Raw genomic sequence first — 133,615 nt, 5'->3', positions numbered from 1 at the left:
AGTAGCACAGAGCTCCAAAACAAACCAATCCTGAAATGGCAAGGAAAGGATTAGTTTCAAGTCATCTATTACTTTTCCTCTTCCTCTTTCCTTCTTTCACTGTGGCTTTTGCCATTTGAAGTTCTACTCTTAGCCTGTGCGACACAGTGAGTCGCTGTCTCTAAAAAAAGTTAAAAAAAAAAAAGTTTGACTTGCCTTTGGTTAAGGAGATGGTCTTCCTTATATATGCCACTATAAGAGTAAATCTTCAACGCATTGAACTGATTGTAAGTTATGTTCACAGTTAATCTGAAGGCTCTGACCCACAGAGACTAATTCCTCTGCATTGGATCAAATTTCCTCTGTCTTTCATGGTAGAAATACTGTTTAATATAAGCAATGCCATAGATTTTTTTTTTTTTTTTTTTACATTTTATTTTACCCTAGTTGGAAAGATTTATCTTTTAGTAGGAGACAAAAATCACTGAAAAAGATTAAGTGTAACAGTAAAATGATTTTGTCTTTGGTTCAAAACTATTCTGGCTGTTATGTAAAAATAGACATAACAAGGGCAAAAATAGACACAGTGAGACAGGTTAGGTTATAGAGGTAAACAAAGCGCAGTGTATGCTGTTGGCAGTGCTGAGATTCTGCTCATTCACAGAGTTTATTGGCTGCTGATGACTCATCTGAATACCCTCTCCAGGAACTCACTTTAGCTGACAGCTACTGCTCAGTCCCAGATAATTTGCCTTTCTTAGGAGCAAGGCATACCTACTCACTGATGGATGGTGCTGTGTGGGGAGGGGATCTCTGAAGAGCAATTCCAGCTCCAGAGCTCTGTGAAATTGACTGAGGCCAACATTGCAAATACATTCCAGTTCATCTCCTCCCTTGCCCAATTCTGCTTCCCGAGATTTCCCTCCATAAATTTGCTCCCAGGAACATTTCTCTCAAAATCTCCTGAAGATAATCGCAGTATCTGAATATGTTTCCTGTAGAATGCCACCTAAAATGACTTGCAAATAGGGTGCAAAGTATAGAGAAAGACACGGGTCAAAAACTCAAGTTTCAGCCAAAAGAAAATTGAACTGAAGTTATCCCAAATGAGGTAAGTTGGAGGTAGAATAGGTTCGAGAAAAAGACCAGAGGTTAAATTTAGGACATAAAGTATTTGAGATAGTATCTATTAAATAGATACATATCTATTAAATACTCAAGTGAATATGCCAAGTAGGCAATGAGTTATATAAATCTGGATTTAAAATAGAATAGGATAGAGAAGGAAATGAGGCAACTGTCAGCATACTGAATATTAAAAAAAATTTTTTTTTTTGCATGGGAGAGAATATAGTCTGTTTGATTTTAAATCATAGAAGGATACAGTCTCTATCAGCTTTTAGATTTTACTGACCATTTAAATCAAATAGATGTGTGCATTTTGGGGGTGTAGTTAAAAATTCTATTTTCTGTTAGATGTAGAGTTCTACACATAGAATGCAAATTTATTAATTGTATCATTTATGATGTATGTCTATATAAATACACAGATATTGATATGGTTTGTCCATGTCCTCACGCAAATCTAATCTTGAATTGAAGTTCCCATAATCCCCACGTGTTTTGGGAGGGACACAGTGGGAGGTAATTGAATAATAGGGGAGGTTACCCCCATGCTGTTCTCACGACAGTAAGTGAATTCTCAGGAGATCTGATGGTTTTATGAGGTGCTTTCCCCCTTTGCACAGCACTTCTTTCTCCTGTCCCCTTGTGAAGAAGGATGTGTTTGCTTCCCCTTCTGCCATGATTGTAAGTTTCCTGAGGCCTTCCCAGCTATATGGAACTGTGAGCAAATAAACCTCTTTTCTTTATAAATCACCCAATCTTGGGTATTTCTCCACAGCAATGTGAGAATGGACTAATGTAGATCCATGCATATGTTCATACATTGTGTACACATGCATGCATAATTAATACAATTTTTATACACAGCATCTCTGTGCATTATTTTAATTAACATTATTTAGTCATTAAGAATTTTGCTTATTTTTAAATCTTGATTTATTTCTTTTTGAGAGAGCTTTGTTAAATATCATTATGACTTTCTCTGTTTCTCTCTACAGCTCTCTCAATTGTACTTATATATGTTTTGCAAATGAGTTGTTAGAAGAATACATTTTAAGATGAGTAAAAGAAAAATAAACATTTTACCAGTGCATAGTATTGTGTTTCTTACAATGTTTCCTTTAAATTTTATTTTGTCAAAAATAGAACACAACTGAGTTTTAATTGATATTTGCCTAATCTGTTTTTCCCCCTTCTGTTTCAAAATTTCCATTCTTTTTGTTAAGTGTATCTTCTGAAAATGATACTATAATTGAATCCTGTTTTTCTAAAACTTAATTTGAAACCCTGTGAATTTTGATACTGTAGTATAGGTAGTTTTCATTTGAGTATTGCTAAAATTTAAGACTGATTTCAGGTGTTTAAAAATATTTTCTTTGTAGTATTTTTTCTTCTTTTCTGAATTTTAATATTAAGATTCTTTTTATTTAAGGGTCATATATGTTATATAGTCCATTTTTGTTCTTATATTTGTTCCCTGTTTATATTTATTAATTGAAAAAATAAGAGTTGCACCTTTCCCTAATAAAATTCATATACCATATCATGGATACATACTCCTTTGATCTCTCCCCTGCTTTGATCATTGGTCTATCATCATGATGATATGTCTAACATTTTAGTTCTGGGATGATTTTTTTCATCCTCTTCTGCATCTTTCTTCGCCTTATCCTCCTCCTTTATTTTCCTCACTATGAAGATTTCACTAGACAACATTAAACTTTACCTTATGTATCTATTGCAGTATGTTCTTGGACTGATTTCTTTTCTTATTGAATATCTCTTACTAAAGTGTTTAACTGGCCGGTTGTGGTGGCTCACAACTGTAATCCCAGCTACTTTGGGAGGCTGAGGCAGGCGGATCACTTAGTATCAGTCAGGAGATAAAGACCATCCTGGCTAACACAGTGAAATCCCGTCTCTACTAAAAATACGAAAAAAAAAAAAATAGCCGGGCGTGGTGGCGCATGCCTGTAATCCCAGCTACTCGGGAGGCTGAGGCAGGAAAACGGCGTGAACCCGGAGGCGGAGCTGGCAGTGAGTTAAGATCACGCCACTGCATTCCAGTCTGGGCAACTGAGGGAGACTCAGTCCAAAAAAAAAAAAAAAAATTAACTGGGTGTGGTAGTGGGCACCTGTAATCCTAGCTGCTAGTGATGCTGAGGCAGGAGAATAGCTTGAACCTGGGAGGCAGATGTTGCATTTAGCCGAGATCGCACCCTTGCACTCAAGCCTGGGCGACAGAGTGAGAATCCGGCTCAAAAAAAAAAAAAAAAAAAAAAAAAAAAGTGTTTAACTGTGGATCTTCATCTGACAGATAAACCCTTTGGTACCATAGAGTCCTGGGAATATTTTTATTACACCCCTACCTTTGAACAACAATTTGGTTAGAAATAAATCTAAGTACAAAGTTATTTTTCTTTGAAACTTGTAACTATTATTCCCTTTCCAATATTGAAAATAAGAAGTCTGATATCAATCTCCTTCTTAAATCTTTATAAATCAAAGTTCTTTAAACTTTGCTTTCTGTGTGCTTTTAGCATTTTCTCTTAAGTTTTAATATTTTTCATTTCATTATTATATATTTAAGTGTGGATTTTTTTCTATATTTAATATTTAAAATTTGGTTTTTATTTTACATTAAAATTTATTTTACCTTATTATTTATTTTATCTCATCATATACTGTTTAAATGTTTGTATATAAAGTCTTTGTCCATTTGTTCTAAGAATTCTGCTTCAGTTGGTGTCAGATGAATAGTTAACATTTCTTTGGAGTGTTTTCTGTTTCTTAGATGGCTGGTTTTTTGGCACATGAGTACAAGGTTCCCTGACAGTAATTGCTACTTAATCTGGTAATCTTTTCTGGAAATGGGCTAAAGGCTAGCCCTGAAGGCAGAATCTCAGAGAAAGGAACCAAAAAAATCACAGAAACATTGTGTACCATTCACATTTGTGGTTCCTTACCGCAATTACTTGCCACTTTTTCTCCCATTTAACTATTGGGAAAAATTATTATTGCAAAAAAAAAAAAAAAAAACCCTGCTTCCTCAGCTTTGAATGGGAACTTTGAATGGGAGAAATTGAGGAACAAATGCTCAAGGGCAGATCAACTGGTTCACAACCACCATTTTTCATAGATTCCTTAACCCAATGGGCATTTATGTTGTATTGGGTTCATCCCTCCCCACTATTAGAACATGAACTGTTGCAGAAAATTTCTATACGAAACACTAAAGTGAAGGATAGGAAGAAGGTGAAGTTAAATGATTCCTTTCATCCTGTCATCTTAGTGACACCTTCACCTTTATCCTCATCCTTGTCACCAGTTCAAGACAGTACTGAGTCTACCCAATAATTTCACAAAGGTTTTTGTTTGTTTCTGGCTTATTCTTGAAAAATTTGTTTCCCTTTTCTATATTTTCTCTTGGACTAGTTTTAGGGGAAGCTAGCATGATGACAGTTTGCCATCAGTACAGGACAGATATTAGAAGCATTTTATTCTTTACTTGATTCCTTAACCTCTACCCATCTCTTCTTTTGAAAATTTCATCTTCCTTAGTACAATTTCAACTTTCTCTCATGAACTCATATATAACATTGCCTTTGCATTTGTAATATTTTAAATATCTTAATTTAAAAATAGAAATCAGAATTAAATATTCTGAAAAATAAAAATGTTATAATGATAATAAGCATTCCTTCTATTCAGTAACCCACATAATATTATTTTGTCCTATTATAATGCACTTAGCATTTTGAATAATTGACACAAATTGTAAAGTAGAAACATGAGACACTCTTTGCCATTGAGAAATATACAATGTTGACCGGGCGTGGTGGCTCACGCCTGTAATCCCAGCACTTTGGGAGGCCGAGGCGGGCGGATCACGAGGTCAGGAGATTGAAACCATCCTGGCAAACATGGTGAAACCCCGTCTCTACTTAAAATACAAAAAAAAAAAAAAAAAGAAAGAAAAATTAGCCGGGCCTGGTGGCGGGCGCCTGTAGTCACAGCTTCTCGGGAGGCTGAGGCAGGAGAACGGCGTGAACGCGGGAGGCGGGGGAGCTTGCAGTGAGCTGAGATCCGGCCACTGCACTCCAGCCTGGGCGACAGAGTGAGACTCCGTCTCAAAAAAAAAAAAAAAAAACATATATATATGTGTGTGTATATATATATACACACACACACACAATGTGTATTATAGAACAAATGTAATATGTAAAAGAATTATAACACATGATTATATAATTAATAATATCCCTCTTATCTTTGGTCTATTATAACACAAATATCATAGACTGGGTAATTTAAATAACTTTTATTTCTCACAGTTCTGGAGTCTGGGAAGTCCAAGATCAAGGAACTGGCAGTGTCTGGTGAGGACGCTCTTCCTGGTTTGCAGAGTTGTCTTCTCCTTGTATCCTGACATTTTAGAGGGGCAGTAAGAGAGGGGAAGCACTGTCCTATAGTGTTTCTTCTTATAAAGGCACACATCATGAGGGATCCATCTTCATGACCTAATCACCTCCCAAATGCCCCATCTTTAAATACTATCACACTTGCTATTAGTCTTTCAATATATGAATTTTGGGCGAACACAAACATGCAGTCCATATCACTTTCTATAAAATATTGCAATTCATCTATACACATGCTGATATGGTTTGACCATGACCCCGCCCAAATCTCATCTTGAATTGTAGCTCCCATAATTCCCACATGTCTTGGGAAGGACCCAGTGGGAGGCTATTGAATCACGGGGTTGGGTCTTTCCCCTGCTGTTCTCATGATAGTGAATCAGTCTCATGAGATCTTATGGTTTCATACATGGGAGTTCCTCTGCACAAGCTATCTTGCCTGCCACCATGTATGTGTCCCCTTGCTCTCCTTTTGTCTTCTGCCATGATTGTGAGGCCTCCCCAGCCATGTGGAACTGTGAGTCCATTAAACCTCCTTCCCTTATAAATTACCCAGTCTTGGGTATGTCTTTATTTGCAGTGTAAGAACAGACTAATACATGTGCCTACTATTTTCTGCCAGACTAATGCAAGACAGGCACATGCAAGTATTATATCTTAGTTTTTAAAATAAAAATTTCTTAAATAAGAGTTGTTAAATAAGTGTTCACTACAGGAATGAAATTTCAGGATTTAAATTAAAGAAAATATCAGCTTAGACTGCAGTAAAGAAAGAAGATCATGAAAATGTCAGCTGGGGTTGTTCTTGAAAAGTTTGACGGTTTACTCAGGCAAAAAGGTTGACAAAGGTTAATTAATACATAATAATGAACATTTGACATAATGGATTCATGACAATTAGTAGGAAAAGGACAGTGGCAAGAGTAAACCAGTGCAATTTTGAAGGAGTGATGGGAAATAAGGTTTAATTAAAAAGTTCATGTCATGCTATAGGGACTTTAGAAGATGTCTAATAACATGAGGCACCTATTTCTCAGACAATGTGCTAAATAATTTTCTAAAATATTCTTTGCAATTCAGTCTAAGACTCACTAACTTCATACTTCAGATGAAGAAACCGAGGCTCAGAAAAAAAAAGAGAAAGGAAAGAATAAAAGAGATAAAATTAAAGTAAACCTGGACTTCATATATCAGAGGAAGAAACTGTGAATGACAGAGAATCAGGATCTTAAGATCATACAAGAACATTCTGTAGAACTGTAAGAGGCTTTTTTGTTCCATGAATATCCTATTTCTCTGTTGGAAAGTAAGTTGGAGAACTTTGGACTAGATCCGATAAAAAATAATGATTCATTGTTTTTTGTTAATGGAAACAATGGAAGCATAATTATGATAGTGACTGAAAAGCATTAACAAAATAATGACATTTAAGATAATGAAAGTACTTACTACCTTGCCAGGCCCTGAGCTAAGCATATTGTATGCATTGTCAAAAAATACTTTGAGCAAACCATTATTATACCAGTGTTACAGGTAAAGGCAAGTATTTATGGAGATTGTGTAAATTGTTGAAAGCCATATCTAGTAGGTAGTGAAAAAATGCAAGCCTATCTTAAAGTGCATGCTTTGCCACCAAAAGTTCAAAAAAAGTAACCTATTAACACTACTTAATAAAATTGCTATGGAGTTTGGGTTTCTCTGAAGAAATACTCTGAAGGACTTTCAGGCTTAATATTGGAGATTAATGAGAGAGATGAGTCACTTGGAACTAAAACTATTCTGAACCTAATCTAGTCTTTCTTTAATGATTCAGAATGCATTTTTGGAGCTTCATTTTCAACACAAATTATCATTATACTGGTGATTCAAGATGCTGGATGGTAAGAATACTCAACAAGATCATATAACATGGGAATTATTCATGAAATGAATAGCTAACTTTAGTAGATTATATAGTAACATCCAATTCAAAATGTCCTTTATGGAGTAAAAAAATAACAATTTTTAACCCTACTTTAAAAGAAGACTAGAATAGATTAAAAATCTTTCCCAAAGTAGTGTTAAAAAGTTACAAAACCAAAGCTAAAATCAGTAAAACTGTTTTCAGTATTATTCATTAATTACCAAAATATGTTGACCAGAATAATTGTCCTCCAGGGTGATGGTGATTATACAGTTCAAACAGGTGGGAATTTGTTGCCCAGAGTGGTGGGGGCAGAGGGGATCTTTTATGTGTAAATTAGTTTCAATTTTGCCTGTGTAAAAGGTGCCCAGATCATAATTGAGTATAATATTCAGGTTTACATCCAATGCAGAATTTCACTAAGACTTCTGATGGCCATTTAGTTTTGCAAAACTTTCCACATAATATGTACACACATAGATGCTTTGAATTTCCATAAATTTTGAAAACACCATCTTGTAATCAGTGTATTATATCTATCGTCCTGCAATTATTGCAATTATTCTATTTTCAATTGCTAAGATCATTGAAAATGACCGGCAATTTATCTCCCTCATCGTCTTCTCAATTTCTGTTGGATTGTCTGTAACCTCAGTGAATGAGGGTATTTATTTGCATCAGTAGAATATTGGCTCCATGGCGTTCCCATGTTCTTACTGTTCAAATATGAATTATTTGTATCTCCAGTGCCAAAACAGATGTATTAATAATCTTAAAGAAAATCCTGTAGCATTCCCCTTCACTGTTTTGAAACTCTTTATGAATTTGTGCTACTTAAATTATTCACAAAATTGAAAAGTTAAATGACTAACTTATTTTTTAAGGACTAGAACATATTAATAATAAAAATCTTGAAATAAAAGTTTATCTTTTCTGGTAATACGTTGCACTAGAAACTAAGAGAACTCTTGCAGTAGCAACTACCAAAAAATGTTGAGTAAACTAAATTAAACAAATGTTTGCAGCTGAGCTCCCAATTAGGTATAGGATTAACCATAGGATACAAATGAAGAGGAAACTGAAAATGAGATTGTGCATGGTCCAAACAGTTTAGTGGTTGAGGCTGAGACAGAAGGGAGCTACTGCGCTTAGAATTCAGGGTTTAAGTGTCACTCTTGCGCATAAGAAAAAGCTTTCACTTTAAACAAAGCAGAGCTGAGAAACAGTAAAATTAATGTCTCAAGAAGGTACCATAATCATAATGAAAGAGCATACATACAAAAAATTCTAGACAGCAAGGAAAATAACCTGAAATGGATGTTTTCTATCTTCATCTGGATTCTGGATAAAATAAAAGAACAATAATTACACTGTACAATCTTTTATCAAAGAATTGACCTAAGATTTGTAGTTAGGATTTAGTCTTTCTTCCTGGAACACCCAATCTAATACAAACTTTCACCAGGTAATGGCTTTCAGAAGAATAAGATTCAAATGATTTTTATGGTAAAAGCTTTTGCAAGATCAGTATGAAAAGAAAATAATGATATTAAGATGGTACTAAATAAAGTGACAGAATTTAACATGGCTATGAATAAAAAGCATCTATTAACACAGTGTAAAGATGTAAATCCTCTTCAAATTAAGCTAAAAAACACATGTAATAAGTTGCAATCAAAATAGTTTTCATGGTAGTTTTTGATGGTTTTCAAATAGAAATGAAAGAACACAAGATTAAATACAGCCAAAAGTTCTTGAAGAAGGAGATGAGAAGCTTTTCTCTATGACATGTTCATTCTTGTAATCACAGTCCTCACAGTGGTGCCAGTGAAGATAAATCTATTAGTAAAATAGAGTGTATAGTAGAGAAGCAGAGTTATGTCTGTATGGAAATTAGATGTAATGAGGAGCTGTCTTCACAATTTTCTATTTTCTTTTCTAAGAGACAGTGTTTCATTCTGTCACCAAGGCTGGAGTGCAGTGACATTACCTTGACTCACTGCAACCTCTGCCTCCCAGGCTTAAGTGATCCTCCCACTTCAGCCTCCCAAGTAGCTGGGACCACAGGCCACCTAGCCTGACCAATTTTTGTATTTTTTTTGGTACAGACAGGGTCTCACTATGTTTCCCAGGCTGGTTGCGGCCTCCCATAGTACTGGTATTAAAAGCGTGAGAACCCTGCCCGGACCTATAAATTTTGGAAGAAAGCAATGATTCCTCGAATAATGTGATGAAAAGAAACCTAGTTATGAATAGGAGAAAGAGAATAGGTTTCTACAATATACTAAATTCAAAAATAGATTCCTTATGCATTAAAGACTAAATGTAGAAGAAAATGTATGTGATTATATGCCATTGATAACAGAAATAATTTTTATATAAAGCAAAAAATAGAAAAATAAAAAATATTTCTAAAATTTGCATTAATAATATTCTTCTGTGCATCCAAATATTTTATACCTATATTAAAATGCAAACTACAGACTATAAGATGTTTATAATGCCTATGGTTGAGAAATATTCATAGTTAAAATATATAAAGTTTTTTTAAATTTATATTTTAAAAATTATTTATTTATATTGCAGATTCAGGGGTACTTGTGCAGATTTGTTACATAGGTATATTGAATAATGCAATGTTTTGGGTTTCTAGTGAACCCACCACACAAATAGTGAACATAGTACTCAGTAATAAGTAATTTTTAAGTCATCACCCCCACTCCACCATCCCCACTTTTGGAGTCCCCAGCGTCTATTGTTTTCATCTTTCTGTCCATGTGTACCCATTCATTAGCTCCCTCTTGTAAGTGAGAACAATCTGTATTTGATTTTCTGATTCTGAGTTATTTCACTTAGGATATTGGCCTTTGGATGCATCCATGTTGCTGCAAAGAACATGATTTTATTGCAATATATATAAAGACTTTTAAAAATTAAAAATATAAGAATAATCGGCTTTTTAAAAAATGATGAAAGATATGGGCATGCAATTTAGAGAGGAGGAGATCTGAATGGCCAATAAAATAAGAAAAGTGCTAAGCTCAATAGAAACTGGAGAAATTAAGGCCACAGTGAGATATATTTTCTTTTTTTTTAATTATTATTTTTTTAAATTTATTTATTATTATTATACTTTAAGTTGTAGGGTACATGTGCATAACGTGCAGGTTTGTTACACAGATATATTTTCAAACATATTATACTGGCAAATTTTAAATAGTCTGACAATACCAAGTGTTGGTGATGATGTAGACCAGAGAGAACCCTCATAATTCTGTTGTTAGGAGTAAAAGCTGATACAAGCACTTAAAGAGAAATTCTGCAATATGTAATATAATACATTTTCACATTTATGAGAAGCAAATCTGGAGGGTGCTGGAGGCTGGATTAATTCCCCCTTTTGACAGTTCAGTGGAGGGCCCGTTCAATGGGAAATGGCTAACCTGCACAGAGACAGGAAGGCTTTGGATAATGCCAGCATTCCTGGCAGGTGAACCTTTTCATCCTGGTTCTCTGAATGTTTATACTCTATAGTGTAGTTCCTGCACCTGGGTATCTCTTGACATTCCCTTGTTACTCAGAGAAAATAGATTTTTCTCCTTTGACATTCCCTTGTTACTCTGGGAAAATAGTTTCTTATTCCTTTTAGGCAAATCTAATTGCCTCACTGATGTGGCAGAAACCTGAATCTTCAGAGCGTTTTCCTTCTAATCACTTGCCCACACATTTCTCCACAAGACATCTAGAGAACCTGCCATTTCCTGCTTACCAGGTCTAATTAACTTGATAGTATCAATATATTAGACCAGCATAAGGCTTTCTGGAATGTCTGAACAATCAAGGCCTTAATGCAATATGTAAATTGTAGTAGAGAACAGGAGAGTTAAGGCGTTTGTACCGATGCTCTGATGGGAAATAAAAAGAATGCAGTCATCATATGGATAACCACAAATCAGGTGTCAGAGTTTGTATTAATCTCTTTCAAAAAACATATAGAAGTTTTCCACAGCAGATATGATTGAGGTTTCCACTAGGTTAAGGTTATGCTAATTTATATCATCTGCCGTTATCCATCCAGAGTTTGTGGGGGCACATAAAGCAGCAATTCTGCGAGTATTAAGTCTTTGGATATGTTATAACTCTTTACTATTCTACTTAGGGTATGGCTATTGCTTCTGATTAACTTGGGCAGGCGAAGTGGCCAATGGTTTGAAAGTACTCTCACTCGGTCTTTGTTATGAAAGTTTTCGTTCTGTAGAGTGGGAAGCCAATATAAGGTTTCTGCAGCTGATATGTACAGTCATGCATCAGTTAACAAATGGGAATACGTTCTGAGAAATGCATCATTAGGTGATTTTGTTATGCGAACATCATGGAGTATACTTACACAAACCTAAGTGGTGCAGCTAGGCTACATGGTATAGCACGTTGCTGCTAGGCTGAAAACCTGAATTTTAACACAATGGAAAATATGCGTGTATCTAAGCATAGAAACAGTACAGTAAAAATATAATTTTATAGCTTTATAGGAACACCATCCAATGTTGACTGAAATGTCATTATGACTGTATATTCACCCTGAGTATTCAGCTTAAAGCATGGAGAAAGGACAACACAGTGATACCCCAAATTCATTTGTCATGAGATGGGCTTGGACCAGGACTTCATTTATTACCTTGCCTCCATATGACCTCACTCTGAAAGGGTACTATGATGACATTTGGGATCCCTGGTATCAGTGCCAGGTAAGATCCTCTAATCAACATTCTTTCAAATATCTATTAGTTACATTTCTCCTGGCACATAATTACTTTGGTAAATTGCCATAGGTTCCATTGGAAAAGGTTCAGAAATATCTGTTATAAAAACAATGTTGGCACTGCAGGATCTTTCCTCAAGAAGATCCAGTCTCCTTTTTAATGGATGATCTTATTGTCTAGGAATTATCCTAGGTATAGAAACTGGGAAAGGAATCATGATTTTCTCTTATAGCTGCCATCATTATTCTTCTCTTGAACAATTCTTTATCTATTTAACATGTATAATCCAAGCCAATATCTTTATTGGCTGTCTATCTGGCCCCTAGAAATACCATAGTTTATTAGCCACTGCTACAGATCCCTATAGGTAAGGTCCTTGATTGCTGTTTCAGACTTGCTACACATACTGGAATTAAACCCAACTTGTTTCTGACAAGGTGAGATGCTACCATTTGTCCTCTGCTTTACCAGAATATTATCATTCACATTTACACCAGTAAGCATGGGTTCCTAGCTTTATCTGTCATAATACAGTCTGGGCTATGGTGGACTGTCACCACCAACCTTTTTGAAGTTCCAGTACTCACTAGCATATTCCTCGTTTCCTTAGTGAAGGGAGTTTTCTGGGCCTTTTCTCTGGCCTCACATACTAAATCTATTCTATCATGCCTATATCTCTGTGTCTCTGACCTCTGTCTAAATACGGTGCCAAGGCTGTTCTAGCAGGTCCACTCATTTACTGTAAGCCATTTGATCTTCAGGATTCAAATTTCCATTTTGGCATCCTTACCAGGAAATTAAATCCTGAGTCATAAAAGAGTCTCTTTCCATATAAATTCACTCTCCCTAATGCGGCCTTTTATTTGCATATCCCTGCTCTAATGTTTTTAAGAAGCACTCACTTACATATCCTCCTGGTTACTTCTGGTAAATATTAGCAAAGTTCTGCAGATCCTTTGGGTTATGATCCATTTCCTTTCATTTCTTCATTTGAGCCATGTCGAGTCAATCTTAATTATTGATCCAGAAACAATGAGAACAGGAGACAGGTAAAACTTGAAGATGCAAAACATCAACATATATGGCATCCTCCTCAGGGGTGGTCTTTGCATCATCTCCAGACCTTTGAGGATACTCTAGTCAAGAAAAGTGAAGGGATTGCTTCTATTAGCCTAAGCATTTACATGAACATGTGGATTCAAGGTTTATTAGTACATCCAACCAAAAGTCCCCATATATTCTCTCAGACTCACACTATTTTCTCATCTTTCTTATCAGGGTACTGATTTTGCTAATATTATGGTAAAATATTGAGCCTATTTTCAGCAGATGCAGGAGAATATGGCTCTTTTAAACAATGTGATTCAAGGTTTGGCTTTCATGGCAAAGTCTGAATTAATAATTGGATGACCTAAAACTATCTTCTTCTTTCTCAAGACTTCTATGAGGGTAAGCAAAACCCAGCCAACTTCAGTCTTTCTAATTACCATTGCCCTGTATATTTCAACTCTTAGACATGTTGCACAAGCTAGTACTTCCATTTCAGTTATGTCCAATCTAATTAACTACAGGTGAGATTCTTAGTAATTATGAAGTTATAGTGTATCAAGAGCTATCACATTTATTTTATACAATAATGAAATCTTCATTCCCACCTGGGAGGCGAGCAATCATTCTAGAAACCTATCTTGAAAACTTTCACTCTAGAACCACTTCTGGTAACAAATTTGGACATAAGTATTTCAATCAGGAAACAATCAGAAGTACTATGGGGGAAATTCATATGGTTTGGCTCTGTGTCCCCACCCAAATCTCACCTTGAATTGTAACTCCCATAACCCCCATGTGTTGAGGAGAGGACCTGGTAGGAGGTGATTGGATCATGGGGGCAGATTCCTCCTGCTGTTCTCATGATAGTGAGTAAGTTCTCATGAGAGCTGATGGTTTTATAAGTATTTGACATTTCCTCCTTCACAGGCTCTCTCTGTCTAACATGGGAAGAAGGTGCCTGCTTCCCCTTCTGTCACGATTGTAAGTTTCCTGAGGCCTTTCCATTCACATGGAACTGTGAGTCAATTAAACCTCTTCCCTTTATAAATTACCCACTCTTGGGTATGTCTTTATAGCAGTGCGAAAACAAACATACAGAAATGTTATATGAAATGCACAGAGAAGGAACCAAAGCCAATATTCCTGTGACTGGCTAACCACTGTGGGAAACTGGTTTCAATTCCTCTAGAGAGCCTTTAAAAAGCTGTATAGAATATACCCCAGCATTACTAATGCTCCACTTGGCTTTGGAGGGGAAGGAAAAGATGCTGCTGCTTCCAACGGATGTTCTTACACAGAAAGAACTGTCAATAGATGGCCACCCAGGGAAGATCAAGAATATGGGCAGAATGCCAATAGTATCTCCAGTTTCTGTTCAATAATGCAGTTCCTAGAGGAGACTATTGGAGGCCCCAACTGCTGATTCAAATGAAAAAGTCAAATAGAAGAAATATTTATTCTGTAATTTAAAAAAAAGTTGCATAGATTAAAACTTCAAAGTAGTTACTGAACTGAAAAAGCTTATACAGTAAACACAAATTAGATCACCAGGAACTTTAAAGATACAGAGGAATTATGGTGTTTTTGTCAAGCAATGTATACTTTGACATTATGTTTCCTATTAGGTTTGCAAGATATCTAAAACTGGTTGATTCTGATAGTAATTATGAAAGTTTTCTCCAGTAAATATCAGATTCCCATGCTCCATATATTTAATCAAACTATGTATTCATTTGTTAAAACTTGACATCGTCACAGATATTTTGTCCTTATTCTAATAATTTAACATAGAAAAATTAATATTTATCTGACTGATTACACCATATATTTTATGTTCTTGTTATGTAATTGTTAATAATATAACAATACACCAATTAATTATGTTTTGATAAAACAACTAAAGAGTAAATAATTTAGGAATGCCTGTTATGTAAAAATTTTAGTATTAAATACAAAAAAAATTCAGACAAGAAATATTTATTCTATATTTGTGAATGATCTTGAGGAGCTAAGTTTTTAAAAAGTAACAGAATGTAAATCAAAATTTAAAAATCACATGAACAGTTTTGACATGAAGTAATCCTTTTACCACTTGTCAATATTAAAAACATAAAGTGAATTATACCATTTTTAATAACAATTTAATTACTCAGATATACTTATATTAGAAATTTTAAACAATTTTCTTATAAATTATCTAATTTAAACACTCTAGAATTCCATTCAAAATATGAAATCATATAAAAAATTAGTAAGGTATTTATTGAATGCTCCCCATATGGTTAGCATACCTCTACTGGAGCTTACTATTGACAACACTTTTAAATACCTTAATTTTTTTTGTTCTCATTTTAAATGTTCTAAATCATGTTGTACATTTTACATTTTATATACACATTACATGCAATTTTTCTTTACATAATATATTATTGATTCAGTGATACATCGTCGAATAATCGGCATTAAAATTCAGAATTAGAACTAGAATTAGAATTAGAACTTATATATAGATATATTTATATTATATAAAATATATGCCGGGCGAGGTGGCTCACGCCTGTAATCCCTGCACTTTGGGAAGCCGAGGTGGGCGGATCACGAGGTCAGGAAATTGAGACCATCCTGGCTAACACGGTGAAACCCTGTCTCCACTAAAAGTACAAAAAGAAAAACTAGCCGGGCGTGGTGGCGGGCACCTGTAGTCGTAGCTACTCGGGAGGCTGAGGCAGGAGAATGCCGTGAACCTGGGAGGCGGAGCTTGCAGTGAGCCGAGATCGTGCCACTGCACTCCAGCTTGGGTGACAGAGTGAGACTCTGCCTCAAAAAAAAAAAAAAAAAAAAAAACCATATATATATATATATATAAATATGTATTATACTATGTATCTATTATGTTATATATCTCTTATAATAACTAGAATTAGAACTAGAACTTTTAGCTCTTTCAAATATTTGGTAATATCCATTTTAAGTTTTAAATATAGACAGTGCCTGAAATTAAATACAGTTATGTACCACATAATGACATTTTGGTCAATATCAGACCATATGTAAGATACTGGTCCCATAGATTTTAATGCTGTATTTTTACTGTACCTTTTCTATGTTTAGATATGCTTAGATACACACATACTTATCAATGTGTTACAATTGCCTGCATTATTCAGTGCAGTCACATGTGTTACAGGTTTGATGCTTAAGAGCAATAGGCTATACCACACAGCCTAAGTGTGTAGTAGGTTATATACCATCTAGGTTTGTGTAAGTACACTTTATGATGTTCCCACAATGACAAAAATTGCCTAAAGCTGAATTTCTCAGAAAGTATCCCCACAGTTAATCAACGTATAACTGTATATATAAACTGGTGTGTGTGTGTGTGTGTGTTTGTGTATACTTGTATACTTTGTGTTTCTAGGTTTAGGAAAGATTTTGGCCTATTGTGGTTTTTATTCTACAAATTAAAATATTTTACTTAACCTTTTAACATATAATTTTATAATGTGGTACAAATATAATTCAAATAGTGATTGAGTTGTGAGGAAGATGTATTTATCAGGTTCTTATACTTTGCAAAGAGGCAATATATAATTTATTCATGAAAGATTTCCTCCCCTCATAAAAGCTGATAAGAAAATTTTTTCATATATGGAGAAATTTTTAACATCCAGATGTATTTGTTTCTCATTAAATTCTGATTAGCTGAATAGTTTATAAGAGACAATGGTTAATTCAACTAACATCTTACAGACACGATTTTTGAAAAGTTAGTTTGTGAACGACTTATATTTCATGTCTCCAGATAGCATAGTAATAGGTATTTTAAAATTAACTTTAATATATGTGTATAATAAATAGATATTTTCAATTTTTATTATTAAAGTCATTTTTTGAAAACAAATTGAAGTCTTTGTTTCTTCTTAATGAATTACCAAAGCAAAGCATACACATTATAAGCTAGCTACCCACATTTTCTTTATGGTAAACATTCTTCAAGTGTAAAGATTAGCATATCAGTGCCCTCCTCACGCCATTGATCTTATCCCTGCCTTGTAAAGATCTCATTCTATAGGGATTTGACTAATGAAGTTTTGGTGCTGAGACAATAATGGCTTCCTCAGAGCAGAGACTGCCAATTCAACCATATTGTGCTGAACTGTAGAGAACTGTGCCAAATTGTGTGTGTCTACTTCAGAAACAAGCTGTTCATTAAAACGAAAAAGAAAAACAAAAGGTAAGCAGCAAACCAACATCTTAAATAGCAGCTACGAAGTCCTGGCATGCCTTAAAGACTTGATTTCTTTTCCCACAGTATCAGAACAGTAAATGTAACCATTTCTTTTTGAGTATGAATAAGATTAATAAGCAAAATATATTTTCAATTTTATTATCAACCTACATGTAGAGAAATCAACATTTTTATTTATTTATTTTTTTTTTTAATTTTTTTGGGGACGGAGTTTCACTCTTGTTGCCCAGGCTGGAGTGCAATGGCACCATCTCAGCTCACCGCAACCTCTGCCTCCCAGATTCAAGCAATTCTCCTGCCTCAGCCTCTGTGGTAGCTGGGATTATAGCCACATGCCACCATGCCTGGCTAATTTTGTACTTTTTGTAGAGATGGGGTTTCTCCATGTTGGTCAGGCTGGTCTCGAACTCCCGACCTCAGGTGATCCACCCACCTCGGCCTCCCAAAGTGCTGGGATTACAGGCGTGAGCCACCGCGCCCGGCAAGAAATCAACATTTTTAAAAGCATCTTGCAATTTACAGTAGTGCCTTCAGGTTCAAATATCTTCATTTGTTTCAAAATAAAATATTTATTCCACTGCGACTTTATGCCAGGCACCATGCTAGTCTCTGTGTATACTCTTACTTTCTCATTGTGTTTAAAAATATGTGTTGACATTTTAGATGAGATTTTCCCACATCAATTCAAACATAAATCAGAGTACTGTAATGTCTTGTGTTAAGACAATGTGTAATCTTGGAGACATTTCAGCCCTTGCTCTGACAAAGATTCTCTCCTTGACCACACTCTAGCCAGGCTCCTCATCCTCTTCTGGATGAGGCCTCCACCTGGGCCAAATTCTCAACAGGAATTATTTTGTCCATCCCATCCTCCAACATTACAAGACTTAAGCAAGCACTGACATCGCTTCTAACAGCTGAAGACTATATTCCTGGAATGAACTTAGCCTCTCTTAAGTTCATAAGAAAGCTCTAGACTGCCAAAGGAATTTACTATTTCTCTGGCCAATACCTGAAGATAGACTCCTGACAACACTTCTTAAAGGCTTTACTAAAAAAGCTTTCAATTTTTGATATGGTTAGGCTTTGTGTCCCCAGCCAAATCTCATTTTGAATTGTAATCCCTTTAATCCCCATGTGTCAAGGGAGAGACCAGGTGGAGGTAATTAACATGGGGGTGGATTTCCCCCATGCTCTTCTGGTGATAGCAAAGGATTTCTCAGGAGATCTGATGGTTTTGTAAAGGGCTCTTCCCCCTTTGCTCAGCACTTCTTCTCCTGCTGCCTTGTGAAGAAGGTGCCTTGCTTCTCCTTTGCCTTCTGCCATGATTGTAAGTTTGCTGAGGCCTCCTCAGCCGTGCTGAACTGTGAGTCAATGAAACTTTTTTCCTTTAAAAATTACCCAGTCTCAGGTAGTTTATTATAGCAGTATGAAAATGGACTAATACAATTGTGAAATCCTTCTTTTGTTTATTGAGATGCATATATGTCCTAAAACTAAAGAGTGTCTTTCTCACGACCTGAAAACAATTCCTTTATGTGGGGATACAATCCTAACTTCTGTAATTGCCAGCAAGCAAACACAGCTGATCTAATCAGTATTTACACTGAGCAGCCCATGGTAATTTTTCACTTCCCTGTCTTTGCAAGTCTCTGCTCACTCCCCTCTTTACTCCCAAATACTCCTTTTAAAACTCCCAGGCACCTCTGTACAAACTGAACGTGAGTTCAGTTCACACTGAGTATACTCACAAGAGTACATTCCTGATTAAAATCTGTCCTTACCATTTTACTTAGTGTCCAGATTGGTTTATCTTCATCAGTTCCACTATCATGCCCCCTTTTTTGTTACTATTTTGTACCTCTGTTGACAAATTAAGTAACAATGGGTTTAGGGACCATTTCTTATTTTTCTGGACCTCCTTTGCTTCTAATACAGTTGTCAACGAATGGTATAATTTAAATGTATAATTTTTGCATAAAAATTAAACCAATCAATTGTAAAATAAATCAAGGCAGAAAGGATTCAACAACCAAATATCCATACAACAGAGTATTGCTAAATTTGTATAAATAATACACATTTATACTCATTTATTTTGATTTAATAGAACACCATGGATCTTATAATACTTTTCTTCATTGTTTATATAACTTTTTGCATTATTGTTATGTTTCTTTAATCATGTAATAAATTAATCAGTGTGTAATAAAACATTCTACTTCCTCTATCAGAGAGATAGAAGATAAATGATGTCCTTAATTTTAAGAAGTTGGGCATAGTAATTATACCTTCCTCCTCCAACAATCTCAAGATGAATTCAAAGTGATTTAAAACTAAGGCTTTTATCCATCTTGAATTAACTTTCGTATAAAGAGTAAGGAAAGGATCCAGTTTCAGCTTTCTACTTATGGCTAGCCAATTTTCCCAGCACCATTTATTAAATAGGGAATCCTTTCCCCATTTCTTGTTTTTCTCAGGTTTATCAAAGATCAGATGGCTGTAGATGTGTGGTATTATTTCTGAGGACTCTGTTCTGTTCCATTGGTCTATATCTCTGTTTTGGTACCAGTACCATGCTGTTTTGGTTACTGTAGCCTTGTAGTATAGTTTGAAGTCAGGTAGCGTGACGCCTCCAGCTTTGTTCTTTTGACTTAGGATTGTCTTGGAGATACGGGCTCTTTTTTGGTTCCATATGAACTTTAAAGCAGTTTTTTCCAATTCTGTGAAGAAACTCATTGGTAGCTTGATGGGGATGGCATTGAATCTATAAATAACCTTGGGCAGTATGGCCATTTTCACGATATTGATTCTTCCTATCCATGAGCATGGCGTGTTCTTCCATTTGTTTATGTCCTCTTTTATTTCACTGAGCAGTGGTTTGTAGTTCTCCTTGAAGAGGTCCTTTACATCCCTTGTAAGTTGGATTCCTAGGTATTTGATTCTCTTTGAAGCAATTGTGAATGGAAGTTCATTCATGATTTGGCTCTCTGTTTGTCTGTTACTGGTGTATAAGAATGCTTGTGATTTTTGCACATTAATTTTGTATCCTGAGACTTTGCTGAGGTTTCTTATCAGCTTAAGGAGATTTTGGGCTGAGACAATGGGGTTTTCTAAATATACAATCATGAACATGGCACAAGTATACATATGTAACAAACCTGCACGTTATGCACATGTACCCTAGAACTTAAAGTATAATAAAAGAAAAGAAAAGAAAAGAATAAAAAAAAAAGGAAAAAAACCCCCCAAAAACTAAGGCTTTTAGTACTCATATGCATTATATAGCTTCTATGACTATTGCCATGAAAATTGATCTTAATTTCTTGAAAATTATTGTGTTATAATTTGCTTTTTAATTTTCTGATAGAAACATAAATGTACATAAAGTCTTAGGTCACCATTAGTTTCTTAAACTGATTTTTTAAGGGCCATTTTTGTTCTTTCTTACTCTTTTACCCTTAAAATTTAAATATAAAAATTATTAATTATAATCTAAAAATTTTAACTTTCGTTTTCAATCTACTTGCTCATTTGCTCACAATTTAATATTTTTCCTAAACAGGTATTCCAAATAATTCAAAAATTAAAGAGGTAAGCAAATAATTAGCTGCCAATTTTCTTCAAATTTATTTTATGAAAACACAAACATGCTTCCTCCTAGTAGCTAGCATTAATTAGTTTTATCCGTATTGATAGTGAGTAGCTTTAAATATTCTTCTTTCATATTTAAACCAGAAACAATAAAGACTGTCTCTTATTCTTTCCATTGCATTTTTAGTATTCTGCTGAATGACTTTTTGATTCTTTTTGTTTGTTTTGAGACAGAGTCTAACTCTGTCGCCCAGGCTGGAGTGCAATGGTGCCATCTTGGCTCACTGCAACCTCCACCTCCAGGGTTCAAGCAATTCTCATGCCTCAGCCACCCAAGTAGTTGGGACTACAGGTGCCCACCACCATGCTTGGCTAATTTTTGTATTTTTAGTAGAGATGATGTTTCACCATGTTGGCCAGTCTGCTCTCAAACTCCTGAATTCAAATGATCCACCCTCCTTGGCCTCCCAAAGTTGTGGGATTACAGGAGTGAGCCACTGCACATGGTTAACTATTTGATTCTTGCATTTTTGTTGAGATCATCTATTTATGGGCCTTTACCATCATCCTTTTTTTTTTTGAAAAAACTTTATAGAGAATATTGATGACAACCACTTCTGTTTCAAACTATTTTCCAGATCATTCTTTATGATTTGTTAAATCACATAAATGTACACTTTTTTTTTCTATAACATGCTCAAATCTATCAGTCATAGACCTTAGATTTTTTTGTGTGGTCTCATTGTCTAGAATAGCCTCTCTGTGAAAGTAGAAAATATTATTTCTATTTTCTTCAAATTGCACTATATTTGTTTTAGAATGCTTAATCCATTTGGAACTTATTAAACCGTGAGGTGAGAATCTATTCTGTTTTTTAAATTATTATCGTTATGCTTTTCTTTAAGTAATCCTTTCCTTCCATATTCCTAATATTTAGTTAGTTTTATTTTTGTACTTCCTAAATTGAAGATTTAATTAATTCATTTTCAGTTGTTGAGTTCTGGTACTATTATTCAACCTGCCATTAGACCATAAATATACTATAATTCTGGCTTAAATTCTTTTTGAAAATAGAAATAATACTTGAGATTGTGTATGTTCAACACAAGCTTAACTTCCAAGGAATTTCATATCATTAGTTAACTTTTACTATTAACTAATAGTAAAAATGTTATTTTAAATCACTAAAATGGTTGCTATCATTTTAATGCATTTTAATGCATATGGCGAGAAAAAAATGTGCACAATTTCTACTTTAGTAATTTATTGATATTTATTTTGTGGTCTCAATCATGAAAAATTGTACCAACATGTATTGAACCAAAAATTAGTGTATTTTCTCTTTTAAAATGTAGTTAGTAAACTTGTTTCAATATCCTTATTTGGCTCTTTGTCCCCTTTTCCAAACAACTTCTTTCAGCTGTAACCCTTAAAAGCATCAAATATTTAAATTATAATAATAATTGCAGTTAACTTGAGTTTAATCATTATATACTATTTTGAAATAAATTTTAAAATTATTATTTTAATTTCAGTTTGCAATAACTGTTTTCAATGCTCCATTACATTTATTTTATACTGTAGCCTCTTGATTCTTCCGAATGTAACATCTATTTTTCCCCCTTAAGGAAGAGTATGTAGCTAGTGTTTTAAAAATATCAAGATGTATTTTATGTATGTGAAGATATATTTCTGCAGCTTTTAAATACAGATGCACAATTTTGCTAGCTAATTATACGTCATATTTCCTTACTGTCTAAATTATTTTCTCTTCAGGCATACAATGATACAGAGAAATTTGAGACCATCTGATTTTTTTTTCTTTTGTACTATCAATGTTCTTTTTTTTTTTTTTTCCTGTTTAAATAAAATGGGTATATCTAACATTGGTATCTTTGAAAATTAATTTTCCTGATTTTTGCCATACTCTCATGTTATTACTAGCTTTTGCATAGACTGATTGCTTCTATTTCAGTTGTTATTGTATCTTTCTTAAATCTCAACTACCAAAAGTAACATTATATGTCTTTCATAAATATTTATCGCTTTTTGTCTTTTTATAAACCTTTGCCAATGTCCTCTGCATCAGAGAAAAATCATCAAATCTGTCCTACAAATCACTTGCTTGACTTTCTGCAGGGGCAACTCTGCTTTTTGATGGCTATAATAAATATCGATAATTTATGTATATTAACTTTATGTATATTGATTTTATGTATATTGACTTTATAGCAGTTTTCCATAACTTTTCCAATTCTTTTTACCTGGCCCCTTACAAAGTATCCCGTTATTTTTATTTATTATCTTGTGGTTTTATGTTGTTTTATAGTGTTTTTTAAAATTTATTTTAAAGCAGCCGGGCGTGGTGGTTCAACGCCTCTAATCCCAGCACTTTGGGAGGCGGAGCCAGGCAGATCACGAGGTCAGGAGTTCGAGACCAGCCTGGCCAATAGAGTCTCTACTGAAGATACAAAAATCAGCTGGGTGTGGTGGCACGCACCTTTAGCCCTTGCTACTCAAAAGGCTGAGGCAGAAGAATCGCTTGAACCAGGATGCGGAGGTTGCAGTGAGCCGAGACTGTCCCACTGCACTTCAGCCTGGGCAACAGAGTGAGATTCCTTCTCAAAAAAAAAAAAAAAAATTATTTTAAAGTAAAGGCAAATGCTTTCAATTTTTTTTCTCTATCACCCATCTTCAATGCTTCTTCTCCTTTGCTAAGTATACACAAATTTTAACTGACTCTATGTTAGAATTGTGTGTATTTGGATCCTAATGTCATTGGTTTTGGGGGTTATTTGCACTGTTTTTGATTTCACTGTTTTTTCTTGCTGCTCAATTTAGACATGGAATGGACTCCAGATCTAGGACATGAACTATGTAATAATATTCTCCTTTTCTTGTTATCTGCCTGTGTGCTATAGCAAAGTTTTTCCTGTATCTTATACACAGAAGATTTGTAATTTATATAATGATTTTAATAATCCAAAAAGTGAGTATGGGTGTTAAAATCCATGAGTCTCAACAGGGCAATATTATTTGCCACACTGCAACTTTTGAATTTCTTCTTTTGGTTAAACCAACAAGCAAAGAGCATAGCATAGTGGAGAGTTCACACTGCCTGGATGTGAAGCCAAACTCCACCATCTAGTAGTGCAGGGCCTGGAGAAAGTTTCCTCTTTTTCCTCTGCTTACGTTTCCTAATATACTAAATGAGGATAAACATAGTTAGTTACTATATTATTGCACTATGGTGATATTTGAATGAATATACATATGCAAAGTGTTTTGAATAGGCTCTACTTAGAAAAAGTGCTCTGATTTGCCACTATTATAATTATTTCCATTATTAGCAATATTTTTAGGAAGGAGTAAGCATTTTCCTGTATCTGACCTTTTGTATCATTTCCCTTAATTGGCAAGTTCAAGATCACTCTTATGTGTGTTTCGCTTTCAGGGTTAAGCTCTTATCACATGACAAGGACTTTGCTGGGCATAGTGGCACATCACTTCAGTGAAATACTGAACTACTCAGCATTTCAGTGCCTTTGCCAAATACTTCTGATTTTAGACACAACCATTAGCTAATTCAAATGAAGTTCTTCCCCTCTTCTCCACTACCGGTGTTCATTTTCTGACCTTATCACTCCAAGTTAATGTATTCCAGTGATGTTCTTCAGGGTTCTAGAACACTTCTTTGTTAGCAATGCTATGTTCTTTCCCTGAGAAGCCACACACCAGAGCTTTCAATTCATTAATGCAGGATATAGGAAGAATTCCTCAGTTTTTGACATATAGACAAATGACGCTTTTATATAGCTTAGCACAATCGTAGAGTTTTCAGTGTTTTTTGTTTTCTGTTCATATTATACATAATGCTGTTGATATATGGATATGGGAGAGGGAGCAATCAGAGGAGAGGTCAGTTAGACACTGTATTCTTCACGTGAACTTTCTGCCCGGAAGTCTGAACAAATGTAATTGCATATTCCTTTATATTTCTAAATAGAGCATTATTAAAGTCAAGTCATATTGTTTTCCAATGGCATGTTATGTTCTCAGTAATATAATTTTACTTATCCTGCTTATTGATCCATTTGGCAAATGTTTACTTTATATCTAATCTATGAAGTGAGTGAAAAGGCGCTAGATTAACCGAGTTCTCTCCACTAGAGAAACTTTCATATACTGAGGGGAGGCAACCAATATAAGCAAATATTCACATGCAAGGCAAGCACAGATTGAAATAGACCTCAAAGGAAATACAAATAAATGCTCTAATAGCCAGCAAAGGGGGATTCAACTAGCATGGTCAAGAAGCTCTCTGTAGATACAATATTTCAGCCTATACTTCAGGAATGATAAGAAATTGGTGTTGTTTAGGGGAATCTGAGTTGGAGGGAGTGAACTCATTTGAGGAGTGTAGACTACAGTAGAGAGTTTGAATTGTCCAGCAGCTTATCTATGATGTGGAAGAATTTTAAGCAAAAAAGTTTACAGTTCTGGTTTGAATTTTGAATAGATCACTCCGCTTGCAGCTAGTGTGTCTATAAAGTATATTTATTACGTACTGAGGAAGGGAATAGAAGCAGTTAGACCTCTTGGGAGTCTTACTGATGGAAAAACACTAGACAGGTTACAGGCTTAAAATCAGTTTTTCTGAAACGAAATGTATCTGACAACGAGTAGATACTTAGTTTCCTACTGGTACATCAAGCAAGCATGCCCCACATAAACAACAATTTAAATAATTATTTTCGTCAGAAATTGATTAATATTGTTTATATTACTTTCTTTTTCTTTTTTTTTTCTAATTTGTTTTCTGTTTATTTCCTTTTAATATGCAGGCAAATTTTGGAAAGACAAACAAGCAGAACCTCATTTTTGTTTTAAGCAAAATATACTAATCATGCTTACAATCATAGAAATCAATGGATGCAAAGAATAATCATTAGTGCACATCACATGTCCTTTCAACCACTGTTAAGTTTTTCCAGTTTTATGTAAAAATATTATTAAATAGTACTTTATAGTACTTTGTAAAGGTACACAAATTAATTACCAAAAGGAAATCAATACAACTTGATGTACCACCTGTGTTTACAGAATCTGCTAATTTCTAATATTTTGAGAAACACTGTTAAAAATAAGAAAACTCTTCTTGCTGTATTTTTCATGTTTATACCAAAAAAGTGCTCCCCTTTTTCTTTTTTTTTTATTTTTGAAAGAGAAGCCTGAAATTCTGGTGTGTGTAACAAACAGTGATTGTTAAATCAGTCTTTATATCTTTATTTCTGGTGTTTTTTATGCCTTTGCTTGCACTTTTTTTCTAGAGGAATTACATCTACATTTTCAAATGTTGCTTTTGCCTTCTCATACTACATTCTCCAGGGTAACGTTTTTAAAGCCTGAATCTGATAATATTCCTCCCTTGCTTAAATCCTGCCATAATTTGCCATTGCAATTAAAATAAATTGTAAATCCCATAATAGCGTAATTTCCACCTCCCCAACCTCATTTATCATTATGCTTCTCAATTAATTATGATCCAGGGATATTAGTTTGCTTCTTGCCTATTTCTTGAACACTTTCAACCCTGATCCAGGTTCTTTGTTGACTGAATTCTTTCACTCAGACTAAAAGTGTAAAAATTCTACATTGACAGCTATCAGGAGGTTGGCCCCTCAAGAAAGATAACTTAGCTTTAAGTGTTAGCCTTTGGTGTTACATTGCTCACCTAATGCCAATAGCCCTATTTACTAGCATTTTTCTTATTCTACAGATATGTTCATTTATAACTTCACTTGAATGACATCTTCTCAGCGGGACTTTCCCTGGCCACCCAAATAAAAAGGCACCACACTTCACGTTCAACCTACCCTAGTGCCTTGTTTTGTTGCCTTCATGAACTTATTAATATCTACATTTATATTATTCTATTTACTTTCAGATATCCTTATTTCTTGTCCTACAGCAGGGAAAACTCAGTAAGCATAGAGTGTTGGTCAGCCTGATGCATTACTATATCCACAACATTGAGGGTGGGCCTCAGAGTCTTAGGTGCTTAATAAATATTTGCAGAAAGCTGAATGGAGGAAGGGAAAAATTCTAGTTATAACCACACTGTGAAATTGGAATTGGTAATTTTTGAAAAAATACACATCTAGATCAGAAGTGTGCAAACTTTTACCTGTGGGCTAGTCATACCTGCAGCCCAATTTTGTACATCTTTTTTTTTTTTTTTTGAGACGGAGTGTCACTGTGTCGCCCAGGCTGGAGTGCAGTGGTGTGATCTCAGCTCACTGCAACCTCCACCTCCCAGGTTCAAGCAGTTCTCCTGCCTCAGCCTCCTGAGTAGCTGGGATTGCAGGTGCGTGCTACCACAGGTGGCTAATTTTTGTATTTTTAGTAGAGGTAGTGTTTCACCTTGTTGGCTAGGCTGGTTTTGAAGTCCTGACCTCAAGTGATCCACTCACCTTGGCCTCCCAAAGTGCTGGGATTACGGGTGTGAGCCACCGTACCCGATGGATTTTGTACATTCTAGAGAGGAAAGAATAATTTTTACAATTTCAATGGCTCAAAAATAAACAATGAAGAATACAGGGGAGACAATATGTAACCCAAAACACATAGAATATTTACTGTCTGGCCTGTACAGAATGAGACTTTTGACACTATTCTTGATTAAGTCCTCATTGAACCAAAGTATTATCTGAATAGATTTGGATTATGTTCTGCTTCAGTTTCCTCCTAAGGAAAAATGGGAAATTGGATTGAAAAACCATCTTAATTTGCTTCTGTTTTGACTATTGATAGTTCTTCAGAATGGAATAAATAAATAAATAAATGTAGTTAACCACACCTACTTTCCTCAATTTTCTAGAGGATGGGGTCAGGAATGAGAAAGTGTAAGTGTAAATAGATATGAGAATTTATAAAGGTCAATACACAAAGCAAGGCCTTTCTCCAAAATAGCTGAAGAAATACAATCACGTTTTGCACTTCAGTGAAAGAAATACATCATCAAAAGACTAAGCAAGGAAAATGAAAATCTTTCTTCCTGAATCTTTGACATATACACCCAAGTTGTCAACATATAAATAATGTAATTATGAAAAAAGACAGTGATCAATTATAATAACATTTTCATGTAGGTAAAAATCATGGATCCAGTGCCAGTCTGCCTGACTTCCAATCCTGGCAGCACAAGTTGCTAGATATTTGTCTCTGAGCATGCTTATTGTCTCTGTATCTCCCTTTATTCACCTTTGAATTAATAATAATAGAGTTTCTACCATAGAGGAATGTCGGAGGGTGAAATGAGTTAATATGTTTAAATTGCTTAGACAATGATTGGCACAGCATATGTACTATGATATATTGGTTAACTAAAAGAATTTCAGTGCCGGTTTATTCCATTTTTTGCATATTCATTAGGTAATAAATTGCATGGTAAATAAAACAGTGCTACAGTCAGATTTTCTCATATTTCTGTGACGTACATGCCTAATGGATGTTGCATAAGAATTAACCTTATATTGAATTCCACAGCTCATTCATTGTGTGAGATGATGTATTTGCTTTCAAATTATTTTATCATTGTTAGAAAGAAAAGCTCTGCCTTTTCATTCTTATAAATATCAAAGTGAAAACTTAATTTTACTTTCAAAATGATTTTATTTTAATATATCAAAATAAAAGAGAATAAGCAGGCAGTTATTGGTCACAATTGCTCTTAACCATTTAAGCTACAGGAAGCATGACAAAGAACAGATCCATAAAATATGCACAAGGGAGAACATTTCTAATATTATAGATAATAATATGCTCCAAATGCTGTTTCTTCTTCTGTATGGTTGTGATTGCTATTGTTCTTAAATCTTCATCTGGCTTTAAACAGTAAAATAGTAAAATGAAGCAACAGAACAGTCTATCTGGACTCACTTCCTTTTCATTCCTATTCCTAAACCTATTAGCTGAACTCTGCAGTCTGAGGATGCCACCTTTAATCTCTACAACTGCAACCCCCACTTTTACCTGTATGTCCAACTTCCTTTATGACCTCTCAAATTTAACGTCTCCAGAACCAAATGCTTAAATTTCTCCCTAAAGTATTTTTTTAGTTTTGCATATAATACTCCCTAGTGGAATATTCTCTCATTTTCTCAAAACTAACACTCTAAATGCCATTGTAGAGAAGCAGCAGAACCTTGTTATTGAGAATTAGACAGTGGAACCTGACTGCCTGGATTGGAATCCATGATCTGTCAAGTATAAGCATCTGACTGGGGCAAGATGCCGTCCCTCTACATATCTTAATTTCGTCATCTGTAAAATGAGAAAAATAATGAATTCTACCATTATTTTCTAATACTATATTTTCTTTATAAAATGAAATTAGATAATACAAGTAAAACACTTAAAACAGTGATAGGTTCATCACTGTTTATTCACATTTATATCTCTTGATTCATTTCCTTCCCTCATAGCCCACTTCATACCCATAACCAAATCCTGTCAGAAGTACCTTCAAGATACCACAGAATCTCACAATTTTTATAACATCCTGTGACATTTTATTGTCAAGCAATAGCCTTTTACCCAGGCTTTTGCTTCCACCCTTAATCTGATTAGTCTCCTCTGCTCAAAACTTTCCAGTGGTTTCCATATTTATTTTGAATAAAATCTGCAGTCATTGTAATGCTAACAGAAAACTACAGAGCTAGGTTTCAATTGCCCCTCTGGTCATATTTTCTACTGTACCCTCCTCTAGCTCATTCAGCCTCAGATGCACGGACCTCCTCCTGGTTCTTAAGCCCTCCTGACACACTGATGCCTCAAGGCTGTTTCCCTTGCCCTTTCCTTTACCTTTATTTACAAGACCCATTTTGTTTCCATCTCCTTAAGTGATTATTCAAAAGCCTCTTCTCAATGAGGTCTCCATGACTCCTTTTAAAAATTACACCACACACAGACACACAAACACACACACACACACACACACACACACCTTATCCACCTTACTTGCCTTGTTCTTCTCAGTGACATTCATTACTATCTGATACACTGCATATATCAATGACATATTTGATAGTGTCCATATAATCCAATTGGAATATATGCATCATGAAGGCAGTGAGTTTTGGTCTGTGTTTTTGTTATTGTTGGATTCTTTTCCTGCTCTATTTACAATGCCTTGCAAAAATTAGGTACTTGAAATATATATGACAAATGAATGAATTAATAGTCAACAGGCAACCTGTAGGTTTATTCAATCATAATATATGTATTTACTACATATAATTCATCTCTATATATACATATATATTAATATAATTACTACCCAATAGGCCCTAGGACTTGCTTTCACATACCTCACAATGCACCCCTGAGAGAGAATACTAAAAAAGGCTAACATATTTCCACAAATGTCAGATAGTAGATTCTAGTATTTGATCCACATTAGTTGTGCCAAAGCACATAGAAAATGAAAAAATATATATATATTTTGCACACACACATTTACATATATTTGTATATGTGGATCTCTTTCAGAGATACATATATATTTTTACATGATAACAAATGATCTTTGGCTTTCAAGTTTCTTTCTCCTCTCTTTATCGTTTTGTTGTTTTTTTCTTGTTTTATCCATTGACACCACTGACATTTCTCCCACCACCACCCCCCTACCCCGCCACCACATAACCCTCTGCAACAAGTTAAGTGAATATTTATTTCTGTTGTAAGAAGCCTCAGGACAATAGAAAGTCAAAAATTTGCTCCTTTAGAGGTTACAGGTGGTGAAAGGCAGGTCTATTTCACTTTTATTTGTTGTTCTATGAGAACAGATAGAAATTATGAGTGATCAGAGATTGCTGTAAGAAGATTGAAGTACATTGTTATAAACTAATTGTTACCCAGGGGTTCCAGGTACCAAAACCTAAAATGCTCAAAGATTACAGATTTCAGATTCACTGGGGCAACATAAGCAGCATCTGTCTCTCTGTTACAGAATGAAATTTCAACTTTGTTAAATAACTGGAGTTCATATCATTCTCAGGAGATGTCTGAGCTATTCATCAAGGAAGGTGAAATCATCAGAATAAAAAGAACAATTATGATAAGGTGAAACAGAAAAAGAAATTCAGGCAGGAAATAAAATCAAACTAAAATGGTTGAACATAAAAATATAATATCAGGAAATCCACATCCCTGAATCAGAAAGCTTTTATGTAGATGTAGCCAAGCTCTTCAATGGCACAAGAGTGGGCCATGAAATCTGACAGAAGACAGGTACCAAGTTCAGAGGCATGATTCCAAAGCACATTCCTTGCATTTTCCTACGTCTCGATGAAACCTTAAGGTGGTTACTGAATGACCTATGTAGTGATTTTTAAGGCATAGAAATGTACATTGCTGCTGTCACTAGAAATAAGATTTTAAAATACAGGAACTATGAAATCTCTGATTATTAAATAATATATGACTTTTTAACACCGTTTGTCTAAGCACACTATAGAAATCTTAAGAAAAAAATATTTTTACCATTATTAAAATTAATGCTCCCTTATTTTCTTTGCTCTTGCCCATATACATACACTCATATAGTTGACATACATGTGTCTGGGTCCACCCATTGATACATACATATACAGTGGTGTGTATAATATGACAGATAATATGTATTATCTATAGAGAATACACACATTCACTATCATATCAAAATTATTTAAGGAGTAAAAGTCCACATGGCTTTATTTTAGGACAATGTTCCTCTTAGTAGACAAGTTAGGGAGAAAAAGGCACAGTAGAATTCCAACTTCTACTTTCACCAACAACCAGGGAAAAAGAACCGATATTTACTGAGTACCTACTATCTATCAAGCCTGTAGCTACTTTTTATCAATCAGGGGCCAATCAAGAAAGCAAAAGAAACATCAGATATTTTAAGATAACTATTAATGTAAAAAGCTTAAACCAGTGTTGGAAAACTGGAAAAGAAAAATGAACATAGGTTAACACAGTCACAGTAACTTTAACAACCAAATATCATCCCTAAAGCTGGGAGAAGAAAGGTAAGAATTTGAGATTATTAGAAACTAGAAGCTGGGAGGTGTCCCATGGATCTGTGGCTCTTACCTCTGGGGGTATGGGGATGGCATTGTCCAGCTGGTGCCTAGAATACCAAAAAAGCTAGAATCGGAATTAGTAAAAAGATGAAGGGATATTGCAGAGGCAATGTGACAAGCATAACAAACAAACAGGGCATGTCTTTTCTTTTTCATCTTTCCATCTCTTTCTATGTCTCCCTGTCGGTAGAACATTGCAAGGAACCTGTTGTCAAATGAGAGACTGAGGTTTCCATAGTCCAAGTCTCAACAACACAAAATGAAGTTTAGAAAGCCAAGTTCAGACCAGGCGCGGTGGCTCATGCCTGTAATCCCAGCATTTCGGGAGACGGAGGCGGGTGGATCACCTGGGGTCAGGAGTTTGAGACCAACCTTGCCAACCTGGTGAAACCCTGTCTCTACTAAAAATACAAAAATTAGCTGGGCATGATGGCGGGTGCCTGTAGTCCCAGCTACGCGGGAGGCTGAGGCAGTAGAATCACTTGAACCTGGGAGGCGGAGCTTGCAGTGAGCTGAGATCGCGCCATTGCACTCCAGCCTGGGTGACAGAGCGAGACTACATCTCAAAAAAAAAAAAAAAAAAAAAAAAAAAGGAAAGCCAATTTAAGAGTGAAAGTCAGCTTAATAACGGGAATACTGATTAAGTATGCAATTTTAACTTGCAGGTGTTTGAAGATTCACTTATGTTGTTACTTCTCTAGTGATGGCTACCAGCAATGTTCCATCAATCCTCCCAGCTTTACCAGCTTTACCACTGGGTAGCTGAGTTCCTTAACGGCATCTCAGTTTAGTTCTATACATTTCAGGTACTTAAGATTATTGAAACGGATAGTTTTAGGTCTTACAGAATTGTCATTTTGTTTCATATTTCAAATTCTCATTTTGTTGGAAACTTTCCTTTCTCAGCATCAATTCCCCACCACCCACCAGCGTAAACTAAACAGCGGGAGAGCAGCCTGGAGCATGATGGGGGTCAAAATCTGCTCCTTCCCATGCCCCCCTTTCTCCCTATGGTTCCCATTCAGGTTGTGGAAGGGAAGCTTTTGAGGGAAAACAAACATCATCTCCTTCTGTGGCTCTCTCTAATAAATTTGAGGTCTGTTCCTTGTTGACTCATAATGACTGTGCTGTGGTTCCATTCTCTATGGCTTCAGTGAACTGATGGTGGACTGATGATCATAAGAGAGTCCTGATGATAAAAGCTGAATCCTAACTCTTCTAACCAGGTATGACTGGCTCATTGACAGTTTGAACAAATGTCTGACTGCCCCAGCTGGAAGTGCCATGTCAAATAAAGTGACAAATTCAGAGACACTTGTTTTTTAGCTCGCTGCTTGTTTTGTCACCCATAAACCTATTGTTACTCCCCTTTATGACCTACGACCCTGAATCCTGTGGAGAAGAAATGGATCAATTATCTGTGAGTTTTCGTGATTGGGGTTTGGCAGTAGCTGTTTTTGCTCTCCTTTCCCCTGGCCATCCTGCCTGCCAAGTCTTCTCCACGTTTTTGGTCATATCTGGAAGCCCTGAGAAGAATCAGCATATTTCTTAAATAAGCAAACATTCAACCAGGGAGTAAAGATAGACTCTTTGTGCAGTCTGCTACAGACTTCATGACATCTTCTTTTGATATTTTGAACGTTTATAGAAGGAAATGTGAAGGAATTGCTTCTTTTTATCAACTGTGCCCCACTCAAATGCTGTCCCTAGCCCCTTATGATTTTGTTTTAATTTCTCCTAATGCTATCCCTCCTGTAGACCTCCACCCCCTGACAGGCCCCAGTGTGTGATGTTCCCCTCCCTGTGTCCATGTGTTCTCATTGTTCAACTCTCACTTATGAGTGAGAACATGAGGTGTTTGGTTTTCTGTTCCTGCGTTAGTTTGCTGAGAATGATGTTTCCAAGTTCATCCATGTCCCTGCAAAGGACATGAATTCATCCTTTTTCATGGCTGCATAGTATTCCATGGTGTATATGTGCCACATTTTCTTTATCTAGTCTATCATTGATGGGCATTTGGGTTGGTTGCAAGTCTTTGCTATTGTGAGTAGTGTTGCAATAAATATACATGTACATGTGTCTTTATAGTAGAATGATTTATAATCCTTTGGGTATATACCCAGTAATGGGATTGCTGGATCAAATGGTATTTCTGGTTCTAGATCCTTGAGTAATCGCCACACTGTCTTCCACAATGGTTGAACTAATTTATACTCTCACTAACAATGTAAAAGTGTTCCTATTTCTCCACATCCCCTCCAGTATCTATTGTGTCCTGAGTGTTTAATGATCGCCATTCTTTTTACACTCGTTTTCATTCAGGTGGTGACAGAGGTGGTGGCAGGGTTGTTTCTGTTGAAATGATACTCCAAGACTATCTCTGGGACTTTAGCTAGATCGAATAGCTGATAGTTTCCTAAACTCACAACATTGGGACCTTCACACATTTGTGTTCTCAACTGTGGGTCTCACCCAATACAACTTTGTATATATTAACTTAGTTATCACAACAATGTATGAAGTACTTTTATTGTTCCATTCTAAAACTGAGAAAATTGATGGTCAGTCTTAGTAAATGATAGATGTATATTTACAACAAAATCATGTCTAATCAAGGTCAAGCTCTTTTTACTTAATCTGGAAAAACTGTCTCAGTCTTCAGAACATCTAAGGGACCTATATTTGAACAGGTTGGAAGGGGTTCTAAATGAGATTATGTCTACTGTATAGAATTCCTCCTAAAGGATTAATAGAAATGGTAAGTAGTAATGCATCAGTCAATAGTATCTGAAAAACATGAGCACATTATTGAGCATGGATTTTAATTTTGGCTTTTGTTTTTTTTTAAAGATTTTCATTCTTGGGCAGAGTAGTTTATCTCTTTGTGCTCAAGTTCCTCACTTGTAAATTGGAAAAATCAATAATAGTTTTTATTTCATAAGACTATTGTGAAAAATAAATTGGTTATATGTTAGTTTTTACAATGTTACTGGACTCAGAATAAGCACTCAAATAATGCTATTATTATTATTATTATCATCATCAGTCCATTTATGCACAGAAATCTTACACTATTTGGGCATACAGATGGAGGCCAGAGAATTCTTGACGCAGACTTTTTTGGTTCTATCTCTGAAAACCTCCAACATTCTGTGAGCTGAGAAAAGAGTATCATCCCTCTATTTGGATTAAATGGAAGAATGATAGAAGCATATGTCATCTATACCACTGTCAATCACATTCACATCTGTATATATTTTCTTTTGTTCTGTTTAAGACTTTGGGTCAGTTTTAGGGACACCACTTCAATCTGTTTCTTTTACCTTGTTTGGTATGAATGCGGGTTACCATGCTCTTATTTCACAGCTACTATCTCCACAATTTCAGCCCTTGCTTTCAAAGAAATTTTTGCAAGACTGCCAGTTGGAATAAGTAATTAACACTTCAGCTCAGCTCTGAAAGGGGAAAACAACTGTGGCATACAAACTCCTGCCAAAGTCAGTTCTCTCACCCAGAAACTGCCTGAAATACTCATCAGGGTACTTTCAATTTTGCTAAAAGAGAAAAGAAAAAAAGGCAAAATGATCAAAATGGAAGTTCACCATCTTATCCCTATCAACTGTTAGGCAAAATTAAGATGGAGAAAATGAGCGCACCAAAGCAGCATGTGTCAACATGGAAGGATTTCGCTGACGTTGTATTGAGTGAAAAATAGCAAGTTACAAAAGCATATGAGCAATATAATAAAACTCATTTCAAGGATTAAGAACAACCAAAACCATACTCTGTGTTGTTTTGTGATAAATACATAATAACATTTGAAAACACCTATGAGACAGATGCATACCAAATTTCAGATAAGTGGGAGGAGAAGGATAACGTGGATTGGGAGAGAACCACTGGGGAATTTGACTTTAACTTTATTTTTTAATCTGGGTACCATGATTATAATTGTTACATTATTTTCTATAACTTATACATACTTATCTATTTCAAAATAACTAAATAAAAGCCAAGGTCACCCTCATTAAATACCTTTCATAAACACTAACTCTGAAGGAAGGACTGCTGCAATGTGTCAACATATGTCTGAACAAACTTTCAAATTATTCTAAGGAACACTAGGGATGTTTCAGTTAATATTTATCCCTTCTGTGTGAATAACTATTTAAGTTTCTCCCTGACTTCTGTTTTATACCTCCATTATCATCCTTCTTGAGACTTGGGTAAAGAAGAGAAATAGATCACATTCTTATCTATGAATCTGTTTTAAGGTGGGAAGTACCAGGAACAATAGTGTTAGAATTTGCTCTTGAGAAGTAGACGGTCTTCCTCTTTCATCTCTAGTACAGGATTTTGCTGTTTTGAAATATTACTGATGTATTACTTGGGGTTCTCCAGAGAAACAGAACCAACAGGATGCATATGCATATGTAGAAAGAGATTTATTATTAGAAATTTGATCACACAATTTTGGAGACTGAGAAGTCCCAGGATTTGCAGTAGGCAAGTTAGAGACCCAGGAGGAAGGCCTGAGTGCCAAGAGGACTCACAATGTAGTTTTAGTCTAAAGTCAGCAGCTTGAAGACACAAGAAGAGCCAATACTTCAGTTCAAGTTTGAAGGTCAGAAAATACAGGTGTCGCAGCTCAAAGCCGTCAGAGTGAAGGAGTTCCTTCTTTTTTATGAGAAGACCAACATTTTTGTTCTTGTCAAGGTTTCAGCTGATTGAACAAGGGCTACTCATGCTGAGAAGTCAATGTTCTACTCGGTCTAAAGATTTAAATGTTAATATCATCCAAAAACTTCCTCACAGACACACCTAAAGTAATGTTTGACCATATCCATGTACCCTGTGGTCCAGCCAAGTTGACAAGTAAAATTTACCATCACCACTACTGGTAAATCTTTTTATCTTTCTCTTATCTCTCAATTAGAAACGATATTTGCAGAAGAAATTTTAGCCAAACCCAATTCTGATTCTTTATTTTACTGGCACTTCAAATACACCCTCAGAATTTGTCCTAAATTTCTTCTTTATCTTATGTAATTGAAGTCTGCCTACCAGTGCTAATACTGCCCTCTCAAAGTCCTTAACCTCCAGATATGATATTTAACAAATAGGTAATTATTGTTGGCATGCATTATTACAGTATTGTATAGTTACAAAAAAGAAAGACAGTCTGGAAGAATGTATATTGTTCACAAAGATGGAGCCAATCAATGATCAACACAACACCTCACCTCAAAGCAGTAATGGCAATCCCATGATAAAGCTATTTATTGTTTGTTTATGGAGAAAATAAATTATGAATATTAACTATGCTTTTTTACTTCCTTGACATCTAGCACAAAATATTCATCAGAATATATTAAAATTTCTTTTAATAAACTATTTAAAAATTGTTAAGTCCCTCCATCTTCTGTCATGTTTTGAATTTGAAATCCAGATTTCTCTTTGACAAGAAAGTATGATTATAATGACAGTAACCAATATTCTAATGACATTTTGAAAACACATTGATATATAGCGTATTTACCAACTTTGGCTTTTTTTTTCTTTTCTTTTTTTTTTTTTTTTTTTGAGACAAGTTTTGTTCTGTCACCCAGGCTGGAGTGCAGTGGCATGATCTCTGCCCACTGCAGCCTCAACCTCTCAGGCTCAAGCAATCCTTCCAGCTCTGCCTCCCAGGTAGCTGGGACTATAGGTGTGCACCAACACACCTATAATTTTTGCATGTTTTTGTAAAGACGGGATTTTGCCATGTCGCCCGGGCTGGTCTCAAACTCCTGGGCTCAAGTGATCTGCCTCCCTCAGCCTCCCAAAATGCTGGGGTTACACATATAAGTCACCACACCCAGCCTGGTTTTTTTTTTTTTTTTTAAATACAAATATGAGGGAATATTTTGGAGCCGATCAGACTCATTTTGTTTCTTTCTCTGATTAATTATATTTGACTTGTTATGTCAAACAGTAATACCAAGCACATACATAAGTAATGACTGTTAGGCACTGAATATATCCTGAGTGCCTATATCATAATTTTTCAAAGTAAAAATCTATTGCTTTGCAGTAAGAGTATTATTTCTTTGTACAGAGTGGTAAGCAAGATACAAGAAGCTTTTTTTTTTTTTGCTTTTTATTTTTTAGTGCAGAAAATGCCAAATAAACTATGAAATGTTCATTTAATTTTGTATTTGAAGTGTAGTTTTCATACAATGTGATGGCTATTTAGTGTATAGTTAGATAAACTTGCCAAATGTGTACATTTTTGTAACTCATACCTGTATCAAAATAATTTTTATCACCTCAGAAAGTTTCTTTGTGTTGCCTTCTAGCAAATTCACTCTACCCACTCTGGGCAACCTCTGACATGATTCCTATTGAATGTTATATAAAAAGAATCATAAAAAATATTCCATTTTTTGTCTGACTTCTTTCACTCAAGTGACTCGTTATGAACTACGTCCATGTTGTTGCAGAGTGTTGGTATTTTGGTATTTGAATTGTAGAATATTATTCCATGAATGGGTCTGCACTACAATAGGTGCTTACCCATTCTCCTGTCAATAGATATCTGAGTTCTTTCCAATTTAGGGCAATTATGAATACAATTACCATAAATATTACAGCACAATGGTTTTTATAAGCACATGTTTTCACTTATTTTAGCTAAGTGCATAGGAATGAACTTGCTCGTCATAGAATGGATCTTTGTACAAAATGGACACTTTATTTTTTCAAAATAGTTGTACCATTTTACATTCTACCACAGTGTGTCTGAGATTTCTAGTGGCTCCACATCACTGACCATATTGAATGGCTCTTTTTTCTTTAGTATTCTAAAGGATGCTATTTCATTGTACTTTTAAGTAGTGCTTCCTTAAAGACTAATGATAGAAAACTGTTTCCTGTGTTTATTTGCCATTTACATTTTATTTCCTTTTGTAAAATATCAGTTCAAGTTTAAACGATGATGTGGAAATAACTATTTCTTTATGGAAAAAAAGACAAACTGCCTGCCTAGGTCACAAATATATTCTATGTTTTCTTCTAGAAGGTTGACAGGTTTTTGTTTTTTGTTTTTTGTTTTTTGTTTTTTTTGGCATTTAGCTTTAATGTTTACATATTGAATTCAAAATCAACCATCTAGAATCAATTTGTGTATTATGTAAGTTAGAGATCAGGGTTTTGATTTGTTTTGTTTTGCATGCAGATATTCATTTATTCCAACAACACTTGTTAAAGATAGTTTTCTTTATATATTGGATTATTTTAATATCCTTGAAACAAGTCATCACATGTGTGCAGACCTATCTTTGAACTATCTATTCTTTTCCATTGATCTGTCTGTCTTTATGCTCACAACATACTGTGCTGTTTACTGTAACTTAATAGTAAAACTTGAAGTCAGAAAGAGGAAGTTTCTATTTTGGTTTACTTTTTCAAGATTGTTTTGGTTATAATAGAGCTTTTGTATTTCTAAATACGTGTTAGAATTGGTTCGCTATTAACTATAAGAAAATATTTGAGATTTTTGTTTGGAATTATATTGAATCTATAGAGCATTTGGGGGAACATGTAACACTTTTGAGCCTTTTAATTCATGAATGTTGTCTATCTCTCAGTTATTTGGGAACTTTTAAAAATTTTATCTCAGTCATATTTTTAAATATTTTACTTAAAATCTTGAAAAAACTTTCATTAAATATAATCTCAAATACCTTATGTATTTGGATGCCATCATAAGTGGTATCCTTTACATCTTATTTTCCAAATTTTTATTGCTAGTATATAGATATATAATTGATTTTGATTCTATAACATTTCTAAATTTACTTATAAAATTACTTGGATCTGTTAGAGTTTCATTTTTCCTCTAGCAATTTTAGAATTATCTGCTTTAGGCATTCTAAAACAGAAATTTTTCAGTTGTGAATAATAAAATTTTATATTTCTGTCTTTTAAATCACTAGCTCTTTTATTTCTTTTTCTTATATCTAGTATATTTGGAAATGTGAATGATACAAGTATGACCTCTTTTCTTTCAATAGATCTCCCTGGGCAACCTTATTCATTTTTATGGTTTCAACTTCAATTTATATCCCAGTTCAAACCCCGATTTTGAGCTTTAGAAACATATTTCTGACTACTTATCACTAATCACCATCTGTACATTTCACAGCCATCTCAAATTCAACATCCCAACTAAATTTACTTTCAACTCCCCAAAAACCCCTTATTCCCTTGTATTTAAGTCAATGTCATAACTCCAAGATGAATTCTTGAAATCAGTTTCAATTTCCTACTTTACTAACACCTTGATCCTTCACACAGACACTCTCATTCAGATATGGACACAAACTGTTTTTTTGTTTGTTTGTTTTGTTTTGTTTTGTTTATTGAAACAGGGTCTCACTCTTTCACCCAGGCTGGAGTGCAGTGACGTGATCCCAGCTCACTGCAACCTCCACCTTCCAAGTTCAAGTGAGTCTTGTGCCTCAGTCACCCAAGTAGCTGAGACTACAGGCACCCACCACCATGCTCAGCTAATTTTTGTATTTTTAGTAGAGATGGGGTTTCACCATGTTGGCCAGGCTGGTCTTGAACTCCCAACCTCAAATGATCCACCCACCTCTGCCTCCCAAATTGTTGGGATTACAGCCTGGCCAGACAAAAAACTGTTTGGCAAACTCTCTTTCACCTAGTTCTTGATAATCTTCTATATGCTTTTTACTGCCTATTTTCAATGCTCTTGACATGATTTACATGATTTACTTCATTTCCTTGGATTATTGACTGCAAGTAGCTTTACATCTCAAACCATTCTGCACATTATAGAGATTATAATCTCTGATTTTATAATATAATTATAATCTCTGATTTTTATAATAGAAATCAGATGATGTGGTTTTCTTTGTAGAAGACCTTCAGTGAACCCCATTTTGTATAGAATAAAATTCAAATAACTATGCACATGTATGTTTGCAAAGATAATAGATAAATTTATGGGACAAATTTAAAAATTCTTGTGGGTTTGGATGTTGTGCAGGACAAGGCACTGCATGTCTTCTGCTTGCCCTTCTGTATCAGTCTTCACAATCTTCTAGCAGGTTCTATGCAGTGGAAGTGAACAATCATGGTCATTAGACCCTTTGTCCATTGGTTTCCTGTTGAGCTTATGTCCCAGTTCATTGAGGCTGCTATAACAAACTACCATAAACTGAGAAGCTTATAAACAACAGTAACTTATTTCTACCAATTCTCGAGGCTGGGAACACCAAGACCAAGGCACTGGCAGGTTCAATGTCTGATGAAGGCCCATTTCCTAGACATCAGTCTTCACTGTCACCTCACAAGGCACAGGGGGCTAGCTAGTTCTCTGCCATCTCTTTGATAGAGGCACTAATCTCATTCACAAAGGCTTTACTCTCATAATCTATTCTTCTCCCAGTGGTCCAATGTCCTAATACCATCATCTTGGGTTTTAACTTTCAGCATTTACCTTTTGGGAGGACACAGACATTCAGACCATAACAATTTAGCTAATGAGTAGAAGGGTAGCACTGTTAATAGGTACGTGGTAGGATGTAGGGTGAGTTGAGTTATGCATTCCCCATCTTCATCCTTCGGCCTGACTCTTCCCCTCACCTTAAGGCCCCTGCCATGCTTATCTCTACATCTCACTTGTCTTGGAGTGCAACACTTTTTATATGGGCTGCCTCTATCCATCGCTTGCACTTTTACATACATTATCTCTCTATTGGGTGCTTTTCAAATTATTCAATTTGGGTGGGCTATTTGTTTCCATCTATGACTATGACATATGTGAAAGTAAAGGAAGGATGTGGAAAGGAGTTGAAGATGATTTCAAGGGTTTGCTTTTTTTGTTTGTTTTTAAAATAAAATAGAATATTGGTTGCTCCCTGTATAAAGACATGAAAAAATTTAGTATCAGGTCTGGTCCAGAACTGATGGTGTTTCACTTTCTAACACCTCTCTACATATCTAGATTTATCTCATCTCACTTTCTCACTTCTACCTCAGGTTCCAGTCATAGCAGGCTAAATGTAGCCATATTTTTTGCATGCACAATATTTTATCCATAAGGTTCTCTCTGTCTTATACCTTCTCCAAATAGTCTACTTAAAGTCTGTTTAAATGACACCTTGGCCTTGTGACACTGGTCATATTTACCTTTTCTCTCTATTTCATAGCAAATTAAACATAACACTTCTACCACTATTTTTCTATAATTCAGCCTTTACAACAGTTATCCAAACTAGATGGGACTTTGTATTCAAGAAAAAGACAAACATAATTTTGCGTATGTATAAAACCAGTACTTAACTAAATTGTATAACCTGTACTTAACAAAATTCTTAACATGTAGCAGTCATTAAGTAAAGATTGATTGAATATTTCTATGAGTAAGTAAATATATATATGGGTGCATGCAATACAGTTTAGAAATACTTTGTGGGCCTTGAATTATTAAGTTGGTCATTGATTTGGAAAAACTTGACAAGCAAAGTCAAACATCTCTACCTGCTTAGTGTGGTACAGATGCCTTAGTTGAAATAGATACACACATGGGAAAGTACTAAATTTTTTTAATTTAACAATAAAAAAGGAAATAGATTTAAAGAACACTTAAGGGAAGTACATCATAGTACTGGTGAATTATAAGATGGTGCATTTTCATAAAGGTCAGAAATGCACTAATACCCAGGGATGATACAGTAATTAAACTGGCATAAGTGTGCAGCCATAAAAAAGGATGAGTTCATGTCCTTTGTAGGGACATGGATGAAGCTGGAAACCATCATTCTCAGCAAACTATCGCAAGGACCAAAAAACCAAACACCACATGTTCTCACTCATAGTTGGGAACTGAACAATGAGAACACTTGGACACAGGAAGGGGAACATCACACACTGGGGCCTGTCATGGGGTTGGGGGAGCGGGGAGGGATAGCATCAGGAGATATACCTAATGCAAATGACAGGTTAATGGGTGCAGCACACCAACATGGCACATGTATGCATATATAACAAAACTGCACATTGTGCACATGTACCCTAGAACTTAAACTATAATTTAAAAAAAAATGGCATAAGTGGCAAGGATGAAAAGTGAAATCAGATTCCCAACTGACTGTGTTCAGTGAAGCTCTCATGTCACTCCAGTTCCTGGGACAGATGCCAACTTAGTTCATTTTATTCAGTATCCTTAAATTACTTCTAAAGTTTAGAGTCAAACACTATTTTGCTTGAATTGTTAGCTTACACTTTAGGCAGTAGTTACATGTCTCATGAGATCTATCAGTGCCCATTTTCCCAAAGATGATAACAGAAAAATGTAGAGTAAAGAAAAATAATTTTATATGAGATTACACAAAGACTGTAATATTCAGAAAGAGAAGCTTTGTCATTGTACCATAACATCCTATTATATAAATCCTAAATGAGTCTTTTGTTCTGATTTTATTGTTGTTACTATTGAACACCTATTTATTTCAAGTAAAGTAACTTCAGTTACAAAACTACACTTGAATAAATGCTCTTTTCATTTACCTGCATAACCTAAACTGATCAGAAGAAATACATAGATGTCAACCAAAATTGTAAATTACATACAAACTCAAAGATAAAGCTAAAATCTTTCACAAACCACAAATTGCACTATATAATTATCAATCACATTATGACAAAAGATGTATAGATTCATGATTTTTATAGTTGAAAGTTGTTATAATGTTATATATTTTATAATATAAATTGTGCTTCAATAATAGCTAAGAGGAACAAGCACCTTGAGTTAATTTAAACATTCCTAGTGACAGAGAAAGTATTACTGCATTTTAACCCAGACAATTATTAGAAGTTCTTCCTTATTATTATGGCAACATTTGTCTTTCTGTAAGTACTACCCACTGCTCCCTTCATGGAATTCTACAGCAAATCTTATTTTTCAGACATATAATAAAGCTTCAAATATTTGAAGATAGATACGTCTTTCTATGTTTTCCAGAGAAACATCCTGAATTGTCCAACTATATATTTTGGTTTGGAGATGGCCACCATTCTGACCACCATCAACAGGGCTTCTTCATTCAACAATCTTGTTTTTAAAATATATATATGGGTGCTGAAGTGATTGTAACTTTCTCAGGTTCTATGTTTTATGACTTGTCTAGTATAAGGAAAGTGAAATAACATCAGTAAACAGAACTTAACCACATCATCATTTTTAGTCTGGTTATTATATTCTAATTATTCAATAATATATCTATGTGATGTGAGAAACCACATAGTAATTTGAACAAGGAAAGTTTGAGATAAAGAATGAATAACTATAACAGGCAGTTGGAATAAAGAGGTATTGATTAGTAAGGTGTAGAGAGTGGTAAAGAGAACTGCAAAGAACATGAGAGCACACACAGAAAGTACAACCACTGCTTTCTGGACTGGGCTGGAACATGTGAGGCAAACCTGCTCCTTCTCCAGGACTTAGATCCAGCCATTGTAGAAGAGTGCATGGCCATGGCTCACTGAATATCGCAGAGGTGTCAGTTGTTCTCTGATGGCAGAACTGGCAGGAAATCTGCTCTCCAGGGTGCCAGAAAAAGCTCCTCATGAGAGCATGTTGCGCTGATGGCACTTTACTCCAAACCACTTTACTCCAAAACCACCCCAGAAAGAGTGCCAGAGGAATCTCTTGGCCTCTGAGTTCTGTAAACTGTGTACTGAAGAATTTGGACGATGGCACAGTTGCTTTCTCTGCGGGACCCCCGACCTGGAGAGAGGATACAGGTTTTGGAGAAGCTGCCCTTCTGCAAGAATACAAGAAAGTCACACATGCTGCAGGTGTGGAGCACTGGACGAGGAATGCATTTTACTGAAGGCACCAGAAAAGCTGTTTGGTGCCAACGGGAGCACACTAGAACCCGGAGAGAAGGTCCAGTGCTGTCGCTACATCCTCCTTTTTTGACAAAGGTTAATATCCAGCCATATGGCAAATACATATGTGTGGGTGTACATACATATATATTTAGAGGCCTACCCCCAGTTTTGCAGAACTGCCAGTTTAACTTGGATTTGGAGGCAAGAAGTGATGAATTGATAACTAGCGCTACTTGGCATATCATGTTGTAATCTATTCAATTGTTTACAGAGAGAATTTCCCTTGGGTTAGCTTTCTAATAGTTCTAACATTAACTTTAACAAACTAAAGTGAGAATTAATATCTACACTTGGCCACAAATATATACTGAAGTCCTAACTGCAGATACATTTACAACAAATATGATAATCTGAGTTTAAAAAATAGAAAAATAGTTATAGTAAATTTTAGATCTATTTCCACATACATGTGTATGTGATATATTATGTAAGTAAATAATACTTAAAATATGACCTATTTTGTTTATTTGGAAAATTTAAGCATCAGTCAGTTTTTGACATTTAATTTGCACATTGATTTCCCAAACTATAATTCATGTATTGATCATGGAAATAAAATTTTGTTCATTATATTCCGAAAGTCTAAATCATCACATACCATAAAATTAATAATTACCTAATAATGAATAAGTAAATGGATGAACATAATGTATAAAGAAGAGGATCCTTTCTTCATAGGGAAAATCCATCCACACAGAGAAACACCCTTTTCAGGATTTTTCTGTATCTTTGTCTCTCAATCTCTATCTTCTAACTTACTGCCTTTCTCATTTTCTGTGTGTCTCTGTGTGTGTATGAATGTATGTGGATATGATAGCAGCAGGAGGCAAACAAATTCTGGGCAGACAAGGGCTGTTCCTCAGTGAAATCTGATCTTCAAGCCAAAGACAGTGTTAAGCCTGAAAACCAAGCTGCAAATCTCAGATAAATCCATCGACTGGATTGAGAAGCTCTCTTCCAGTTTGGAGAACTTCCCTCTTACTGATTCCCACCCTTCACCTATTCTACAAATACCTATCCATCCCTAATTGGTTTTTTGCACTGTTGTGTCCATCTTTGAGTGGTGCATTTTTTAAGCTTTTTTTTGCATACTCACAAACCAATCAGCATGCACTCCCCCATTCTCAGCCCATAAAAACACCCAGACATCAGTCACACATTGAGCTATTTGCTTTTAGGTCTCCTTTCGTTGTCAAGAGCTCTTCTGTTGCTCAATAAATTTCTTCTCCACCTTGACCACTCTTTGGTTTTCTGCATAAGTTCATTCTTCTTGGATGTGGGACAAGAACCTGGGACCCTCCAAATGCGGGTATGAAAAAGACTGTAACACTGCAGCCCTTTGTCATCCACCAGTGCCAGGCAGCTATGCCAGCCCAGGGTGACAGAAACAAATGAAAAGAGACTCCACCAGCCACAGAAGTTTCCAGCTGTCGAAGTGACATCAAAAAATCCTGTGTCAGATATATTACATAGAAACACAAATGTATATATGTTATATATACATGTATGTACATATATAATCAGAATGAAAATACAGAAAGAAAACTAAGCACCTACCTTTACATTTATATTAAATATAAGTTTATTAATTTTAATATTATTTTATGAATTTATATTTGTGTATTTAAATACAACTATATTTTAAATGTCAGTCTAAGAAAAAATGTCCTTTTTTAGGGATTTATATTTTCTACTTAAAACATTTTCCAGGAGCAAAAGAATATATGTATATATCATAGATCAAAGTGATCTTACATGATTTTTGCATTTTCAAATTGAATTATCTTTCCCACTGGAGATTTCGATTCAACTTCCTCTGCAGTTTCCAGCATTGGCAATGTTACTAAACAACTGTAGAGGGTTATATCTCTCAATTGTCTTACACACACACAAACATATGTACACATCTTTAGAAAAGTCACTTGTATTTAGTAATCAACTCTATGTTGATGAACTTTCATCCTGCACTATCTGTTTTTACCTAATTAAAAACAATTATGAGCACAAATGTTCACTTTATACTGCCATATATAAGGAAAGCATGGTTATTATCAACTATAGCCAGTATGTTTTTCTGATAATAGAGATTTAAATGTATATAGATGGTATTCAGAATAACACAATAATTATTACCCATGTTATACATAATTATACATTATTCAGAATAATCCAATATTATGATCCAGAATAAAACAATATTATTAAGAATAATACAGCCCAGAACAATACATGCTATTCCAAATAATATTGTTATTCAGAATAATACAATTATACTTTAGAATGTGTGCATGTACACACACATATATATGTGTATTTTATCACCACCTTTAAGTGATTATAATATAAAGATTTCATACTGCCATGTGAGACCTTGAAAATTGTCGTTCCAGCAATGAATCCAAACTAATAAAGTTAGTTTCCTATGTGATCACATTTCTAACATCTCAAAAATGTGTCAGTTTCTTCCTCACTTTGGCTCTAATTTTGGATTTAATGTTCCTAACTCAAACTAATTTTTATACCCGCCATACTCTATCCCTATAAAAACATGACCAAATCATAATTCTTCTGGTATCATGCTGGGCCATTTTTAGAATCTGTGTTGCCTAAACTGCATGTTTAGGTATGAAATGGAATCAGAATCAATCAAATGTTTATTTTGGGGTGTTGATAGGAGGGCCAAGATCTATTTACATGTAGTAGTGTTTGTATCCCGAAGTGAACTGCTTGCCTCACTGAAAGAACAATGCATGAAAAGTATGTAATTAAACAAATGAATAGTGTCATCTGTTTAAGATTTGTGTTCAGCAGAAAGTAAAATAAAAGCAGTTTAAGATTTATGTTCAGCAGAAAGTAAAATAAAAGGAATTTAACAAGGTTTTATGACCATGTTAAAAACGTTTAAAAAACAAGATGTAACCAAACTATCATGTTTTTACTTATAAAAGACAAACCCTTAAAAATATTAATCAGAGTTTATCCTTTTTAAATACTTACCCTGAAGTTGATGGTCTTTGATATTTCCAGTTACTTGCTACTTGAAGTCAGTCTTGCAAGTATTATACCTACTTCATGATGTTTTGATGTAGAAGTGTTCTAAAGGTCACTGCATCTTTTCTATTCCTAACAGTAATAAAGGCCATTAGGGAAATTTGGAAAATATGGGAAATGTAAAAACATCGATCTAACTCTTAACTTACTCTTTGGAAATATACACTAGTGCTTACTTGTATGTATAAGTATGTACATATTGTAAATATTAATTTTTAAAATTTTTAAAATATATTTTCCCAATTGTTATCTTTTCTTCTGTTATTAAATATTCTTTAAAGATGATGTGTTTACCTGATAGTCATTTTATATAACTGGATATTATTTATTTAAACATTTCTCTACTTTTAAACATTTACGTTAGCTATACTTTTCTCTTACTATGCATAAATCTGGAAAGAGCATTATCATCATCCATTAAAATCTGAATATAATTCTATTTATTTCCTGAGGGTATATTCTTAGAATTTAAATGATCTGGTAAAAAAAGAATGAATATTTTATCAATTGTTTTTATAAAAAGCCAGTTTGCTTTCCAGAAAGATTGTACCAATATACATTTCTATGCATAGTATTTGAGAAAGCTTCCTGAACACTCAAAGCATTCTGTAATTGTGGTCATTACTTGGCTATGTATACAAAAGAAATGCAACCTAAAAATAGATCATTAGTTTACACTCAAGGATTCTTATAATGCCTTGGCTTGATGACGTAAATTAGTATTTGTGGCTCACTCTGAGCATTCTTGCAATGTACTTGAAGAACTAAGAGCTGTTAATGCTAAGTTATTTACTGATGATGACAGTGGGAGCTATCCTGCCGTATACAAATGTCTCATAATCTGTTTAAAGATATCCACCATTATCCCACTATTTGTTTTGTCATCTTTTATTATGGGCCACTTTTGAAGTAAATCTATTTACTGAACTGGGATCACTCTCTTTTATATTGATGAGACGAAGTCCTAATGTATTCTAGCTAATACAGGAAACTTTTTGGCCTTATTCATGTTAAGGCAGTTTCTAACCTCTTCCTTACAGCAGGTTGAACTCCTGCTCTATTGCATCTCACAGCATCTCTCCTGCTGAGCCTAGCATCTGTATCCCTGTAGGACAATGTATACATACTGTAGCAAAATTAAATTTTTATGTGCTGTTGCATATTGGGTAGCATGAGTATGATGAATCTGCTCTACTCCCTGCGCAAAGAGACACGACGATACACAATGCATGAGAAGAGGCTGGCTCAGATAAAAGGTCTTTGCAAGAAAACATCCCACGGAGAGAAAAATCTCCCCTACTGGCTTGATCAAACTGCATTTAAGCCTTCATGCCTCTCAAAAGTCTTTGAAAATGACAATTGAAAGGAAGTTGTTATACAGGAAGAGTACATCTGAGTGTATTTTTTTTACATAAATAGGGTGGCTACTGGAGAGACAAAACAGCCTAACTTAAACCTCACTTATCCTCCTTCATTTCCTTTCACTCTGCATTGAGAGAGGCAGAACAAAGATACAGAAAGTCCAAATCTGCAGAAAGAAGAGACTGTTGGAGGTTTTCTAAAGCAGAGATTTGGGGATTTGGGGCACATGTCATGGCTGGTGATTAATCGCTAATTTTTGAAGAAAACTTTTATGAGTAGTAGTCTGAGCTTTTGAATCCATTTCAGACTCTCTAATACAGACATCAAGGCTATGGAAATGAAACATTGTCTCTGCATTCAAACAATTCATACTTGAGTGAAAAAATGGAAAAAAAAGTCAATCCCAGAAGTGCAATCTACTTGAGTTATTAGTACTGTGAGGAAACGTATCTACTTGGAAACACAAAGAACTCAGATTTCACCCTGAGTTGTCAGAGGTTAATTCCGAGAAGAGGTAGTATTTTAATGAAATCTTGGGGATGAAGATTTAAGCTCCTTTTAGAGCTTGAGTGGAGAGAGAATTTCTGAGTAAGCAGCATGTCCAAGTCTGAGGAACGAAGACAAGTTTACGGAATTGCAGTTTATGTGACAAGGGGTGCAATATACTTTGTATATTACATTGTACTTTATATTGAATACTGATGTAAAAGTGATATGAGGCTAGAGGTGTGATTTTGGAATTTGATAATGAAGACCATCTCATACTAAACAACATCTGTAGCATCTATAAAATGAGGTAATTCAGAAAAATTCAAAAGAATGTTTACAAACCAGAGAGAGAGAGAGAGAGAGAGAGAGAGAGAGAGAGAGAGAGATTGAAAGCCTAACCAGGTAGACTGAAAGTTTTTATTTAAGCTGTGTTTGTCCACTGTTTATTCACTATTATTCTACGATTTCTTATTGTTCTTCTTTCCTGGAACCAGTAGCATTAGCATATTTCTATCGATCGCCTAGATTTATCTCTAACTAAAGTTGCCCTACACAGGCCATCAGCGTTTTTCCTAAGACTCAAACATGTCTTTCAATGCTGGGTTCATGATATATCCAGTAGTACAGCTCTACAACCTCACCTCACACCTACCAACTTTTCTTCTTTATATTAAATGACCATGGTCAAAAACTTTCTGATTGTCTGAAAGTATTGGTTACACTGTACAACTTTGAATTGAGTTCTTATAAAGGCCTCTTAAAAAGTTTTATCTCGGCCGGGCGCGGTGGCTCACGCCTGTAATCCCAGCACTTTGGGAGGCCGAGGCGGGCGGATCACGAGGTCAGGAGATCGAGACCATCCTGGCGAACACGGTGAAACCCCGTCTCTACTAAAAATACAAAAAATTAGCGGGGTGTGGTGGCGGGCGCCTGTAGTCCCAGCTACTACTGGGAGGCTGAGGCAGGAGAATGGCGTGAACCCAGGAGGCGGAGCTTGCAGTGAGCTGAGATCTCGCCACTGCACTCCAGCCTGGGCGACGGAGCGAGACTCTGTCTCAAAAAAAAAAAAAAAAAAAAAGTTGTATCTCATATTTTATCTTGATGTTTCCTAATACTGACATTCTCAAAAATATTGGCCTTGAGACTTTTATTGTTCATTAAGTTATGGAAATTTTTCTTTGTCTCCTAAGGGAAAAATTACTTGCCCATAATTGTTGAATTGTTCATTAGACTTTAGATGACTGGATGATTGTAGAAGGAATGTAGCTTTTTTACCTCTAGTCGAGTAAAATATCTGCAATGGTCTTTCTGTTGATGCTTTTTTACATGCCTTAACTCATTTTTTGCTGTAGCTGTTATAACATGTTACTCATCAAAAATCATAACATGATTCCAAATGAGAAAATGAATTATTGCTAAAGCAATGCCGATTTTTATTTTCTACGAACAACTTTGCTCTCATAAATATCCACCAACTAGTTCGCTTTGGCAAATTTTCCTGACATTGTCCTACTCCAGGCTCAGGCCACCAAATCAGATAAGAGCTTCTGGGAACTATCATGGTGATTTCCTTATCCAAATTAATTAAGACAATCTTAAATGCCTGGGTAGTCACACTAAGGGGCTCACATTGCTCTTTTACTCACAACTGAGGTTATGGAAAGGATTAGCTGCAAATGGCATATTTCACTTTTTTCCAGTGTGCATCAGCACTCTATTTTATTTGTCAAGCTCAAAATACAGTTACATTTTATAAGAAAAGAACAACAACAATTTTTGTCACCCTTAATTACGTAAAATATTAAATCTGAAATTATTTGGAGATATGTTTTTACCATCAGTATGTATATATAGCTTAATAACATCTAGGCACAAAACCTGATAGATTTACTATATTGAAAATATATTTAAAGCACTTCATCCTCATATTAGGATTATATTTTCCATTTACAATAACAGGAACTTTACAGGCCAAATACTAACAGATTCAGCAATAATTTTCTTTTCTGAAATTCAGCTGGAGCTGCAGAATATAAGAACAAGACTTTGAAAATAAATTGACTATAAATGTACAGACATTGAAATAATATGGATAGATACTCTGTTCATAGTTCTCAGCAACATGAGATCTACAAATCAAAGAGCTAGTTTCACCCTTTCTGGATAAATTGTAATGGGTAGGCTCATGAACCTTCTGCTATTTCAGTGGCTGCCACTTGCAAAATGTTCACAGTATATTAGATGTTATTGCCCTTGACTATTCCAAAGCATTAATTGAACGTTTCGAGACTTTATGGAAGGATAGAAAAAAAAATCTAATGAGTTAATCCGGGGAACCATGCCATAATTTCTAATGTGGATATAAGCTTTATCATAAAGAATCTTTAAAAAACAAAAATACAAAATCAAGGCTAGAATCCTGCTGGAAGAGACCACGCTATGCCCTGAACGAACTGCAGGAAAGCATCAAGCTCTACAGACCTAATGCCCAATTCGAAATTCTGTTAGTCTAACCACTTAAACAGTAATATTAATTACAATTTTCTCCCTTGTTTCAGGTTGTTCCTACCTGTCTACAGTGTAAGGTGTGAAATGTTTTCTCTCATACATTTGTTTAATATATACAATTGCTGCCCTAGCATTCATTTTTAGGCCTGACATACGTTGTTTGAGACCCAGTGGCACACCTTTGGCCTAATTAAAACTGTTTCTCCCTATGTGGTTATGATAAAGGCCACTCTTTACTTATCCCACTGACACAAAACCCAACTGTGAGACAAAGCGGCAAATGTAAGAAGCCATGTTTGCTCATTTCGGCTTGTACCCCTGACTCTGTTATGAAATGCAGCTCTCTGGAGGAATGCCTGAAGACAATAGCATATAGCACATGGCACCCCACATCGCTTCCTTGAATCACTATATTCCTTTGACAGCTAACCGTAGTGCTTGCCTTTTCCTTCACATAAGATGATGTCTGATGGGATTAATGATTATGTTTCTCTAATCTATAACCAAAGTGTCTTACAGTGTGTTGTAAGAATCTATAACGTACTCTTCCAAACCTTGATGTGATTCTGCTTCAACGTAACTTCCGAGCAAATTTGGTGTGATTTTGAACTCCCACTACCTATATATAAGCAGCGAGCTGAAATACCTATGCCCTGTGCCAGAGCAGTCTGACAGAACAGCTCCCAGGCTACAGGCCTTGGTCCATAGTTATCAGAAGACTTCTGAATAAAAAACTAACTGTAATTCTTTGACCGCTTGATTTTCTTTCCTTTAGTTAACAGAACACACCCCACAGCTGCTGCCATGATAAAATTTAATGATCAACACCACGGTCATGTAAATAGTGAATCCACAACCCCGGATGGGAAACCTAATGGATATTTTCCAAGGACCTGTATTAAAACATAGTCCCAATGGTTTTTTCTCTTGTTCTCTCTCCCTCCTCACACACTAATTGAGCTCTCCACCACCCTCTGTTTTATGCATTTTTATTTCACCTACTCATTGTGTCTGACCTGACTGACACACACACTAAACCTAACTTTCCCCTCTTGAGCGTGGTTATCTTGGCTTGTGGCCACTCTCAACAGAGAGATAACAAGACCAACTCCAAACAGAAATCATAACACCTTACATACATGAATCTGTTGGAATGAAACAATGAAACCTTGAACTTTATGAACACTGACATGTTAAGCCCACACCTTAAAAGTTGAGTGTTACTGTCTAAATGCCATTTCAAGTGATTTCTAGCTCACTTCACCAAATGGTGAATAAAATATACCTCCAGGCAAGTAATACTCAGCCTGCCTCTGTTTAGTTAGGAGGTGTAGCTTTGGGCTATGCTTGTTTCCTCCATACTCATATGCTCCCTTCCAAATGTTGTTTGACAACATTTTATGAATGAGATTTAGCCTTAAATCTTTCCATGCCTTTCCATGCTTTTCCTCCATGTCCAAAATTATAAGGAAACCTAGGAGCAAAGACAAAAAAACTAAATTTTTCAGGCACAGTAATTATAAAGGTAACTACATTCTCCTTGTGGAAGACCTAATGAAATTTCCTTAGAAGTTAAATACAAACTTAATTAAATATATTATACAGGTTGAGCATTCCAAATCTGAAAATTCAAAATCAGAGATGCTCCAAAATCTGAAACTATTTGAGCACCGACACGATGACACAAGTGGAAAATTCCACACATATGTACTTAACACAAACTTTGTTTCTTGTATAAAATTGTTTTTAAATATTGCATAAAATTACATGTATAAGGTGAATATAAAACATAAATAGTTTTCATCTAGACTTGGTCCTATCTTCAAGCTCCAAGATATTGAGTATAGATCGATCTATCTATCTATCTATCTATCTATCTATCTATCTATCAATCATCCATCTAGCTAGCTAGCTATCATCTATCTATCACTTCCAAAATCTGAAAAACAATATGAAATGCAAAACATATCTGGTCCAAGCATTTCAGATTAAGGAAACTCAACCTGCATAGCATGAAGCCTCAGTAATTTTACTGATCATCTCTGCTACACCAAAAAAGGAAACCTGTCTAATAATCATAGCTGAAATCACATAGAAATAGCAAAAAGCGACTGTCTAGAATATGACACTTACCATACTGTTCCTCCTTGATTTTTCTTTTTAGGGTAACTAGATTATGAATGTAAAGAGAAAGCAACTAACTCTCCAAAGTAAAGAGAATTTTTCAATCCAGAGTAAAGATTTTGTTTATAATAGAATAAAGTGGACCCTTGATAGAAAAAGAAAATAAAGGTTGAGCTTTTCCATGCTTTTCCTCTATGTCCAAAGTTCTGAATTTTTTCTTGAATTCTAAAGTCATAAAAACCATTTTATTCTCACAAGTATTAAAACAATATATGAAGTAACCATTTCTTTCATACATGTTGAGTCTTCCCTGCCATGGCTTACAGCATGAGAAGGGAGGAGAAGGGCTTCATGATAGATCATGCAGCCTTCCTGCATGCAATATGTATACCAATGGCATGGCTGAGGGAGTATTTTCCTTAATGTTCTGAGTATTATCTAATCTTACAACCATAGAACCTCTGTTCATCACCACTGAGTGATATACGAATATCTAGACTTCTATTCCAGACAACTGCTCCTAGATTATTAGGTTATTTAATAATGGCATAATAGTTTTAAGGACAATGTTTATAGTTATATGGTACTGGGGATGTGATACCATCATTATATACATATTCAAGGACAAGGAAATCCACAAAATTTTAAGAAGACATTGTAATTCATCAGTATATACCAGAGACTGGTCTCCCTCTTCCATTATGGGTGCAGTCTTCTCACCCTGCATCCAACTCTATTAAATAGCTAAAAAAATTAAAATATTTGGACAGAACAATTTTAACATCATGTGATGGTTAATTTTATGTGTCAACTTGACTGGGCCAAAGGATACTCAGATATTTGGTCAAATATTTTTTAAGTATGACTGGGAGGATGTTTTGTGGGGAGATTAATATCTGAGTCAGTAGACTAGTAAAACAGACTGCCCTTTTGAGTGTGGGTGAGTCTTACCCAATCAGTTGAAAGGCTGAGTAGAACAAAACACCTGACATTTCTGTGAGTGAGAAGGGATTCCTCCAGCCTCACTGCTTTTGTTTGTGACATCAGTTTTTTCTTACCTTTCAATTTGAGTTAAGGTCACCTCTTCTTGAGTCTCAAATTTGCCAGTATTCAGACTGGAACTCACACCATTAAGTCTCCTGGTTCTCAGATCTTTTCCCTGGATCTCCAGCTTGCTGACTTCAGATCCTGGGAGTTCTCAGTCCTTATAATTGTGTGAGCCAATTGCTTTTGATAAATATATTTTATTAAAGCAACAGGAAAAGGAGTCATTATACCAAAAAGATACTTGCACACTCATGTTTAAAGCAGCACAATTTGCAATTGCAAAAATGTGGAACCGATTCAAATACTCATCAATCAACAAGGGGATTAAAAACTGTGAGAGAGAGAGATATATATATATATATATAATGCATATATGTGTATGTGTGTATATATGTGAACACACACATATATATAACGGAACACTACTCAACCATAAAAAGGAATGAATTAATGGTATTTACAGCAACCTGGATGGGATTGCATACTCCTATTCTAAGTGAAGTAGCTCAGAAATGGAATACCAAACATAGTATGTTCTCACTCATAAGTGTGAGCTAAACAATGAGGATGTAAAGGCATAAGAATGATACAATGAACTTCGGCGACTCAGGGGTAAAGATGGGAAGGGGGTGAGGGATAAAAGACTACAAATTGGGTTCAGTCTATACTGCTTGGGTGATGGGTGCACCAAAATCTCACAAATCACCACTAAAGAAATTACTCATGTAAATAAAGAAATTACTCATGCAACCAAATGCCACCTGTTCCCTAAAAACCTATGGAAATAATATTTTAAGTTGTATATGATAGCCCTTCAAAGAAACACAACCAACAAGATATATATGTATATACACACATATGGGTACACATGAGCATGTATGTATACATATATATATATTTCTTTGAATAACCCTGACTCTTACTGACACACACGGCCACATTGACAAATCCAATTAATTGAAGGAGTTTAACATTTGCTCAACATTTTGAGCATATGGAAAAATTATTATCAGTTTTGAAACAACCATTTACATTTTAAAATGTTTCCATTTTGCTTTCATTCCTATAGTCTCATCTAGTTCTCTTTCTCACTGACAGTCCACTAAAATAAGGTCGTGGAAATGTAGTATAATTTAAGAATTTTAGATTGGGCATCGGAATATCTGTACCTGAACACAGAATTTATCTATTAGTAATATGTAAACTTGAGCAATTCATTTCTCCTTCCAGATATTACATTTATCATCTTTAAATTGAAGACATTTGTGTGTTTTTATGGTAGTACTGTAAGAATTGAGAATGAAAATACAGTTTTTTAGTAAATTATACAATATCATCTGATGTAAGTTTACTGTGCTCATAATAGTAACAGTAATGTTATTATTGGTATTTTCCCTAAAACATGTAAAATCCAAATATATAAAATAATTTTACTTTTTCGAGTGTAATGGAGAGATATGCCATACTATTCTGTAGTCTGATACCATTTTCCTTTCTCTCTTGAATTATACTTGGTATGGTTTTTAATTCAATCCATCCTAAGCTCAGTTTAAATGATAAATTCATAATAGTTTATCATAATTAATTCTTCAGCCATATGTCATGCAAAATTTAAAGCAAAATTTAAAGAGAAATTGAAGCAAAATTGAAGCAAATTTAAAGCAAAATTGAAGAAGGAAAAGAAAAATTTTTATAACTTAATTTTATCGTTCATCATTACGTCTCCTACAGAAATAAAGCTAAAAAATATTGATGAATATTTTTTCAAAGATGCAAAAGAGAAAATTTAAATAAAATATGTGCCTTCTGTGGCTCAAATAATAAAAATACAATGGAAATTCATTTATAGAATTCATAGTCGACACAAGTATGCAATGTCAAGTTTTGCTTGATATAAAAATCTATACAGATAAAGGTTCTGCTCCGAAAACACTGCTTTAGGTCTTTATAATACATTAGATTTAACTTTCCTCTCTTGATGAGGGAAAAAATTATTATTAGGCACTAACAATGTGCTAAACTCTAATGCAATCTCCATAATATGTTATTATTTTTATCGTTAAAAGAACACTACAAATAGGTAACACTGCACTCTTTAACAGAAAGGAAAATGAGGATAAAGAGGTTAGACACTTACCATGGTAGTAAGAGGATTGCTTGAATCTGCTCTGTTGTCCAGATCACAGGCTTAATTAAAATCTGTATGGTTAGCAGTTGCTAAACTCCTATCTATTTCCTTTCAGTGGCCTCAGATCCTTCCCTCATTTGCCACATTCAGACATTTCACAAATTCAGATCTCCATTGCCTTACTCTGGGATTACTGCCCAAGTTTCCCAGTTGACTTCCACACTGGCAGTTTTTCAGCAATTACTCTTACCCTCTGTGCAGAAGCTATCATCAACAACAGAACAGAAATAATAAGCCCCAACAACCAGAGAGGCAAAGGACAGTAGACAGCCTGGGGAGACCAACTTATGTATTAACAAGAGCAGTTTTGTCACTTGGAGTCACATTCTCCTGTGCTGTTCACCCCCTTTGCTCTTCTGTTCCAGCTCTGTAGCTGACAGGGACCTTTTCTTAAAACACCTGTCCCTCCTTTCTTCACTTTGCTTCCTTCACTGATTTTAATGACTACACTCTGTGGATTTTTATTGCTTTTAAAAGAAAGTTTTATTTGTTTTTTTTAATAAAGTCATACACCATTTGTGAAATCAGAATAAAATATCAGAGGACAAGCAGCAAATTGAGAACATAAGCCTTGGAGGCAGTAAAATTTAGGCACACAATACAGATTTGATCAATATCTCAGACAAGTTAACAAAGTCGTTAGGCCTCAGATCTCTCATATATAAAATTAGGGAAATAGCTATATTTTGTGTTAAGATACTATGAGAAAATGTGGAAATTTTCTCAGCATGCAGAAGAAATTTAATATATAAAAGCATTTCCCCTGTTCCCTGTCTTCCACCTTATATCAACTGGTCAGTTTAATAATATGAATCTTACTATCTATTTTTGATAGATAGGAAGATAGATGATATAGATAGATGATAGATGAAAGATAGATAGATAGATAGATAGATAGATAGATAGATAGATAGATAGATAGATAGACACAGATGATAGGTAGACAGATAATTTTAATGAAACAGGTTTAAGTTGCTAAGCCACAGGGTTATGGGTTTAGGCAAAAAATACCAAGCTCAATAAATGATTTTGAACAGTGTTTTCATACTAATTGTAAAGGTAAGAGTGATCAGAAAAATATACCAAGAAGATGTAAGAGAGAGCAAAATATTAACACGATAATAGGATACCTCCTTTAAGTGTATAATTTCTAGTGTTCCTAGAAAGAAATTTGTCTTATGTTACATTGTATCAACATATATCCAATAGAGCATGAAATTGCTTCTCTGCATCTTCACTTTTTTACCTTTCCCCAAAGCTCTCATTATGTCCAGATATGTTTTATAGTGAAAACTCTCTGATAAGAAGAGAGACAATTACAGAAAACCCTAGACCCATTTCCCTCTGGCCACCTTTCCAGTGGCTAGAAAAAAAGTGAATTATTATTCCTGTGCATTAGACTAACAAAAACTGTTATCTGATATTTATAATTTTATATACTAGTAAAACTGTAGTTTTATTATGAGGTGCTTTGTGAGTATGATAAATAAGTGGTTTCTTTATCATGAATAGATTAAATTAGCTTACTAATGTTATAAAAATGTAATATTCTTAACTAGACATTCGTAATGAGAAGTTATCTCTTTTAAAACTATGAAATATTTCCCACCTATGTAGTAATGAACAAAACATATTACTTTAATAACATCCAAATTGGTAAAAAAAAAACAGTTATCATATATATTAATAAAAGTATATTGATATATCATGAGAAAGAAATCAGAGTGAGTTTGGAAAATATCTTACCCACTATGAATATATTCAATATTAAAATATACGGGTTTGAATTAGTGACAAAACATTTCCTTTTACAATTGCATAACAAATTGTATAATTGTTTAATAAACCCATGACCATAAAACATTTTATATTTTTTAGAATACTTGCAAGTGTATTTAAAAAGTAGCAGTTCATGCCAACAAACATTGGGCAATTTGGGAAAATCTGTGTTATTCATTCATTTATTCTCTTCTCTTGGCTTTTGGCATGTGTAGTTGCAGGTGTTGAGCTGGACAGGTGCACGTTTCTCAGTTTGAAGATGAGTGCTAGAAGTCTATGATTCCTTCAGTTCCGTGGATCTTTGACTTTGTTGCCACTTTTATGATACAGGCTGACTTCGCGGATCTGAATCGCTGAAGCAGATTTTATATAACCATCTTCACTGGTGACTAATTCATGACTAAACTGTAAATGGTTTGATAATGTTCTCTGTAGAAAAGTAGCAACTGCCAGCTCATTCTCTCATTAGCATGCTATTCCAGCAAGAGAAAGACACCTCCATTAAATCTTTAAGTGGAATATATACGTCTTGAAGATTGAAATCACTAATTTTGTTTGGTCAAAACATCTACCATAGATCATTGGCCTTAGTAGGTGCTTAGTAACTGTTTTTGTATTACAGTTCCTCAATATCACTTTTATTGTGGTTTGGCATTAATAGAGGTGATCTTCAGACAGATTCGTATTATTGCACACACTCTCTGAGTGGGCCAATGTGCACAGCAAAACCACTTAGAACATTATTTTGACTTTAGGATACCCAAAAATGCAAAGGCAACAGAATTTTTAAGATTCAAAGAAATAAATAGGATCTGACATAATTCAAAATATAGCTAGAATTTGAAAAAGACGGGGCAATGCATTTTTTAAAAATTGAGTAAGGCCAACGGTGGCAAACCTGGGAGACTTTTTATGCTCTTGTGGAATGGTTGATCCTCTAAATGTTCCATCTAGTATCTAAGCCCACCTGCTCACAAAAAGGACAATTTTAAGTTTTAGCCACTTGTCTTTTGGGGAAGATTATATAATTGTACCATGGTATCTTTCATATATCACAAATCGGGGGCAGTGAACATGTGGGAAATGAATTTGGAAAGCCCTATAAAACTTAATTTAAATTTTTGTTAAGTATCTTAAGTTCCTGAATCTGAATTGTTATCTGTACAGTGAGAATTATTATATATCTCAGCCATGATTATGGTAAGCATTATGCAGAATGTCTCTGGAAAATTTTTATAAGCTATAAAGAATTTGTAGCCTTATATATTATAAATGTGAAAAAATAATATATGCATGATACAATGCTGATAACGATCATGAAACAATGAGATGAGACTAGAGAAGAACTTTATATGAATATATGTGTCAACACATACTCAAAATTAAGTCTGCATAGTATTCCGTGGTATATATGTGCCATATTTTCTTTATCCAGTCTATCATTGATGGTTATTCGGGTTGGTTCCAAGTCTTTGCTACTGTGAACAGTGCTGCAATAAACATATGTGTGATTGTGTCTTTATAGTAGAATGATTTATAATCCTTTGGGTATATACCCAGTAATGGGATTGCTGAGTCAAAAGGATGAGTTCATGTCCTTTGCAGGGACATGGATGAAGCTGGAAACCATCATTCTCAAAAAACTAACACAGGAACAGAAAACCAAACACCGTGTCATTTCACTCATAAATGGGAGTTGAACAATGAGACACATGGACACAGAGAGGGGAACATCACATGCCGGGGACTGTTGGGGGATACGGGGCTAGGGGAGTGATAGCATTGGAGAAATACCAAATGTAGATGATCGGTACAATGAGCCACCATGGTACGTGTATACCTATGTAACAAACCTGCACATACTGCACATGTATCCCAGAACTTAAAGTATAATAAAATAATTTTTAAAAGACCTGTTACAATTTAAAAAAACATGTCAAAAGATTTACCTTGGATATGGCTTAACTTTACCTTCTTTCCATCAATCTCCAACTGCTGAAGAATTGAATTTAGTAAAGTATATGTTACAGTTTGAATGGCACATAAATGCTGTATCAATTGCTATTCTCTAGTAGCAGCTTTATTTAAAAGAATATTGAAATAAGTGTTTTGGAAGGAGAAGTTTAAAGGAAGTAATTTTGGAACATGAACATTGGGAAAAGAAGGCAGGCTTTGGATCCAGCTCAGCTGGGTGGAAACTTCACCCAGCCACGGCATAATTGATTTTCCTAGGGCTGGGTACTTAAACTGTCTTTTCCTAAAACTCAGCTTTCTTACCCATTGTAAAGTCATATTTTTACAGGGGTAATTTTAATATCTCATGGAGTTAGTGTGAGGATTTTATAGAAAAATATATCTCTTTCTTATTCAGCGATATTTATTGAGTCTCTACCATGTCCTAGATGCTAATTCCCAAATAATATTGATAAGAACCTCTAGATGGGGATTTCATGTCTGTCTGGTGCTGTCATTCATTTTTAACAAACATGTATTACTTGTATCTCTCTCTCTCTCTCTCTCTCTCTCTCTCTCTCTCGTTTTCAGATGGGGTCTCACTCTGTTGCCCAGGCTAGAGTGTAGTGGTGCAATCTCGGCTCACTGCAACCTCCACCTTCCAGGTTCAAGCAATTCTCCTACCTCAGCCTCCCGAGGACAGGCATGCACCATCATTTTTGTATTTTTCATAGAGACGGGGTTTCACCATTTTGCCAGGCTGGTCTCGGACTCCTTACCTCAGGTGATCTGCCTACCTTGGTCTCCCAAAGTGCTAGGATTACAGGCATGAACCATTGTACTCAGCCCATAATTCCCTTTATTTACCACAAGAAACATAATAATAATTTTGAATGTGACACGACTGATCCTATATATTTCAGGATATGTTCTCATGCAGGAGCTACATAGATCCATCAGGTTCGTGGTAATTTGGATGTCATTATTACCCTTGTTTAGCAAAGAATAATGTATAATCTTAGCTTTATCCAAAAGGAGTACATTTTGAACTTGCATTTAATTTGTACACATAGCCCTCAGAAACCTCAGGGTACCTAGCAGAAGAAGTTTTGATGTTTGTCTCCTAGAGAATTAGCTCTTCACTCACTCATATTTAAATTGTAGCATAGAGTCAAGTGGCATTTCCACCTTTCAGGACTCTCAAAATTTAGGTGTACTTACGTTATTGTAATTGAAGGGAGGCATAGGAATGTCTAACTTAAAGTAACCACCTGGATAAAACAAGAAATCAAAAGTAATCTTTTAAAGCAAATATCTGGTCATTCAAGGCTACTCTGTCATATGGTGAATGCCAGTCTTTACGTGGGTGAGGTGACGCAGGAGAGAGATTTCAAAGGCTTTCTTGAATTTGTCAGCAGAATTTTACTTTAATTCTATTTGCATTTTAAGTTTCTGCAATACGAGTCCCTTCACTAACTGAAATGCTTGTAGAAGCATTACCATCATCTTCCCTCCTTTAATGCAGATCTGTGTGAGAAGTCCACTGCATGGCGAAAATGAAATAACAAAGGAATGAAAAATTTTTTATACATTAATGTATGGGCCCTTAGGATCAAATGGGTTTAATACACAGGCTTGTTCTTAAAAGTACTAATGAATGTGTCAGGATTTGACTCTTTGTGCTTACATTTTCTAAGCACCTACTTGCTACACCATCAGACATTTTGTGCAGTCTATTAGGTTTCTACTGAAATTACTGGCCCCTTCCAGTACTGCCTCCTGAGATGACTATATACTACTTTGATGGGGAATTTAGGAATTCCAAAACTTTTTAGTAATACATTTAGAGACAATTTGAGTTACTCCCAACAGATGGCTAATTACATCTATTGTGGGGTGATTTAGCTCTTGGAGGCAATCTTATTACCCAGTTCTTGTTTGTAGACAGGACAGCTAACTGTATCCATGATGTTGCACTATATTTGGAAGAAGCGTTAGGGATCATCTCCAACTCCCTCACTATGAAGATGTAAGAACTTACTTTGATAGAGTAACTGGGTAAATCACTTACGAAAGTGATTAACGAAAATAACTTAACAAACTCTAACTTGGGGACTAAGCAGGCAAAACAATGTGCTTTTTTGCATTGAAGGGGGTTGTTTTTTTAAGTTGCTTGGAATAAGGTTAAGAAACAACGTACCTAATAATCTATTTGAAAAGGTAAAATGTGATACATGCACTAATAGAAAAAGAGAAAGGACAATGGGAAAATACAGCGTTGTTTGGTAAAAGCAGTGATGTTTAATCCAAATCTTGAAGAGTAGGTAAGATTTTGATACAAAAAGATTAAGAGGACATGATAATTTTTTGGAAGGAAGGAGGAAATTACGTTAGCCAAGGCATACGGGGCTTTCATGATGGAAGCAAAAAGCATGTTGAGTTCAGAGTAGTGACAGATCCAGCATTAAAAGCAGGTTGAGCTATAGGAAAAGTTCCAGACAAAATAAATTGGATTTTATTTTATAAGGAATTGGAAGTCATTGAAAATATTGTCAAAATAAAGGAATAACATGTTCAGAGCTTTATTTTGGAACGATAACTCATCTGCAAAAATATTGCCATCACATACACACGAAATAGATGTGGATTATATGGGTAAGGGTCTGAGGCTGTTTATGACAAAATGAGAGATGTCTTTGAAAATTTATGTTCGCTATAAAATGTCTCCCAATATGTTGCAATATGTATCAAATATGCCTTTCATTTCTTAATATTTAGTTTTTCAAATGCCTTATTTATTGCTCAATATCACCTTCCTTTCATGTCACATAGAAGCACATATTTATCTTCTGCCTTCATTTAAACTTTGGTTAAAACCTTTCAGACTTCCTTGCTTAGTTTTAGAATAAGAAATTAAAGTCATATTAAAAATTCTATAAGGATATTAGTAGTAATAACAATTATACACAGCAGAAATAGTTATAATTGTGTGTGCTTGTAAGTCAGCATAGAAATATGCCTTATATGCAGCATGTAAATTGTACCCCATATTGATAGTATCATATAAATATTACGATTGTCTTCATTTTACCCAGTGAATACCCTAGGGCTTAGAAACTACTAAAATAGTCCGAGCACCCAAGGACAGTAAGAATGTATCTGGCAATTTAAGATTAAATGGTTAAAATCTGATTTTAACTTTTTAAACTGATTAAAATGGAGAAACCCATTTTAAGATTTCTCAAAATAAGGGAAAAAATACTATAACGGTCTATCAAAATTCCATTACTAGGAAATGATTATATTTTGGGGGCAAATTTTATTTACACCCCCATTCACAAGCATGAAGAGCTTTGAATCTGTGTTCCATATACAAATGAATCTTCTCTGTAATATAACGTTTTCTTGGGGTTTCCTGAAATAAAGTTATAATTACAGTTTCTATTTACTTTTTGATAAAGAAACGTGAAAATTAATTTCATCTATTAATAAAAGATGATTTTTTTTCCTCTAGACCCAGGGAGGGTCTTAAGAGCATAAGAGACTTATGAGCAAGTTTTACTCTTACATTTCAAGGCCACAAGTTCCAAAACATGATGATAGCCTATTAGGAAAGAGAAAAGTGATATGCAAAGTCACCTGCCTCCTGAAAGAATTACCTTAAGGTACCTTCTAAAGAAAGAGCAAGCAATTTGGAAGGACATGCAGTACAAGCAACCTCCTTAATTGTGCCCAAACCATTGGTCCTTGTTTTATATACTCAATAAGATGCTGCCCATGCAAAAGAAAAATCCTAGTTAGACAGAAACAATAAGATCTGGTAACTGATAGTATAATATTGTGTACGTGATAGCCAAAATGATTTATTTTGTAAGGCAAATGTTATCATATAAATTTTCTTATTAAAACTCTACCAGTGTTTTGTTTTGCTGTAATGCATAGCAATTATTTCTACCAACACTAGACTAATAGCAAGAGAAGGGGGAGAGATTTTTCACATAAAAGATTGCTGCTGCTCTTAGAATAAAAGAAATAGCTTGTAAACAGAATACCGAGACTTATGTGGTCTGCCAGGTCTCTCTAGACTCAGGCTACCATGCTGTCCACACTGGCTAATTGTAGTCCTTCCCAACATTGACAGAAAGATCTATAGTTGTTTTGGATAACTGAATTTTATATATCTATTTAGTATCCGTGTAAAGACACCAATAAAACCAGCTTGAATATATAAGTCAGAGTTTCAAAAGAGAGGTCACTATATGGAGCCAGAATTTGGCAGTAGTTGACAGAAACATAATATTTAAAGCCATGAAACCAAATGAGATAACCAAGGAAGAGAATATAGAAAAAGAGAAGCGGACCAAGGATCAAGCTCTGAGGTTTTATTATGAGAAGAGATTGGAAAGAAGAGGAGTTGGCAAAGGAAACTGAAAGTGAGTCAGTAGCTGAACCAAGAGAGTGGTGCTCTGTGTATTAAGGGAACAAACTGTAACTAGGAGGAGAGACCCAGAGTGGTAGCTCAGTTCTGCTGAAAAGTCATGAGTGAAATGAGGTCTGAGAATAGGTTATAGGATTTAACAATGGAGAATGAGGATTCATGAGTGGCATTATAAAAAGTGGGATGTTGGAGCAAAAACTGGACTGGAATGTTTTTAAGAAATAATATATTTAACAAACAATGAGATAGTGAATAGAAACCCATAATTTTAACATTAAGCTATCATCAAAAATTAGATTTTGTTGCAATTTATTACTAAGAGCAATAAACAGATAAAGGGCAATAAATGGATATGTTTTTATAATTGCCTGATTATTTTCTGAAAATGATTATTTCCAGAGGTGAAGTTACTGCGTGAAAAAGTCAAAATATTTTTTAAAAAATGTTTCTTATTGCCCATTCTTATGGTGCTGGAAAAAAAATTGTTGCCTCATCTTTTTGACTGTTAGAGTATTCCTATTTTCTGTATTATTTGGATAGAACTTACCCAATATTTTAATTAATAATAGTAACAAGTCATATTTTATATATAAAAATGTGTCTTCTGTTTTACTATTAGATATGGAACTAGCTACTAGATTGCCCATGTTTTTTATCATGAAATCAATAATGTGTTCATCATAAACAATGTGACAATTGTAAAAAAAAAAAATGGCAAAAAATAAAAGTCCCCATTTACTGAGACTCTTTTATATATTTTTATAAATTGTTGCAGTTTTCATCATAACAATTGTAGATTCCAGATAGTTCTTTTGAAGAACGTGTGCTCTAAATGTGTGGTGTTTTGTTGCTTAGTGTTTTGTTAGTACTTATTTTGTCCATGGCCTATCTAGTGAGAGAGCCATTATTTGATTTTCATTTTATAATTAGCACTTTTCCATATGCTGCCTCACAAAAATGAGTGGGTCAGACACAGGACAAGATTTCAAGCAGTTCTTCACACATATCTGCTGAAAACTAACTAAATCAGAATGAAATACCTCTGTCTTTTATCATTTGTCAGGATTTCTTCAACCTAATTTTATCAGGAAGTCTTTCTTATTGTTCTATAGAGCATAATAACTTCCTGGGTTTTTTTAAAGAACAGTTTTAATTATCCCTATATTTATTATGAAGTCCTATTATTCAGAGCAAGAATTGGCAAACTATGGCCTGTTGGTCAATTCTGCAGTCACTTGTTTACAAAAAGTTTGCAGAAAGGGTTTTATTGGAATTAAGCCATGCTTATGCAATTAAATATTGTCTGTGGCTGCTTTTGCACAACAGTAGAACTGCAGCGTTGCAACAGTTTTTATGGCTGAGGAAGCCTAAAATATGTACTATCTGTCACTTTACATGAAAAAAAAAATAGTTACAATCTCATTTAGAGCAGTAGTTCTCAATTTTTTTTCCTTTGCTGTCTTAAAAATAATTGAAGATATCAAAGATCTCTTTTTTATGAGTTGTGCCTACAAATATTTGCTGTATTCGAAATTAAATTTGAGAAATTTAAAATAACACATTAATTTCTTTAAAATAACGCATTTACTCATGACATGTTAACATAAATTATACTTTCTCTGAATCATAATTATATCTTCCAAAATGAATTGATGTAGTGACATGAGTGTTTTACATTCTTTGCAAATCTCCTTAATGACTGGCATAATAAAATACAATATTCTCATATCTGCTTCTGCATTCAATTTGTTGTTATTTGATGTTTTGTTTGAAGTAGATAAAGAGAATACAGCCTCACATGGATATGTATTTGGAAAATGAGGAGTATCATAATGGCATTTCAGCTAACTGAGGATACTAAACAAGTTGTAGTTTCATAAACGTTAGTCGCACTGAAGGCTCTGAGACACTATCAATCAACTTTTCTCAAACTCTGTTACATTCCACTTACACTTTGAATAGATACTCTACTTATGCACGATTTTGTAATATCTTTTCAGTATATAATGCCAAAAATACACAGTTTTTAAAACCACCAATCTCATCAGAAAGACTATATGCATTGAAACACCAGTTAACTCAAAATAAAGAATATAAGATTTCCATTATTCTAATACTTAAAAGCTCATGTTGTGTTATTATCAGAAATGCTATGAGATGTTTTTTGTTGTTGTTGTTGCTGGGTTTTTGTTGTTGTTGTTGTTTTGTTTTGTTTTTCCAATGACTGACTTCACTGATTTGGGGAAAAAATGTCTACTTATTACCCAAGTCACAATAACCATGGTTTAGCTATCAATTGTTCTTTCAAGTAAAAATGTTGCTCCATTTATAAATGCCGTTAGTTCAGCCAACAACAGGAACAATTGCACAACTGTTTTTTCCTAGTGTCAACCATGTACTTTCATATGCAAGAGAAGTCCTTGCATTTTGTTACACAGGACATTAAAAAGACACTCAGGAGTTTGTGAACCACACTATGAGAATTGATCATCTAGTTAATTGTTTATTTTGTTCCTTGTCACTTTCGCCATTTATGAGTTCTAAGGATGACTTTGGCACCTTTTAAATTCAGGTAGAAAAAACTCATCACATACACGAGATATCACAGAGAAATTTTTCTCATTCTTGGTGTACAGGTGCCTTGTGTGTCATGGTCCTGCAAGTTCTGACTCCCAGCAATCTGGAAACCGCTCCACAAAATCTATATTTCTTCCAGATATTTTGGTAGATTTCTCTGGTCACTTGTTTGGAAGTAAGAAGAAAGGTTAGCTAGTACATAACATTGGAGCAACCCAGACAAACGGCTTGAAGCTTCATTGCCTCCTCAGTAAACTAGAGGTATGATTGTGCTGTGCTTGTCTCACAAAATACTGAGATAACAGTTTAGATTATCTATCTCCTCCTCCCCAGCTTTATTTGTGTTTAATTGACAAATAAACTCTTTATTATTATTGTTCATTTTTGTAGAGACAGGGTCTTTCTATGTTGTCTCAGCCTCCCAAAGTGCTAGGATTACAAGCGTGAGCCACCGCACTCAGCCAATACTGTACTTTTGGTCCACGGTTTGTTGAATCCACAGATACGGAACCTGAGGACATGAAGGGCCGAGGGTACTGACTGATCTCACATATAAGTTCCTGATGTCAGTGAGAAAACTTCGCTTTTCTCATCATTAAGTGGATGTTTGTTGTAGGTTTTAGTAAATATTATTGATCACATTGTGGATGTCCCCTCTCTTCCTAGGTAACTGAGAGTTTTTATACTGAATGGATCTTGATGTTGTCAAATGCTTTTTCTACATTTAATAATACAATCATATGACTATTCTTTTCTAGCTTATTGATATAACTTAATTAGTTAATTGATATTTATTTACAGTATTTTAATTAACAAATCATAAAGGTATAAACTGATGGGGGATAGTGTTTTTTTGTTTTTATACAATTTGGCTTTTCATTATTAGAAATAAACATCACCCATTTATATATATATATATATATATATATGTGTGTGTGTGTATATATATATATATCTCCTTACAGTCTTCTTGATAAGCTGACAACAGAGTCAAATGAGGCACAAATGTATATCAACTTCAGTGAAATGCTTACAAACAATAGCCTAAAACTTTTTATCTTGTCTCATTATTTTATAGTTAAATATAAAATTTATTGCAGGTTGATTGTTTTTGTCCAAAATGCAAGATACTCAAATGTTAGTTAATACAAATAACTTTTATCTATTTTGATATCATGACTTATTAATTGTAGCTTGCAACTTCTATAAGTTGTCCCCAAATGAAGTCTGTACCAATTTGCTATTTCACAAATTTCTGCACGTCATATATTTTATTACATAATAAATTTAAGGTAAATTAAACAGCACATTATTAACTAAATAGAAAAACAAGTCTAAATAGCATTATTCAAGTTTGTATTTAAATGAAATGAATTTTTCATGATTTACCTAAAATCAAGCAATTTAACTTTCCATTCCTTATATACTATAAAATTTTTAAATAACTAAATACCATGATAGTTTGCAAAAATTTCACTATACAAGTCAAAACAGGTGAAACCTTTAAAGAAGCCAGGAAAAAAAAAAATGTGTCAGTCATCATTTGTATCCATTTTAAAGGGAATGTTGCCATTCTTGAATGGATGACTGGTAAACTGGATAATATGAGGTCTTCTCAGTCGCAGAAGGGAGATTAAAGGCCAATGGGATAGTATGTTGATTAGAATAAAATCTTATGAAACCATTCTTGCCATGCCTTGTCCTGTCTACATCATAGAAGCATCTTTTATAATTTCCTGTTCTAGTTCTCAGTGAAAATCAGTGATCCCTTCAAATAAATGCAAACTTAAATATGCTACATAAATCCCTATATTACTTATGTTCTCTTTGCTCTTTGAAGATATACATAGATATTTATATTATTTTGAAATACTAATCATAAATCAGTAGCTGTTGCCCAATAATATATGGGCATTATTTGAATCATCTTGTTTGGTGTGTTTATTCATGTTAAATTCTAACTTTATTATTAATTTATTTTGATTACAGTAAATATATTTTATATCTACTATTACATCCAAATGCAGCTAACAAGATTCAAAATGACTTAGATCAGCACCATTATTTTCCAACAATATTGATGTTGCTTGACTATTCCAACTGTTAATTACTTAATTCAATTATTATTGTAGATTTATGTTTGTTACATGGATACTTAGTGTAATGAAGTTTGGGCTTCTAGTGTACCCATCACCCAAATAGTGAACATTGTACCCAGTAGATAATTTATAGATATCTATTAATAGATAATAGATAATTTTTCAACCCTCATCCCCTTTCCCAACGTCTCCTCTTTTGTAGCCCTCAGTATCTATTATTTCCATCATGATGTCCATATGTACCCGTTGTTTAGCTCCCAACTCTAAGTGAGAATATGTAGTATTTTATTTTCGGTTTCTGAGTTATTTCACTTAGGACAATAGCCTCTAGCTCCATCCATGTTTCTGCAAAGGGCAGGAATTCATTATTTGTATGGCTGCATTGCATTCTATAGTGTACATGTATTGCATTTTCTTTATCCAGTCAACCACTGATGGATGGTTAGGTTGATTCCATGACTTTGCTATTATGAATAGTGCTGTGATAAACATTGGAATGGAGGTCTCTCTTTTATATAATGATTCCCTTTCAATTGGGTAGATATTTAGTAGTGTGATTGCTGGATTGACTGGTACTTCTATTTTTAGTTCTTAAAGAAATCTCCATACTGTTTTCCATATATGATATATTAATTTACAATCCCAACAACACTGTATAAGTGTTTCATTTTCTCTGCATCCAGAGTGATATTTTGATACATGTGTACAGTGTGGGATGATTAAATGAAACTAAATATCAACTAGTTATCATTAATAGATTTTTCAAGTCAGTCAAATTTAGCATTTGGGGGTTGTTCTTAATTGATTTTTTAATGTGGAACCAGCTTTGCCTACTGCAATTTATAATTCTTTTTTACATGTTGTTGGATTCAATTTGCTAAGATTTCATTGACAATTTTTGCACCTATATTTATGGATGATATTGGTCTATAGTTTTATTTTCTTGTGTCTTTGTCTGGTTTTGGTTTTAGGGTTACGTTGGTCCTATAAAATGGGTTGGCAAGTATTCCTTCTGCCTCAATTTTCTGCAAGAGGTTATAGAGAACTGGCATAATTTCTTCCCAGATTGTTTGGTAGAATCCATCAGTGAATGCCTCTGGGTCTGGTGCTTTCTATTTTGTAACACTATTAATTATTGATTTAATTCCTGTAATAGATATAGAGCTATTCAGATTATCAATTTATTTTGTGTGAGTTTTGGAAGGTTGTGCTTTTCCAGGAGTTAGTCAATCCAGGTTATCAAACTTGTGGGCATAAAGTTGTACATAATAGTCTTTTATTACACTTCTAATGTCTCTGAGGTTTGAAGTGATATCTATCTTTTATCTCTGACATGAGGAATTTATGTCCTCTCCACTTTTTTTCATAGTTAGCCTGGACAGAGGCTAACTTTAGTGAGCTCAGAAATCCAGGTTTGGGGTCTGTTTTCTCTATTGATTTCCTGGTTTCAGTTTCAGTGATTTCTTCTAAGGCAGATTTACTGGCAATGCATTTTCTCAATATTTGTTTGTCTGAGAGAATCTTTATTTTTCCTTCTCTTTGCAAGGATAATTTTTCAGGGTACAGAATTCTAGGTTGGTGAGGTTTTTCCCTTGATGTTTTAAATATTTCATTCCACTCTTTTCTTAATGCAAAGTTTTTGGGAGAAGTTGAATAGAATTCTTAATTTTGCTCCTCTTTAGGAAAGGTGTTTCTTTCCTCTGGCTTTTTTCAGAATTGAAAAAAAAAATTATTTATTTTATTATTTATTTATTTATTTATTTTTTGTAGTTTGAAAATGATATATATAGGTGTAGTTTTATTGACATTTATCCTGTTTTGTGTCCTCTGAGCTTCCTGGGTCTGTGGTTTGGCATTTGACATTAAATTGGAAAAATTCTCAGTCATTATTGTTTGAAGTATTTCTTCTGTTTATTTCTTACTTTCTTCTTCTCCTGCTATTTCCTTTAGAGTTAGGTTATAGCTTATGCGACTATCCCACAGTTCTTAGATATTGTGGTCTGTTTTATTCTGTTTTATTTTTTCTGCCTTTTTGTTTTCCTGTTTCCTTTTAAACTTTTGGATGTTTCTACTGAGGTATCCTCAGGTTCAGAGATTCCTCATCCCTGTGTCATCTACTTACAAGCCTGTCAAAGGCATCTCTGTTTCTGTTATAACATTTTTTATCTCCAGCCTTTTTGTTGTTCTTTCTTAAAAGGTTCATCTCTTTACTTTTTTTCCTGTTTTTGAAAGCTGCCTACTTTAACCGTTAGAGCTCTTTTCTTATAAATTTGTGTGATATATTTGCTGCCTCACCATCCATTTTTAAGCCTGACATTAATTTTTCTGAAACCCAGTCATAGTTTTTCACCTTTGAATTAGTTAAAACTTCCCCTCACTTAGTGGTTGTGGATAATATAGTCCACTTGTTTCTTATCTAACAGATCCAAAACTCAACACACTTCATAGCTGCTGACCATGGTCAAACATAATGGTTGACACCAGAGTCTTGTAAATAGGTCCATTCCTTCACATGTGTTTCTTTAAACTAAGCAATCTACAAATCCCATGACGAAGGCTAAGGGATGTCCATAAACCCACATGCCTATAAATAAAGGCATAGACTTACAGGTTCTATTTCTTTCTCACTTCCCACCTGCTGGTTGAACTCCTTGTCACCTCCAGCGTTCCTTTTCCCTTTGGATGGAACGTCTAACCTCTCAGGAATCTGTAATCTTTTTTTTTTCTGTTGCAAGCATTTCCGTTTCACTTCTTCATTGTGTCTCACCTCACCAACACATCCAAAACTTACTTTCCTCTGGAAAGTGAATATTTTGCCTTATGAGCACTCTCAAGAGTGAGACTTTAAGATCAAATTAGAAAGAAACCATAACAATAACCTCAGCATATTAATCAAAATTGTTTTAAATTGCCAGTCTGATAATTCCAACATCCCTGCCGTATATGAGTCTGGTTCTGATGCTTGGTCTATCTCTTCAAACTGTATTTTTTTGTCTTTTAGTATGCCTTGTAATTTTTTTCCCTGATGGTCAGAAATGATGTACTGGGTAAAAATTAAGTTTATTAGTAGGTCTTTAGTAATGTGGTGGTAAGATGTAGGTGGAAGGAATGGGTTCTATAGTCTTTGACTAGGTCTCAGTTTTATAGTGAGCCTGTGCTTCTCAGCTGTGAAATTCACATGTGCTTCTTTGTTCCCCTGTTCTCCCCTTCTTGGGACAGGATAGTTCTACTTGGCTGAAGTTGGTCTTTCCCTTCCTCCACATGGAAGACTAGAACTTGATGAAGTTGGGTCTCCTCATTTCTCCGGGTAAGTTAGGCTCTGAGAAAACTCCAGCAGGTTAAGCTCTTACTAAATAGTCCCTCCTTGTGCAGGCTTTATTACAGAAAACAGAATGCTCTGGAATATTTCAAAATGGTTCCTTTTCCCCTCTTCCTATTGGGAAGAAAGAGCTGATTTTTTTTTTCAATATTCCCTATGAGGACCTGGTAGAATTCTTGGAGGTAAAATTTATGAGTGTGTGGACAGCATGAGGTGATTGTTTTTTTCCGTATTCACTATGAGGATCTGGTAGAATTCTTGGAGGTAAAATTTATGAGTGTGTGAACTCAACCTCCATGACTGTGTTACTATGGGATTTTTAACTTTCAAACTTGTGCTTACTGGACCTCTAGCACTTCATCAATTACAGTTCAGGTTTCTCCACCCTTGCACTGGTTTCCACAGAGGTTTCAGCTGGTGAGTGTCTACTCAGGTAAATTTTATTTCTCTGTATTTATCTGTCAGTCTCTCCAATTTGGGGGGACAGTGGTTTGCCTCCAAACCACTTGTGTCCTTTGAAAATAAGAAGAGTTGTTGATTTTTCAGTTTCCTCAGCTTTTTACTTGAGATAGAGTGACAATTTGCAAGCTTCTTACATCACAGACCAGAAATCCGAACAAATTACTATTATCGTATTCTTCTAAAATTTTAAGATGAACCTCCAAAATATCTCATTATCACTTTAGTTTTCTCAAAGATATTTAAGACTCACTTCCACAAGCAAAAATCATGAATATTGTGACTATGGTCTTAGATAAATTGAAATCCTATTTGCCGATACAACCTACTTATCTAAGCCTGTATTAATGATTAAAAATTGTAAGTTAATAAAGACTTCCTGAGGTTCTATAAAGATAAGTTAGGCAGGTTATTTTTCCAAAGAGAAATGACACTCTTCTCCCCATAGGCAATCTGTATATTCCAACACATCAGATGATCACACTAATAATAAGAAACTGACAAAACTACTGATTAGCTTTCCCTAGTCCATCTTTTTGAGGACTCATGGGAAATAATAGCTCAATAATCACAGACCATTTCCTTTTGCTAAAAATGATCATGATGTTACTGTGTAAAGAGCCTGCCTAATACCACAGGGTATTAGTTATTCCTTGGGAGAAAGTAAAACTTTCTAGAATCTGTGTTAAGCATCTGAAATCAACAGGGAATAATTTAAAGCAACTTTTCTCCCCTCAAATAACCTACTTTAAGTTCCTATAAAAAGTTTGGGCTTTGGAAAAACAATGGGAGGAATGGAAAAAATCTAGGAGATATCCAAATATGTAAAGTAAACCTTCGAACTCAGAGGTATTCCATACTCTATCTTTCTTCCAAAAATAAAATAAATGAGAATTTCCTTATTTTTTACCTCTACACCATAAAGCAAAGGTGAAAACAGTCTTCATTGTTCATCTTAAAATGTGTTAGGAAAAGATCTACCTCATTATCTATTTCTAAAGTCTTGGAGCAAATAGTATTTTAGAGTTTGTTACTAATATATATGTGATATTCAGGAAAAAATTTATTTAACAGTGATAGAATGCAGAATCAAATAATAAAGAAAAACAAACAATTGGCTTATGTATGCAAAAATCTGAGTTTAGTTTGACTTCTGGTACAACTCTATCTAGGGAGACAATTAGCATTACCAGGACTCTGTTTTCCATCTCTTGGCAAGGACCTCTCCATGAGATAGTTATACGGGTGGCCAGAAGCCAAGGATTCCAAAGTTCCTGCTTTGAAACTCTATCAAGAAGAGACCACGTTTTCCCAAAACCTTGGCAAAAATCTAAAATAAAAAGAAATATTGCAATAAGTTCTCTGATATGTTCATCTTAGGCTCTCAGTTCACATCTCATCCATAAACAAGTTATTACAGTAAGATATATAGAACACTTTGCTTGGCTAAACATAAGTCTGATGCAGAGGGGTGCTAGTAAAGTTTGACAGCCAGCTTTCTGGGGTTGGGAGTGGGAGGTAGACTTTAATTTGTGACATTTTAAATTTTCTGTGATGTAAATACTCCCACCATGACCAATTCCAAACTGCTGATATAAAGTAACGAGTGCATAATCAGGAAGAACTGCACAGTGGCTTAAAATTCCCACCAATTATAGACAAACGTATAGAAAACTCTGGCTAAAACTAAGTCTAATGCAATATTGTGCTGGTTAAGTTTAAAAATCAGCTCTATTGTAGCCTTATACAAAATTATCTTATCTACCCAAAAAAGTGTTCATTTGCATTCAATGATTTCATATTTTCACCACTAATATATTTAGCTTGTCTAATTCCATTATTTTGAATAATCTAAAATAATATTAGACTGAAGTCATGACAGTAGTAATACTTATAATGTTCCTTATATTAATAAGAATTTTTCTAACACTTCATCATTAGGAGTTTTGGTGGACTTCATTTTAATTATAAAATTGATAAGGGAGTCCTGGGAAGGGAAGAGGGTGGTCCCTTTAAATGAAGAGGGGAAGGGAAGTGCTGGGGAGAGGAGAGCCTGGTCCCTGGCTAGGGTTCCAACCCCCAGGGACCTAGGTGAGGACAGGCACAAATGCTTTCCCGCCCAAATGTCGCATTTTCCAAGACCACCCTGGCTCTCCACGCTCCCATTCTGGGCCTATAAAAACCTGAGACCCTTGCAGGCAGATACACAAGTGGCTGGATGTCCTGATGAGCAACACATCAGGGGAAGAAGACAAACGACTGGTCGTCCATAGGAGCAGGCCAGTAGAAGAACACGCTGACAGAAGCCGGAAGCCAGAAGGCCGTGGACCAGCGGGAGGAGGCAGAGGTTGGCCTGGGCAGTCAGAGGACAGTCGGGCCTGCAGAGCATCCCAACTCCGGGGGAAAACCATCTCCCTTCTGGCTGCCCCACAGGCGGAGAGCTACTTCCACTGAATAAAACTTTGCACTCATTCTCCAAGCCCATGTGTGATCCGATTCTTCAGGTACACCAAGGCAAGAGCCCCGAATACAGAAAGCCCTTTGTTCTTGCCACAAGGTCGAGGGCCTAACTGAGCTAGTTAACACGAGCTGCCTGTAGATGGCAGACTAGAGAGTATCCTGTAACACATGCCCATTGGGGCTTCAGGAGCTGTAAACATTCACCCCTAGACCCTGCCCTGGGGTAGGAGCTCCATAGCCTGCCGATCTGTGTGCTCCCTAGAGGTCTCAGCAGCGGGGCGCTGAAGAAAACAGTCACTCCCCCATCACGCGCCCTGAGAGGGGACGAGGGAGCCTTTCCCTTTTCAGCTGGGGACCTCGACCGGGATCCTGGAAGGTGAGTGTGTATGAATTGCGAAACTATCCGGTCTTCCTCTCTTCTGAAACCCTGCCACCTCTCTCTTTCCTGTGAGTAAGAGGCTCTGTTTCCCTTCAGGGAGTTTTAAACTGCCCTAACCGGCCGTCAAAACCCCCAGACTTTAATTATAAAATAAGTAATGAACAATTCTTATCAGTTACAATAACAATTATAAATTATGTGTTATTTATATATTAAGTTACAAATATAGGCTACAAACAATGAGTGCGTATTTCTGTAAGCAAATATGCTATAAGATTTTAAAATAAATTACCTAATTTAATTATTGGATAAACTTTATTAACTATTATTATAACTATTCCTTAGATGAAAGCACAGAGGCTCTGAAAGTTTAAATTATTTGCTCTACTAACCATCATACATTTTCAATTATGAATTGGAAAATTCTAAGGAACTCAGTACTAAATTTTTTTTTTTCATGTATCAAGTGAATTTTTAGTATATAAGGAGAATATGCAGTATATGTTAGCAGGAAAATGTTGGAATAAATCAGGAGTTATTTTTTATGGCTCCTGATCTAGATATACTTTATATGTATTGCTACTTTTTTTATCCTGACAATAAAGCCTGTGAATATGAAAACCATTAACCATCAGAGAAAAATGCCATTCACAGGTATATAGTAATCTATTTTAATTAAGCATATTATATTTAATTAAATATAGCCAATAGAGTTTTCTGAATTTTACCTTTTGTTTACAATTTAGAGACCACCAAGAAAACAATGAAATAAAATTTACAGATTTTTGCCAATTATTTGTTAGAAATGCCACATTGGGAATGAAAGCCACGAATATCAGTAATAACATGTATGCATGTCAATGTCTAGGAAGCATCTGAACTCTCTTTTTCATATTTTACTTGACGTGTCCGTGAGAATACCTTTAACAAAGTTGATGGAAAAAGTTCTCTTGCGTATTGATTAGACGTACATAAATAGGAATCTCATGATTGGAGAATAGAGGATACTAATGTGTAAGCTATTTCCCATCTTTCTGCTCAAGTTAATCACAACTTTTTTTCTTTATTTAACACCTCCTTTGGATTCAGAACTCAGTTCAGTCATCTCCTAAATCTTTTCTCTTGACTCCTTGACTTGTTCAACTACCTTTATGCCGTCATAGGAATATTCACTTCTCCTTCAGGGCTTTTTCTTAGTTATAATATTACATGCTTTTTTTTAAGTCTTTATGTTTGTCTCATCTACTACATGGTGAATTTGAGGAGAACAAAGATCATGCATCTTTTTTGTGGTTGATATTTTAACATACTCTAGCTCCAGGACAGTGCCTGGCACATAGTACATATGTAATAAATATCCAGGAAATGAATGACAAGATCTATTTCCTTAAACAGAAAAGTATTTGTGAAATATTACTCTTTACTTGGCAAATAAAAGCCATGAAAACACAACATTTTCTCTCAATTGGGCAAGGATCTGTGATGGATTGATGGAAGGAGTAAAGAAAGGAATAAAAATAATTGAGGCCAAAAATCTATTTACCATGTATTACAAATTCTATACTTTGAACTTCTCTTACTTTTTTTTCAAATATGTATAAGTAGCTATGGAATGAATAAACTTTTTCACTTTTGAATTATCTAGTGATTCTAAACACAAAGGACCCTGTTAGGATTCAGAAAATGTAAGTTGCATTCAGAATTAGTCATTGAACATATGTTATTGTGGTAAGTAGTGAGCAGTAGAATTAGAGTTTTGATTGAAAGTATTTTTTCAAAACTCCTATAAGACTCTTAAAGCCTTTTAGTTTCTGTGTGGGTCTTAAACTGCCAAATCTACCAGAAAGTTTTACTTTTTTAGTTTGCTATGCCTGGGAAATGGTTTAAATAATTTAAAATTTTGGAATACAACATGTATTTTCAACACATCGATAAGTCACGCACACACATAAATATGATTTATAATTAGCACTAGCAGATTATAAAGTTGAATTGTTAATAATCTATTTGGTAAGAGATTGTCACAAAATATACTGAAATAGAGAAATAATAAATAAAAATCGTATATCAATTTGACTGTTAATTTATGCTGAGGTATGTAAATGATGCTACCTCTTCCACATCTGGGTCACTCTTGTTGAGAAATGCATAAAGGAGGAAACAAAGCATATAGAACACATGCTAGAAGAAAATGCTTTTTCAACAGAAAAGAGGTTTGCTTGTTAAAAGACAATTTAAAAAAAATTGGATCAGCAGTTGCTACCTTACGCAAGTCAGATGGATATTTATAGCTGAATATTCAGCCTGTAGCTTTCCATAAAAGTTTTAAATATACATTGAAAATCTGAAGGATCATCTTCGAAATGAACCCTATCCATTAGTAATTTACAATCTATTTTACTCTTATTCAATTCTAAGTATGTCTGTGGGATTTTAAAATATATTCAGTGTTTCCCATTATACTTGGAGCTTTAGGGTATTTTTTCACTCTCTATTTGTGTATGTGAGTGGCTGTAGGAGTCTTTCCTTGGAAGTTGTAGGTGGGTTTTTAGGACTGTTACCTATGAACACGCATGGCTATAAACAAATTAGGTGAAGGGTATTCATGATAACAGGACAGCTCTGACATTGTTTTTGTCTTGTAGGATTTGCTCTTTATTTGGTGATATAAAATTTATCTTGCTTGCATTTTGTTAATGTTAATATATTCTTCAAGCATTCACTTTACTAAGATTGATCAGAATAACTGTAACTACTAAAGAAATGATATCATGAGGAAAAATTATTTAAATACCAAACTATCATTAGTATTAAATAAATAAACCTTCAAATGCTACAGCATGTTATGGCTTCCAAACTTTTTTATATTCTACCTCAGTGCAACTATAAAACAGAGCATATTATACAGTTCAACATGCTTAGATCAAAGGACTGGGGTTATTCAAGCGCTTTAACTACGGATACTGCCACATTTTGTTTAGTCCAATTTATCCTTCTATGTCACGGTTACATCATTTTAAAAATGAAGATGATTTTTAGGAGAAGATGGTTTATGTGATTACAAGTTTTTAATTAATTTTGAAATTATACAAGTCTCTGAGGAGCAGAGCAAAGCTCAGAGAATAAATGATTCACTGAATGAACTAGCTAAGTAGTGGAATCTGGAGTATTCCTAAGTCATCTGACTAGTTTTTTGTAAAAATCAGCAGAACACTGACAATCGAAGGACTAAAGTGTATATATATATACACACACACACATATGTATATATGTATATACATGTATTTATTTGTGATCCTTTGATATAAATAATAATAAAGTTATTTCCCAAGTACAAATCTTACTAAATCTAATTCACGTCCAGATGCCAGATAAAATAACCAGAATAATAATGTCTAACATTTGTATGGTCCATTTATAGTTTATAAAATATTTTATCAAATATATGCTCATATGTAGAAGGTGATTTGAATCATGACTACATAGGCAATGAAAGAGTAAATTTTGTTCACTTAAATGCTCTGATTAGACCATTTACTCTGAATTGGCTTTGAAGGCATTAAAATGTGAAATTTATGTAATTCTATGAACTAACACTTCATTATTTAGAGTATTGATTATAGCGTGTTCAGTAGTGATCTGTGACGGGGGGATACATAAAATAGTACATATAGATAACGATACTTATAACACGAAAACTTAATTTCAGACAAAAGATTCTCAGTCACAAAATTCCCTAAAAAGAAAATGTAATCAATAACAATGTTGGACAATTATAATTTCCATATTCACTAACTAGAGGTTTTATCTAGAGAACTTATCCTCAAATGTTACTAGTTTTGCATGTCCTCCCACATAGTATTGTGATAAAAATTTTCTTTGTTTTCTACCCCTAAATATAGCTAAATTTGGTAGAGAAATTAATAGACAAATACACACCCCAGGTCCTAACAGAAGCTGTGTAACAAGATAGAAAAAGAGGTTAGTAAGATTCCAAATTTTTAGTAAGTTTTATATCCACATTAAAAACAGAAGAGAACAGAATTTAGGTTTTGTTCTATTACCTAGTAATACTGTGATATTATTTTTTTAAATGCTGTTTTGATTCAGTTATGAGGTTAGAGGTTAGAAATTATTTGGTTAGAGGTTAATCAGCTCACCTTCTTGCCCAGCTAATGAAATTCACACCCCAACCACTTCCCTTACTGGGCTCTCATACACCCGCCACAACGCACCCACCCTCACAGCCCTACTGTTAGCCAATAGCATCAATCTGAAGTCACTAGTTTTATTTTTAAAGCATGATCCCCAATAGAGGGAAACTAAAGTGTGATAACTTTATTTAAATTAAGAGGGCATCAACAATTCTACTTATTTTCTGATTTTCCAAGTACCAGAGAATAGGACAAGCTCTATGCCCCAAAACCTGGACAATTTTTTAAGTGAGACATACAAAGGGATTCATTGAAATGTAGCTAACTTTATTTCACTTGCCATATACAAGCTACTCCTGGGGATTCCAGCTTGATATTGCCCTGTCCCTGGTATAATTCCCTGTGTGACCCGGTCTGACAGCCTTTTCTCATTTGGAGGCAAAAATAACAAAGAAAAATTGCCTTTCATCTGTCTAAGTGTCATTGTGTTGTGTCCACCGTCAAAAGAATCTGTAACTCTTATAAAACACATGTGAAGGCTCAACTTCCTTAGAATGCAAATATGAAAAATAGAATTTACAACTATGAGAACGATGTGTTGGGTATGTGTCAGAGAAAATGAATTTTCCACCTAGAAATAATCCATGTTTCTTTTTTTTTTTTTTTAAAGTATAACTTTTTTTTTTTTAAATTTTATTTATTATTATTATACTTTAAGTTGTGTAGGGTACATGTGCATAACGCAGGTTTGTTACATATGTATACTTCCTGTGCCATGTTGTCTGCTGCACCCATCAACTCGCTATTTCCATCATCAGGTATAACTCTAATGCAATCCCTCCCTCCCTCCTTCATGGTGGTTCCCAGTGTGATGCCCTCCTGAGTCCAAGTGATCTCTATTGTTCAGTTCCCGCACCCCAAGTGGAGTGAGAAACACATGTGTTTGGTTTTCTGTTCTTGTGATAGTTTGCTAAGAATGATGTTTCAGCTGCATCCATGTCCCTACAAAGGACTTAAACTCATCCTTTTTTATGGCTGCATAGTATTCCATGGTGTATATGTGCCACATTTTCTTAATCCAATCTTCGTCACTGATGGACATTTGGCTGATTCCAAGTCTTTGCTATTAGAATAGTGCTGCAATAAACATACGTGCATGTGTCTTTATAGCAGCATAATTTATAATCTTGGGTATATCCTCAGTAATGGGATGGTTGGTCATATGGTACATCTAGTTCTAGATCCTTATGAATCGCCGCATACTGTTTTCCATAATGGTTGAACTAGCATAATCCCACCAACAGTGTAAAAGTGTTCCTATTTCTCCACATCCTTCCAGCACCTGTTGTTTCCTGACTTTTTAATGATCGCCATTCTAACTGGTGTGAGATGGTATCTCATTGTGGTTTTGATTTGCATTTCTCTGATGGCCAGTGATGATGAGCATTTTTTCATATGTCTGTTGGCTGTATGAATGTTCTCTTTTGAGAAATGTCTGTTCATATCCTTTGCCCACTTTTTGATGGGTTATTTGTTTTTTTCTTGTAAATTTGTTGGAGTTCTTTGTAGGTTCTGGATAGCCCTCGTCAGATGAGTAGATTGCAAACATTTTCTCCCATTCTGTAGGTTGCCTGTTCACTTGGATGGTAGTTTTGCTGTGCAGAAGCTCTTTAGTTTAATTAGATCCCATTTGTCAATTTTAGCTTTTTGCTGTCAGCCAAGCAGCTAGTGTTTTAGACATGAAGCCCCTGCCCATGCCTATGTCCCGAATGGTACTACCTAGGTTTTCCTCTAGGATTTTTATGGTATTAGGTCTAACATTTTAAGTCTCTAATCCATCTTAACACTGTGATAAGGAGTAAGGAAAGGATCCAGTTTCAGCTTACTTATGGCTGTTTCAATTTTCCCAGCACCATTTATTAAATAGGGAACCTTTCCTATTTCTTTGTTTTTCTAGGTTTGTCAAAGATCAATGGCTGTAGATGTGGTATTATTTCTGAGGACTCTGTTCTGTTCCATTGGTCTATATTCTGTTTTGGTACCGCACCATGCTGTTTTGGTTACTGCATTTTAGTATAGCTTGAAAAGCCAGTAGCGGATGCCTCCAGCTTTGTTCTTTGACTTAGATTGTCTTGAGATGCGGGCCTTTTTGGTTCCATATGAACTTTAAAGCAGTTTCACCCTGTGAAGAAACTCATTGGTAGCTTGATGGGGATGGCATTGAATTATAAATTACCTTTGGGCAGTATGGCCATTTTCACTATATTGATTCTTCCTATCCATGAGCATGGTATGTTCTTCCATTTGTTTGTGTCCTCTTTTTATTTCACTGAGCAGTGGTTTGTGGTTCTCCCTGAAGAGGTCCTTACATCCCTTGTAAGTTGGATTCCTAGGTATTTGATCTTCTTTGAAGCAATTCAGAATGGAAGTTCATTCATGATTTGGGCTCTGTGTTTGTCTGTTATTGGTGGGTAAGAATGGTTTCTGTGATTTTTTGCACATTAATTTTGTATCCTGAGACTTTGCTGAAGTTGCTTATCAGCTTAAGGAGATTTTGGGCTGAGACAATGGGTTTTCTAAATATACAATCATGTCATCTGCAAACAGGACAATTTCTTTCTTTTCCTAACTGAATACCCCTGATTTCTTTCTCTCTTGCCTAGCCTGCCTCTAGCCAGAACTTCTCCAACACTATGCTGAATAGAGGTGAGGAGAGGCATCCCTGTCTTGTGCCAGTTTTCAAAGGGAATTTTTCCGTTTTTTGCCCATTCAGTATGATATTGGCTGTATTTGTCATTACAAACAGCTCTATGATTGAGGTACGCTCCATCAATAATCAATTTATTGAGCTTTTAGCATGAAGGGTTAAAGGAATCTTGTCAAAAGCCTTTTTCTGCATCTATTGAGATAATCATGTGGTTCTTTTGTCTTTGGTCTCTGTTTATATGCTACTATGTCATTGATTTGCTGCATCGTTGAACTAGCCTTTGCATCCCAGGGATGAAGCCCACTTGATCATGGTAGATAAGCTTTTTGATGTGTTGTTGAATCCGGTTTGCCAGTATTTTATTGAGGATTTTGCATCGATAAACACCAGGGATATTGGTCTAAAATTCTTTTTTGTTGTACCTCTGCCAGGCTTTGCATCAGGGATGATGCTGGCCTCTATAAAATGAGTTAGGAGGATTCTATTGATTGGAATAGTTTCCAGAAGGAATGGTGTACCAACCTCCTTATACCTCTGGTGACCAGCTGTGAATCCATCTGGTCCTGACTTTTTTTGGTTGGTAGGCTATTAATTACGCCCTCAATTTCAGAGCCTACTATTGGTCTATCTTAGATTCAATTTCTTCCTGGTTTAGTCTTTGAAGCAGTGTGTCCAGAAATTATCCATTTCTTCTAGGTTTCCAGTTTATTTCATGAGAGGTGTTTTATAGTATTTCTCTGATGGCAGTTTGTATTTCTTGTGCCTGTGTAGATATCCTTTATCATTTTAATTAGCAACATTTGATTCTTCTCTCTTTCTTGCATAGTCTCGCTAGTGGTCTGTCAATTTTGTTGGATCTTTCTCAAAACTAACCCTGGATTCATTGGATTTTTGGAGGGTTTTTTGTGTCTCTATCTCCTTTCAGTTCTGCTCTGGATCTTAGTTATTTCTTGCCTAGCTTTGAATGGCTGCTCTCTTAGTTCTTTTACTCATACGTTAGAGTGTCAATTTTTGATCTTTCCTGCTTTCTCTTGTGGGCATTTAGTGCTATAAATTTCCCTCTACACACTGCTTTAAATGTCCCAGAGATTCTGGTATGTTGTATCTTGTTCTCATTGGTTCTAAAGAACATCTTTATTTCTGCCTCTACTTCGTGGATGTACCCGTAGTCATTCAGTATATAGGTTGTTCAGTTTCCATGTGTAGTTGAGCTTGTTTTGATTGAGCTCTTAGTCCTGAGTTCTAGCTTGACAAATGTGTCCAGGAGACAAAGAAGGCAATTTCTGTTCTTGCACATTTGTTATGGCGCTACTCAATTATATGGTCACCTGGAGTAAGTAATGATGTGGTGCTGAGAAGAATGTATATTCTGCTGATTTGGGGTGGAGAGTTCTATAGATGTTCATTAGGTCTGCTTGCTGCAGAGATGATTCAATTCCTGGATATCCTTTGTTAACTTTCTGTCTTGTTGATCTGTCTAATGTTGACAGTGGAGGTTGAAGTCTCCCATTCTTATTGTGTGGGGAGTCTAAGTCTCTTTGTAAGCCCCCATGACTTGCTTGAATCTGGGTGCTCCTGGTATTGGGTGCATATATATTTAGGATAGCTAGCCTTTTCCCGTTGAATGGATCCCTTTACCATTATGTAATGGCCTCTTTGTCTCTTTTGATCTTTTGATGGTTTAAAGTCTGTTTTATCAGAGACTAGGATTGTAACCCCTGCTTTGTTCTCCATTTGTTGGTAACCTTCCTCCATCCCTTTTATTTTGAGCCTATGTATGTCTCTATGGTCTCCCTGGAATACAGCAGACTGATGGGTCTTTCTGACTTTATCCAGTTTCTGCTGTCTGTACCTTTAATTGGAGATGAATCCATTTACATTTAAGGTTAAGATTGTTATGTGAACTTGATCCTGCCATTATGATATTAACTGGTTATTTTGGCTCGTTAGTTGATGCAGCTCTTCCCTAGCCCTCGATGGTTCTTACATTTTGCATGTTTTTGCAATGGCTGGTTCGGGTTGTTCCTTTCCATGTTGAGTGCTTCCTTCCAGGGTCTCTTGTAAGGCAGGCCTGGTGGTGACAAAATCTCTCTAAGACGTTTTTTCATTCAGGATTTTATTTCTCTTTTCCACTTATGAAACTTAGTTTGGCTTTGGATATGAAATTTGTGGCTCAGTACCTTTCTTTAAGAATGTTGAACATTGGCCCCACTCCCTTCTGGCTGGGCGAGTTTCTGCCGGTGAGATCTGCTGTGAGTCTGATGGGCTTCCCTTTGTGGGTAACCGACCTTTCTCACGCCCTTAAGATTTTTTCCTTCATTTCAACCTTTGGTAACTTGGCAATTATGTGTCTTGGAGTTGCTCTTCGAGGAGTATCTTTGTGGCGCTTCTCTGTATTTCCTGGATTTGGATCGTTGGCTCGTCTCTAATTAGGTTGGGGAAGTTCTCCTGATGATATCCTGAAGAGTGTTTTCAACTGGTTCCATTTTCCCTCACTTCTTTGGTGGGCAACTTCAATCAGACGGAGATTTGGTCTTTGGCATAATCCCATACTTCTGCAGGCTTTGTTCATTTTTCTTCTTTGATTTCTTCTATTTATTTCATTCATTTGACCAATCACAATTTCTTCCAGTTGATAGAGTCGGTTACTGAAGCTTAAAGATTTGTCAATGATTTCGTGGCCGCGTTTCTTTATCTCTTCATTTCGCTTTATGACCTTCTCTGCATAATTACTCCAGCCAATTCTTCCACTTTTCAAGATTTTAGTTTCTTTTTTGGCGCTTAAGTAACGTAATTCTCCTTAGTTTTGAGAAATGATGGACTGAAGTCTTCTCATCTCACAAAGTCATTCTCCGGTCCAGCTTTGATCCGGTTATTGATGATGATTGGCGCCCTTTGTCGAGATGCCTATTTTTTGAATCTCCATTTTTCTGCCCTGCTTTTTCCCCATCTTTAGGGAGCCAGATTCAGTTCTGGTCTTTGATGATGGTGATGTACTGATTGTTTTAGTGCAGTGTCCTTCCTGTTTGGATAGTTTTCCTCTAACAGTCAGGACCCTCAGCTGTAGGTCTGTTGGAGATTGCTTGGAGGTCCACTCCAGACCCTGTTTGCCTGGGTATCAGCAGCAGAGGCTGCAGAAGATAGAATATTTCTGAACAGCGAGTGTACCTGTCTGATTCTTGCTTTGGAAGCTTCTCCTCAGGGGTGTACTTCACCCTGTGAGGTGTGGGGTGTCAGACTGCTCCCTAGTGGGGATGTCTCCCAGTTGGCTACTCAGGGTCAGGGACCCACTTGAGCAGGCAGTCTGTCCCTTCTCAGATCTCAACCTCCTCGTGTTGGGAGATCCACTGCTCTTCAAAGCTGTCAGACAGAGTCGCTTATGCCTGCAGAGGTTTCTGCTGCTTTGTTGCTGTTAAGCTGTTGTTGTTGTTGTGTGCAGCTGTGCCCTGTCCCAGAGGTGAGCTCCACAGACAGGCAGGTTCCTTTGAGCTGCTGTGAGCTCCACTCCAGCTGGAGCTTCCCAGCAGCTGCTTACCCACTTAAGCCTCAGCACATGGTGCCCCTCCCCCAGCCTCGCTAAGCTGCCTTGGCTGCAGATCACAGACTGCTGTGCTAGCAGCCAGTGAGGCCCAGATGGACCCTCCCGCCCAGGTGTGGGATATGATCTCCTGTGTGCCTGCTGTCAAAGCTAATATTGGGTGAGCAATCTTATTTCCCAGGTGTTGTGTGTCTCAGTTCCCTCTGGCTAGAAAGGGATTCCTTTCCCTTGCTTTCCTCAGTGAGGTGATGCCTCAGCCTCTGCTTCTGAGCTCTGGCTGTCGTGGCTGCAGCTGACCAGCACTGATCCGGCACCCCAGTGAGATGAACCCAGCAATTCCTCAGTTGAAAATGCAGAAATCACCGGTTCTTCTTGTGTCGCTTCGCTGGGCTGGGAGTTGGAGACTGAGCTGTTCCTATTTGGCCATCTTATCCATGTTTCTTAAAAAGAAGTGAAAGAAACATTGAAAATTAAATTATCAGAAATTGAGAAAGAATGATTTCTGAGGAAAGAAACTAGACCTATCACAGCAAATACTTGCACTTCCAAAATTAAAGAAATACAAAACCTCATAAATATAGAATAAAACAAAATTTTACCGAGAAGAATACATTCAACTTGAATTTACATAGTAAATAATATTTCTACAGAGTTGAATAACAATATGGTGTGACATTTTCATATTCAGTGAAAGATTACTTTCTTATGTATTAAAAATTAAAAATTCTCAAAGAAGTGGCAGAAATTATACAACTTATATAAACTTTTAGTATATATGCTACCAAAGTGAGCACAACTTATTTAAACTTTTTAAACGTTTCATATGTATCTGTTTGATGTAGTATTCAGTGTGGCCTTGAATATTCACCAAAAATACAATAAAAATAAGAGATAGAAAGTTTTTAGCATAAATATAGAATAAATAAAACAAAAGAATTGCCTTAAGAAGTACACAAAAATTGAAAAGATTCTTTTTAGATGAAAGTTAAAGAACTATTAAATATGCATCTAAAAATATCAATTTAAAGTCACTATTTTTATTTAAAAAGTATGATCACGTACAGAGAGAAGTCAAAGAGTGATAACGTTAGCTAAATTTAGAGGGCAGCAGCAATACTTCCTAATTTCTGATTTTAAAATTTGAGATGTAAATAATAGTGTATTTTTAAAATATGGAAAACAATCTATAACTATGGTAAAACCAAGCTGTGTAGTTAGTAAATCTTGCTGAAAACAAATGGTAATAAAATGCATAAGCTGAAGTTATAATATTTAGTAAAGATCAAAACAAATGTAGAAAAATGATGCAAGAAAAAAAGAACAGAAGTTATAGCAGATATGAATAAAAACTCTAAAAGAAGGGAAATGATTTAAACTTTAAAAGATGATTCTTTAATATCGTGAAACTGGCCAAACTGCCCAAGGTAATTTATAGATTCAATGCCATCCCCATTAAGCTACCAATGACTTTCTTCACAGAATTGGAAAATACTGATTTAAAGTTCATATGGAACCAAAAAAAAGCCCATATTGCCAAGACAATCCTAAGCCAAAAGAACAAAGCTGGAGGCATCATGCTACCTGCCTTCAAACTATACTACAAGGCTATAGTAACCAAAACAGCATGGTACTGGTACCAAAACAGAGATATAGACCAATGGAACAGAACAGAACAAAACCGTCAGAAATAATACCACACATCTACAGCCATCTGATCTTTGACAAACCTGACAAAAACAAGAAATGGGGAAAGGATTCCCTATTTAATAGATGGTGCTGGGAAAATTGGCTAGCCCTAAGTAGAAAGCTGAAACTGGATCCTTTCCTTACTCCTTATATGAAAATTAGTTCAAGATGGATTAGAGACTTAAATGTTAGACCTAAAACCATAAAAACCCTAGAAGAAAACCTAGGTAATACCATTCAGGACATAGGCATGGGCAACGACTTCATGTCTAAAACACCAAAAGCAACGCAAGGCAAACAAAAGCCAAAATTGACAAATGGGATCTAGTTAAACTAAAGATTTCTGCACAGCAAAGAAACTACCATCAGAGTGAACAGGCAACCCACAGAATGGGGAGAACATTTTGCCATTCCACCATCCGACAAAGGGCTAACATCCAGAACCACAAATAACTCAAACAAATTTAAAGAAAAATACAAACAACCCCATCAAAAGTAGCAAGGATACACCAGATTACTCAAATGAAGACATTTATGCAGCCACTGGTGAGAATATGAAAAAATGCTAACTAATACTGGCCATCAGAGAAAATGCAAATCAAAACCACAATGAGATACCATCTCACACCCAAGTAGAATGGCAATCATTAAAAAGCCAAGAAACAACAGGTGTACTGGAAAAGGATGGAGAATAGAACATTTTTACACTAAGTTGTGGAACTGTAAACTAGTCTTCAACCATTGTGGGAAACAGTGTGGACAATTCTCACGGATCTGTAGGAACTAGAACAATGCATTTGATCCAGCTATCCATTATTATATACCCAAGGGATTATAAATCATGCTGCTATAAAGACACATGCACACATATGTTTATTGTGGCACTATTCACAATAGCAAAGACTTGGAATCAACCCAAATGTCCATCAGTGACAGACTGGATTAAGAAAATGTGGCACATATACACTACGGAATACTATGCAGCCATAAAAAAGGATGAGTTCGTATCCTTTGTAGGGACATGGATGCAGCTGGAAACCATCATTCTCAGCAAACTATCGTAAGAACAGAAAACCAAACACCGCATGTTCTCACTCATAGGTGGGAATTGAACAATGCGATCACTTGGACACAGGAAGGGGAACATCACACACCGGGGCCTATCCAGGGGAGGGGGTAGGGGGGAGGGATAGCATTAGGAGATATGCCTAATGTAAATGACGAGTTAATGGGTGCAGTACACCAAGGCACATGTATACATATGTAACAAACCTGCACATTGTGCACATGTACCCTAGAACTTAAAGTATAATAAAAAATTTAAAAAAAGGATGATTCTTTAAAAAGAAAATTTTTAGTTGTTAAAAACTTACAAAACTACACAGAATCAAGAACAAGGATATGGATGTGGAAGAAGACATTAAACAGTTTGGAGAATAATGTGTATGGGTTTATGAAAATAAAATCTAGATTAAAAATTATAGCAATTGAATGAACATTTTTTTTCTGTTCATTGTTTGCTAGTTTGGGAATAGGAAGAATTGCTTAGCCTTTATTAGTGGCAAAGTTATGCTATTACCTCACCCTGTTCTCCATTCCAGACAACTTTTATTCTTAGAATTTGCTAATACCCTTAATGTAAATATTTTGATAAATCCAGATTGTATTTTGAACTCTAATCAATCTAGTTCTTAACAAATCTCTATTGCTAGAATCAATATTCATGGAAGATTCTAAAATGATGCATAGTCCTTCCATCTGCTGTCAAATTTTAATTTCATTTTTGTTTTAAGTCAAAGCAATAGAGAACAGAGCTCCTTATTTAGGCTTTTTACAGGTGTGTACTTAGCCAACTCTTTTGGTATTATGCCATCATCCTATTTGGAGAGACTTTTTAAGGCAAGGAATTCTGAAACTTCATAATGTCTTTATTTCAAGCATGCCAAGGAGCATATTTTCCTCTATGTAGTAGCATGCAATGTATATGAGAAACTATTTAGACAAAAAAACCTGTGATATTGAGTAATTCATATGTGTAATTAAGCATGTCAAATACTACCTATGCAACAAAAGTGACATATGCTAAATAAGCCTACAAAATACTAGTAAAACTATGCCAAACACATTTCCTAAAAGAAAATTGAATATGACTAGAATTTTCAGTGGTGTTATGCTTAATAAAATCTTAATGTCATAAGTTATTATAAGTTCTTTAATTTGCATTTTTCACTTGGAATTTTATAGGACTGAGTATTTTTATTATGAATAACAATTCCCTTTCTGCTTTGTCTTCTGGGAATCTGATAACCAAAATTCCACTCACCTCAAATAATGATGATTGTATTTGCAGCTTTCAGTTTGTGTTTGGACACTATGACTCTCCTTACATATTTCCTTGCCCTCATTTTTCTACTCTCTTATTTCCTCATTTAATTTTGTGTGGCATGCTTTACTGTACGGCACAGCACATTTTTCAGCATGTCAAAATAGCAATGAAATGGGCTTAAAACAATCAATTAGCAGTATAATTTCACCACCAACCAGTTAGAGAAAAGAAGCTATATCCCCCCCAAGCCAATTCTAAATGATTTTTATAGTTTTATCTCCTATTTTTGTAGTTTTATCTCCTACAATACAAAATAGAATCTAATTGATTTTTTAATGTCTAAAAAGATTTCCTATTATAAAATTCACTGATTTAAGATTGTTCCCCTCTTCTGCTGTTTTCTTTGAAATATACATGGGAGTCCCTACTGAACATGGGGTGCTTTAAAAAAATCTGTGTAATTTATATGCCATATACTTATATTTTGTATTTCTATATTAGTTAATAATACAGATATGGGTATTTTAAAAATCCAAGTCCATGGCCCTCATGGAACTTATTTTCTAAGAAATGAAACAAGAAGTACAGTTGACCCTTGAACCACTAGGCTTGGAACTGTGTGGGTTCACTTACAGTCAAAATGTCCTCTGCCTCTGCCACTCCGGAGACAGAAAGAGCAACTCCTCTTATTCCTCCTCCTCCTCCTCAGCCTAATCAATGTAGAGATGATGAGGATGAAAACCTTTCTGATGATCCACTTCCATTTAATGAATAGTAAATATGTTTTCTCTTCTTTATGATTTTTAATAACATTTTTCTCTAGCTTACCTTATAATAAGAATAGAGCATAACAAACATATCACACACAAAATATGTGTTGATCAACTGTTATCTGTAAGGCTTCCAGTCAACAGTAGGCTACTACTAGCTAAGATTTTTTGTTTTATTGTTTTTTTTTTTTTTTCTTTCTTTCTTTTTGAGACAAAGTCTCGCCCTGTCGCCCAGGCTGGAGTGCAATGGCGCGATCTTGGCTCACTGCAACCTCCACCTCCTGGGTTCAAACGATTCTCCTGCCTCAGCCTCCCGAGTAGCTGGGATTACAGGTGTGCACCACCACGCCCAGCTAACTTTTTGTATCTGTACTAGAGACGGGGTTTCACCATGTTGGACAGGTTGGTCTCAAACTCCTGACCTCATGATCCGCCCGCCTTGGCCTCCCAAAGTGCTGGGATTAAGGCGTGAGCCACCGCACCCAGCCAGTAGTTAAGATTTTAATGAGTCAAAAGTTATTTGCTGATTTTTGACTGCATAAGAGTCAGCACTCCTAACCCGTGAGTCAACTGTATAAAATACAAGGAGGTGTGAGAACGTCTATGTGGGAAGTCTGCTTAGGACTTGGAAAGATTAGGGAAGACTTTTGTAAAAAGTGGTGTGTGTGCTGAATTGTGAAAGATAAAAAACAAAGAAGAGAAAGAGAATTATTAAAGGCCTAGAGAAGGACGTACACTGGCCCAGAGACAGTAAAGAGCAGTGAAAGTTCATGTTTTTTCCTATGGATTCATGTTCTAGGAGCAAGAGATCAAACATGGACAAAGAAAATGGGGCCAGCTGAGAACTTGGTAAACTATCATTAGAAATGTGAACTACATCTTTTAAAGCACTGGGGCTGTGTCTCTGATTTTATTCCCAGTGTGGCATGATTTGAAGTACACCTGAGAAAGATTTCTTTAACTACACAGAGGGGCCGCCTTGCAGAAATGCAAGAGGAAAAGGGTAAAACACTTTAGTGGGCTGCTTCAGTCATCTAAGACAAATCTACTAACAAGTCATTCATAAAATATCCTCATAAAAATTAGTTACCATAGCCAATTTATTAGTAGTAATGACTTAGGAATATCAAGTCTTGAATCTAAGCTAGCTAAGTTTGTCTTAATATTTAGCACAGCTCTGAATTGCACGTAATTTTCTATAATGGTGATGGCAATACTTAGGGGTAATGCCGTAAAACACATATAATCACATATGTAAGAAAAACATTGTTTTCCACCCAGATTAGAAATCCTGAAGGCATAGCTTAGAGTAGATATTCTTAAAAACTGATCAGTAATACAGGGATACCATATAGACGAATTCTTTAGAAATTTACCAAAATTGTCCAAGTGTTCACTTAATGGAATTGGGCCTTCTTCATTGTAGGTTCAAAGTGTTGTAATGTGGGCAAAATAAGAGAAGTGTCCATGCCTTTCTTTGAAAGTAAATGTTTGTAGAATCTCAAGGTTTGGAACAAATATTACCTATGCAACAAAAATGACATCTAAGTAAGCCTATAAAATACTACTAAACAATGCCAAATATATTTCTTTAAAATAAAATTAAATTGACTAGAATTGTAAGTGGTGTTTTGGTTAATAAAATCTCAATGTCATAAGTTATTATTACAAGCTTGTCTTTTGTGTTTTTCACTTGGAATTATACAGGACATATTTGAGTCATCCTGGTGTTTTCCTTGAATTGTCTTATTTTTTATTAAAATACTAAAATAAAAAGAAATAGATATTTCATATTAAGTGTTCTTATATGGCTGTTTTTAGATTGGGATAGATGAAATTTATTTATATTAAAAAGAAAGCGTGTGTAATTTATTTATGTTTGGGAAAATGAGTAAGATTTTGGAAAAATAAAGCTCACAAAGCTTAATTAGCTGCTTCTTTTTATAATCTTTCTGTTGATCAAACTGTCTTTCAATATATGAGTGCTTCTGATGAAAATAGACATATAGATTTAAAATCATTTTTAAAGATGCTAAAGTATAGGTTGTATACCTTCTAAAATACTGTTTGTGCTTCCTGAAATAAATTAGATTAATGTACCTTTAATTCTGAGAATACAAGTATTAACAGAGCACTTCAGCATGCTATATCTGGTCTACATAAGGAGCAAAATGATTTTCACTGACATCCAACTGGTTATTCAACACATACAAATCTGCTGCCTCTAGACTCTGGTAAAGTTTCAGTTCTATAAATGGTCATTAGGGTGTTACGTGAATACAGGCTTTTTAAAAAATGGTGGCCTGAAATTGTTTTTGTAAATAAAGATTATTTCTCAACAGAGAAATCCACTATAGTTGAAATAGGTAATCTCTCTATTATTGGTGAAATTTGATCAGGTATTTTAATGTGAAAAGAAAAACAAAATAATAGAATGCTAATTTTATTTGTTCGTGTAATAGTACCTGCTTTTGGAATCTGGTCAACAAGATAAGAATGCCCTAATCATAAACAATTGTATAGAGAAGCTGATATGCATTTGTAAGATTGCTGCTTCTATTCACCAGCATTTTAAAAATTGTGAGAAAATATTGGTGGTAATATGTTATAATCAAGATTTTGAGCAATTTTGTATGTAACTTGAATATCCAAGACAATGTCACCATAATTTTGTAATAAGTACAGATGCACAATATTAAACATAGAGTTATGCATGTATATGAATATGCATATACTTTTAAATTTTAAATTTGTAAGTTTAACATTAGTACTAAACCTATCATTTATATGGCTTTTCTACCAATTGGACAATGAGCTTCTTAAAGACAGATTGTGTTTTATTTACCTTTATGTTTACTGGACCTGCCTTCTCTTTCTTACAGCAGTTACTCAATGAGTGATTTTTAGAAAACTGCATATTCACGAAACGGTAGTATTTATTTTTTTAATATTTTGGGACACAGATTTAAATGGTTTGGAACCTCATACAGGTTAGATAATATCTGAATGAAAGTGTAATACATTTCAAATAAAACTAGAGAAGTGTCTTATGATTTCCTCCTCCCTACTTTGCCGCACTCTGCCTTCTTTCCCTGAAACATTTTTATCAAATAATCTGCCATATCCTGGTCTCTAAGATACTTTAGCAACTGGGAAAAAAAGTTTTCAGCATACTACCCTGCTCTTGTTCATGTTTTGTTTAGTAATTACTGTACTATTGTATCATGTCTGCATGTTTGTCTCCAAAAATAAAAAGGCAATTTCTTCGAGTATTTCATTAAATTTTGCTCCCCAAAATACTGTACGTATTCTAATATTAGATACATATCAACTATTCCTCAATTTATTGAATCTATGCATATGCAGGTGAAACCTTGAAAATAATGATAAGCTATTTAAAATTTGCAAAGCTAGTATGCATTTACCAATGTACTGCTCCCATTCAATGATAATATATGTATTTGTTGAGAAAATACTGTGCAGGTGTGTTATAATCAAGACTCACAGCCAAATAATTACATCGTGAGAGAATCTGAGGCAACGCCTCCCTTCTCAATGAGACTCTAAGGCAATAAAACTGTGTCCAGTCAAACACAGAGAGGGTCCCAGAACTTTCAAGGCTGAGAGGAATATAAACGGGCATCTGTCATCTCTTCAAAAGAATTGACAGGGAGCTCAATTTAATATCACAGCACTGCATAAATGTTTTCTAAAATGTGTATGCAACAGGATTGGGTGTTTATTTAAAATATACTCATTATTAATATTAAATGAAAATAAAACCCTAATCATTTCAATTAAGAAATACCACGATTTGGAGTGTGTTTTCATCATGTTGTCAACATTTAAAACCTAATTTTCTGTAATAATTTATAATTACTTCGTCTTTCATTCCATCTGGAGGGTAATCAATATAGAAGCATATGAACCAGCTGCTGCCCCAGTCATGGGGCAGCTGCCAAGAGTGACCTGGGCTTCTGTCCAATAGCAGAATCCCCAGAAAACCCTCTAGCTAAAGTAAATTGGTACAAGTGCAAATACAGCTTCCTTTTACCTAGCATTTTCATTTCTTGGGATCTATCAATCTTTGGCTTTCTTGCCTCACTTTTCATACCCATGATTTTACAACCAAACAACTGTTTATTAAGTTTTAAAGTTATATGGCGCTAATACATATAATTACTTCGAGGTTGTAGATATAATGATTTTTGCAAACCCCCTTTGTTGGCTGTCAAAGGCATGCCTAAGAATATAAAAACTCTAATATAAATACAAAATAGAAAGAAAAACAAAACAGCATCTATCAGGGAAAATCCAGTCATGTAAGGCATATTGATCATAGGTGGAAATAATAAAGTGAAGTCTAATAATTTAATTAAATAGAAGATTACGGCCTTTTATCTACTCATATAATAATCACCCCCAAAAGAAAATTATATATATGATTCTATAACTTTATTGTATTTGTTATAAAAATGGCAAGCAGAGACTATTTTTCAGTTAAAAGTTTTAAAATCTAACAAATGTTGACTTTATAATAACAAGCACTTAATACCCATCATGTCAGATACTCTTTGTAGCAATACTGTAGGCAGATTTCTAGTATTTTCTTTTTATAAAGCTATCCATTAGCTTACATTAAATTAGGCAACTTAGTATTTCTGTAGCCTGTTACTCTCATGTTTTCCCACTAAATTACTTTTTATTTTTATTTTTTAAAAATACTAGCTCTTTTTAATGCCTTAATACCATATTTTCTGTGACAAAATTCCAAATAGATTTGCTTAGAAATAAAACAAAACCCACAGGCTTATTAATATCTTTAAGGAATGCTTTGGAAGACGAGTTGTAAAAGCTAATTACTTCCAAAGATGGGCATTTGAGCAACTGTCATTTGTTTCTCACTTTGATTTCTTTTTAATTAATTCCTTATTTTTTAAAGTATTTCCAGGATTTAAAATTATTTTTTATAGTTTGGCTTCAAATCCCTTGTTCTTATTTCCCTTGAGTAATCTGCTTCCCAGTGATAGAACAGTAATGAAAATGGTGTTTGAAAGATTCAGAAAAGTGTTACCTCCTTTCAACATTTTTTCTTTTCCTTAAAACTATGATAAAATATGTTTCTTTTTAACTTGAATCTTCGACTCCAGTTCCAATGGATACTTTACTAAAACTAGGCAGTTCAAGGGAGTATTTACGAACTTTCAAAATCGGCCATATGTTCTATAAAGTAGAATTCTATAATGAGCATAAGTTAGCTTGGCTTTCCTTAGCCCTGGTCCTTCATGATTCTTCCTAGAAAAGCTGATAAATTTTATTTATAAAAATTTTAGTTGAAACTCCGTTCAAATTATATTAAGTACTCTTGTACTTATTAATAAAATATTCCTTCGTTTGGAAGTAATAAGGATGGAGACTTTTTAAATTTTAGATTCCTTTATAAATTTAGTAATAATTATTAAGATTATACTAGGCTTAAGTATTATAAAGTCCATCCTAAACAATCTATAATGTTTGGTGTGTTTCAGGTATCGTACTTGGTTCTTGACTAAGTAAAACACTTTCTTCTTAATTTTATGATTATACATATTTTTGTACCTCTTCCTGCCTCTCTCTCTTCCCCAAAATTCCTCTTGAATTGTGTGCCTACTCTTTCCTCTTGGTCTTTAGATTTATCACCCAATCTACCATTAAAAAGGATTGTCTTAGCATATGTTTCATAGTTTTCTCTCTAGTCCCACCTGTGTCTCTAAACTAATCTTACATTTCTAAATGTTTTCTGGGTTTCCAAGTCTGTGGATATTATTCTGAAAGCTTCAATTCAGACTTCTTTGACTCAACCTCATCTTTTCTTCATACCTTCCCCAAATCCTTGTTTTTCTTATCCACGACTTCTTTCTATTAATGACCCTGTTGTTATACGTTGAATTATATATTTAAGTCTTAACTTCCAGTACTTTAGAAAAAAGTACTAAAAAAAAGAGGAGGGGGGAAGCTGTGGCAGATATAATTAGTCAAGATTAAACTGTATTGGAGTAGGGTCGGCCCTTAATTAAATATAACTGGTGTCCTTATGATAAGAGAGAAATTGGGGGCCAGACACAGAGGAAACCCCATCTAAAGAGAGAAAGATACACAGTGAAATAACAGCCCTATGACAAGAGGGACAGAACTTGTAGTAATGCACCTACAAGCCAAGGAATGCCAAGGACTGTCAGCACATGCCAAAGGCTGGAAAAGGCAAGGAAGAATTTTCTCCTACAGGTGTCAGAGGGGCATGGCTCTACTAACCCTGATTTTGGATTTCCAGCCTCCAGGAATTGGGGAGAACATTTTTTTCTTGTTTGTGGACTTTGTTATGGAAGCTAGGGAACTAATACAGCTATCATATCCTGTAACTGAAATCTCAGTCATATTTTACTTAATAGTCGTCCTGACCCTTCACTGTCGATAAAATTCTGAAATCTTTCAATTCTCTTTTGATAATAATGGCAGCAGACTTCACCTATACACGTACTTTGCCCCATCTAATTGAAATAGTAGTAAGTCCTAACATCCTATAATAGGTCCTAAAGTCTAATAATAGGCTTTTTGCTAAGTTAAAAGCTTAGAAGACTGTGGTATATTGATAGTCTCAGTACTCTCCATTTTTCAGTGGTCCCTGATTCCACACTCTTTGCTGTGTAACTTTGTAGTTCCCTTCCATCATGACTTTGGGCTCCACCATCAGGTGTATTTAAAGCCAATAGATGTCCCCCTTCCCGAGTCCAAGTCATCACACACCGGGGCCTATCATGGGGAGGGGGGAGGGGGGAGGGATTACATTGGGAGTTATACCTGATGTAAATGACGAGTTGTTGGGTGCTGACGAGTTGATGGGTGCAGCACAGCAACATGGCACAAGTATACATATGTAACAAACCTGCACGTTATGCACATGTACCCTAGAACTTAAAGTATAATAATAATAAAAAATAAATAAATAAATAAATAAAGCCAATAGAATGCTGGCCGCTGTCATTCAAACAGAGTCTTAAATGAACTTTAATATTGGGACATTACTTTCTAAACTCTCCCTCCACTATCTCTGTGAAAATATGCCTGGTAGCTCATTGGAGAATAAAAGGCATGTGACTCAGTCACCTCCTATTCTAATTTCTGCTGCTAACTTTCAGCATGTGAATGAGTTTAGTAGAAAACAGATAAACTACTCAGCTAAACCAGCCTAAAGTGCTGATCTACATAGTCTTATGTTAAATAAATGCCTATTGTTTTAAGTCACTAAATTTTTGGCTTGTTTACACACACACACACACACACACACACACACACACACTTTGTTATATTATTACTGTGACAATAAATATCAGGATCTACATATTATGCTACGGGAACTATATCTAGCCTCCTCTTTCCTTTTGAAACTTATTATCCATTGCATCAGTTCATTCTTCATATCCTATAGCAACCTCAATTGTTACTAGAAATATGGGTTACAGGCATGTATATGATTAATAACAGAGCATTTATAATAATAAAATTAGATGATATGTGATTTTCCTACTTGGGGCTGGAAGAACCTCTAATTTTATGAAATCCTTAAAAAAAATGAATTATAAATTACTAACATATAAATTTGTATTGTTTTAGAAATCCGTTCTTTAGGATAGACATGCATTCTTGGGACAATAATTTATCAACAAAACTATTATCTTATAAATAAGCCAAGAATATTATAAAAGTCTGTCTTTTTCTGGGAACCAAATTAGAAAACTTGACATCAAGGATAGTGCCAAAAAATACATTTACATTCCATAGTGTGCAAACAACTCTGCCACTATAAGACTAAAACACTAAATTATTTATGAAAGTGTCAATTTCTGTATACAGAAATACCAATTTGGATTACAAATTTATGAGTGTATGATATCTTATTGCAGAGTAAGCACACACTCTAGGGATTAAGAATTCTCAAAGTAACCTATATACACACACACACACACACACACACACACACATATATAATGTCATCAGGTTTTGTCCTTGTTTTTCCAATTTTATAAATAAATGACACCTTCCAATTAAAAATTTCCATTTTTTATGATATACTATTAATAAAAGTTATTTATATAATTTAAAAATGAATATACATGTATATAAAATTCTCAGTTAAACTTCGGATTTTAGCATTTGCACAAAAGACATTTATGTGAAATTTTTGGCTTAGAAATTTATTTTACATGGAATTTATATTTAATTTCTATACTTAGAAATTTTCTTTTATTTTGAACCATTTGATCACTGATTTGGTTGTCTTAATAAGGTATATTTTTGAAGTAGGTTAGCCTTGGGGACTGCCTTTCATAAAAAATATTTTATGAAAATTGACTTTGATAAAGCAATAGAAAATCACACACACATTTTCTTTTAAAAATGTATTTAGCATTTGTAGTTATGCTGACTTTCTACAATTATACATGCATTTATTCATTCTTTAAACAAACATTTTATGAAAATTTACTATAACTTAGTTCCATTGTTTTGTATGGATCAAGAATACCATTGATATATCAAAGTTGATTTATTCAACTTTAATTTTAATAAATCATTGGGGTAATATGCAACTAAATTTCACTAATTTAGTTAATGATGTCACTGTAACTATGTAAACCTTGCTCAGGTACATTTCAATAATGCAAGGAAGAAATGACCTGATCTGTTTGCTTCAATTTGTTTCATTTTATTTTCAAGAGTTAATAAAAAATTTAAATAGCATTCTTGTTTGAAAAAGAGTTCATAGAAGATAAAAAGATGAAGAAACAAAAAATAGATGTATAATTATATACTAGTTACTTACAAATGCTTATAACTTACAATTTCTTTTTAACTATAAGTTTTAGTTATGAATTGTAACTAAGTTATAAATTAGTTACAAATGAGTTTGTACTGATTTATATTATTTTTAAAGAGTTCTTAATTGATCCAACACATTTAATTTCTCTTTAGTTATTAAAACACCAAAAAGCCCAGATATGCATAAAATATGTTATTGAATTTATTACAAATTTATGTATCAAAATATGCACTATCTAAAACTAGTAACAGGATGACTTATTGATATAGGAGGGGAACAGGTAAGTGCTGAGTAGAGAAGAGGTGGGCACCTGGCAAGGGCTCCACCCTGGGGCCTGTGCCACAGGTCTAAGTGAGAACAGGCACTCCTATTTTCACACCCAAATGCTGCATTTTCTGAGACCACTCTGGCCTGCCACATCCCCCATCCTACGCCCATATAAACCCAAGATCTTAGCAGGCACAGACACAAGTGGCTGGATGTTGGAATCAGCAGAACAGTGATGATGGAACAATGCAGTAGAGAAAGTGAGAAGAGGATGGACGTCTGGATGCTGAGGGGAGTTTGACCAAGGGCAGTCAAAGAAGAGTCTAGTCACTGGGCAGCCTGACTCCAGGGGCGACCACCTTTCCACTCCATCCCCTCTCTTCTGACTCCCCATTCATCTCACTGACAGCCACCTCCACCACTCAATAAAACCTTGCACTCATTCTTCCAGCCCGAGTATGATCTGATGCTTTTGGGACACTGGGCAAAATCTCAGGATACAGAAAAGGGTGTTACACTGGCCCCCTGCCCTTGTGATAAGGCAGAGGATCTATTGAGCTGATTAACACAAGCCATCTGCACATGGCAAAGTTGAAAGAGCATACTCTAACACACACCCACTTGGTTTTCAGGAGTTGTAGACACCCTTCCCTAAACACTGCCGGAGGCAGGAACCCAAGAGTTGTTCCCAGAGCCTCTGCATCTGCCTGTCTGCATGCTCGCCCTAGGGATCTGAGCAGTGGGGGCAACAAAGGAGCTAGCCACACCCCCGCTGCATATTCTTCCAGGTGGTTAAGGGAACTCTCCCATTTCATTATGAATGTTTTCCTGTGGAAAAGCTGGATATGGTTATTTTATTCTCATTTTATTTATGTTCAACACAGTGCAATGTTTGTTAAAAATATGATATTTTGGCAGTTTCATCAAATAACAATTACTATATTCAACCATTTAAATTATATTATTTATTTACTCTCTTATTTACCTTTTTAAAAATAAATTTTCTTGTGTATATTTTAGGTTAAAGACATGTTGTAATGAGATACATACAATTAGCAAAATGGTTACTTTAGTGAAACAAATTAACTTATCTATCATCTCATATAATACAGTTACTTTTTTGTGTGCGACAACAGCAACTAAGATCTACTTATTTAACAAAAATTCCCAATATAATGCAATTCAATTAATTAATTCATCCTCATGCTGCATTACAAATCTAGACTAAATGCATTTTAGATATCTGCTACTTTTTATCTTTTTGCCTATATCTAGTCTCCCATTTTCTCCACACCCTTCTTCCCACTGCTCATGGTTACAACTGTTTAATTCTCTATCTGTATACTTGACTTTTTGTGGACTCCACATATAAGTGAGATCATGCAATATTTTTATTTCTATTCTGGCTTATTTCATTTAGCATACTGTCCCCCAGTTCTACACATGTTGTGGTAAATGGCAGGATCTGAATTTTTATGGCTGAATAGCATTCCATTAAGTATAGATACACCACACTTTATTTATCCATTGATTAGTCAATAAATGCTTAGGTTGTTTCTATAAAATGGCTAGTGTGAATAATTCTGCAATAAACATTTGAGCACCAGCATCTTTACAGGATGGTGGTTTAATCTCCTTTCGTTGCATATATAGAAGAGGGATTGGTGAGTTCATGGTAGTTCTATTTTTAATTTTAGGAACCTTCATATTGTTTTCCATAATGACTGTACAATCTACGTTCCCACCAACAGTTACTAGAGTTCCTTTTTTTTCTCTGCACCTTTGCCAATATTTGTTAGCTCTTGTGTTTTTGTTAATAGCCATCCTAAGAGGTGTGAGGTGGTATATCACAGAGATTTCAATTTGCATTTCCCTGATGATTAGTGATGTTGCGCACGTTTTCATATTTCTGTTGGCCATGTATATGAATTGCTTGAAAAAAATGTCTGTTCAGGTCCTTTGTCCATATTTTTAAACACATTATTTGTTTTTCTGCTATCGAGTTGTGTGATTTACTTTTGATGGCACACTTTTATATTTCAAGTAAGTGTGCAGATATAAATTCTGAATTGAATTCTTTAATTTTTATTTATCATTTAATTAAAATGTAACATTTTGTTTCATAGAATATCATTTTACCTAGGCAATACCATTCAGGACATAGGCATGGGCAAAGACTTCATGATAAAAACGACAAAAGCAATTGCAACAAAAGCCAAAATTGACAAATGGGATCTAATTAAACTAAAGAGCTTCTGCATAGCAAAAGAAGCTAGCATCAGAGTGAAGAGGCAACCTAGAGGATGGGAGAAAATTTTTGCAATCTATCCATCTGACAAAGGGCTAATATCCAGAATCTACAAGGAACTTAAACAAATTTACAAGAAAAACAACAACTCCATCAGGGCAAAGGATGTGAACAAACACTTCTCAAAAGAAGACATTTATGTGGCCAAGAAACATAGGAAAAAATGCTCATCATCACTGGTCATTAGAGAAATGCAAATCAAAACCACAATGAGATAGCATCTCACGCCAGATAGAATGGTGATCATTAAAAAGTCAGGAAACAACGGATGCTGGCAAGGATATGGATAAATAGGATCACTTTTACACCGTTGGTGGGAGTGTAGTTCAACCATTGTGGAAGACAGTGTGGCAATTCCTCAAGAATCTAGAACTAGAAATACCATTTGACCCAGCAATGCCATTACTGGGTATATACCCAAAGGATTATAAATTATTCTACTATAAAGATACATGCACACTTACGTTTATTGCAACACTAGTTCCAATGGCAAAGACTTGGAACCAACCCAAATGCCCATCAATGATAGATTGAATAAAGAAAATGTGGCACATATACACCATGGAATACTATGCAGCCATAAAAAAAGGATGACATCATGTCCTTTGCAGGGACATGGATGAAACTGGAAGCCATCATCCTCAGCAAACTAACACAGGAACAGAAAACCAAATAGCACATGTTATCACTTATAAGTGGGAGTTGAACAATGAGCACACATGGACACAGGGAGGGGAACATTGCCCACTGGGGCCTGTCAGGCAGTTGGGGGGCGGGGCAAGGGGAGGGAGAGCATTACAACAAATACCTAATGCATGCAGGGCTTAATCTAGATGATAGGTTGATAGGTGAAGTAAACCACCATGGCACATGTTACGTATACCTATGTAACAAACCTGCACATTCTGCACATGTATCCCAGAAGTAAAATAAAATAAAATAAAATAAAAATTGAAAAAAAAGTATTTTATTTATTTATTTATTTTATTTTTGAGACAGAGACTCAGTCTGTCACCCAGGCTGGAGTGCAGTGCATGATCTCAGCTCACTACAACCTCCACCTCCTGGGTTCAAGGAATTCTCCTTCCTCAGCCTCCCGAGTGGCTGGGACTACAGGTGCACACCATCACACCTGGATAATTTTAGTAGAGACGGGGTTTCACCATGTTGGCCAGGCTGGCTTTGAACTCCTGATATCAAGTGGTCCGCTTACCTTGGCCTCCCAAAGTGCTGTTATTACAGGCGTGAGTCACCACACTCAGCCTATTTTGAATTATCTAAAAACGTAATTCCTTTACAATGTAGGTATTTTGTTTGTAAGTCTTGGTTAAGCCAGGCAGTATACATATTTAATGGGGCTTATCATATATTTCATTCTATGATGATACATACTGCCTTTGTCAAATGAAGCAAGTCAGTAGAATGCAAAGATTCCTTGGATTTCAGATTCAGAAATCTTATTAGAATTTGAATTTTACCTGTGTTGACGTACATCAAACGAGAGAGCCTCTATTCCCTCATATTTTGAAAAGGGATAAATAATGCGTACCCATATGAATTCATTATGGAGCTTAATTGAGATAATACATATGAAAATATGTGTGTAATATTTGCTGTGTAATCCAAGTTTTAATCACCTCCCACACTTTTCATGGCAAAAGAAGCATGCACAGTCTATTCTAATGAAAACCTAAGACGCCTACCTGAAATCTGCTAAAGGAGTGATACAAGCTGCCTGGACTCCATAGAACTGTGTGGAAATTTAGCTTTCAGTCAGGGCCCTGCATTAGTGACATAGACCACCATCCTCTTTTTCTTCATATACACTTCTTGAATTCTCACAATGCATTACTCAATACATCTTTTTACCTTAGATATTTCAGTTATTTAGGGTTATTTTGAGTGGTTTTATGTACTACTTTATTGAAATAAAATCTCTGCAACTCTCTGCAAAAGGAATTTAACATATGATTTGGGAGCTGCCTATCAACAATCTGAACCCCCGATCAAATAATATTTACATTTAACTTAGGAGAGTTCCTGAGTTTTATATATATATATATATACACACACACACACACACATATATATATATTTAATTATTGGGATGAACGAATGATATTGTTAATGTAATTATTCAAATTTGATCATTTAAACCATGCTCCATTTTTATTGTTGGTCTCTTATTTGCCTGGACATTTTCTCATTAATTCTGGGATAAAGTTGTATTAGATCACACAGTATCTATATTTTTCAGACATAGTATTCTTAGCAATGTAGACAAATAGCTGATTATATTTCTGGGCCTTTTAAATCCAAAAGATTCTAATCAAGCAACAGAAAAATCAAACTTACCAGTTTGTATTAGAATGGGGCTAGCAATCAATCTGATAATTTTAATCACATGCAATTATTCTACCTTTATCTGAATATTAATCATTATAACATTTAGTTTCTTGAGATATGTTATTAAAGATACCAATCAAATAGTAGCTATGCTCTCGGTATATGCTTGAAATGCAAATCAGCATTTATGCACTGAAGTTGATGAAGAAAGGAATTTATCTCTCTTCATTTAGTTATTCACACTGAAGAAAAATGCTTGTATGTTAACCTAAAATTGACATATGTATTAACATTAAATTGGTATATATGCTAAGGTTAAGTTTTCCCCACACAGGCCATTTTACCCGTATACCATCAATGATCAATATTCTTCATATGAAATATATTTACTTATTACATATGCATATGTGTATACAGTATATCCTAGATCTTTCGTCATTATATTCATAAAGAAAACTACTTAGTTATATTCAAAAGATACAGAGTATGACGATGTAAAATTTGTGTAAACTACTTAGTTATATTCAAAAGATACAGAGTACGACGATGTAAAATTTGTGTAAACTACTTAGTTATATTCAAAAGATACAGAGTACGACGATGTAAAATTTGTGTATTATTTATGATGAGTATACAATTGTTCTGCATAAGTAAAGATAATATTATCAGGATGTGCCCTCTAAGTATTTTTTCCAAAATTGGGAACTTTTTTTGCTGATCCATTCATATTTTATGGTCTCCCCCAGTGTCATTAAAGGATACATTATTGGTAACTTCTGGAATGGAGCAAACACCGCTATGGCCTGTGCAAGATCAGAATGTGGTTTCATTCATTCATATCAGAATCGTATTAACCAGGCTAACCAAACAAAGGACAGCGTTATCAGGTGAGAAGTCGGAAATAGTAGAGAAGAGGAAAATAGAAAGCCACTGATGTTGAGATCTATTTAATGATAATACAAAATTTAGAGGTGGAATATGCCTTCAAGATCACCTAGTTAAACTGTTTATTTTAATATATTAGAAAAACAGATTTCTCCCACTCAATAAAATATGTAACTTTCTCAAATGTACCCATCTCATAAGGATTAAAGGCAGAGGCAGGGGAAACTAGAACTCAATTGCCTTTATTCATACATTTTTAAAAATTTGCCCTTTTAATATTATTTACTCCTACAGAACGGAGAACAACACAAACATTATTTATTCTACAATAGACTCATTTAAGCCACTCAGATTTTCTAGTTTTAACATCCTTTCTTGGTGATTAAAGAAGAAATGAAATGAAGCAGAGGGGAAGGAATTCTTGATTATGAACCAAAAACAGGCAAAAAGGGGAAGGAGCAGGAATGTGACACAGGAAGAGAACACGCTTTTGGGGCTAGATATGTTTACATATGTTGCTTTACCTAATCCTCACGGCATCAAATAAGGCGGTGTCAATTTCCGACTTTTCAGATTGAGAAGCGGGCAGCTTTTCTCAGGTCACACAATCACAAAAGAATGGATGAGGATTACAACAAATCAGCAGCTGGCTTTGTAGAAGACCTGAGAAGTCGTATCTGCATACGTTATATTTAAATTTCATGTCAGCTCCAAAAGAGAATTTCAATAACTTGCCTAAGGTACCAGAAAAAGTAAGCAAACGATCTTGAATTTAAACTTAGAAGAGCCTAACTACAACTTGTGTCAATGTTCTTCTTCCTGGACCACAACAGTTTTTCTGTTATTTGATACTTTGCTGCTCTCAACATAAATGTCTTTGGATGGTGGCAAAGTTATTGCCCTTATGAGAGGTGTTTTATGAATAATTTTGAAAATACACATAAAAATGTATTTTGAAAACATATATTAATGCTTTCCCTTTGGGTTTATATGAAAACAAAATAAATGGAAAGAAGTTTCATTGAGGTGGCAGTATGTTTTTTAGTCCCCAATATACTGTTGCTCTCAGGACAAAGTAAGGTTTTAAAAGTATGTCCTTGATAGTTTTAAATATTTTAAAAATTAAAATACATTTTAAAATCTTAACTGCATATTGTACTTTAAAGGTTTCTGCTATTTGAAAGATAATGCAGCCTTGTCCTTCAGGAATGTCCTACAAAATGCATTTTCAAAAATTTTCTCTTTTTTCCAAGAACATTATTCACAATTACCTGGCAAACATTGAAGTCTGTCCTTCAGTTGCCATTTAAAACATTAATTTTCATCTTATGAATAAGTCTTTAATGTATTTCACAATTAATTCTGATCTTTACTGCTGTATAGCTTTAAATTTATTTCACTGAATAAATCTTTCATGTATTTTAATTCCAAATTATGGATAAGTATACTGTTGCTTCATTACATTCCACAACATTCCCATTTAAATCCCATATTATTAATCAAGACATCAATTTCCTTACAAGTTCTTAGTAAGTAGAGCATTTCTGTACTGAATGAAGGTATTTACTTCCTGTATATTGTTTTCAAAGATCAATTGTTATTAAATTTGTATTGTAACTGACATGCTGACATATACAAATATTCATATGAAAAATAATTTATCTATAACAGTAAAATAATGTGCTAAAACAATGGACAAAATATGAGTATATGGAGTATCTCACGAATAATAAAAAATAGTGCTAATACAGTTTCTCCTGAAAACTTTTTAAAATGTTAAGTGAAATGTAACTTTTCAAAAGAACTCTAGTCATTTATAGCTGTGGGATTGAATTGTTATATAACTCTATTTTCAGGTACAAAATCATAAAACTATTTTTTTCTGTCTTTTATTTTCATATTTTTAGGTTATTTTGAGCAGGATATTAAGACTGCCACTGTGATTTATTATTTTTTTAATTTTTACTGTGACTAGAGAATTATGTCCTTAAGGTTTTAAGATTCCATATAGTTTTTTAAAAAATTCATCTTTTCTGTGATTAACAATCATAGGTTATTACATCTAACACTTCTTTTTCTTTTCAACTTTCTGAGGTTAAATATTTCAACAATGATTATCAAACAAGCGATATTTCATTTTGATATTTTTGCAAGTTTTCTTCCATTTGCTTTCAAGATTGCATTGTCACGTATTATGACATTTGTCATCTTTCTGTAAAAGGGTCTTCATGAGGAAAAGTGAAAGTCTATGTTTTGAAGCAGGGATAAAGAAGATAGTCCTACATTTATTGAACTATAGGCCATTGACTTGAAGCTCATAAAAATTCCTGAGAAGGACCTGTGGGGAGAGAGAATCAACTCTCTGATGAACATGTAACTGTAAATATTAGAGTTGGATAGTTAAGTGCAGATATTTTGCCTATCATATTTTGCTCCATATCAGCGTTTAAATTCTGGGATCTGAAGTAGGTTCTCTTGTCCTTGATTTTTTTTTAATTCAGCCAGCAGAGACCCTTTCCCTTGGTTGCTAGAGCTTATTTGTATACTCAGAATGTTTTTGTATACCAGTTCAACTACAACTCATTCAGTGAACCAAACCCTATGGGACGGTATTTGAAGTATTGTAAAAATAGTTTTCCACCCAGAATGATTAGAGGCCAGACAGGGGCTTCCATCTTGCCGTGGGTAATACTGTGAGAACTATGCTGGGATGAACTGGGTGTTCTGGGTGATCAGAGCGGCCAACCTGGCTTCCCTGCCTGAAACCACTTGAGAGTGCAGAACTAAGCAGTGTCCGCTTTCATTGACATGGGCACAGAGACACCTCTGCATTCCCCAGTTTTTAATTAAGTATGGTTAACTTTAACCTAAAATTCGACCAGTTTTAAGAATGCAGAGAATTTATAACTTGCACAAAATAGATAATTGGTTGATACCGAGTACATAAATAAACCAACAAATAATTGATGTAAATTGCCATTCCACTGTGTCTAACCAATGTATTAAAATAAATACTAAGAATGTCACATGTAAATTCACTCACTGCAGATACCTTTCTCTATTGTGCCCTTATCTGTCGATACAGAATCTTAAGAAATAAATCAGCAGTAGAGATTTCACTTTGCTTTACTACCAAAACATTCTGCTAGAATATAAAATAAAAATACATTGACTAGGGCCAGGCAGAGTGGCTCACACCTGTAATACCAGAAATTTGCCTGTCCAAGGAGTGTGGATCACCTGAGGTCAGGAGTTTGAAACCAGCCTGGCCAACATGGTGAAACCCCATCTCTACTAAAAATAATAAAAATTAGTCAGGTGTGGTGGTGGATGCCTGTAATCCCAGCTACTCAGGAGGCTGAGGCAGGAGAATCGCTTGAACTCAGAAGGCAGAGGTTGCAGTGAACCAAGACCACACCACTGCACTCCAGCCTGGGCTACAAAAGTGAAACTCCATATCAAAAAATAATAATAATAATAATACATTGACTACAGCATACATTATTCCATATATGTCACAGGTTAAAATTGTTTTGCAAACTATGAGCTGTTTTCTTTCCTATATGATTTTTAATACTTTTGAATGATACTTCTATGATGTTTTATAAAAATAATTAACAGTCTAGGTTTCTGCTCTATTTTTCTGTACCCAGAGCAAGTGCTTTTTTTGATGACTTGTTTGCTTAGCATAATAACTACCACTAAAAGGCAATGCTATCAACGTGCTTTGTTATTTGCATCTGAGTATTTGATACCTAATTCTAAACAAAATTAGGTAAGTCTTGGAACTATAAACTTTGCCTAACACCAAGTCAAGAATTACATTGCTTAATATGTAGCCAAATAATGACAAAAATAGTATATTCTTTCAGTAAAAGGGCAACCTCAGAAAGGTGTGCATTAAGAAGCATTCTCATTACAATACAATAATTTCATTGTGTTCCATCTCAATACCTAGCTTTTCAAGGATACTTGACAGAAGATTACATTTTCCTAATGAAATTCTGTAAGAATACTAGATTATGGTAATTGGATTCAGGTCTCTTAAAACACAGTATCTGCATAAACTGAATATTTTTCTACACATGTATGCAAGGCTTTGCATTCTGCATTTTGTGTTTTGGGTTTGAAAAATAACACTAACATAACTTTTGTTGGGTCACTGTCATTCTCATCATAAAGTATTATTGGCAGATACGATGAGAGGGAAGCCACATTATCTACTTAAATTAGGTAATGCACATATTCCCAAGGTTATGGTCCTAGCAATCATAACAGAAATCTCTGAAATAGTTCTTCTATTTTTTGACTAACATGTATTTGTTTGAGTAGAACCATGAGTGCCTGAAGCAGTGTTAAAGGTATCTATCTGTTCATTACTAAGTACAACACCTTTGACTGGACCAGAGGCTCAAAATGATCACAGAAGTCATTGACTCACAATTTTCTAGAACTAATATTTTGTTAGGGATATCTAGGCCTTAGGCAGTGACAAAGATCATCTTGTCTTGTAATTCTGTATATCTGGAAGAAGTTTTGTAAAACTCTGACCCTAAAACTTCCACTTCATTTGCCACCTTATGTCCCCAGGTAAATGTACCCAAAATAAGGTTATCTAGTATTAGTTTATCTAATTGGCAGTCCAGTAAATAACTTTCCAAAATTTTACTTCTGGTTTCCACAGGGAAACTAGGAAATAGAAAGGTTTTCATCCTCTGGTTATCCCTTTAAAGGAGTTTACTTCTGATTTTTATGACTGAATTGTGCACTTTCCTGTGCCCTGTTCACATCACCACAGTTACTACTGCCTCCTTAAGGAGATGCACACACTTCTTCACAGCGCCATTTATTCCTGAGTACACAGCTGCTCATATGGGTGTAGGAATTTCACATGACATTAATAGGCAGCAATATCTTAGAAGACATGTTTTAACTATTATCATTTGGCTGCCTAGAGAGATAAATTTAGGGAGAAATTTTCTCACTAGAGAACAGATTAGTGATGAATAGCCATAATATGCTGTACAGGTGGAAAACAATGACAGAGAGAAAATTAATCTCCTCAATAACTATCAGTTTTTCTGTACATAATATATGTAAAGATCGTTTATAGATGAGATCACAAAGTAACCTTTTGCCTTTAGTGATGCTGATAATTATTAATAGAGCGCTAAATTTACTTCAGTAATATGTCAAGCAGTATATTAAGCAATTCTCATATATTTTTTCATTTAATCATGACAATAGCCTTGTGAAGTTCTTATTGTTCCTTTCAAAGAAGTGAAATAAAAGCACACAGAAATCATCAATTGCCTAACGTCACATAGTCGAGCTGGAACTGGAACCTGTATCTCTTTGATTTCATTAAAAAGAATCCACTTCTCAACCTCATTCGGATGAACACAAATTTTCTCAGAGATATAGTGGCCCTGTTAAAAAAAATCACTAACCCGTTTACTCAATCAGCACCAAATAAAAACAACATTCAAATTGTATTTATTAGAAAACTTTATTTTAAAGCTAAGTCAGGCATGCTTTCTAAAGAGATGAAGGTTTGGAAAATGTGTTAGAATCTAATCGCTAAAATAAGAACAATTAATGTTTGCTTGCTTTGGGGAGGACAATATTTACTTCTTTCAAATATTTCCCAAAATAACTGGCTAAAAGTAGATGAAAAAGATCAACCAACTGAGTATAGAAACCATAGCCTTTGTCCACATTAAAATTATACAGCGAGAATGTTTATTTCTCATTTCTCTTGCTTTCTTAGAAAGGACTGACTTTATGTTCCATGCCCCAGGAAAGAAATGTGTGGGAGAGACACATCTGACTAATGCACTCAAGAAAAAAAAAAAAAAAAATGGAGTGTGGTTGACTCAGTGTCTCCTAGGTCTTCTTTTGCATTCAACTGCTTTGGAAGACATATGCACCCTCTGCTGCTCCCTAGGGTAAGTTGAGAGTCTGGCTTTCGCCCTGCAGGGGAGCTGGGCAGATGTCCAATGGCACTAGTGACTGCAGGACTAAGTCTACTTAATGCAAGGATGAAAGATTAGCAGGTCAATTTTGCCACATTAACTAAAGTTCTGATCTCTACTCACTATTATTTGTAATACACCCATCATTGTACCTTTCATTTTCCTGCCGTTCTGTCCTGAGAAAAGTAAAAAGGGTTGTATGGTTTCACAGTTTTTCTTCCATTTCTTTTCCTTTCTTTTTTTAATCTCTTTTCTCCAGGAAAGCTCAGTATCTTCTTGTTAAAAGAAAAACTTTACACAAGTTTAACAGAGTTTATTTGGCCAAAGAACAATTCATGTGTTGAATGGGGCAATGCTCAGAACCAGAAGAGGTGGACAGTGAGCTTTTATAGGCTGAACACAGAATCAAAGTAGACGCATCACCTGATTGGAGGCATCTAGGTGTTGGCTCTTTTGGGGCATGGTCTGAGCAATGTGTGGCCTGTGCTTGGCTGATTCTCAGCTGCTCATGATCGGCAAAAACTTCGCTGTTTGTTACAAAATATTTTCCTAAATTATGTTTCAGTTGTATACTTAGTAACTTCTGCTTATTTAATTTAACACTACTGTATTAACATGAAGCCTTGTGAATATGCAAGACTGGTATTGAGGGACTAAATAAGATTGAAGTTTCTGGTATAGTACTAGTGAAAGGTCTTAGAAAATGAAGGTCATGTTGCATTTGAATTTAGCTTTTCACAGTGGCTTATCCATGGGAGATTAGCTGTTTTTAGAGGTTCAGTGCTGTTTTTAATGAGCCCTTGAATTGTTAAGTGTGGGTTGTACAAACCTTAATAAGCAAGAATAGTGTTCTCCGCAGTTGACATTGATCTGACCTAAGGCATGCGATGGTCCCTCATGACTGAACATGACCCCACCGAAGCTGAACAAATTTTACCTAGCATATAAATTATATTGAATAAAAGGAGACTTTGATACCTGCTTTATGCTCACTTAAGCCAAGCAAAAATTCATTAGACAAGCATTTATGTCATTGAAGTATGGATTAACTTTCCCTGATTTTCCTGTGCTTCTCAGCCATTACCTCACATTAGAATTTATAATTGCAAAGGGAGCTAAGTTCCAAGTGAGAACTCCACAGTGTGACCAATGTCAGCTAGACGGTGCCAGCTCAGATGTTGCACATTCTGCTAATCTTTATGTAGTTTGTAACCGCATTAAGGGTTAACAGGAAAACATCTAAAGGTAATAATCTTTAGCAACATACACATTGTCTTTAGTCAGACTCCCTCACTTCGTCTCAAATGGGACCTGGTTTGAGCCACTTCCAAAACTCTGGTTAAAGTTTTAGATTTCAGAGATGCAGGTTGTAGTTCCATCCACATAAGCTAAGTAGATCATATCATTGAAAAAAATAATAGAAAAAGAGACTACTAAATTATAAATCATTATCCATCAACTTTGATTGAGGCAAAACAGCATGTCAATAAAATTATTTTAAGTGCAAACATTTAGGAAAGCAATTTTAAAAGCCTGAGCAGGAATATTCTGTCTCTAGGAATTTCTTTTCTCAGAAAATCTAAGACTTACTGGATTGATTTTAAAATATGCTTTGCTCTTGGAATCAGGAGTAGTGAAGAGTGCAAACATAATAAATATAAGCTAATTAAACTGGAGGAGGAAATAATTTCCATATGAGAAATGTGATTTTGAAGAAAAGAGGAAAAATAGATTTTGGAGGTTAAGCCAGACAGACATGAAAGCAGACAATACACACCTGGGCGTAATTAATTTAAAAAAATTAAATAAGATAATCCTGTTTTGGTTCCTGCTAGAGCAGAAAGAGTGGCTTGGTTCAAAAAAGCACATAACAGCAGAAAGCAAGCAAGATTTTGTTCACTGGGAGCTTCATCTTCAAAATAGACCAAAAAATGTTGAGAGGTATCTTCTTAAAGATATGATGAAATAAAGAGTTCATTTTTTCAAAATGGCGAATCACAGTTTGAAGATAAGGACTATGTAGAGAAGTGCTTAGAAAGATTAAGTAGTTAGAGAAATATTGGACACATTTGAGAAGGGAAGACTTGTAAGATCATGGTGTCACATAATTGTATGATTATGGAGTGATTTTGAAGGTGACCCAGTGAATGTGGGTGGGAAAGTATTACTTTTGCTCTGAGGAAACAAGCACAGAGGAAATGAGACACCTTGAAAATGAGCCAGCAAGAACAATAATACATTATGGCCATCCGTGGTCTGATGGTAAAACAACCCCTTAGTGGAAAGATTCACACCAAGGATATGAAGGTGCATGATATTCTTTTGAATATTCATTGACTCTTGCAAAGCCAAAACTTGCTTATTTGTTCTATCTCACCAAGATGGCCTCACAAAACTAACACCAGAAAAGTTGATAGGAAATACAAACGTTTACTATCACCACAGAAAGGGAAAAATGTATTTATATCTGACAACATTGCTAGATCCAAGTGTGGTCGAGTCAAAAAAAAAAAGTGAACTTAGATTAAACTGCTAAAAGCTCAGTTGAGCTTTCCACAATGTATAGGGGGTGAAAAGAAAAAAAATAAATTAAGGTATAACTTACTATTGTAGAAAAAAAGAGAATAGAAATAAATGCTACTTGAGGCTGGAAATATTTAAAAACTGAAGAAAGACAGCCAGGGCTTCGAGGTGTTTTATAGAGATACTGGTCACACACACACACACACACACACACACACACACACACACACACACCTATTTTTGCTACTATGCCCAATAGCACAGTCACAAAAAAGAAATCTTAGGATCTGGGAACTGGTCCACAATCAGTGCAAATGAATATATGCCTCAAATACCACTTTTTGAGTGAGGAGACAGTGTGAGTAAGTGGATGACAGTCCTGGCTCTAGCTATTGAAGAGGTATGTGCTGAACAGCCATCAATGTGGGTATCTACTCAGGTATCTCAGGAAGCATCTGGAGCTTCCAATGTCAAGGAGTTTAATGTTTATAAATTAATTTTATGTTTGATATTTGATATTTCACATTTATATGTGAGTAAGAGTATTCAATTTTTTGACTGTAATTTTTTAATAAACCCCATAAAGGGAAAGAGCTTAAATTCAAATGTGAAGAATATGTGGCTAACTATTTTCAGGGTATTACAATAGTAATTATTTAATCTCATCTATTATTTCATCCACTACTACTTAATTTCATCCCATAATCTCTGGTGAAGTACATTGAAGATAGTGGTCATGCATAATTTGTGTTGAAAAACTGGGAAGAAATATTCAGCTTAGGGCTTAGCAAAGCCTTTAAGTTACTTTAATGAATGACTTGTTCTAACCCGGTGCTTCTCCAGCTTTAATGTACATAAGAATTACCTAGGGATCCTGTTAAACTGTACAATAATTAGATCTGGACTCACTGTGAAATTCTGCATTTCTAACAAGCTCTCAGGTTATGCTGATGCTTCTGTTCTGCAATAGTAAGGTTCTAATCCATTCCGAAACTCTCTGAGTCAAAAGCTATCATCTTGCCACTGAATTCAGAACTATCACAGAAGAAATGCTGGCATTAGGGCAGTGGCCTTATGACACGTGGAACAGGGCTTTTCTAATAAATCACCCCCATCCTCTACTAAAGAGAGCTACTACAACTAGGGCTGATTATGGGATTAATTGTTTGTGCCTACAAGTAAAAAATAATCTGAGGAGTGTTAGAGAAGAGTTAGTTTCCATTCCTCATATTTCAATAAAAGAGGAATATATGTAAAGACATACCTACTTCCTAACACAAGAAATAAAGGCATGGAAAGATTATACTCTGCTTTCTCCCCAAACAGAGAAGTGACACATTTGCTTCAGGTTCAGGGTCTTCCAAGCTCTGCAGAGCCACCTAGCCTGCAAGATGCCTGCTTTCTCAGGTCTGTAGAGCAAGCTTTCGCTGGCCAAGAAGGCCATCATTGTTCAGTCCGACAAACATCAGGTAGACCGTTCTGTTTAACACTGAGGTGAAACATTTCAAGCCCAGGTGGCTATATTCTTTTTTTTTTAAAAAAAAAAATTATTACATTTTAAGTTCTAGGGTACAAGTACACTACGTGCAGGTTTGTTACATATGTATACATGTGCCATGTTGGTGTGCTGCACCCATTAACTCGTCATTTACATTAGATATATCTCCTCATGCTATCCCTCCCCTCTCCCCCACCTCGCAACAGGCCCTGGTGTGTAATGTTCCCCACTCTGTGTCCAAGTGTTCTCATTGTTCAGTTCCCACCTATGAGTGAGAACATGCGGTGTTTGGTTTTTTGTCCTTGTGATAGTTTGCTGAGAATGATGGTTTCCAGCTGCATCCATGTCCCTACAAAGGACATGAACTCATCTTTTTTTATGGCTGCATAGTATTCCATGGTGTATATGTGCCACACTTTCTTTATCCACTCTATCATTGATGGGCATTTGGGTTGGTTCCAAGTCTTTGCTATTGTGAATAATGCCGCAATAAACATATGTGTGCATGTGTCTTTATAGCAGCATGATTTATAATCCTTTGGGTATATACCCAGTAATGGGATGGCTTGGTCAAATGGTATTTCTAGTTCTAGATCCTTGAGGAATCGCTACATTGTCTTCCACAATGGTTGAACTAGTTTACAGTCCCACCAACAGTGTAAAAGTGTTCCTAATTCTCCACATCCTCTCCAGCACCTGTTGTTTCCTGACTTTTTAATGATCGCCATTCTAACTGGTGTGAGATGGTATCTCATTGTGGTTTTGATTTGCATTTATCTGATGGCTAGTGATGATGAGCATTTTTTCATGTGTCTGCTGGCTGCATAAATGTCTTCTTTTGAGAAGTGTCTGTTCATATCCCCATCCTTTTTGATGGGGTTGTTTTTTTCTTCTAAATTTGTTTGAGTTCTTTGTAGATTCTAGATATTAGCCCTTTGTCAGTTGGATAGATTGTACAAATTTTCTCCCATTCTGTAGGTTGCCTGTTCACTCTGATGGTAGTTTCCTTTGCTGTGCAGAAGCTCTTTAGTTTAATTAGATCCCATTTGTCAATTTTGGCTTTTATTGCCATTGCTTTTGGTGTTTTAGACATGAAGTCGTTGCCCATGCCTATGTCCTGAATGGTATTGCCTAGGTTTTCTTCTAGGGTTTTTATGGTTTTAGGTCTAACATTTAAGTCTCTAGTCCATCTTGAATTAATTTTTGTATAAGGTGTAAGGAAAGGATCCAGTTTCAGCTTTCTACATATGGCTAGCCAGACTTTGCAATGCGGGCTCTTTTTTGGTTCCATATGAACTTTAAAGTAGTTTTTTTCCAATTCTGTGAAGAAAGTTACTGGTAGCTTGATGGGGATGGCATTGTATCTATAAATTACCTTGGGCAGTATGGCCAGGTGGCTATATTCTTAAAACCATACTCATCGAATAGCTTTATCAGCAATAAAGATGCCATTTTCCCCCATCTATCCAATTCTAGTGTGTTATGTCTCAAAAAGTTTCAAATTCAGGAGGGAAAAATAGAAGTGTTCATTAGTTACCACCTAAAGACCAATGGTAAATATAATAGGTGTGAAATGCCTCCTAATCAGTTCTTTATCGGAAGAATGGTTTTTCTCCTGACTCTAACTGCCACTGGGCTGAGTCCAGAGACCAGATTTTGAAAGAAAGAAGTAAAAATTAGGGTGCTCCTTTCTTTCTGTGTCTGGATTTTTAGTGAAAGAGGACAATTGTGGTAAAGTGATGAAGCTCCCCTACTTAATTGTTGCTTTGTCTATTAGTCCCCAATCTTAGCAATGGGAAAGTTTTAAATGTAACGAAATATGCACTGAGAACCTGAGCACATGGAGCAAATGTTCTGTTTCCCTTGAACCAGCACAGAGAAAGAGTCAAGGTTCATTGAAGAACTTTGGCTTCTACATCAGTGCCATGCCCACCAAGGTATTAGAAAGATTACATAGACAAGAAATGAGAACCTTTGGGGGAAGCAACTAGTTACAATACAGATGCAATTTTATGCCCCCAGTCTCAACCTGTTTGTAGGGAGCAGGCAGCCTAGAAATAATCGCTTACTTCACAAAGTCAATAGGAAGTGCTGACTAAATGAGCAAAAGGTTACAGCCCTGGGATGGGGAAAAAAAAAAAAAAAAAAAAAAAAAAAAAAAAAAAAAGCTTATGAATGTGAAGACTTTAAGATCAAAGTCAAATGGAGAAGAACCACAGATCCTAGCAGTAGGTGTCAGTATGTCCTGCAAAATACAAACAAGACCTGTCCAGAGTCAGTGGACAGGTCTGGCCCCTCATAGCAGAAAATAGCTCAGATACAAAGGACGTTCACCAATGTGAGGTCCTTTTTAACCACAACAAAGGCACAGTAAGACCCCTGATATACACGGTTGCCATTTTGGGGAAGAGAAGGCGGGACACAATCTGAAAGAGACTCATGTACATAAAAGGAACTATTTAAACCAACACTGGTGGGGAGTTGAACTATGAATAGATGAACTATGTTAACAGGAAAAGACTGATACAGTTAACCAAAATATGTATCTTTAGAAGTGGCATGAGGTTCAGAAGAAATATCAGATCTGTTATGGGATAAATAGAAGCTACATTTTCCATATTGACCAAATATGAAATAAACTGAGAATGAAAATATATTAGGGATAAAATATGGAGAACAATCTAATATAGAGAATCTAATCTCATACTGGAGGTATTTTAGAAATGGACAATGATGAAAATGAAAGGCAGGAAATTTTAAAAAATAAGAATAAAAGTTAAAGAAAAATGTGGATCTTAAAAGTGTTTTTGCCGACCACACACACCCACAAAATTTATGTTTTAATTATTGTTGTGAAATTCAGCATGCCAGTGATATAGGAATTATTACAAGAGAATTTATAAACAAAAAGCAGATTATCCATAATATGAACAAAAGCATAGGGGTCTCAGAATCCTTATCGGCAAGAATGTAGGTTGGATGACAATGGAGCAAGGCACTACAAATTCTGAGAAAAGTTTTTTTCTACTAGAATTGAAAACTTTTACAGATTGTCAACAATATCTAAGCCAGAACAATGGCATTGCAAATTTCCAAAAATCGGAAATTTATTTCTGGCACATCTTTTCCTAGTAAATTAATTATATCTCTCAGAAAATTTTAAAAAGAGGAATAAGTCAAGAAAAGGTTTTGAAATTCAATCAATAATAATTCTGAACCTGGAGATCATTGGAAGAAAATTCCAGGATAATAATCGAAGCAGGAAAACAGAGTTCGCTGGAAGGGATGTCATGGGCATTTTTAAAAAGTCATAATATGCATCAGAACAATTATATAATTCATAACTAGAAAAAAGTAGTAAAGCAGATTAGAAGGAATTCAGTGAATTAATCATTTTAATAAGTGTATTAAGTATTAATTGATACATAGTTAATGTTATATATCTAATATTTAATGAATAATATAATTGAAACTGATATGATATTAATAAGGATAATCCACAAAACTAAAGGTTAAAATATAAAGCAAATTAAAATGTTGCATTATTTGGAGGAATGAATGGCATCTATGTTAGTCCAGGTAGCCAGAGAAGTGGATTCCATGACAACATTAAACCTGTATTTTATTAGGATGAATGATTGTAAGAGGAAATGAGGAGGATGCTGGGATGACTGGAAGAGCATTCAGAGGGGAATGCAAGTCTGACTCTGAGTGAAGAAGAGGGAAGTAAGACTGGTGGGAGCATCCTTGACTGCTGAACAGTAGAAGAAAGATACAACAAGTGCTCTAAGAGGACCTTGAGCCAAAGCAGTGATCAGAAGAGTCTCATGTGTCCCAGAAATGAGCCTACCTTAGTGAGCATCCCACACTCAGTCATTACCCAAGAGCAGCCCCTGCAAGCCTGGCACCATAGCTGGAATCCTTGGTTAATAATATATTCCCTACAGTTGAAGGTTTACAAGGGTCATTCTCATGGTTACCATAGCATGGAAGAAAAACAATTTGGTCCGAAGAATATTCAATGTTGACCGGTCTAGTGATGAAGACATGGTAGTCAAAGAAGAACATGTAATCCAAGCACACCTCTTGGCTTTGCAGGAGAAAATCTCATGTAGTCATAATCAACTTAATCCTCTTCAATTGCTTTAAAATATAAAAACAAACCACACAGATTTAAAAAGTTAGTATGTTACAGAATAGCTGTTTTCTTACAAATGTAAAAATAATACTACAGATATCAGAAATAGCATGGCAGAAGAGGAGCAAAGAAGGAAATGAGGAATAGGACAATTACAGTCTCATCTAACAAATGAGATGTCAGGAGATCATTTCTGTTGTAGACATAGAAAGATATGTGGCTTAAATGTTTTACTTACTTTAATAATTTAACAAACAGAAAAATCACACTGCATGATAAAGAATGTTTTAGTAAGAAAGAAAAAGTGTAGAGTGGGTGATATAAATAAAATCTTAATCGACTAGAGAGATAAATAGTGATTTAAGAATATTACTTAGTGTTATGGCTGTATTTACCATAACTGAAAACAAAAATAATTATTTTAAATTTATTACCTCTGTCGAGTAAGCCTGGAGGTTGGGAAGATTCAGTTTAGAATATTTTTGCTCTTGATTATATAACTTCCTATATAATAGATCTACCTATAAGAATATGATTTTTTTTAAGTTAAGGAAGAAATCAATAACTTTGTCATCCAGACATAACCATATTTTATACTTAGTGTTGAATTTTTGTATGTCAAAATTACATAATTGGCCTTCTAAAGTAGATATTGTTTTACAAACTGAATTTGCAAACTGAATTATTAAACATATTTAAACTCTAACATGGTATCTTCATTTCCATTAACACAACTACATACTGTAATAAAACCCCTTACATGCCATTTTTAATTGTAATTGTCTCTTTGTGATGAATTCTAAGAAGTATTATTATATTAAAATCATAGGCATTTTAAGAGACATTTTTCCTCCAAATGTGTGCATCATGTATTTCCTCCATTCTCAATCATGATATATCAGAGTACCTGATTCCCACTTGTTACTAGATTTTTTTGGTCTTTTCCAATGGGTTTCTTATTGTTATTTTTATTGCATTCCCTTTTCTTTGATAATTAGTAAAGTTCCATATCTTTCATAGGTTTATTGGCTGTATTTTATGTTTTGAGTATTGTTGGATATGTATATATACACACACACAATGTATATATACATATATGTATGTACATATGTATAGTGAGATATATCTATATCTATATAGATATAAAACCTATTTTTCTATTACAATGCCCCTTTCAATTAGTTTTAACATGTATACAATTATATTTATAAGTGCCCAAATCTTAAGCTTTCCATTTGTATTTCCTTCATTTCTTCTGTCCCTTGAAAGACAGTCTCTACTCAGTGTATCTGCAAGCTAAGTTGTCTGTATCTTATAGGTGTGTTTTGTCATTAAAGGCAAGTCATCGCCTTGTTGGATGCTCAGACCAACACAGTACTGCTATGTATCACAAATCCCATGTATGAGTCTGCCAGAACATTCTCTCTCCCATAACAACACCGAAGATAGCTCCTTGGGACTCTCTGTGTGCTTCCTGGGAAATAAGCTTAGAACTATCAATCTGAAGGTATTATTATTCTAAACACGCTAATCAAAATTTCATAAGTAGTTTCTAAAATGTTAGCCATATATGTTTCTTTTATTTTCTTCTTTTCTTCTTCTTTTTTTTTTTTTCTTAGAGTCTTGCTCTGTTACCCAGGCTGCAGTACAGTGGCGCGATCTCGGCTCACTCTGCAACCTCCGCTTCTCAGGTTCAAGTTATTCTCCTGCCTCCAGGCCCCCACTGAGATTACAGGCACCCACCATCACGCCCAGCTAACTTTTTTGTATTTTTAGTAGAGACGGGATTTCACCAGGTTGGCCAGGCTAGTCCGGAACTCCTGACCTCAGGTGATTCACCCGCCTCGGCCTCCCAAAGTGCTGAGATTACAGGCGTGAGCCACCATGCCCGGCCAATATATCTTTTCCTATCTCCTTTTGCAAACATCTCCTACCTTCAAAAATCATGTTCTTTACACTGTGGATATTGTCCATAATGGTAATATATTCTGTTTTCTTTGGTGTTCAAGGTCACTTGAATTCATTAGGAATCTTTTTCCTAATATGGATTTTGAATTTTTAAAAATGCAGGAATAATGTGATTTAAAATAAAATATTAAAAGGGAAAACTATTGGTGAGAAAAGTCACAAAGTATTGAGTACTGAGAGCAGATAGAAAATAGTTTGTATGAAAACTATCTGTACATTTAGGAAGATAGCTGCCCTGAACTTTTTCTTAGCAAGAAGTTAAAAACAATCATATTTAATCTTTCTGATGAAAATGGTAATCTGGTTGCTTACATCTGACAAATTCAAGAGTATATTCAAGCATAATGGATTTAGCCTTCCCTTTTTATCTGGAAGAGAACAAAAATTGTGATACAGTCTAAGATTCAGAGGAAATATAAATCCTCCTTCCTTCCACTTACCTTTATTTATTTTGAGAAAGGAAGATCCCCTTCTCAGCAGCCCCGTGTGCCTCTAAGGAAAGAAAGTATATAAGGTCATTTTATTTTAATGATTAGCAATGCATATCAAGCACCAATATTTATATGCCATGGAGACAGAGTTTTTAGAAAACAAACATGGAAGATCATCACATCATCTCAGATGTGTAGAGACAATAAACGTTGTTAGAAATATTCTTGCCCTATTGTATAGGTAATGCTAAGAGAAATAGGAATTTTATTTTTTCTAGGAAATGGTTTTCTAACAAGTGAGAATGTCTACAGTGGTTATTGTGTACATGGTGAATTGCAGGAGAAGAAGTTTTTAAAGTGTGGGGACTTTACAGAAACACTTACGTACCTGGGTTGAATACTCACTTACACTATGAACAGTGCAGCGAAGGCTCTGGGTGTTAATATATGACAGTGCAGCAGCATCATTTGGGGAAAAGCAGAAATGTGACTCGTAAAGGAGAAGTTTATTTGGCCTGGCTTAAGGCAAGATGATGATGTAAACTAATGAGAATGACCAGTCTTGTGATCTTTTAATACCACTCTATCTGTATCCTGGAGCAAGTTACAAAACATTTCAAAACATTCTGAACATTATATTCCTGATCTTTAGAAAAGAAGTAGTACTACCTGATATTAATAGTACTTATCTTGTAGTTCGCTGTTAGCCTTAGAAGCAATACATGAAGTCATTTGTTCGTTACAAAAGCCAAATCTAAAAACAGCATTAGTTTCTAATGGGATCATTATAATTATTATTGTTCATTTTGGATTTGTATACAGTCTTGTATATTTCATAAATTATGTCATTAACTTCTGTCACTTTACACATGGCAAATGTACGATGTTTCCTCATTTTCAAAAAAGTCATTTTTAGTTGTGTCTTTTTTCTGTTTCATTTTCTTTTAAAGAAAAAAGTAATGTTACACTGATTCATTTTAATTCTCTGTGAAACATTATCTGAAATTACCTTTTCAGTGAAGGTTCAGTCTGTACTTTTATTTCCGGTATTACACTTAAGCAAGGAATACACTTTTCCTAAAATCATCGTGCTTCTAGAAATTTGATCCTAAGCAATCTTCTGGAAAAAAAAAAATCCTAAGTAAAAGCATACTATTTTAAAAATCAAGAGATGTGCCAATACTCAGAGAGGCTGAAATACCAAGTGAAATTCATACCCTCTGGCCAGATTTTTTTTAATACATCATTATCTCTGTAAATTATTTTTAGACGAGAGAGAGAGAGAGACAGGAGAGAGACCCTTGAGAAAGTTATGTTTCTTTCATGTTTTATCTTGGATGCCACTAGTCCCCTTTCTGGAAGTGTGATAGACCTCTTTGATGAAGATGCTGTAAAATAGTGCTGATTGTGGGTGCTGCTACCAATGCCTTCTGCTGCCCTGGCTGAACTTGGCTGAGCTATGCCAGCCTCAGGAGCAGCAGGTACATTTCTCTCAAGCCTATGATCATAGACTTCTTATAACCTGCAATGACCAGAGATGCTCAGTTGGCCTGGCCTTACTTTGTTTTGCTCACCCAAGAAAGAAGGAGTATTATGAAGAATCAAGGTCAAAAAAAGGACCAATGTGCTCCACTGCATTTATATACTGACACCCATTCACTCACGTACATTGGTTCCATCCTTCCTGTCCATTGTTCTGAAGAATAAAAACCATATCTCTATACCTAATATAAAAAAAATACTAAGAGTAAAGAATTAATGAGTGCCTACAATGTATCTGACACTTAAGTATTTCACAGCCAGGCACAGTAACTCACTTATGCAGTCCCAACACTTGGGAGGCTGAGGTGAGTGAATCACATGAGCCCAGGAGTTCAAAACCAGCCTGAGCAAAGTGGTGAATCCCTGTCTCTAAAGGGGAAAAAGAAACAAACAAGCAAACAAACAAATAAAAATAGCTGAGCACGGTGGCATGCACCTGTGGTCTCAACTACTCCAGAGGCTGAGATGGAAGAACCCTTTGAGCCCAGTAAGTCAAGTCACTGTGGGGTGAGCCCTATTCGAGTCACTTCACTCTAGCCTGGGTGACAGAGTGAGACCCTGTCTCAATATAAAAAATAAAAATAAAAAATTTAAAAAAGGATTTTACATGTATACTTCCTGTAATTCTCACAACAACCTTGCGATGGAAGTATCACTGTTGTTCCCATATTACAGATGAGAAAAATAAGTAGCTTATTTAACACCAAATAACTATTAAAGTGATTTTTACATAATAGGTATATAAAAATAAGGGATTTGTTATAAACTTGTAGGAAATGCCTAGGTTTGCAAGGTTCATGCTGATGGCATGATAAATTCTATATATTTTTGACATGGTTTGGCTGTGTCCCCACCCAAATCTCAAATTGTAACTCCCATAATTCCCACATGTCATGGGAGGGACCCAGTGAAAGATTATTGAATCATGAGAATGGGTCTTTCCCGTGCTGTTCTCATGATAGTGAATAAGTCTAATGAGATCTGATGGTTTCATAAAGAGGAGTTTTCCTGCACATTCTCTCTGTCTTGCCTGCTGCCATGTAAGATGTGACTTTTGCTTTCTGCCATGATTGTGAGGCCTCCCCATCCATGTGGAACTGTAAGTTCATTAAGCCTCTTTCTGTTTATAAATTACGCAGTCTCGGGTATGTCTTCATTAGCAGTGTGAGAACAGACTAACGCAGTAAATTGGTACCAGGAGTAGGGCATTGCTGTAACAGTACCCAAAAATGTGGAATTGACTTTGGAACTGGGTAACAGGCAGAGGTTGGAACTGTTTGGAGGGCTTGGAAGAAGATAGGCAAGTGTAGGAATGTTTGGAACTTCCTAGAGACTTGGAGGGCTCAGAAGGCAGGAAGATGTGGGAAAGTTTGGATCTTCCTAGAGACTTGTAGAATGACTTTGACCAAAATGCTGATAGTGATATGAACAATAAAGTCCAGGCTGAGGTGGTTTCAGATGCAGATGAGGAACTTGTTGGGAACTGGAGTAAAAGTCACTCTTGCTATGTAAAGAGACTGGCAGCATTTTGTCCCTGCCCTAGAGATTTGTGGAACTTTGAAAGTGAGAGAGATGAGTTAGAGGAAGAAATTTCTAAGCGACAAAGCATTCAAAAGGAAGCAGAGCATAAAAGTTTGGAAAAGTTGCAGCCTGACGATGGAATAGAAAATAAAAACTCATTTTCTGGGGAGAAATTCAAGCTGGCTTCAGAAATTTGCATAAGTAACAAGGAGATGGATGTTAATCACTAAGACAATGGGGAAAATGTCTCCACAGCATGTTAGAGACTTTCGCGGCAACCCCTCCCATCTCAGGACTGGAGCCCTCGGAGGGAAAAATCGTTTAGCAGGCTGAATCCAGGGACACCCTGTTGTGTGCAGCATCCCAGGTGCTCCAGCCTGGGCTAAAAGGGACAAAAGTACAGCTTGAGCCATTGCTTCAGAGAGCACAAGCCCCAAGCCTTAGCAGCTTCCACGTGGTGTTGAGCCTGCCAGTGTGCAAAAGTCAAGAATTGAGGTTTAGGAACCTCAGAGGTGTGCTGCGGGGATGGAATCCTCATGAAGAAGCTCTGCTGTGGCAGTATGGAAGGGAAATGTGGGGTCAGAGCCCCACATAGAGTCCCTACTGGGGCACTGCATAGTGGAACAGTGAGAAGTGGGCCACTGTCCTCCAGACCCCAGAATGGTAGATCCACCGACAGTTTCCACTGTGCACCTGGAAAAGCTGAAGACACTCAGTGCCAGCTTGTGAAAGCAGCCAGGAGGGAGGTTGTACACTGCAAAGACACAGGGATGGAGCTGCCCAAGGCTCTGGGAACCCACATCTTGCATCAGCGTGACCTGGACTTGAGACATGGAGTAAAAGGAGATCATTTTGGAGCTTTAAGATTTAACTGCCCCACCATATTTCAGACTTTAGCCCCTTCATTTTGGCCAGTTTCTCCCATTTGGAATGGGTGTTTTTATCCAATGCCTGTTCCCCCGTTGCATCTAGGAAGTAACTAACTTGCTTTTGATTTTATAGGCCTATAGGTAGAAAGGACTTGCCTTGTCTCAGATGAGACTTTGGACTGTGGACTTTTAAGTTAACGCTGAAATGTGTTAATATTTTGGGAGACTGTTGGGAAAGCATGATTGGTTTTGAAATGTGAGGCCATGAGATTGGAGAGGGGCCAGAGAAAAATATGGTTTGGCTGTGTCCCCACCTGAATCTCAAATTGTAGCTTCCATAATTCCCACGTGTCATAGGAGAGACTTGATGGGAGGTAATTGAATCAGAGTGTGGTTCTTTCTCATGCTGTTCTTGTGAGAGTTAATAAGTCTCAGGAGATCTGATGGTTTTATAAAAGGGAGTTCCCCTGCGTTTGCGCTGTCTCTTGCCTGCTGCCAAGTGTGAGAGGTGCCTTTTATCTTCCACCAAGACTGTGATGGCCTGCCCAGCCACGTGGAACTGTGAGTCCATTAAACCTCTTTTTCTTTATAAATTACCCTGGCTTAGGTATGTCTTGATTAGCAGCGTGAGAAAATGCAAATATAATTTTAATCCCCAAAATGACTCCTGTAATAGTATATCGAAGTGCGTGTTCATTTTTGATGACAAAGAACAATATGCTAAATAAACCAAAAATTGTTTAATTTCCTTCCCTGCCAGGATGGTGCATTTCAAATTCTGATGGGCATTCTATTCCAATTTATTAAATTGGAATCTTGTTAAAAATACAGATTCTACATCAGCTGTTCTGCAGTAGTTCCTGAGATTATGCATTTCTGATAATCTCACAGATGATGCTGCTCTGCAGACTACAAGCCTTAGTGTATCTTTGGGTACAACTTTAATACTTGGTCCTATATTTCCATGAAATCCTTGTGCTATAATATGAAAATATATTTAGTTATTGCATAAGCCCATTAGCATTTAATAGGGCTACATCGTTCAAAAAAAATTATAATTATAACCCCAGTTGGCTATCTCATGTATTCACAACATCTACTTTTTAATTAAATTATGAGACCAAAAATGGAGCAAAGCAAACATTTTGTCACTGAAAATACCAGTGAGATGCCCAAACAAAACAGAAAAGTATGTACCATTAAAAAAAAAAAAAGAAAGAAACTTGGGATTATACGTTTTATGAGTGCAAACATATGCATGCAAAAAATTACATTTTTACCCCACAAAATCACAAGTATTCACTTAAATCAATACCATCACTGCCTATCTAAGTCTTAAAGGATAATTTGACAGCCTATGTATGATATAGGAAAATAGTTATTTTTTCATGTATGGTTCTCAAATCCTATTCTAGTTCTGTTACATAAGTTCTATTAAAGTAATACTAGCACAAAAACTGTTTTTGCATTCCCAACATTTGCCTGAAATTGCCCACTCCCAAATTAGACTTTAAAGCAATTTCATGGATATTTTAGTTCAAATGTTGCATTTCCTTCCAGTCATCCAGATTCCCCATGTCGAATTCCCACCAGCAGTACTGGTACTCATATGATCACAAGGATGAAAGCGAGGCAAAAGCACAAAGGGTATCAATTTTGTCAGAGTATTCATAATTAGCCACTTTGTGGGAAAAAAAAAATCACTGCCTCACAAAGATACCTGAAATTAGTTTCGCACAATGACCCTTTTCTGCACCTGTATTGTCAGCATCTCGGGCTCAGCTGGAGAGAGGAGGGAACTCTGTATTGGAGCGCAGTCAGAAACCAGTCACACCTGCAGCCTCATGAGTGATGAGCATTGAAATAGAAATTCCCAGTGTCACAATTAACCTTGATAAACTATGATCATTGAACACTCAGTTTAAGTGTATATACAAATACATAGTAAGCTTCATGGAACTCTTATCAAAGCTACAAATTGAGCTACTGAAATTTGAGAACAAAGACTAAATTCGGTAAGACTAAATTAGCCCAGGTACACTTCAAAATGTACTTGGGCTAAAAAAGGAAATGTCTGCTATATAGTTGGTGCAGTTTATCTTTATTTTCTTCTTCTCTTCAGTTAAGGATACTTAGCACTGATGAAACAGTTGTGAATGGTTTACCCTATTTTACTCGATAATGTTTAGCAGTGATTCTCCACCTGTATCATATATCGCCTAGATGGGTCTTTAAAACACAGGTTGGTGGGCCTCCCTCTGTTGCATTCAGTCGGCCTGCAGTGGGCCTGAGAATTTGCATTTCTAAAAGTCTCTTTTGTCTTGATGATGCCACTGGACCCTAGATTACACCTGGAGAATTGTTACCTTAAAGTGTACTGTCAAATTGTGCTCTCTAGATCAGTTAGCCTAATTTGTTTTTAGTTTGCAAACTCTTGGGGGTTTTCTTGTTGTTGTTGCAGTTTTGTTGTTGTTGTTTGTTTTTGATGGAATCTTGCTCTGTCACGAGGCTGGAGTGCAGTGGAGTGATCTCGGCTCACAGTGTTGTTGCAGTTTTAATGAGATTTATGTTTTCTATAGATTCAATTAGAAATCTTTCATGTAAAACTTTGTGACTATGTTATTCAAGCAAATTTTCATGTGTCCTATTATTCTTCTAAAGTAATCTACATTGTTAAAAATTGAGAAGAAAGTTAAAATGTATCCTCTTTTTTTGGTACCTGACAGGCTTTAGAAATTTATAAATAATTTGCTAATTTTATAGATAATTGTTCAAATGGATGATATAATATAAAGCAGTTGCAAACTTAAGAAAATGAGAAAAGGGCTTCCATGTTAACTGTGGACAATGGCTGCAGAGGGCGGTATGGATAGCCTATATCCAGTGTCCTCCCTACCCACAGGTACATAATTATCAATCAGCGTTTGCTGTGGAGTCAATCATGTTGGCCATGAGTCCATCCAACATCTCAAGCTCTCTAGACTATACCATCAGTCTGTAAGCTCTACCTACTGTATGATTCCCCCTCTAAGGTACCTCTCTGTGAAAAGTACAGCTCTAATGCTGTCAGGTTTCTGTACATGAAGAAGGAACTTGGTAAGATTGAAAATAGGATGAATGAAAAAGTAATTCCAGTTGTACAAGAGAACTGGTTGTACCATATGTTAGTGGTTAACCTGGAATAACTTCTTCAAATTATCGGTAAACTCATTCCAGGAGAAGATAAATTTTTTTTCTAATTTTTAATTTTTAATTTTTAATTTTTTTATTTTTTTATTTTTATTTATTTTTTTTATTATTATACTTTAAGTTCTAGGGTACATGTGCATAACGTGCGGGTTTGTTACATATGTATACTTGTGCCATGTTGCTGTGCTGCACCCATCAACTCGTCATTTACATCAGGTATAAATCCTATGCAATCCCTCCCCACTCCCCCCTCCCGCTAATAGGCCCCGGTGTGTGATGTCCCCCTTCCCGAGTCCAGGTGATCCCATTGTTCAGTTCCCACCTATGAGTGAGAACATGTGGTGTTTGGTTTTCTGTTCTTGTGATAGTTTGCTAAGAATGATGGTTTCCAGCTGCATCCATGTCCCTACAAAGGACACAAACTCATCCTTTTTTATGGCTGCATAGTATTCCATGGTGTATATGTGCCACATTTTCTTAATCCATTCTGTCACTGATGGACATTTGGGTTGATTCCAAGTCTTTGCTATTGTGAATAGTGCTGCAAAGCAACGGCAGCAAAAGCCAAAATTGACAAATGGGATCTAATTAAACTAAAAAGCTTCTGCACAGCAAAAGAAACTACCATCAGAGTGAACAGGCAACCTACAGAATGGGAGAAAATTTTTGCAATCTACTCATCTGACAAAGGGCTAATATCCAGAACCTACAAAGAACTCAAACAAATTTACAAGAAAAAAACAAACAACCCCATCAAAAAGTGGGCAAAGGATATGAACAGACATTTCTCAAAAGAAGACATTCATACAGCCAACAGACACATGAAAAAATGCTCAGCATCACTGGCCATCAGAGAAATGCAAATCAAAACCACAATGAGATACCATCTCACACCAGTTAGAATGGCAATCATTAAAAGGTCAGGAAACAACAGGTGCTGGAGAGGATGTGGAGAAATAGGAACACTTGTACACTGTTGGTGGGATTGTAAACTAGTTCAACCATTATGGAAAACAGTATGGCGATTCCTCAAGGATCTAGAACTAGATGTACCATATGACCCAGCCATCCCATTACTGGGTATATACCCAAAGGATTATAAATCATGCTGCTATAGAGAAGATAAATTTTTAGGACTCAGTGTTAGCCTGAGACTTCTGGCTGGAGTTCTGGGTCCCAGGGATTTGGGGACATCTTAGTATTTATGGATTCCAGTGAATCATTCAAAGCCTTCAAGATAAAGTAAGTTGTTTCTGATTCAACCTCAAGAAATGGGTATATTTACATATTCTACAAATGAGAAATAAAGCATTGTAGTTGCACATTGTGTGAATTGTATTAAAAACCTCTAGAGTCTGGACCCATAACTTAGCTTCTTTGAAATTTTGAGCAGGTTCTACTTTATTTACAACTATGTCAACAATATTGAAGAATAAAAATAGTCATTACTATAAGCACATGCTATGAGAACAGATTTGGAATACAAATCACTACTTTTTCTTCTGGTTTTATCTACCTTCTTAATCCCCAGATTGCCTCATTATTTTACAATGTTTAATGTTATAAACTGGATATGCAGAACTAGATAGTGGTATAAACCAGTATGATAACGTTTAATTCACTTTGGTTATACCCACATTTTGGGGAACCACATTAAACAAAGTAGACCCCCCAAAAGTGACAAAGGGCAAGTCTTGAGGCTAATTTTGGCTACACAAACTTAAACGTATGAATGAAATATGTGGAGGGAATCTAGAAGAAAAATTTGTCTTTGAGTCAACACAGCAGCTTGAAATCTTTTAAAGACACTGGAGTTGTTGTTTAATGGGTATAGTTTTGGATCTACAAGATTAAGACGTTCTAAAAATATGTTTCACAAAATTGTGGGCATACTTAACACTACTGAGTTATACATTGAAAAGGGTGAAGATGGTAAATTTTAGGTAATGTAATTTTTCTTCACAATAAGAAAATCACTGGGGATCTAAAAATTCACATGCTAACTTCTTGATAGAATCCTGTCCTTAAAACCCCATGAATACTATTAATGTTTTTTACTCAATAGTATATCATAGAAGTTATATATCCATTAACACAGCAAAAATTATTGTTTTAAGCCCCTGCTTTGTAAAAGGCATGGTTCAATTGTATGTATGTTAAAGACATGAACAAAACTGTTCCTACCTTCACTAGGCTTACAAAACAAATGGACATTTCTTTTTCTTTTCTTTTTTTTTTTTTTTGGCGGGGGGGCTTGTTTTGCTGTTGTTGTTGTTGTTGTTGATGTTGTTGTTGAGACAGAGTCTCACTCTGTCGCCCAGGCTAGAGTGCAATAACATGACTCGGTTCACTACAACCTCCACCTACCAGGTTCAAATGATTCTCTTGCCTCAGCCTCCCAAGTAGCTAGAATTACAGGCACCTGCCACCATGCCTGGTTAAGTTCTGGATTTTTAGTAGAGACAAGGTTTTGCCATGTTGGTCAGGCTGGTGTTGAACCCCTGACCTCAGGTGATCCACCTGCCTCAGTCTCCCAAAGTTCTAGGATTACAGGTGTGAGCCACCGGCCCTGTCTGGAGATTTTTTTCCACATGTCATTTTGGTATATGCCATCTTTTTAAATGCTGTCCAGTGTTTCTCTGGATGAACTTTGTTTTATTTTCTCTTACTGTTGAATACTTTGAAGCATTCCACCTTTTGGCTATTATGAAT

The 133,615-nt window shown here is 35.3% G+C and overlaps 1 long non-coding RNA gene across 1 annotated transcript; it reads left to right on the top strand.

Annotated features, from left to right (window-relative positions):
• Positions 1 to 72,810: 72,810 nt before the first annotated feature.
• On the top strand, positions 72,811 to 109,185 carry LOC108582933. The gene is made up of 3 exons (XR_001897004.3): positions 72,811 to 77,405; positions 107,111 to 107,251; positions 107,823 to 109,185. It is a non-coding gene; the product is annotated as an uncharacterized LOC108582933 (long non-coding RNA).
• Positions 109,186 to 133,615: the final 24,430 nt, after the last annotated feature.

The sequence above is a fragment of the Papio anubis genome, chromosome 15, assembly GCF_008728515.1.
Source record: "Papio anubis isolate 15944 chromosome 15, Panubis1.0, whole genome shotgun sequence".
NCBI lineage: Eukaryota > Metazoa > Chordata > Mammalia > Primates > Cercopithecidae > Papio > Papio anubis.
The sequence above is the reverse complement of the archived record's forward strand: the minus strand, read 5'-3'. Positions and strand labels throughout refer to the sequence as shown.